Source organism: Capricornis sumatraensis, chromosome 18, assembly GCF_032405125.1.
Source record: "Capricornis sumatraensis isolate serow.1 chromosome 18, serow.2, whole genome shotgun sequence".
Taxonomy (NCBI): Eukaryota; Metazoa; Chordata; class Mammalia; order Artiodactyla; family Bovidae; genus Capricornis; species Capricornis sumatraensis.
This window is the reverse complement of record NC_091086.1, coordinates 37,221,063-37,365,241: the sequence shown is the minus strand read 5'-3', so window position 1 is coordinate 37,365,241 and position 144,179 is coordinate 37,221,063. Positions and strand designations below refer to the sequence as shown.

Here is a 144,179-nt window from a genome sequence, read left to right as displayed (position 1 = left end):
GGAAAATTCTTCAAGAGATAGGAATACCAGACCACCTGACCTGCCTCTTGAGAAATCTGTATGCAGGTCAGGAAGCAACAGTTAGAACCAGACATGGAACAAGGACTGGTTCCAAATTGAGAAAGGAGTACGTCAAGGCTGTGTATTGTCACCCTGCTAATTTAACTTATATGCAGAGGACATCATGTGAAATGCCAGGCTGGATGAGGCACAAGCTGGAATCAAGATTGCCAGGAAGAGGGGCGGTCCTAAGATGGCAGAGGAATAGGACGGGGAGACCACTTTCTCCCCCACAAATTCATCAAAAGAACATCTAAACGCTGAGTAAATTCCACAAAACAACTTCTGAATGCTGGCAGAGGACATCAGTCACCCAGAAAAGCAGCTCATTGTCTTCAAGAAGCGGTAGGAAAAAATATAAAAGACAAAAAAAGAGACAAAAGAGGTAGGGAGGGAGCTCTGTCCCGGAAAGGGAGTCTTAAAAAGAGAGAAGTTTCCAAACACCAGGAAACACTCACTGCCGAGTCTGTGGTAAGCCTTGGAAGCACAGAGGGCAACATAACAGGGAGGAAAAATAAATAAATAATTAAAACCCACAGAGTACAGCCCAACGGTAACTCCCCCAGTGGAGAAGCAGCGCAGATGCCTGCATCCGCCACTAGCAAGTGGAGGCTGGGTAGGAGGGCGCGGGCTGCATTGCTTTTTAAGGATTGGGCCCGAATGCCCCGAGGGTAACCAGAGTGAACTAACTTGGGCTAGCAAACCAGACTGTGGGATAGCTACCACGTGAAAAGCCCTAACATAAGACACAGCCAGGACTGCGCACAGAACAAAGGATGGAACAGAATTAGCTGGCTGCTGACCATCCCCCTCTGGTGACAAGGCAGCCAGAGCTGGAAGGCCCAGAAGGGGGCGATTGCAGCCCCAGAGAGATATTATCTACCAAATGGCAAGCAGGCTTCTTTGCTAACTAAGACTTCTTGGGGTCCTGGACAGTCATCATCCGCCTGAGAAGGTGCGTCAGTGGTACACCCAGAAATCTGAGCAGCAGGGACAGGAGAGGCGATAAGTCTCAGTGACTGTGCTCGCCAAACACCTGAGCTACTCGGACCTGGGAAGGGCACATAATGCAGGCCCAACCAAGTCTGCCCCTCTGAGGACTACCTGAGTGCCTGAACCTGAGTGGCTTAGACCTGGGAGGTGCATTCAGCCCAGGGCTGGCCTCAGATGGTTCCTGGTGGAGCAACCTAGAGCCTGAGCTGTGTGCGCCCTGAGCGGGGGCAGGCCCAGTGTGGCTGAGACACTGTGAGCACACGCCAGTGTTATTTGTTTGCAGTGTCCCTCCCTCCCCACAGCGCGACTGAACAAGTGAGCCTAAAAAAAGTGTCCACCACCGCCCCCCTTTTGTCAGGGTGGAAATCAGACACTGAAGAGACCAGCAAACAGAAGAAGGTAAAACAGAGGGAACCGCCTTGGAAGTGACAGGTGCAATAGATTAAAACCCTGTCATTAGTACCGACTACATAGGAGGGGGCCTATAGATCTTGAAAAATATAAGCCGGACCAAGGAACTATCCGAAAATGAACTGACCCCACACAGCCCACAACAACACTAGAGAAAGTCCTAAATATATCTTTACTATTTTTACAATCATTCTTTTTTTAAACTTTTTTTAATTTTTAAGTCCTCTATTACTCCTTTAATTTTCACTTTTATGACCTACTATTACTTTTAAAAAAAGACCCTATTTTTAAAGCAAACTTCATATATATTATATATATTTTAATAATTCTTGTGATTTTTTTTTCATCTTCTCCTTTTCTTTAATATTGTATTTTTGAAAATCCAACCTCTACTCTAGATTTTTAATCTTTGCTTTTTGGTATTTGTTATCAATTTTGTACCTTTAAAAACCCAATCTTCAGTACCTATTTTTACTTGAGAGTGAGATTACTGGCTTGACTGCTCTCTCCTCCTATGGACTCTCCTTTTTCTCCACCAGGTCGCCTCTGTCTCCTCCCTCCCCCTTCTCTTCTCTACCCAACTCTGTGAATCTCTGTGTGTTCCAGATGGTGGAGAACACTTAAGGAACTGATTACTGGCTGGATCTGTCTCTCTCCTTTTCATTCCCCCCTTTTATCCTCCTGGCCACCTCTGTCTCCTTCCTCCCTCTTCTTGTCTCTGTATAACTCTGTGAACATCTCTAAGCAGTCCAGACTGTGGAGTGCACATAAGGAAGTGATTACTGGGTAGCTTGCTCTCTCCTCTTTTGATCCCACCTCATCTTATTCGGGTCACTTCTAACTCCCTCCTCCCTCTTCTCTTCTCCATGTAACTCTGTGAACCTCTCTGGGTGTCCCTCACTGTGGAGAAACTTTTCATCTTTAACCTAGATGTTTTATAAACAGTGCTGTATAGAAGGAGAAATCTTGAGACTACTGTAAAAATAAGGCTGAAAACCAGAAGTAGGAGGCTTAAGTCCAAATCCTGAGAACATCAGAGAACTCCTGACTCCAGGGAACATTAATCGATAGGAGCTCATCAAACACCTCCATACCTACACTGAAACCAAGCACCACCCAAGGGCCAACAAGTTCCAAAGCAAGATGTACCACACAAATTCTCCAGCAACACAGGAACACAGCCCTGAGCTTCAATATACAGGCTGCCCAAAGTTACTCCAAAACCATTGCCATCTCATAACTCATTACTGGACACTTCATTGCACTCTGGAGAGAAAAAATCCAGCTCCACCCACCAGAACACTGACACATCCTTCCCTAACCAAGAAATCTTGACAAGCCACTGATACAACACCATCCACAGCGAGGAAACTCCACAATAAAGAGAACTCCACAAACTGCCAGAATACAGAAAGGCCACCCCAAACTCAGCAATATAAACAAGATGAAGAGACAGAGGAATACCCAGCAGGTAAAGGAACAGGAGAAATGCCCACCAAACCAAACAAAAAAGGAAGAGATAGGGAATCTACCTGAGAAAGAATTCTGAATATTGATAATGAAAATGATCCAAAATCTCAAAATAAAAATGGAATCACAGATAAATAGCCTGGAGACAAGGATTGAGAAGATGCAAGAAAGGTTTAACAAGGACCTAGAAGAAGTAAAAGCCAATATATAATGAATAATGCAATAAATGAGATAAAAAACACTCTGGAGGTAACAAATAGTAGAATAACAGAGGCAGAAGATAGGATTAGTGAATTAGAAGATAGAATGGTAGAAATAAATGAATCAGAGAGGAAACAAGAAAAATGAATTAAAAGAAATGAGGACAATCTCAGAGACCTCCAGGACAATATGAAATGCTCCAACATTCAAATTCTAGGAGTCCCAGAAGAAGAAGACAAAAAGAAAGACCATGAGAAAATCCTTGAGGAGATAATAGTTGAAAACTTCCTTAAAATGGGGAAGGAAATAATCACCCAAGTCCAAGAAATCCAGAGAGTCCCAAACAGGATAAACCCAAGGTGAAACACCCCAAGACACATATTAATCAAATTAACAAAGATCAAACACAAAGAACAAATATTAAAAGCAGCAAGGGAAAAACAACAAATAACACACAAGGGGATTCCCATAAGGATAACAGCTGATCTTTCAATAGAAACTCTTCAGGCCAGGAGGGTATGGCAAGACATACTTAAAGTGATGAAAGAAAATAACCTACAGCCCAGATTACTGTACCCAGCAAGGATCTCATTCAAATACAAAGGAGAAATCAAAAGCTTTACAGACAAGCAAAAGCTGAAAGAATTCAGCACCACCAAACCAGCTCTCCAACAAATGCTAAAGGATATTCTCCAGACAGGAAACACAAAATGGACGTATAAACCCAAACCCAAAACAATAAAGTAAATGGCAATGGGATCATACTTACCAATAATTACCTTAAATGTAAATGGGTTGAATGCCCCAACCAAAAGGCAAAGACTGGCTGAATGGATACAAAAACAAGACCCCTACATATGTTGTCTACAAGAGGCCCACCTCAAAACAAGGACACATACAGACTGAAAGTGAAGGGCTGGAAAAAGATATTCCACCCAAATAGAGACCAAAAGAAAGCAGGAGTAGCAATACTCGTATCAGATAAAATAAACTTTAAAACAAAGGTTGTGAAAAGAGACAAAGAAGGACACTACATAATGACCAAAGGATCAATCCAAGAAGAAGATATAACAATTATAAATGTATATGCACCCAACATAGGAGCACCACAATATGTAAGACAAATGCTAACAAGTATGAAAGGGGAAATTAACAGTAACACTATAATAGTGGGAGACCTTAATACCCCACTCACACCTATGGATAGATCAACTAAACAGAAAATTAACAAAGAAACACAAACTTTAAATGATACAATAGACCAGTTAGACCTAATTGATATCTATAGGACATTTCACCCCAAAACAATGAATTTCACCTTTTTCTCAAGTGCTCACGGAACTTTCTCCAGGATAGATCATATCCTGGGCCATAAATCTAGCCTTGGTAAATTCAAAAAAATTGAAATCATTCTAAGCATCTTTTCTGATCATAATGCAGTTAGATTAGATCTAATTACAGGAGAAAAACTATTAAAAATTCCAACATGTGGAGGCTGAACAACACGCTTCTGAATAACCAACAAATCACAGAAGAAATCAAAAGAGAAATCAAAATATGCATAGAAATGAATGAAAATGAAAATAAACAACCCAAAACCTGCGGGTCACTGTAAAAGCAGTGCTAAGGGGAAAGTTCATAGCAATACAGGCATGCCTCAGGAAACAAGTCAAATAAAGAACCTAACTCTACACCTAAAGCAACTAGAAAAGGAAGAAATGGAGAACCCCAGGGTTAGTAAAAGGAAAGAAATCTTAAAAATTAGGGCAGAAATAAATGCAAAAGAAACAAAAGAGACTGTAGCAAAAAGAACAAAGCCAAAAGCTGGTTCTTTGAAAGGATAAATAAAATTTGACAAACCATTAGCCAGACTCATCAAGAAACAAAGGGAGAAAAATCAAATCAATAAAATTAGAAATGAAAATGGAGAGATCACAACAGACAACACAGAAATACAAACAATCATAAGAGACTACTATCAGCAACTATATGCCAATAAAATGGACAATGTGGAAGAAATGGACAAATTCTTAGAAAAGTACAACTTTCCAAAACTGAACCAGAAAAAAATAGAAAATCTTAACAGACCCATCAGAAGCACAGAAATTGAAACTGTAATCAGAAATCTTCCAGCAAACAAAAGCCCAGGCCCAGACAGCTTCACAGCTGAATTCTACCAAAAATTTCGAGAAGAGCTAACACCTATCCTACTCAAACTCTTCCAGAAAATTGCAGAGGAAGGTAAACTTCCAAACTCATCCTATGAGGCCACCATCACCCTAATACCAAAACCTGACAAAGATGCCACAAAAAAAGAAAACTACAGGCCAATATCACTGATGAACATAGATGCAAAAGTCCTCAACAAAATTCTAGCAATCAGAATCCAACAACACATTAAAAAGATCATACACCATGACCAAGTGGGCTTTATCCCAGGGATCCAAGGATTCTTCAATATCCGCAAATCACTCAATGTAATTCACCACATTAACAAATTGAAAAATAAAAGCCATATGATTATCTCAATAGATGCAGAGAAAGCCTTTGACAAAATTCAACATCCATTTATGATAAAAAACTCTCCAGAAAGCAGGAATAGAAGGAACATACCTCAACATAATAAAAGCTGTATATAACAAACCCACAGCACACATTTTCCTCAATGGTGAAAAATTGAAAGCATTTCCCTTAAAGTCAGGAACAAGACAAGGGTGCCCACTTTCACCACTACTATTCAACATAGTTCTGGAAGTTTTGGCCACAGCAATCAGAGCAGAGAAAGAAATAAAAGGAATCCAAATTGGAAAAGAAGTAAAACTCTCACTGTTTGCAGAAGACATGATCCTCTACATAGAAAACCCTAAAGACTCCACCAGAAAATTACTAGAGCTAATCAATGAATATAGTAAAGTTGCAGGATATAAAATCAGCACACAGAAATCCCTTGCATTCCTATACACTAATAATGAGAAAGTAGAAAAAGAAATTAAGGAAACAATTCCATTCACCATTGCAACAAGAAGAATAAAATACTTAGGAATATATCTACCTAAAGAAATTAAGGCCTATATATAGAAAAATATAAAACACTGGTGAAAGAAATCAAAGAGGACACTAATAGATGGAGAAATATACCATGTTAATGGGTTGGAAAAATCAATATAGTGAAAATGAGTATATACCCAAAGCAATCTACAGATTCAATGCAAGCCCTATCAAGCTACCAGCGGTACTTTGCACAGAGCTAGAACAAATAATTTCACAATTTGTATGGAAATACAAAAAACCTCGAATAGCCAAAGCAATCTTGAGAAAGAAGAATGGAACTGGAGGAATCAACCTGCCTGACTTCAGGCTCTACTACAAAGCCACAGTCATCAAGACAGTATGGTACTGGCACAAAGACAGAAATATAGATCCATGGAACAAAATAGAAAGCCCAGAGATAAATCCACACACCTATGGACACCTTATCTTCGACAAAGGTGGCAAGAATATACAATGGAGAAAAGACAATCTCTTTAACAAGTGGTGCTAGGAAAACTGGTCAACCACTTGCAAAAGAATGCAACTAGAACACTTTCTAACACCATACACAAAAATAAACTCAACATGGATTAAAGATCTAAATGTAAGACCAGAAACTATAAAAATCCTAGAGGAGAACATAAGCAAAACTCTCTCTGACATAAATCACAGCAGGATCCTCTATGACCCACCTCCCAGAATATTGGAAATAAAAGCAAAAATAAATAAACGGGATCTAATTAAAATTAGAAGCTTCTGCACGACAAAGGAACCTATAAGCGAGATGAAAAGACAGCCTTCTGAATGGGAGAAAATAATAGCAAATGAAGAAACTGACAAACAACTAATCTCAAAAATATACAAGCAACTTATGCAGCTCAATTCCAGAAAAATAAATGACCCAATCAAAAAATGGGCCAAAGAACTAAATAGATATTTCTCCAAAGAAGACATACGGATGGCTAACAAACACATGAAGAGATGCTCAACATCACTCATTATCAGAGAAATGCAAATCAAAACCGCAATGAGGTACCATTTCACACCAGTCAGACTGGCAGCGATCCAAAAGTCTACAAGCAATAAATGCTGGAGAGGGTGTGGAGAAAAGGGAACCCTCCTACACTGTTGGTGGGAATGCAAACTAGTACAGTCACTATGGAGAACAGTGTGGAGATTCCTTAAAAAACTGTAAATAGAACTGCCTTATGACCCAGCAATCCCACTGCTGGGCATACACACCAAGGAAACCAGAATTGAAAGAGACACATGTACCCCAATATTCATCGCAGCACTATTTATAATAGCCAGAACATGGAAGCAACCTAGATGTCCATCAGCAGAGGAATGGATAAGAAAGCTGGGGTACATATACACAATGAAGTATTATGCAGCCATTAAAAAGAATACATTTGAATCAGTTCTAATGAGGTGGATGAAATGAGCCAATTATACAGAGTGAAGTAAGCCAGAAAGAAAAACACCAATACAGTATACTAACACATATATATGGAATTTAGAAAGATGGCAAGATAACCCTATATGCGAAACAGCAAAAGAGGCACGGATGTATAGAACAGTCTTTTGGACTCTGTGGGAGAGGGAGAGGGTGGGATGATTTGGGAGAATGACATTGAAACATGTATAATATCATATAAGAAACGATCACCAGTCTAGGTTCAATGAGGGATACAGGATGCTTGGGGCTGGTGCACTGGGATGACCCAGAGAGATGGTATGGGGAGAGAAGTGGGAGGGGGGTTCAGGATTGGGAACACATGTACAACCGTGGCAGATTCATGTTGATATATGGCAAAACCAATACAGTATTGTAAAGTAAAAAAAAAAAAAAAAGATTGCCAGGAGAAATACCAATAACTTCAGATACTCAGATGACACGACCCTTATGACAGAAAGTGAAGAACTAAAGAGCCTCTTGATGAAAGTGAAAAAGGAGAGTGAAAAAGCTGGCTTTAAGCTCAACATTAAAAAAAACTAAGATCATGGCCTCTGGTCCCATCACTTCATAGCAAATAGATGGGAAACAATGGAAACAGTGAGACACTTTATTTTTTGGGAGGCTCCAAAATCACAGAGGATGGTGACAGCAGCCACAAATTAAAAGATGCTTGGTCCTTGGAAGAACAGCTATGACAAGCTTAGCATATTAAAAAGCAGAGACATTACTTTGCCTACAAAGGTCCATCTAGTCAAACTATAGTTTTTCTAGTAGACATGTATGAATGTGAGAGTTGGATCATAATGAAAGCTGAGCATCAAAGAACTGATGCTTTTGAACTGTGGTGTTGGAGAAGACTCTTGAGAGTCCCTTGGACTGCAAGGAGATGAAATCAGTCAATCCTAAAGGAAATCAATCCTGAATATTCATTGGATGGACTGATACTGAATCTGAAGCTCCAATACTTTGGCCACATGATGCAAAGAACTGAATCACTGGATAAAGACCCTGATGCTGGGAAAGTTTGAAGCCAGGAGAAGAAGGGGATGACAGATGATGAGACCATTGGATGAGATCACTGACTTAAAGGATATGAGTTTGAGCAAGCTTTAGGAGATGGTGAAGGACAGGGAAACCTGGCATGCTGCAGTCTATGGGATCACAAAGAGTCAGACACAGCTGAGCAACTGACAACAATTAGAAGATTGGAGTTACAGGGAAATTCACTTTCCCTGTATCTGGGGAGAGAAATGGACCCAGACATTTACAGTCAAACAGAATAACCCAAAAAATATACATGTAAATGTATGCTATTCAAAATGTAAAAAACCAAAAGCAAAGAAAACATCCTGAGAGATGTCAGAAGTAATAAACCACCTTAAATATAGAGAAGCAAGATAAAAATTTTAGAAAACCTCTTATCATAAGCCATGAAAGCACGAAGAAAGTGGGATAAAATATTTAAAATGTTAAAAAACTTATCAACCTAGAATTCTACAATCAGTAAAATATCCTTCAGCAATGAAGGAAACATGAAAGCCCCTTCAGTGTCTCAAATTCACAGCCAAGTTTGAGAACAACTGATTTAGGTAAATTTGTTTAGATGGGAAGAATATATGTAAGTGTTCTTATAAAATATTTTAGTAAAAAATGTTTAACTTAAATTTGTCCACAGGTTCCCTCTCCTACTGGCCTTGTGAACCTAGAGAGGTGGAATGTGGTGGGAGGTGGGAGGGAGGTTTAAGACAAAGGGACCATATGTATACCTATGACAGATTCATGTTGATGTATGGAAGAAACAAACAAAATATTGTAAATTAACTGTCCTCTAATTAAGAATAAATAAATTTCAAAAAATGGGATTCATTCATATTTAGAGCACTTACTCTATATCCACTTAATGGTATTCAAATGATTTTAGACATAAGTTGAGATGGTGTTGTTATTTAGTTGCTAAGTCATGTCTGGCTCTTCTGCAACCCCTTGGACTGTAGTCTGTCAGGCTTTTCTGTCCATGGGATTTCCCAGGCAAGAATACTGGAATGGGTTGCTATTTTCCTCTCCAGGAGATCTTCCTGACCCAGGGATTGAATGTGTATTTCCTGTTTGTCAGGCAGATTCTTTACCACTGAGCCACCCAGGAAGCCCATTAAACTGAGTTACCTTTTACTTATTGCTCTGTGTTCTATCTCTGTTTTAACACTGGACCAGCAGGTTATGGCTCTATAATCTTTTAGTCAAGATATATCCCAGTGTAATTCTCACAAGATTTTCTCCTAGTTTGTTGAAACCATCACATGCTTATTAAGATTGCTATAATTGTACAGTTGATATGGATGAACATTTTGAGTGTAGATTGTGATAGGTTCAGGGATGTCTCTACTTGTTTTTACAAGGACATAGCAAAAACATTTCTTGGAAGTAGCTGCTTCACATAACTTAATATATCATTTGCACCATGTTTATTGCCATAATAGTTTGACCACAGGAATGTCAACAGATTACTCAAAATGTTTCTAGAAAAATCGGACAGTTTTGAAAAAATTATTTATCTCACAAGATGGATTATACTATCATTTTATCTTTATCCAGTTGTACAAATTTATCAGAAAGCTAAAAATACGCCTTGAACTTCAAAGGATCAAAAAATAGACGAATTTCAGCAACTAGTCAAGCACAGTTTCTTTTTCTCTTTTATTCTTTATGATTTAACTTTTTTCCAGTGGATAGCTTGTAGGATTATGGAATACACTGGGCTTGTTTACCTTCAGAGTTTTAAACTTACATGATTTTCTATTTGCTTCTCTTTTTGTGGGAGGGATTGGAGAAACAAAAATACTGACCTCCTTCCTGGTGATAAAGCTTTCTGTTTGGCTTTTTCTTTATCTTAACCACAGAAAACAGAAGCCCTACCCAAGATACCAAGCTAGAGCAGGCTGAAGAACTGGATCTCTTAGCAGGGGTGGTGCACTGCTAGAATGTCATATTGTCGTCATTGAGTCTTAATCCAGATGGAACTTTTTTTCTCATCACTCAGTATTATCTCAGTACATGATTTATTGAGATAAATTAAGTTGGAGGAATCTGGGAAGTCTGGCCGTATGCTCACTCCCTCTCCATATGTGTGAGCTTAGTTGCTCAGATGGGTCCGACTCTGCAACCCTTTTGGACTGTAGCCCACCAGGCTCTTCTGTCCATGGGATTTTCAGGAAAGAATACTGGAGCGGTTGCTATTTTCTTCGCCAGGGGATCTTCCTGACTCAGAGATCGAACCTTTATCTCCTGTGTCTCCTGCATTGCAGGTGGGTCTTTACCCGTTGAGCCATCTAGGATTAAATCATGTATTGAGAGAACAACTAAATCTTCTAAAGTGCATAGACACATATACACTCATAATCTTATTTAATTTTTAAAAACTGTTAAATTATATAATTAATATAAACTAAAGAATATATGTGTGAAATAGATTAATTACATAGCTTAATAATAAAGTGCTCAAGTATGAAATCAGAGTCAATGAAGGTTAATGTATTCCTCTCCTATCACAAAACCTTGCTCCTCCTACAAGCACTATCCTGAATATTATCATTACCTTGCCATTGAAAATAGTTTTTCTGCTAGGTATGAATCCCTAAACCACTTGAGCTTTATGAAAAAACAATGTTATCATCTATTGTCTTCTAGGATTTTTTTATTCTGTCAGTATTGTATTTCTACAATTTTTGTGGCTTTGTGTGTAGCTGTAAATTCATTCTATAGTGTTCTACTGACTGAGTATGGCATAATGTACTCATTCAACTGTTGATGCTGAGGGGCATTTTAGTTTCTGCTGTTTTGCAATTATAATTAATATTGTTTCTCTGAAGATTCTTGTATATATTTTCTGGAATATATATATATAAATATATGTATCCTGGTACTTAGGTGCAAACATTTTTCTCTGGGAGATCACTGTTTTGAGACTAAAAAGTTCCACTTTAAAAGGTAGTGCCTATTATTTTTCAAAAATGTCATAACAGTTTGCTTTCCCATAGGTAATATACCTGAGTTCCCACTGATACATCCTCATTACGCTCTAATACTTGATAATATTTGACTTCTTAAGTTTTGACAATTTAGTGGATGTAAAAAGATGTCTCACTGTAGTCTTTTTTTAAATGTATGCTATTATTACTGAGGATGTGTACTTTCTTTTTCAATATATATTTATATTCACTATTGTGGGGAATGTCTTATTTTTGATGATTTTTTATTGGCCATTGTATCAATTTATAGTCTTTTGTATATTATGACTATACTATTTCTTTGTTAGTTTTATGCTGCAAGTAACTTGTCTCAATTTTACTCAGTATTTTTTTTACTGTATTTCTTTTGATTAACAGAAATTATTAATCTTAGTGTGATCTTATTAATCAACCTAATTTCGTTGTTAATTTTTTCCCTTGTATCTAATATTTAATAAATATTTAATAAATATTTCCTACATCAAGGTCATGGGTATTCTACTATGAAAGTGAAGGGAAAGCCACTCAGTAATGTCCAACTCCTTGTGGCCCTATGCACTATACAGTTTATGGAATTCTCCAGGCCAGAATACTGGAGTGGGTAGCCTTTCATTTATCCAGGAGATCTTCCCAACCCAGGGATTGAAACCAGGTCTCTTGCATTGCAGGAGGATTCTTTATCAGCTGAGCCACAAAGGAAGCCCATTCTACTATTGTTTCTTTAAATTTTAAAGTTCCTTTCACATTAGTCTTTAACCTGTTAGAAATTAACTTTTATAAAGAGCACAAAGTAAGAATTAAATTTTGTTTTCTCATATTTTCTCATCTTCAGTGGTCTTAGTTATTAATTTTTAAGGGCTCAACCTTTTCTCGTGGAGTTATAATCTACTTCTGTCATTAGTCTCATATTTTCATATCCTTATATCTAGGTGTCTGTTTCTGTCATCTCAATTTATTTATGCTAGTCATTTTGTTTATTTTATGCCAATATCACACTGACAATTACATACAGTTTTGAAATAAACATTGCTATTTCACATACTATATTCTTATTCTTCTTTAGCAATAGTTTGATTAGTTTTTGTTCACATAAACTTCGAACCAGCTTGTCAAATTACTTGTAAAATCCTATTACAAAATAGAAAAATCCAAAAGTCAATTTAAGAAGTAAAATCTTTAAGTCATTGAGAATTCTTATCCAAAAAAAGAAAAAAAGGTTGTCACAGAAGTTCTGATCCAAAATGTTTGTATTGTTGCTTTACATGAAATTGTTGACTTTAAATTGTGTTTAGTGGAGTGGAATTGATTCAGATATTAAAAGCTTATACTAAAAATTCAAGGAAGAAATAATGTCAATTTTACACAAACTCTTCTAGAACAGAGGAAAGGTGTGAGAACACTTCTTGATTCAACTTATGAAGTCAGAATTACTTTTTGAACAAAACAAAGGCATTACAAGGAAAGAAAACTGTAGACTGGTATTTCTCATGAACATATATGCAAAAATCCTCCACAACATTTCAAATTAAATTCAAGAACTTAAAATATTACAACACCAAGATTGAGTGGGATTTATCCTGGGAATGCAAGGCTGGTTCAACATTCAAAATCAATGTTATCAATAAATACATCAGCAAACTAAAGAAGAAAATCCGTATGATTGTATTTATACAGAAAAAGCATTTTACAAAAGTCAACATCTGTTTGTGTTGAAACTCTTAATAAACTGGGAATAATTTATTGTTTTAAACCCAATAGAGAAAGGATCAACCCAGAAAATATGGCTAGCATAATACTTAATTGTGAAAGACTGAATTAGTTCCAAGATTGGGAAACAGGAAAGTATGCTTATTCTCACCATAACTCTTATTTAACATCATATTGGAGGTCCTAATTAGTGCAGCAAGGTAAATAAAGAAGAAAGAAAATAAAAAATAAATACCATACAAAATGGAGAGAAAGGAGTAGAGCAGTTAGCTCTTCACAGATGAGATTATTGTCTTTGAAGAAGCTACAAAGAATCAACAGTAGGTTGTTAGAATTAAAATGTGAATTTAGCAATGTATCAGGTAAAAAGTCAAAATACAAAAATCAATTGTACCGATATATACTAATAATGAACAATTTGAAATTGAACTGAAAACTTATTTTGCTTTGTAAACGATGTTATTAAGAAGTTTGATTGGAATTTTGTGTGAATTTTCATAGACTCCCCCCAAAGGAAAATCACTTATTTATTGAGTTGGACTCCTCATGTTTCAATATGCCGTTAGTCTTATTTCAAATCTCTGATGATATAGTGACAACTCAACAATTAAGTAACACAGATTGACAAGAACTATTATTTTCAACAATAGATCAGAAACTGCTATGGTTGAATTCAAATAAATTGTGGATAGAAAAGGCTTGTGACCTGTGTTATGGCATCTCATCACCCCCAAAGCATATGCTTAATAAGTTATGATGAAGGGACAGCAAACAGAATATTTCCTGAATAGGACTATTGATGGTGACTGTTGAAGAGACCTTTATATCTCTTGGAACCCAACATGCCACTATGCATTTCATTAAAATGGTCTGTCTTTCTGATTAGCTAATAGGGTGAACCTATTATGCAAGTAAAACAAAGATATGACCTGGTTCATGATATGATATAGTTCAGTTTTTGCTTACTTTTAACTTAACTGTTAAATTTTCTTCAAATCACTGACTTGAAACATGATGAGCTCCTATCTCCATAATATAGATTTTTCTGTCTGTGTTTTGCAAGGTGCATCACACAATATGGCATTTTCATGTTTGTCACCTGCTAAGCTGGTGTTTCTCTTAAGTTACAGTGTTGACACATGTACCATTAAATGTGTTTCCACTAGTCATATGAGGGACTGAAATTTTCTTCTTGGCCACAGGTCTTTAAGGCCCTCAACAGAGGAAGTAATTATTTTCAGGCCACCACAGTGACCTAAATAAAAAACATCTGGTACTTCTACATCCACTATTAAAACAGAGAGGTAATAACAGTAAGACCTACCTATTTGCTGATTAAATAGTTATTTTCAAATGCCATTACATATTCTATATTGATATGGTTGTGATTTTTCTTAAATATTTCCCTATATACATTTTTTCATTTGTTCATTCATTCTTCAAATATGTGAGTACTGAATCAAGATACAGAAATAATTGTGTAGGAAGTACTGTAAAGCAAAACAAAATCGTATGGAATTATTTATAAGAACTAGTCAATCCAGAGGCAATGAGGTCTTCAAACCCAGAAACAATGAAAATTCAGATTAGTTCTTTATAGCTATAACCAAGGTTTCCTTTCCCTTCTGTTGTCTATCTGGGAGAGAATCTATATAAAAGGCTTTTGTCACATAGTCTAAAACCATAACTATTCCAAGATTTTGAATTCCATGGCTAACTTTACTCCCCAGTTCTTTGTTTCAAAGAATAAAAAATTACATATATAAACCGCTTAAAATATAGAATTTTGCCAGAAAGGTAAAAGAATATGTAGCCTCCTGCTGATCTGTCAAAATAACCTAAAGGTAATGTATTTGAGCTGGAAGAAAGTGACCTTGGAGGTTTGTATCAGATTATTACTTATCCGCTGGAATGGTAGGATCAGCTCAGAAATAGAAAGAAAAGATTCAGAAAGTAAAGTCTAAGAACTTTATGTCAGCAATAGTTTGTATTCATGTCCTTGAATTCTGTTTACCCAAAGGAAAACAAGGTCAAAAAGCCCAGCAAGTTTTTGTGGGCAGCTTTCATAGTTCAAAGCGTTTATTTGCTTTGGTGGCTAATTATTTGTGAGCAAATTCTCATGTTTTTCTGTCCACAGTAGCCACTCCATTGTTTGGAGAAGTATACTTTCTGTATTGTAATATTAATAACTAAAAGTAAATTGTTACTGCAGATGTGGAAAGGAGAAGAAAAAAGTTTCATGTTTCTTTGTATGAATGATGCCATTGGAAAAAGGATTTTATAAAATCAGAGGCAAGACTTAGTGCACATAAATGGCATCTATTAGTTTTTACAAGGTTGTTTTGAACTCACACTTTAAGTTTGGAAGTCTTGTTAGAGGAGTGCAGTATTAACAAGCTACAATCTGGTTCTCTTGATTCAGATAAAAATCAATAAAAACATATGGAAATACTAACAGAATATTACTGTTTAAGTATTTGAACCATCTTAGCAGATATGAAGGAAAAGGACATCACCTTGACATTATTTCTTCAGACTAAGGGGTCTTATGTGGCCTAATGGATGTATTTAAATTTCCAGAAATCTTATAATGGCTAAGGGAAAATATTCTTATTGTTAATTTTAGCTTCAATGAAACAGAATTTGAATCAGCTTAAGTTGTGCCTTAGATCTCCTGTAACACGATGATTCTTAATTCGTCAAAACACAAAATATGAGGTTAATTATATCAAATTATATCATTTCATTAACCATGAAGCTTACCAGTTAGCGTTAATGATAAAGAACCCACCTGCCAGTGCAGGAGACATAAGAGCTGCGTGTTCAGTCCCTGAGTTGGGAAGATTCCCTGAAAGAGGAAATGGCAACGCACTCCAGTATTCTTGCCTGGAGAATCCCATGGACAAAGGAGCCTGGCAGACTACAGTCCATAGCATCTCAAAGATTTGGACACAACTGAAGTGACTTAGCACTCACACATACATTGATCATGAGAAGAAATTTTAGTAAGTTAAGAACATCAAAGAATATCTAAGCTCAGGTAGTTCTTTTACATTATGCCAGAGGATATGCCAGGAGATAAGAGGAGGAGGGACAACAGACTGATGGAAGAGGCAGTATAAGATGGGATAATCAACATGATGGTATTTGGGTTCCATAATTATATGTTGTAGTGTTGGACTGGCCAAAAAGTTGGTTCGAGTTTCTCCATAGTAACTTATGGAAAAATTCTAATGAACATTTTGACAAACACAACGTAAGTGTTGACCATGAAATGTGGGTCCCGGGAATACCAGTTCTTGCTTTGGGAAGATATTCTGCCTCTGTAAATACAGAATTGTGTACAGCAAGACCATGAAAGTAAATGATTCAACCATATTCATTGGAAGGACTGATGCTGAAGCTGAAACTCCAATAATGTGGCCACCTGATATGAAGAACCGACTCATTGGAAAAGATCCTGATGCTGGGAAAGATTGAAGGCATGAGGAGAAGGGGATGACAGAGTATATGAGATGGTTGGATAACATCACTGGTGCGATGGACATGAGTTTGAGTAAGACCCCAGGAGACGGCTATAGACAGGGAGACCTGCTGTGTTACAGTCCATGGGGTCATGAAGAATAGGACACGACTGAGCAACTGAACTGAACTGAAGAATCAAAGATGTGCTTAACTGCATGGATCCTTGCTCCAAAAAACCTTTGTAAGCACTGTATGTCAAACTGACTTTCCTTCTTTCCCAAGCTGCCGCATTAGCAAACAAGGTCACCACCAGTGACTCTCCAGAATGCAGAATTTACTTCCATTATGTACCAGGCAGTCCTAGCCCCCAAGCAGAAAGATGAATAAGACAGCTAAGGTCCCTGTTGCCATGTCACTTACATTTCAGATGGGGTCCTAACATCAGATGGAGACCTGATTCACCTTTTGTTCTCTGTTTGACTTGTCTAAATCTTGTCTCCATTCTTTCTCTTTCCAAAGAGACTAACAGTTCCATGAAAATAGAAAATTGTCGTATACTTCTTCCATAACACTAACACTTGAAAAACTAGTAGTTGGGTAAAACAGTCTGTTTTAAATTCACTGTTCTCTGTCCCATCACTTTGTGTCACCTGCATAGATCAATTGCAAGAAATAGAAATGAGTTATTTAGGCATATTCTTAAACAGGGATGGTTGGAGAAATTGTTAAGAGAGAAATCATTAAAAATCAGACAAAATTACTTATTGCCAAATAGACACTAGGTGTTCAATTGATACTTCTCCCAAAATAATGGGTTGTCTTAATTATTGGTGGGCTGTACTGTATTCACCTCATATCACAATGTGAGAGAGGTTACAAGAAAAATGGTATTTTTGAGTTCTAACTAGTGAATGAATTGATCCAGTGAAATTCCAAGATCTAAAGTGGTCCTAACTATTCTACAGGCTATTGAGATACAGCTAAACTCAAATTATGATGGAATGACTCATGGTCTAGAGATTTTTAATTTTATAGGCTACTCATTTATGGTAAGAATGTTTTACAATGTAAAAACAAAACCAAAAACACAAAATTATTTGATAATCACTAAAGTTACTTGGTAATTTTAAATCCTAAAATTCATAAGATTCCTGACAGACTTAAAACACGGAAGCAAGGAATTCCCTGGTGGTCCAGTGGTTAGGACTCCATGCTTCCACTGCAAGTGGCACAGGTTCTATCCCTGGTGGGGGAACTAAGGTCCCACATGCCATTGCGGCTATAAATAAGTAAATAACATTCAATTTGAAAAAAACAGAAGTGTAATGTAATCTTAAAAATCCAAGAAATATTTAAGAGTACTTATATTACTTCAGTGGAAATTACAACACCACCATAGATTAGGTTTTGCTCAGCCAATAAGATTTGCTTCCTTGTGGTTTATGTGTGTTTGTGTTTAAATTGCTATAATTCATACAAAGGAATAGCAAATGACATAATTAAACACTTTCTATAATAAGATGTTTTGATATAATATGTAAAAGTACAAAGGATATTATTACTTCTTTAATATGTATGCTCATATCATCAGATATGAAAGAAATTCAATAATTAATTCCATATCTAGTTTTAACTGGTAATGTTTAATAATTTGGGTTGAAATACAAAATACTCAAAATTTTGAAAAAATGACTTCTCTTACAGGATGCTAGAAACAGACTAAAAAGACTGCTTTACTAAATTAAACATAAGACAAATATCAGATGGGCTAGTATTTTGAAAAGAGGTTATGAGGATGGTCAATTTGAAGAAACACATCAGCACCTCACATTAATTACTCAGGGCAAGAGAGAGCTATAGATTTTTTTATTCTGTTTCCTTTCATTGCCCCTTTAATCATGGGATAATACACTGTTTTCAAAATAAATTATTCACCATGGAAGAAACTCTAGAGGTTGAAGCTGAACATTGGAATTCCTGGAACAAAATTGAAACTCTAGTTTTGACTCCTTGTATAAAAGACTAGGATCTGTGAAGACAACCAAAATAATTATTTGAAGTTACAGGAAATGTCATCTGCAAGAGTAGACAGGAGATGAAGTACTAAGAGGTTTCCCAACTCTTCTTATGGTTTAGGGGAAATTTTGAATTCGAGGAGAAGGAGAATTTAGGTGAAACATATTTCTGCTTCCAGTGTATGGAAATGATCCTTCATGTCAAAAAAAATGTGTAGAGGATGAAATTGAAATGATGTATATAAATAACACTTTCAAATTACATATTTTTAATATTAAATTATATTAATGCAGGTGTATAATAGTGGCTCACACTATTTTAAAGGGAAAGCAAGTAAAAACCAAAACAAATGGCAAGCTTTAAGAAGCACTTACACTCTGGCTTATGGAGGGGAATGGCTCACCAAGTAAATTGCCTTGACTTAATGAGGGCAGCTAATTTGTATGTAAGGAATGATGTGATCATACCTGAAAAATATTTAAATTGGTGGCAGCATTTCTACTGACTCAATTATTTCTTTTCCCCTAGGAATTACTATTTATTTTCACTACTTTAATTGAAATGGTGAGTTAAACACATTTCCTTTTTTATTTAAATCATGTATATTAAATATAATAAAAAAATACAAACGGGAACTATTCAAATGGTGAATATATAATATCTATTGGCTTCTCGGACTTTGTGGATGTTAAAACACCTGAAGATTATCTTCAAAATGTAAATTCAAAATATCAGCATTCTACACAATTTTTAATTAATCAAACAATAGTGAGGAAAGGTAATATACTATAATATGATTGCATGAAAAAGGGAAGAAAGACGTGATTGCAAGGATCTACCACAGAGATTTAATGTAAATATTTTAAAAATAATTTTTTGGTATGTAGTTTAAATGGACCCAGAACATGAAAAATGGGTTGTGGTGGAGGAATTAATAATAGAAAGTACTGCATATTTGAAGACGTGGAGGCGACAATATTCATGGCTCCTTTAGATTGTTGTTCAGTCACTCAGATGTATCCAGCTGTTTGCGACTCCATGGACTGAAGGATGCCAGGCTTCCCTGTCCTTCACCATCTCCCAGAGTTTGCTCAAACTCATATCCATTGTGGAGAAGGCAATGGCACCCCACTCCAGTACTCTTGCCTGGAAAATCCCATGGGCGGAGGAGCCTAGTAGGCTGCAGTCCATGGGGTCGCTAAGAGTCGGACATGACTGAGCGACTTCACTTTCACTTTTCACTTTCATGCATTGGAGAAGGAAATGGCAACCCACTCCAGTGTTCTTGCCTGGAGAATCCCAGGGACGGGGGAGCCTGGTGGGCTGCTGTCTATGGGATCGCACAGAGTCGGACACGACTGAAGTGACTTAGCAGTAGCAGCCGCATATCCATTGAGTCAGTGATGCCATCCAATCATCTCACCCTCTGCCATCCCCTCCTCCTCCTGCCTTTAATCTTTACCAGCACCAGGGTGTTTTCCAATAAGTTAACTACTCACATCAGGTGCCCAAAGTATTGGTGTTTGAGCTTCAGCATCAGTCCTTCCAATGAATATTCAGGACTGATTTCCTTTAGGATTGACTGGGTTGATTTCCTTGCAGTCCAGGGGACTCTCAAAAGCCTTCTCCAACACCACAGTTTGAAAGCATCCGTTCTTTGTTGTTCAGCCTTCTTTATGTTCCAAGTCTCACATTAATACATGATGACTGGAAAAACTATAGCTCTGACTATATGGATGTTTGTTGACCAAGTAACGTCTCTGGTTTTAAGGTGCTGTCTAGGTTTGTCATTGCTTTTCTTCCAATTAAAAGAGCAAATGTCTTTTAATTTCATAGCTGCAGTTACTGTCCACATTGATTTTGGAGCCCAAGAAAATAAAATCTGTCACTATTTCCATTGTTTCCCTATCTATTTGCCATGAAGTGATGGAACAAGATACCATGATTTTAGTTTTTTGGATGTTGAATTTTAAGCCAGCTTTTTCACTCTTTCACCTCCATCAAGAGGATCTTTAGTTCCTCTTCGCTTTCTGCCCTTGAGTCACTCAGTCGTGTCTGACTCTTTCAGACCCCATGGATGGTAGCCTACCAGGCTCTTCCGTCCATGGGATTTTCCAGGCAAGAGTACTGGAGTCGGTTGCTATTTCCTTCTCCATGGGATCTTCCCAACCCAGGAATCAAACCCAGGTCTCCCACATTGCAGGCAGACACTTTACCATCTGAGCCACCAGGGAAGCCCTTCTGTCATCAGGGTGGTGTCATTTCCATATCTGAGATTATTGACATTTTTCCCAGCAATCTTAGCTCCAGCTTGTGCTTCATCCAGCCTGGCATTTCACATGATGTACTCTGCGTATAAGTTAAATAAGCAGAGTGACAATATACAGCCTTAATGTACTCTTTTCCCAATTTTGAACCTGGTATAACAGGCAAGTTTGGCCTGCTTCATTTTGTACTCCAAGGGGCACCTTCAGAAACCTGAATAAGTTCATTGTGGCTAGGACCTATGTTTGATTTAACAGGATATTAAGGATGATTCCATGTGGATATAGAGCAGAATATTATGACTGTTTTATATATATGATTTGTAAATATTTGTCTAATTACAAACTACATTTTTCTTAAATAACAATTAATAAATTAATCTTAAATTGCTTATCAAAATTTAAGAAGTTTAAGGGTAATCTCATGTTACCTGGGCATTTTTCTAGTTAGAAACAAATATTTTTATAGATCCAGTATAAATGATAAGGAAAACTGAAGTTAAGTAAGAAACATATTCTACTTTGTTTCTACTGAATCATTTATTAATACAACCTTAAAAGATTCATAGCAACATTTTCCAAATAACATTAGTTTGGCTTTCAAAATTCTTGGTTCCCTAAGAAAAATAGATTTTGCTGTAACACTGTTTGCTCTTTGATAGAATTCACATAATGCTGTTTGACTCTTCATTTATTCACTAGTGTAAGAAATAGTTGTTGAGGACAGACCTTATGTCATGAATGACCTATATACATAGGAAGTGCTGATCTGTATTAATAATTGTGGAAATAATTTAATAAATAATTTTCCATGATTATTAATGGTAACAGTGCGTTATCATAAATGCTAACAATTAGTTACCAAGACACAGATGGGTTGTTAAAATATTTTTTTAACGTTCTGCAAATACAAAGTGTTGGTGAGGGTATGCTGTGATGAGAACACTATGGAAATGTAGTTATTACCATAGTGTGAACACCAATTAAGGAGTAAATGTTCATTTCCAAGCAATTCTGCTCTTAGGTGTGTGTATACGAGAAGATATGTTTACAGGAGCCAAAGACCGAAATAAATAAATAAAACAAAATCCTTTACTACTAGAATAAATAAATAAATAGTGATATCTTCATAGAACTATACAACAATGGATATGAATTAATTGTGGCCAATTTATCAACATGGATGAATCTCAAACTGAAATTTGGGGGAAAAAGTAAAAAAGTACATGAAATTTGGTTCCTTTCATACATCAAAAGTAAGCTTAACTACACAATAAGTTGCTTGGAGATACATTTATATGTGGTGAAACTATTGGGAAAAATGAGGCCCTGATTACCCCAACATTCCTTTCTCTTAGTTTTTTTCTCTTCCTTCCTTTGGTGGTACTATTATTCTTTTTGCCTTTCCTCTTTCTTTTCTTCTAATAATAGCCTGTTCAAATCTTACTTGTTTTTAATATCCTTTCACCATATTCCAGAATCTATCCAGACTTTTCTGTAATAAGTCTTTATACAATTATTTATCACATTATAACTTTTGCAAGATTATCTTGTTGCCTATGGTTTATTTATTTATTTTTATTGCTAATTTCTCAAAGACAGAGATCATAAGGCCTTGATTTTGATTGCCTCAGAGCCTTCAGCAAAGGATAGAGAATATATACAAATGCTGATACATTTTTATTGAATTATATTTTGACTGAAAGTCACATATAAAATTATAAAACCCTTAAAGAAGGTCTCATAATGAAATTACAAGTGGGAAGAATTCTTCCTTGTGTGTCTTCAAAATTTAAAATATAGAGAGAATTATACCAGAGGTAAAGGTATGAAAGTTAAAATAGTGAAGATGGAATTAAGAAAAAGCATTCACAGTGTGTGTCTATGCATGTGGGCATGACTTGTTAGAACTAAGTAAAGAAATTTGACATGTGTTGTCTTTATTCTGAAATATTTATAAAAATCATTTAAAACCATGTATCCATCTTAGAGTTAAATTAAAACTAGATAATATAACCTGTAATTCTACTTAATTGGCCACTTGTAAATTCTACAGTATGCTACTATTTTAAAAGCAAATACATTTTCAAGGTTTCACGATCCATCTTCTTTCTCTGAGGGCACCTCACGATGTAAATGCTTATGACCAATGGACAAAGGGCACTGGGGAAGGTTGACAGGGTCTGTTAGATATTAGGAAAGCTCAGTTTCTGTTTTACTTTTTCATTGAAAAGATATACCACACAGATAATTTTGTGGCTTGTATGCCCACTTTTGAGAGCTTTTGAATTAATCTAGTGATTGTCAATGGAGGATGGGGAGAGGAGGAATTACCCAAGAAAAATGTTTACAGTTGACATGCACATACCCCACCACTACCCTTGGTGAGAATTGTGATAGTATATTGTAATGGTCTTTTACTCATATACAGAGAAAAAGAAAGCTCCATAAATGTAAAGACAATTATCCATCTAGAACTGAAGATTATAAAATACAATAATTCCCCCAAAAGAATATACTTTTTCTGTATTCCTTCAATTCCATTTCTTCTTCTCTCACTTATTAAATTACAGACTTTTGAAAAAATCTTTCAAAATTATATGCAGTCTATAATTCCAATACATGAGAAGAAATATCCACGTGAAAAGACTTGGGAAAAATAATATCAAAAAATGAAAGTGCTATGTCATAGAATTATGGATTTTGTCTATTATGAACTTTTCATTATAACTATAAAGCCAGGCTGCTAACATCTGATCCCCTCCATTACTTAATTTCTCAGAGCCTCTGTTTCATTCTACTAAAACAAATGAGTTGAAGTAGTTGATGTTTAAGGTATTCAAGTGTTAACATCACAGTAAGTTGTATGTGTCTGAAAAATTTAGGGGCCCAATTTTTCATTTGAAACAAACACTGGTCAAAAAAAAACAAACAAACTTGTAGATGTTCTCAGAATTCTTTTGATTTTGTATTTATTGAGCTAGGAGTTTGCATGTATTATTTCCAATCTTTATAACAATATTCAAGAACAGAATTACAACCCCTCTTTTATTATAAGTTAGTTGACATTCAGTTCAGTTCAGTTCAGTCACTCAGTCATGTCCAACTCTCTGCGATCCCGTGGACTGCAGCACACCAGGCTTCCCTGTCTGTTACCAACTCCTGGAGCTTACTTAAACTCATTTCCATGGAGTCAATGATGCCATACAACCATCCCATCCTCTGTCATCTCCTTCTCTTCACACTCTCAATCTTTCCCAGCCTCAGGGTCTTTTCAAATGAGTCAGTTCTTTGCATTAAGTGGCCAAAGTATATAAGTTTCAGCTTTAGCATCAGTCCTCCCAATGAATATTCAGGACTGATTTCCTTTAGGATGGACTGGTTGGATCTCCTTGCAGTCCAAGGGACTCTCAAGAGTCTTCTCCAACACCACAGTTCAAAAGCATCAGCTCTTGGGTGTTCAGCTTTCTTTATAGTCCAACTCTCACATCCATACATGAAAAACCGTATCTTTGACTAGATGGACATTTGTTGGCAAAGTAATGTCTCTGCTTTTTAATATGCTGTCTAGGTTGGTCATAGCTTTTCTTCCAAGGAGTAAGCATCTTTTAATTTCATGGCTGCAGTCACCATCTACAGTGATTTTGGAGCCCTCCCCCACAAAGAAGTCTGTCACTGTTTCCACTGTTTCCCCATTTATTTGCCATGAAGTGATGGGGCCAGATGCCATGATCTTAGTCTTCTGAATGTTGAGCTTTAAGCCAACTTTTTCACTCTCCACTTTCACTTTCATCAAGAGGCTCTTTAGTTCTTCTTCACTTTCTGTCATAAAGGTGGTGTCATCTACACATCTGAGGTTATTGATATTTCTCCTGGCAATCTTGATTCCAGCTTGTGCTTCATCCAGCCCAGCATTTCACATAAGTTAAATAAGCAGGGTGACAATATGCAGTCTTGAAGTACTCCTTTCCCAATTTGGAGCCAGTTTGTTGTTTCATGTCTGGCTCTAAATGTTGCTTCTTGACCTGCATACAGATTTCTTAGGAGGCAGGTAAAGTGATCTGGTATTCCCATCACTTGAAGAATTTTCCACAATTTGTTCTGATCCACACAGGCAAAGGCTTTGGCATAGTCAGTAAAGCAGAAGTAGATGTTTTTCATCTTGATATTGAATTCAGCTAATAAATGACTGAGCAGGGATTTGACTATAGGTATGGCAGACTCTAATGTTTATATTCTCTCTACTACTTTGAGATTGTTGAGGCTAGTTCTTTAATTATGTGTACGTGGTCAGTTGTGTCTGACTCTTTGCAACTGCATGGATTATAGCCTACCAGGCTCCTCTATCCATGGAAATTCCTAGGCAAGAATACTGGAGTGGATTGCCAGTATTTCAAGGTATCTTCCCAACCCATGGATTAAACCTGAGTCTCTTTGATCTCCTGCATTGGTAAGTGGGTTCTTTACCATTGCACCACCTGGAAAGTTCTTTAACAGGACTGTAAAATAGATAATGAAAAACTGTATTCTCTTACTTTATTTTGGATGTGTGTGTTAGGGGGGGAATAGTGAGAAGATGCAAAAAATGGTAATGATTTTCATCACTATACAGTATACAATTATATTACTGAAAGGAATGAAAGATAGTTCTTTCTCAAACTTGGCTACTAAGTTTGGTTTTAGGCTGACCTGCATAACAAGTAACATGAAAAATATTTCCTACAAGTGTTTTTATTTTCCTGTATCTTTGTAAACTATTGTATATGTGTGTATACTCTCATATGTACTTATTTTTGAATCTGTAATTCTACATAGGTGGCAACAAATCTGTTGCATATTTCATGCTCAATTAAAAAGAAATTTTACATGATTTCCATGTATTATGGGAAGATAGGCCTCTGTCCCCTATTTAATTATGTCCATCCTGATTATGTTAAATGTGTTCTGGCCCCCATTAAGAAAAAAAAACTGTTAAAAATGAATTCCCAGCAAGAAACAGAAGGGACTTAACAAAGGAATTCTAAGGAAAGCTTAACAGAGAAATATCTGAAATCTGAATTCTTAGACTGAATAAAATAATAACCCTTCCCTTCACCTCTCATGACTAATCCATACCAAAATGCAAATGTAACTTGAAACCAATTGTTTTGGAGGCTTCAGAAGTTTTGGTTAATTTTTCCTTCCTGTTACTTTTCACTTTGAAACACCTTTTGGCTTCTGGAATCTGACTGGAGCTAGGAGAGGAAATGCCAAAATTCTATGGGGAAGTCTTGTTCTTGGGGTAAATTAGACCTGACTTGAGGAAGTCAACTTTTGTTATAAACTTTATGTTAAAAAACTCTGAAATTTCCAGGGGTTGAAAAAATGCAGAAATTGCAAATAATAAAACAAAATTTCAGTAATAATGCAAAAGTAGGAAATTGTCAGAAGCTCCATGAGGGTTAAGGGTGCAGTTTAAGCTTTAGAACTTAAAAATTGGGTCCTCTGCTTTGTTTAACATTAATTTTGCTATCATTTTCAAACTTTTCCTCTGAATTGCCCCAAATTAAAAATAGAAGCAGTAAGATCTCCTCATGCTCAATCATTAAGGACATACAAGAATTTTCAGTTCAGTTCAGTTCAGTCACTCAGTCTTGTCTGACTCTTTGCGATCCCATTAATCGCAGCATGCCAGGCCTCCCTGTCCATCACCAACTCCCGGAGTTCACTCAAACTCATGTCTATCGGTCGGTGATGGCCTCCAGCCATCTCATCCTCTGTAGTCCCCTTCTCCTCCTGCCCCCAATCCCTCCCAGCATCAGGGTCTTTTCAAATGAGTCAACTCTTTGCATGAGGTGGCCAAAGTACTGAGTTTCAGCATTAGCATCATTCCTTCCAAAGAACACCCAGGACTGATCCCCTTTAAAATGGACTGGTTGAATCTCCTTGCAGTCCAAGGGACTCTTAAGAGTCTTCTCCAACACCACGGTTCAAAAGCACCAATTCTTTGGCACTCAGCTTTCTTCACAGTCCAACTTTCACATCCATACATGACCACAGGAAAAACCATAGCCTTGACTAGACGGACCTTTGTTGGCAAAGTAATGTCTCTGCTTTTCAATATGCTATCTAAGTTCTTCATAACTTTCCTTCCAAGGAGTAAGCATCTTTTAATTTCATGGCTGCCGTCACCATCTGCAGTGGTTTTGGAGCCCAAAAAAATAAAGTCTGACACTGTTTCCACTGTTTCCCCATCTATTTCCCATAAAGTGATGGGACTGGATGACATGATCTTCGTTTTCTGAATGTTGAGCTTTAAGCCAACTTTTTCGCTCTCCTCTTTCACTTTCATCAAGAGGCTCTTTAGTTCCTCTTCACTTTCTGCCATAAGGGTGGTGTCATCTGCATATCTGATTATTAATATTTCTCCTGGCAATCTTGATTCCAGCTTGTGTTTCTTCCAGCCCAGCATTTCTCATGATGTTCTCTGCATATAAGTTAAATAAGCAAGGTGACAATATACAGCTTGACATACTCCTTTTCCTATTTGGAACCAGTCTCTTGCTCCATATAGGTTTCTCAAGAGGCAGGTCAGGTGGTGTGGTATTCCCATCTCTTTAAGAATTTTCCACAGTTGATTGTTATCCACACAGTCAAAGGCTTTGGCATAGTCAATAAAGTAGAAATAGACATTTTTCTGTAACTCTCTTGCTTTTTCCATGATCCAGCAGATGTTGGCAATTTGATCTCTAGTTCCTCTGCCTTTTCTAAAACCAGCTTGAACATCTGGAAGTTCACGGTTCACTTATTGCTGAAGCCTGGCTTGGAAAATTTTGAGTTTTTGAATTTTGGGTTTTGAATTAAACTCATTAACAAGGAGGAATTTTGGACTTTCTGATCCTATGTTGTGGGAAGCTTCCCCTAGGGTATATGTGTGGCTCAACCACTTATTTCCATCAAGTTTCTGCTTAAAGGTCACTTTTCAGAAAGTTCTATCCTAACCACTCTGTATAAAATAATTCTGTATGTAGATTTATTTTTCTACATGGCACTCAATAGAATCTAACATATCATATATTTAGTTCTTTGATTTCCATTGGAATTTAAGGTACATGAGCACAGATTATTTTCTTTTTTTCCGTATTATATACCCAGAACTTAGACTAGCTCCTGGCATGTAGATTGCAAGCAAATATTTGCTGATGGAATGAAAAAAGTATATGCAGGTCAGGAAGCAACAGTTAGAACTAGACATAAAACAGCAGACTGTTTCCAAATAGGATAAGGACTACGTCAAGGCTGTATACTCTCACCCTGCTTATTTAACTTATATGCAGAGTACATCATGAGAAACACTGGGCTGGAAGAAGCACAAGCTGGAATCAAGATTGCCGGGAGAAATATCAATAACCTCAGATATGCAGATGACACCACCCTTATGGCAGAAAGTGAAGAGGAACTAAAAAGCCTCTTGATGAAAGTGAAAGAGGAGAGTGAAAAAGTTGGCTTAAAGCTCAACATTCAGAAAACGAAGATCATGGCATCCGGCCCCATCACTTATTGGAAATAGATGGGGAAACAGTGGAAACAGTGTCAGACTTTATTTTTTTGGGCTCCAAAATCACTGCATATGGTGACTGCAGCCATGAAATTAAAAGACGCTTACTCCTTGGAAGGAAAGTTATGACCAACCTAGATAGCATATTAAAAAGCAGAAATATTGCTTTGCCAACAAAGGTCTGTCTAGTCAAGGCTATGGTTTTTCCTGTGGTCATGTATGGATGTGAGAGTTGGACTACAAAGAAAGCTGAGCACCAAGGAATTGGTGCTTTTGAACCGTGGTGTTGGAGAAGACTCTTGAGAGTCCCTTGGATTGCAAGGAGATCCAACCAGTCCATTCTAAAGGAGACCAGTCCTGGGTGTTCATTGGAAGGACTGATGCTCAGGCTGAAACTCCAATACTTTGGCCACTTCATGTGAAGAGTTGACTCATCTGAAAAGACCCTGATGCTGGGAGGGATTGAGGGCAGGAGGAGAAGGGGACTACAGAGGATGAGATGGCTGGATGGCATCACCGACTCGATGCATATGAGTTTGGGTGAACTCCAGGAATTGGTGATGGACAGGGAGGCCTGGCATGCTGCAATTCATGGGGTTCAAAGAGTAGGACACAACTGAGTGACTGAACTGAACTGAATGGCTTTAAGAAGCCTTGAGAACAGTGTGCTGGGTAGGAGTGAGCATAAAGCAGAGTGATAAAAGACATGGTCACGGTGTGAGCAAGAAAAAGATACTCAATTTTGAGTCTAGAGTCCATGCATATACAGGAAAGTAGTAACCAGCGCATTGACTGAAATTTTTAGTATTCTACTAGGAGCACAGTTGAAAGGGATCTGCTACTTTAGTTTAGAACTTCAGTCTTCTCTTCATCAAATTTGTCAGGACAATTGGCAGGAATGTAGTTTAAAAAGAGGGAACTGAAACACACAGAAAGAGGTAGACAACCTGTTTAAACAAGAGGAGAAGACAATTGGGAAAAATTAATTCCAGCTTAATTAAGCTATATATTTTGAACAGTTCAATCCAAATTCCAAAATGATGCTTCTAATTCCTCTTCTTTTTCTGTTTCCTTCCCTAACATCCCTTCCTCTTTACCTCTCCTCACTTTCCATTTCCTCCCCTTCCAAAAGGTACATACTGTATGATTTCCTTATATAGCATCCTTGAAATGACAGAATTATAGAGAAGGAAAGGATATAGATGAGAAAAGTGAGTGTGGTTCTAAAAGGGCAAGAAGAGGGATGCATGTGGTAATGAGATGTTCTCTCATAGTGACTCTTAATTCCAGTATCATAATTGTTATCTTTTGTACTACAGTTTTGCAAGACACCCCATTCAGGAAAATTCAGTAAAGAGATACAGGTTATGTCTGTATTACATTTTCTACAACATCCAAGTGAATCTACATGTCTCTGAAAATAAAGTTTAAAAATTTTAAATAATGAGCATTATGATGCTAGGGAACAACTGACACTCTTCCTCTAGCATCTTCCTGTTAAGGCTGTCCTGACACCAAATATTCTATGCATGTTTATTCCTAAATGCAATAAAGCAATATTATCCGTGATTTAAATTCACTGGTACTCTCTTAGGTAAGCAAGTTGTGATGTACCTATTTGAGAGTAGAAAAAACATCCAGAAGAACCAAAATAGTTTTTAGAGGAACAAGATAATCTGAAAATTTATATAGAATAGAAAAGGGCCACAAGGTACCTTGAAACATTTTTGATGAAGAACTTAAACAGATCTCTGTTTCCCTCCTCTGTCTGCCAAAAGACCAGAAGCAAATGAGATTGTCCATTACACCAACTCTTCTCTAACACTTTGTGTTATCAGAATTTCTAATTTTTCCTAATTTGATGGGTGTGAAGTGGTCTCTTTTTTGTTTTATTTTCTTAGAAAATCTTAGGAGTTTTTTTATATATTCTGCATACTAAACCTCTCAATGCTATGTGCTGCATGTTTCTCCATCTGAAAAGTTGAGATTATGTGAAATAGTTTCTATGCTACACATTTTACCTTGCTTAGAATGTTGTTAAAACTTGCCTGAAACTATCAGGCATTCTAAACTTTTGATCGTTACGATTGTGCTGCAGTTGTAGGAATAAACAAAAGTTTTAACAGAGAAGGTAGTAAAAAAATAATAGACACACACATATTTAAATTTTATTTATGATTAAAATGAGGGTATGTCTCAGTTTGCCTGGGACTATTCCTGAGACTTATGCTTGTGGTCCAAGTATAATTGTTAATAATGTCCTTTTCAATTTCAAACACTTCTTGGTTTGGATGAAAAATGTATAAATTCATCCTATGTAAGTAAGATAGGTGGACCTAGAAGTAAATAGAGATATCATTGGCTATTCATATTAAAGAGAAAAAAATTTATCCATATTTGACACTAGAAATATATTCCGTATGAACTGAAAATCTAAATATGAAAGAAATCTTCACAGTTATTAGAAATAATTATGAGAAAATCTTCACAGTATTACGAGAGGGACGAATTTCTTTAAAATGACATGAAACTACAAATCACATTAAAATAAAAAAAAAATTCTTCTGAAGAAATTTAGAGAGCAACTTGAAAATGTGTGTAGAAGTTCAGAGATGCTCATACCCACCTCCAGATACACAATGAAGAGACCTTTTGACTTTGTGCTCTAAGGGATATGTATGGCAACAGTTTGAGGATGGATAAATATATTGTGGTATTTTCATAAAATGGAATGCCATATAGCAAATAAATAATATACCAAATAAAACTTTGCACAAAATTGTATAGGAGGGGAATATCTGCCTTTTGAAATTGACTTGGTCACTTGTTTCTGTTAATACATCTGCATCCCAAGGTTTTTGAAGACAAATGCACATCTCATCAAACATTATTTTTGTGAAAGTGAGAAAAAAGGGACATTGTATATTTTTATATTTTAAAATCTATTAGCAAACTCAGAATTAAGAAAAAAACTCTGTCTATAGCATGTAGTATTTTAGCCACCCAGGGATATCTTAGACATAACAAAGAGTGAGGTCTTCAAAAAATTCAAGGGCACATATTAGAACTTAAAACATTGCCAAAATTGCTAGCTTATTCTATGTTGAACTCATTAAGCAGTATTAAAATATAGTAGTTCATAAAGTATTTTAGAGCCCCCATAAAAGAAACATTGCACATATAAGGTGAGTTAAATATATACTAAGTTTTCTTGGATCAAACTGTGAGTTGTACCATGTGACTACATCTAAGACTCGTTTTAATCTAAGTTTATTTTTACATCAAAAGGCTTTGTAATCCCTATGTCTATTTCTGGCTTTTGCTTATTGAAATATTTCCTCTAATCCATTAAATGAATAAATCCATTAAACTAATATTTACCCTTGGTCTCATGGAGGATTGTGTATTTCCACTGGGCTTGAGGAGTCTTTCGATTTTTCATCTTTGGTTTCACTACAGGCCGCTATAAGTTTACCTCAGTGTTAAAACTGCCTAAAGGACTTTCAGTCCTGAAGCATTTGCTTCCTGAAATTGGCAATTTGAATTTGAGGAACCAATCCAAGGACTAAAACTCAAGGATCTGGGTCAGTATCTAAGGTGAAGGGGAGTGGTAGTCTTGTTCTTTGTCAGTTCTCATTTTGCTTCTTCATCTCTGAGCTGAATATCTGTGTCTCGTGTCCGCTTATTCCTCCTTTGACCTCTTTTCCTGCCCCACAGATGGTCGAGTGGTACAGTTAATGGGAGGGCCTTGGGGCAGGGATGATGGTGATGAGGTTTTTAGTAGAATGATTAAGGGCCTATTTCACTCAGTTCTCATTGAAATACTCCATATTTCAATGAGAATTGGATTATATTGCTGATACTATGAATGGTTCTTTTTGAGACCAATTTGAATAATTTCTTTAAACATGTCTTCCATAGCCATAACCATACTCTGCATGTTTTGCATTTCTTCAGAGGCATGCAGGGTGTGCTCATCAGAATATAAATATAAACTGACAAATACCAACATGCTAAATAACAGTGTGGAGTGCCCTTTGACTTGTGAGAAGCGCTGTACCTCATTTCTTTGACTGGATTTGCTGTGTGGTAATTGTTACGGAAACATCTGGTTACTGTCACATATTTTAGTATCCGATCTCATTGCATGACATTTTGTTCTGTGACATTTAGTTCCCACTTGGGACTTGGAACTGGAAACCTAAAATTAAGTTTCATTTCCAACATAATAATAGGGAATTGTCCTGGGTAATGATGTTTGAGGTTACCAGTAATGGAATTTCAACATAGCACATTGGAAAAAATAATAGTAAATTGTTATCAGTGATTTTCTTTAGAAAGATACAAATACTTACACAGGTTCCAGAAACTGTTTGGAGGGGCTGCTCTGAAAATTTTCTTAGTCCTGAGGCTATAATCCTTGGCTTTTTGAACTCGTAGTAAATAGAAATGAACTGTCTTATGGCGCGGTTCATATACCTACATATCTCTCATTTACCCTTTATATGGACTTTTTTTTTTTTCCTGTAAGGAAACATTTAGAAATATTCTTTTTTGAAGTGTTTGGGTATATTTTTCTAAGCTTTAGGTTTTCCACAACAGAATCGTGTCTATCATCCTTTCTTTCTGCTGGTTCTTTCATAAAATAAAAAGACTTTAGACAAATTCCCATTTTGCCTCTTCTCAGTTTTGGCAATTAGCTTAGTGCCCGTGCGCCTCTAGTTCATATCCTGGGCTTGATGAGAAACCCATTCTTATGTTCCTATGCTGTTGACTCAAGCTGGTCCTAAATATTGCTGCTTTCCTCCTCATTTTGTTCCTTGTAAGTGTTGAGTCCTTCACTATTGGACTTACTAGACTCACATGTTATTTAAGTTAAACTGATGCAACCATACTTCAGAAGAAGGGGTAGCTGGTTTGTTGATAGTTTTGTCAAATAGTCTACACCTTGAAAACAAACAAAATGCGCTGACAGGTGTTTTAGATATAGTTGAAGAGAAAATAGACTCTGTGATGGAGATTTGCATGTAGGGAGTTCATTGAGGAGTGTTCATGGGCCATCTTCGAGAGCTGAAGGAAGCAAGGTTAGCCAGAGGGGAAAAAAGTTAATCTGAGATAAAGTCACAACAAATGTTTCAGCTGATGACCCCACTGAATTATTCCAAACTGAGCAAGAGGACAAGACTTTTATACTTGCATTGAGCTGTCACTGAATGTGGCTGCCACAGTAGGGGCATGCAACTTGCTTTCAGCAGCCAGGGAATGAGTGCCTAGGTACTGAGAAAGGGATCATGGCAGTGCTCCACTCATTCACTATGCAGGATTCTAAAAGCTGAATTGTATTGGAAACAAAGATGATAGACGTATTTTCCCTCATTTCCCAATTATTTACAAAAGTATTAAGAATTTATCAGAAGATAAGTGACTACACAGTGCAGAATATGTATGATATTCTTATGTTTGTGTGTGTGTGTGTGTGTGTGTGTGTGTGTGCATGCCGTGTCCCCTATACATTTAAGAGCTATCACTTTCATTTTCTAAGAAAGTGAGGCTTTGATAGGGGGAAAAAAGCTGAAATATTGCTAAGCTATTGCTTTGGCCACCTGATGTGAAGAGCCGACTCATTGGAAAAAACCCTGATGCTGGGAAAGATTGAAGGCAGGAGGAGAAAGGGGTGACAGAGGACGAGATGGCTGGATGGCATCACTGACTCAATGGACATGAGTTTGAGCAAGTTCTGGGAGATGGTGAAGCACAGGGAAGCCTGGCGTGCTGCAGTCCATGGGGTCACAAGGAGTCATACACAAACTAAACAACAACATTGCTACGCGAAGACATACATAACTTTTCTAGACACTTATGCTCACAGTGTGTATCCTTCCAAATGAATATTTTAATACATCAATCCCTCTTGATTCTTAAACCAAACTTCCCACAGACAGTGTCATCTCCAAAACTGAAGTAAGACAGCTATGTCCACGCTTAAGTTATCTTGGCCTCCTTTGTTCTGATTCCTCAGATAGCCCATCTTTCCAGAGGAGAAAATTGTGGTTTAAAACCAAACTACCTCCTCATGAGCTTGCCCAGGGCCTGGTAATCCACGGTGCTGAGAGAAGCATGATTTTGGTGTACACTGATGGTCTAGTCAATGGTCAGAAAACCATTTTCTGGGAAGAAAAAAATAATACTCAAACCGAGTCTGAAGTCCATGTAGTGAAGTAATCTCTTGAGTAAACATAGAGATTTTGAAGGTGACACAGACATTATTTACAGACACAAGGAATTTTTTTACAAATATTCACAATTGACCAATAAGAGGGCAGAAAATCAACATATACTGAGTACTTATGACTTGCCAGTCATTATACAAAAGAATTAACTAATATAGTAGCATTCAATTCTTACTACTGTCCCAAGTGTATGAATAATTATCCACATTTTTTGTTCATTCATTTTTATCTTAAATGAGGTAAATTTTGTACATTTACATTGCTAGAAAGTGGCAGAGCCAGGATTAAAACATGATCTCTTTGATTCAAAAGTACATGCTATTTCTCCCCAAAAAGTATCTATGAAGAGAGATATGTCATTTAAAATAAAACATCTTAGAATTTCATTTCTGAAAATAATTGAAAAATAATATTGGGCTGTAAATGGTGTGGTTCTGATTTTAATTTTTTTTTTTTTTAATTTTGGTAACGTGCCAATGTAATAGAGGGAAGCCCTGGAGTAGGAAATGGCAACCCACTACAGTATCTTTCCTTGGAGAATCCCCATGGTCAGAGGAGCCTGGTGGGCTTCAGGCCATGGGGTTACAGAGTCAGACACGACTGAAGTGACTGAGCACAATAAGAGTAATTTTGGAATCAGGAGACCTGCATTCATTTCCTGGCAGTAAGCTCTGGGAAAGAAAATTAACTTCAACTTTCTCACTTATAAAATTAGGATGTAAAAGTAGTATGTAAATGTAGAATTTAAACTAAGTTACTACAGTCAATCCCTTCACAAAGCTTGAGCAAATCAGATCTATGGTGCGTCCTAGAACCCATCTGTGATGTTTTGAATGTTAAGTACTTCTGTGGTTACATGAATCACTGGGTTAGCACTGGGTTATCCCAGAGTGATTTTATCTCTGTAGCAGATGTCTACTTTGTTGAAGGCTGTTAGCTCCTTGCTTGTTTATTTACTAGTTGTACAAAAGAAGACGGAAGTTCAGATGGTAAAGGAAGCAGGGTAAAATACTGAGCTCTGTAGAAATCCTGGATATTATTGGCTTCACTGGTAAGAGAGCAGAGAAGGGAGGATAAACAAATGAAAGAAGGGTTGGCAAATGTGAAAGTAGTTACAAAACATCCTTGTTGTTTTTTGGTGAATAACACAAGTAGTCCATTGTTTTATACATCATTGGTTCTAGAGATGGATTTACTAAAATTTTTGGAAATGGGACCCTTTGTACCCATCAATCTTGTAGCTGCATACAAGTAGGATGACAAGAACAAATTCAGTCATGGATTTGGATTCAAAAGTTGATTCTGTAGTTCTACTGGAAAGATTAAGATTTAAAAATGGAAGCTAAGATTATAAATTAGAATGCATCTAGGTAACAACTTCTGGTGCAAACTGCTAGGATAGCATGAAACAGAAAGTCACTTGGATCAAAACATGCCCTGGAAGGAGGTAGGATCTGGATAAGAGAACAGCTGATTTCTAAGGTGAATAATATCAGTAATGTAAATATAGTCTCCTAATGTTCTATTCTGAGGTGAGCAATATTCCTTTTAAATATAAATTTTGATATATTAGCCAATTCCATTATTTAATAGTCATATCTCCTTTATTGTTTAATTCCAATTTTTTTGAAATAAATATAATTATGTAGTTGTTAACTCATAAAATTTGTTATAAATTATCAGTAATTAATGGAGGCTAGCATAAATAGGTTTATATTTGTATGTACTAGTTTTTTATTGTCCCTTTAGTTATAAGGTGTCGATTTAAATAATAAGAACTCCCGGTAGAATATCTATTCATCATTATAGTTTTGGCCTACATCAAGAGATGGGAATACCAGACCACCTGACCTGCCTCTTGAGAAACCTATATGCAGGTCAGGAAGCAACAGTTAGAACTGGACATGGAACAACAGACTGGTTCCGAATAGGAAAAGGAGTACATCAAGGCTGTATACTCTCACCCTGCTTATTTAACTTATATGCAGAGTACATGATGAGAAACACTGGGCTGGAAGAAGCACAAGCTGGAATCAAGCTTGCCGGGAGAAATATCAATAACCTCAGATATGCAGATGACACCACCCTTATGGCAGAAAGTGAAGAGGAACTAAAAAGCCTCTTGATGAAAGTGAAAGAGAAGAGTCAAAAAGTTGGCTTAAAGATCAACATTCAGAAAACTAAGATCATGGCATCTGGTCCCATCACTTCATGGGAAATAGATGGGGAAACAGTGGAAACAGTGTCAGACTTTATTTTTTTGGGCTCCAAAATCACTGCAGATGGTGACGGTAGCCATGAAATTAAAAGACGCTTACTCCTTGGAAGAAAAGTTATGACCAACCTAGATAGTATATTGAAAAGCAGAGGCATTACTTTGCCAACAAAGGTCCGTCTAGTCAAGGCTATGGTTTTTCCAGTGGTCATGTATGGATGTGAGAGTTGGACTGTGAAGAAGGCTGAGCGCTGAAGAATTGACACTTTTGAACTGTGGTGTTGGAGAAGACTCTTGAGAGTCCCTTGGACTGCAAGGAGATCCAACCAGTCCATTCTAAAGGAGATCAGTCCTGGATGTTCTTTGGAAGGGATGATGCTAAAGCTGAAACTCCAGTACTTTGGCCACCTTGTGCAAAAAGTTGACCCATTGGAAAAGATCCTGATGCTGGGAGGGATTGTGGGCAGGAGGAGAAGGGGACGACTGAGGATGAGATGGCTGGATGGCATCACCAACACGATGGACGTGAGTCTGAGTGAACTCCGGGAGTTGGTGATGGACAGGGAGGCCTGGCGTGCCGCAATTCATGGGGTCGCAAAGAGTCGGACACAACTGAGTGACTGAACTGAACTGAACTGAAACTCATCTAAATTGCATATTGAGACTTAGATATAGTTATTTGATTTCTGTCATATTTGGGGTCATTGAGCAAACAATAAAATACATTTTTGGAGAAAAATGTGATGTGATTCTGGGGCTATTACAAAAATCTATGGGTTAAGTAAAGTTTTACTAAGAAAAACTGTATATTGGATTTTGTGGTGATATGACTTAGGAGTTTGTTGTGATTGTGTGATGTGAAGGTTAGAGTCAACAATTCTGTTGTATTGTTATGATTCCCACATGTGCCTGAGCACCTCCTAAACTTGAGTTCTATGGGTCTTAAGTTCAGACTATATTAGTTTCCTCTGGCTACCATAACAAAGTACCACTGTCTTGGTGTATTAAACAACAGAAATTTATTGTCTCACTGTGCTGAAGACTAGAAGTCTGAAATCAGGTGCTGGCAGAGTTGATTCCTTCTGAAGACCATGAGAGAGAATAGCTTCTGTGACCTCTTGGCAAAATTTGGTGTTTCTTGACTGGTAGACTCATCACCCCAGTCTGCCTTCATGTTCATATTGTGTTCTCCCTATGTGTGTGTTCAAGTTTCCTGTTTTTATTAGGATATCAGTCGTATTGGGTAGGTGTCCACCCTAGTCTAGTTTGACTTCATCTCAACTAATCATATCTGCAAGGACTGTACTTCCTAATAAAGCCACATTCTAGAATAGAGGGACTTCAACCCTTCCTAGGGCCTATGTTTAAATTTTAATTTTTTTCCCAGTGGTAGGAATGAACAACTCAGATTTCTCAGAACTATTAAGTTTTCACTAGGGAATATTTATAAGCATGGAAGAAATGTAACTTAAAAAACATAGAGGAATATAACAATAATTTCAGGTACTCAATTGCCTCCAATAATCTCTACTAATTTTACTGTAGAGTCTATACTCATTTGATACAGTTGAAGTAGGTATTAGTTTAAAGTCCATACTTTGTAAGTCATAAACTTCTGCAGTTGAAATGTTGTGATTTGACTGTTTTTTTAGGAGATCCTTGAGGCTGGAATGCAGAACTTTCCTAGGGTAGGATGTGGAGGAAGGATGCCAGATACTGACTTTAAAATGCTAGTATTTAAAAAATAATAATAATACTTAATTTCATTTGTTTTCTTTAAGGAGGTAAGCTTGCATTGTAAAATGCATTTTATTTCAAATGTTCAATTTATCAGAAAAGCAAGTAAGATGTTTGAATATTTATTTGCAATACCATTTGTCAGTGTTTCTCTTTCATTTTTTCCAGTTGGAAATCTCCCAAATAAACAGACATTTTTATATCATTTTTATAGATATTGGCTAAATATCATTGTCTAACATATTTATTGATCATGTCTCTGAAAAAAAAAAAAAGGGGGTAGTTGAAAAGTCTAGTGTTTTGGAGAAGGAAATGGCAACCTACTCCAGTACTCTTGCCTGGAAAATCCCATGGAGGGAGAAGCCTGGTAGGCTATAGTCCATGGGGTTGCAAAGAGTCAGACACACCTGAGTGACTTCACTTTCACCTTTTATTCACTTAAAGTGTAATTTTTACTGCTTTTGTCCTTCACTTTTTAAATTTAAATTTAAAAATAAAGATACTTGACTAAAAAAAAGTCTACTGTTTAAATACCAGATGTTAAAATATTTATGATGTTGAGTTGATAAGTGACCCCTCACCTAAATGCCTCCTGTAGCCATAAAAAAAGTCTTTTTTGATTTATAACATCTTATGAAATACTGATTTTAATTTTCTGTTCCTTGAAAGACCTCTCCATGAATATTTTCATTGTCAGCATCTTAAACTGACCCAGAAATGATCATTAAATAATTTCAAAAATTGTAAGATTATCTATGCATTTAAGATGTGTATAAGGTAATTAAAACTAAACTTTAGGAAGGTTAAGACTCTACCGTAGTTGGTTATTCTACAACTAGGGTCACTGCCTAAGTTGTACAAAGGCATATGTTCAATTTACAGTTGTAATGAAGAACATGGGATGTTTTGATTCTTCATTTGCTGTTCTCCTCTCTAGAGGATACAGTTGCCTATATTAAATAATGAACACAGGCTCTTTTGTGGAGTATAATAAAAATGTGTAAGATAATACAGGCCACATGCATAGATGGTTGGTATAAGGCTTTTCTCTTTGTGTATGGAATTGTTGCTCTTATCATAGAACAGCCACTATCATGGAACAGCCACATGGAAATATTCAGTATTAGGCACTTAGGAATGAGACCAGCTCCTCTGATCTCACTAGTTTAATCATGATTATTCCATTTTAATGTGGTGTTTGTAAAGGTGTTTCCAGTAGATTGTGCACTTGCAAGTGCATTTTGTGTTTTATTATTTTCTAATTAGCAACAGAAAAGAGAAATTCATGTTATAAAGCTTTCTTTTCTCTTATATTGAATATACATAAAGCCTAATGAGAGATATAGAGTAGGTTTTTACTTTTGTCCTTTTTTATTTTACAATTTTTGAAAATTGAATGACATTTGAGTTTCAGATTTTCCTCTTCACATTGATATATTTGAAAATACTAGTACATACTCTTGGGATAAATATAAAGAAATATTTATAATGTCATGCTGTTGTAATATAGACTGATACTTAGTATGAGAGTTATGTTTTGACTTAGTGCAAACTTGCAAAAGTGAAAGAGGAGAGTGAAAAAGTTGGCTTAAAGCTCAACATTCAGAAAATGAAGATCATGGCATCTGGTCTCATTACTTCATGGGAAATAGATGGGGAAACAGTGGAAACAGGGCCAGACTTTATTTTTTGGGGCTCCAAAATCACTGCAGATGGTGATTGCAGCCATGAAATTAAAAGAGGCTTACTCCTTGGAAGAAAAGTTATGACCAACCTAGATAGCATATTCAAAAGCAGACATTACTTTGCCAACAAAGGTCTTTCTAGTCAAGGCTATGGTTTTTCCAGTGGTCATGTATGGATGTGAGAGTTGGACTGTGAAGAATGCTGAGTGCTGAAGAATTGATACTTTTGAAGTGTGGTGTTGGGGAAGACTGAGAGTCCCTTGGACTGCAAGGAGTTCCAACCAGTGCATTCTAAAGATCAGCCCTGGGTGTTCCTTAGAAGGAATGATGCTAACACTGAAACTCCAGTACTTTGGCCACCTCATGCAAAGAGTTGACTCAGTGGGAAAGACTCTGATGCTGGAAGGGATTGGGGGCAGGAGGAGAAGCGGACGACAGAGGATGTGATGGCTGGATGGCATCACCAACTCAATGGACTTGAGTTTGAGTGAATTCCAGGAGTTGGTGATGGACAGGGAGGCCTGGCGTCCTGCGATTCATGGGGTCGCAAAGAGTCGGACACAACTGAGCAACTGAGCTGAACTGAACTGAACTGAAACTTGCGTTCATCTCAGTAACCAGTTGCAGAATTATGGTGAGCATGCCTGAATTCAGGACCCTATTCTTCGCTTTGATACAAAAAAAGAAAGAAAGAAAGAATGTTATTTCTCTCTTTAAAAAAATGCCTTTAAAAATCTTGAGATCTCTCTTTTTTGAAGGAAAGGATGAAGCCTAGTTAGCCTTAGCAAATAATGCAAGATTAAGTCAGTAGTCTCATTTAGATAGATGACAGGGATGCCTGGCATGCTGCGACTCATGGGGTCGCAAAAAGTCAGACATTACTGAATGACTGAACTGAGCTAGCTAAGAATTGTTTCTTATTTTGTATATGCCCAGCACCACCCTCTTTTGGTACACCGTTTTTCACCAGTTCCAGTAGAATGGGCTGCCAAAATCCACACCATGGAACTGTGGGACACGTGACTAAAGCTTGATCAATCATAGTGCCCATATGCTTTGTCCTACTGATTGCTCTGAAGGTTAGTACCTCACCCAAACTTGGCATACCTTGGATGCTCCCATTTTGGAATCCTGAGAAAAAAAGATTTGGGATTTGGGGCCTTTACAATTAGAAAGACATAAAATGGATACAGGCAGTAGTCAAGCAAATAAAGCCAATCAGAGGTAAGAGGAAATGAGTGCCTAGGAGGAAGAGGACTTTAGTTGCTTCATCTCTCAGTTCTGGTCGAACAAAATTGTCCTTTTGTTTCCAGTATCTTTCCAAAATACCCGTTTCCCCCTTAAATCTTACTTTAAGTTAAAAAGAGTCTTGTCTAGCGAAACTGACAAAAATCCTTAACCAACAGGATACTTGTTCTCATGTAACTGTGTTACTACTTCTAATACTCTAGGTATCTCCTCTTAAATATTTCATGCTTCTACAAATAACTTTATTTAAACAAAGCTTAGATATGCTAAAATCTTTGCTGAAAAGGCAAAGGGAATTTTAATTTTTGCTGAATGATCATAAAACCTGAATTAAGAAACATCCAAATTATAAACTGTGTATATTAGTGATGATATATTTAAATGGTGTCATAACCTTGCTTGGAGCTTCCCTGGTGGCTCAAACGGTAAAGAATTTGCCTGCAATGTGGGAGATCAGGGTTCAATTCCCGGATCAGAAGGATATCCTGAAAAAGCGAAAGGCAACCCACTCCAGTATTCTTGCCTGGAGAATTTCATGGACAGAGGAGTCTGGTGGGCTACAGTCCATGGAGTCACAAAAAGTCACACAACTGAGAGACTAACACACATGTGCATGCGCGCACACACACATACAACCTTGCTTGGATCCTGGCCCCAACTTGCAATATTATGTATTTTTTTCTCTCTACTTTTCAAATCAAACTCATTGGCTTACTCCATCCCCTTGAAATCAGATTTTGCAGGCTCCTGGCTTTCCTCCAAAAGTCTTTCATTGTTTCACAAGCCATCCTTGTTTTCAATTCATCCTTCTTTATCCACTGTGTAAACTAGGTGGACCTGAATACTTAGAAAAAATCGAAAAGCATTTGGTTGTTATTAGAGTAAGGATAGCTGACTCACACATGTAAAGCATTAAAGAAACCTTACAAATGTTTAAGTGACTTTTTTTTCTGTTGTTGTTTGGGGCTGTGGGGCATTTAACCACATCCTGCCAAGCACACAACATGTGAGCGTCTCTCTTAATAACCAGGTATAGTTTTAGACTAATAAAACAAACAAGGACAATATTTTTATTTTCTTTACCCAGTATTTTTATTGATTTATTTAAATGTAACATACTATACACTGTTCAGCCTTTTGGGAGGTAGGAGGAGGGAGGGAATCTATATCTTTATGAGGAGTCTCCTTGAAATCAACACTCAGATGGATACACATTTGTGGCTGATGCACCTTGACATTGTAGTCAGGGCTCACACTTCCTACAGAGGCAGAACTACCAATCTCATGATTAAAAAAAAAAAAAGAAAAAATTCAGGACTGGAGCCGATTTTCCTTCAGTAGCACAATCCAGCTGCAAGGGGACCAGAATTCTATCTCCACATCAAGCAAATATGCCATTTTAAATGCAGGAGAATCTCGCTACTCTTTACCAAACTGTTTCTATCTTTTTTTCTGTCCATGTGTTTATTCTGGGGGTGAGACAGGGGAGAGGTATAGGAGATTTTTTCTATTTTTGGCTTCTGCAAGCTTTGATATATTTTGCTAGAAGCTGTTTTAGTGTTTTGAGTACTAAGATGATGACTGTTTACACATAGTCTCTTGGTAATCTAAATGGCTATGTGAAATACGAATCCAGTTTGTGCCCTATTTGCTGTTACCATGGTCATCTAATACTATATTTGTCTCACCAAACGTTTAATTTTGGTTGCGGGTGGTCCATGTTCATGTGTCAGGTGCAATTATTATTTTAAAATAAAACAACAAAGATAATCTAGTTCTCATAGGAACGCATTACAGTATAGCTTTCAGACTCAGTTACCAATTAAATTTTAACACACAGATTCCAACCACAAAATTAAACATTTTTAGAATCCCATTTGTCAAAAAGCAAGTTGGAAGCCAAGTACCATAAAATGCAAGTTTATCATAAGCCAAAACATTCTGCCTCAAATGCATTTCCTTTGAAATCCCAACTTGTTTAAGGAATAAAAAAAATATGATCTTTAATGGAATTACTTTATGGGAAAGTTTCTTAATAAAGCTAATTTTTCAATAACAGACTTACTGGAAGTGTTGGTTAAGCATCGACACAATTAAGTTATTAGAGAAGATGATAAAACACCAGACTTTCTAGAGCTTAAACTTTAGTAAAAAGACACATTTAGTAAGTCTTTCCTTTGTACCAAAATACTGTGTCAAATAATAAAAATAAACAGACCTTTTCAAAACAAGAAATATTAAGATAAAACTGCAGTATCAGTATAATCTTATAGTTATCACTTAAAGTATTTAGAACAGATAGTATTTTTCTACACTTTTAAAAATCACTACAGACACTGCAAATAAGGTTTAAGTATTTATTTAGTGGAATACAATGTGATGATGACTGGTATGCCTTTCTGTACTGTTTTCTATACCTGCTCTAACAAAATGAATTTCAATAAGGTTACATTATGGAACCTTCCAAAGCTCTTAAAATTTACAGAAAATAAGTTTTATTTGGTTTTGCAAAGACTAGATCATACCATTTGAACAAATTTCAGCATATAGTTACACATATACCAGGATATATTTGCTCAGTTTAAGCCCCTGTGGGGGAGGGGGGTTGCACGTCATACCAAATTCCTTGATAGTTCCTGTGGGGGAGATACACTATGTGAGACTTGTAAAGTGTTCTTATATAGGCAGACAGCCTCTTCATCATTTACCACTGGGACATATGGCAAAAAATCATTAGTAAGTAATGAGCCTATGTTACTAAAACATATTTGACAATTAATTTTCTTTCTTTTACTGTACTTTTGGAGGCCCACTGATTTATTAAAAGAGAAGAATTTGGTTTTTTGGTCTATTGCTTAGGAAAGGAAGCCTTAGGAGTGAGGTATGTTTTAAAATGATGGCAAATATCTCTCACTCAGGCCATGTCGTAGTATTGTCATGTTTACTGTTGATGGTTCTTATGGCAGAAGTGCAGATGGACTCAACAGACAGCGCATGGGGCACTCACACTCTTTCCCCAACTTTATTTCCTATTCTTGAAGTGTTTGCCAAGTTTTAAAAACACTTTGTCATGAATATGCATGTGGTGTGCTAAAGAAATAGAAAAGGTAAAACAGAGAGCAGCTGCTGAGGATACTCTTTAAAACCCCAAAAGATATTTAACATCCTATTAAATAAATAACTTAGAAGGAAATAGAAAAGGATGAAGGCAGAATGCACAAGCATACCGTTACTATTTGTTTGGTTAGAACAGTTTTACACTACCATGTTTATATTTTTTAATCCTATCTGATTCTTCCATGACGTCACACACAAAGCTCCTTTGGTTGTGCATATGATATGACCCAAGTGCTTTCCAGTAAATGCTTGCATGTCTTACTGCTCATTGAATCATTAGGCTTGAATGAGCAATGAAAGTCTTTGATATGAGTTCGTATTCCATAAATAACTTTCCCGAAGATCATTCAACAGATTGTTCCTTGTCCTTTAAGTTCTATCTCAGAGGATAAAAACAAAAACATAAACAAAAACTTAACCCCTAAACTCAGCCACAATATTGTTCACTTGGGAATAAATTCCATCCATTTGATCTGTTTATATTGTGATCACAAGGCAGGACACAGACCTAATTAAGAGAACATCATATGTCAGTAGAGAGTACAAAAACCTTCAAAGGCCTCCTTTCTTTCAAGCAAGCAGACATTTGCAGTGTGTCTTTGCCTTGTGAAGTACTGTCTTCATAAAGAATACCAACTATGCCTCATAGAGAGCCTTTGGTTATACCGCATCTGCAAACACTGCCTTCTTCTATGAGTGTACCACCATTGGAAGAAAATGAGCTGAGGTGTTTTTCCTTCGTGTTTTCTGTCCTCTTCTAGGAGCTCCTTTTCCATTCAATGCCACATACATTTGCCTCCCGTTGTGCTGCCAGTTAAAAGATGCATAGGTATTGTATCCGTTTTCCTCTATCCTCTCCTTCAGCTTACAGTCATTATTAAATTCTTTCTGCAAGGGAAAAAGAAAATCTTTTATTTCTGTGGCGATGACACTTGGTTCCATTTTACACAAACCATCCAGAAAACTCCACTTTCTGGGTTTTGTTTGCTTTTGTCATCTGTACATAAGTTGTGTGCTTATACAAAACATCAACAACAGAAGAGTAAAACAAAAGGACAAAACATTCTACATTAGAAGGCACATGATTTACTTTAATTGATCATCATAACCACATTTGGGGCCCTTTTAAGGAGCTAATGTGCTTTGAGTATGACATGTTTAAGTGCCTAGAATGATTATTAAGAAACAAGCATTCTAGTAACAATGTTTATGATGAATGAATAATAAAGAATGTTATTATTATCCTTTTTTTTTTTCAGAGTAATAATTGAGGTTCCATGGGAAAAACAGAATTACAGGGAAAAGGTGGGCTTATCAAGTTTGCAAATTTTATTTACCTATAAATCCACAATAAATATACATACATTGCTAAGAAAGCAGATCTTAAAACCACAATAGCTCTAGATAAACAAGAGACCCTGGGAGTGGGGGATATCCTTTTCTTTTCCAAATACCAGATCTCTCAATTTTGTAAATGATTCACAATTTTCCATAACTTGGAATTTTGACCAATTTTATTCTGAGGTTTAGGAATAGTTGAACAGTAGGACATGAGACAACCTTGCTTTATGAATTCCTGTGTCAGAGAAACTACAAATCTGGTAACTAGAACAGCTTATATAGTATAAGTCTGAAGACTTGAACCCTGAGAAATTACACTTTGGAATTTGGCTTCATTTCAAATGGCAAAGTTTTTTTAAGGGGATCTTTTGTGACAAAGATTGATATCTCATTCATTTTAGAAATCTGGATTGCAGAAATTCAGATTTTCTCTCAGGAGGGAAGAGCAAAAAGGAGATACCTTACTAATTTCAAAACTCTGACTTTAGAAATATTCCTTTTCCTTTATACCCAATCTAAAGCAGCTAAAAAGGAACTGGGGCTTTTTTCCTTCTGGATCTATCTTCTCTATGGAAACCAAGGGCATCTATATCTATATCTATAGACATATGGAGACTATAGGCATCTTTCAGTTGAAACCTCTACTGCAGTTCAGTATTTCTCACTTCAGGACTTTTGGAAATTTTGACTATGTGTATATTTAAATAATTCAAGTTTTCTGCAGAGTAGATCCTAATTTTGAACATCATCAGAACCATAATGAGTAGGTATAGTTTAATGTTATCAGTTTAAGCTTTGTTTTCTGGAATCTATCCTCTATGCTTCTCCTCTATAAAGAATATTTAAATGTAATGTTCAAGTGATGACTTATTTGCCTGAAAGTAAGAAGAAAAGGTAAATTGTTAAAGGTAATGATTTTAACATAACAAAATATTATGCATTAGAGATGATCTGAATTCTTAATTTGAGTTTATTTTTTCTCTTAATTCATCCTAGTCTGTCTGAAACTATATGGATTTAAAAGCAAGGAGGATTTTTTACATGAGCAATTATATTTTTTCAATAAAGAAGGTATAGTTTAGAGACTATGGAAGAATTTATATTTGAAATGGAGCTATATATAAAAAAGTATGAAGGGATGCTAAATTTATTTTTCCTTAAAAATTAATTTATTGAGAAATGTTTCTGAAAGTGAATTATACTTGTATCAGACTCCTCATCTCTGGTGTTTAGACCACTGAATATTTAGACCATTGGTCAAATTTTTCTATCAGAATCTCTGGAGGAGACCTAGGAATCTATAGTTGTTTACAGCATTTAGGTAAATAATAAATATTAAAGGTTTTTTAAAAAATCTAGGCTAAAGCAAGATCTCAAAAGTAGAGTTTTGATAGTTTAAAAAAAGATTTCTAGATTTTCTCAGGATTACCTGGGAAATTTCTTCAGTTTTTAAACCATGCCCTATAAGCACTTATTCTATATAATTCAGTTTTATAAACTATCAGTATTTACTTAAGTCCATCAATCAGGAGAAAACTCGATATACAATATAATACAATAGACACATTGATCAGAAGGCAAATAATGAAAATATAAGGGAGACATATGTTTCCCAAAAGAGAATCAAGGAAAGTATTTAAGAGAATAGAATTTATAGAGTTGGTTTAATCAATCATTTTGGGCTTTTACCAAATTGCTATTTTCAAGAAGGCTATGGAATCAGTGGAAATTGTCTGGAAAAAATACAGAGGGATTACAAGAGTTGTTACCTGATGAAAAGTGAAAATGAAAATTAGTTGCTCAGTCATGTCTGACTCTTTGCAACCTTAGGGACTGTCGCCTGCCAGGCTCTTCTGTCCATACAGAATTATATAGAACATGTACTCATGAATAATTTTGGTAGCTCCTAGTCCTAGTCTACCCTGAATAAGACAGTGAATTTTAGTAGATTTTTAATTTAGTTTTGAAAAAGCATACTTTTTTACTCTTCTTGGTGGTAATGCAAAATAGAAACAAACAGTGCACAATGGTTAGAGAAAGAGCTCATTTCTGAGACAGGCTAAAAGTGGAGTGTATTAGCTGTGATGAGTTAAACTACTTGGAGAGGTAGTTAGGTTTATGCATTGTACTATCTGTTTATTGTACGGTTCCAAGTGCTGAAAAAATCATGTGGGACAAGGCAAACCTTCTCCTCTCAAATTTCACAATCTACTCTGAGAAGACAGTCAACAACAAGCACATTATTGAGAGAACTATCTGATAAATGCCATTGGAGATCATTAAAATGGTATGATGTGATAGAAAGCAACTGGGCATCTACGTTAGAAGTAGAGAATGAAATAAGTTACAGGCCTTAGAGCTCAAGAAGAGGCATAGACTCAGGGCATGAGCTGTGTTGGAACAGAAGAAAAAGTGGGGGAATGGAAGGAAAAGTATTAAATATTTTTAGGACATGTGACAGTTATCCATTTTTCCTTGATGTCACTTTTTAAAAGAAGCATACTTTATCAATTAAAAATCATTTTAATCTTTTATTGTAATTAAGAATTTTACACTTGCTCTCAATCTAAATTTTTATTAGGTTTTACTTTAAAGCATTGGTTTTGACTGTGTATTAGTATGTCTTCAAAGAATATACACCTGGACCTCTTGCTCAGTAATTCTGATATAGTAGATTAAGGAGGGAAGGGACCTCTGCAGGTTTATTGAATAGAAAAACAAGAACATCTCCGAAGTGGTTATGCTCTGAACCCCCAAATGGAGCCTCATTTTTAAATGGGTCCATTAGTTTTCTAGGTTCAGTAGTAGAGCTACAGACAATGAAAAACTTTAACTAAAATTTTTCTGACCCATTCACCCAAAGAGCATTTACTCTAATCAAAGAAACTGACCCAAAATATGCCTGATTCTCCAATTATAAGTGGAATGAAATACAAAGCTATTGTATATCCAGACCAATGACAGGACCAATTTCCAGTGATTCTCAAATTGTGGGTACCAATCGGTAAAACCTGGAAACTCGTTAGAAATGCAAAGTCTTACAGACTTAACTGAATCAGAAAATCTGGGAATGTGTTTTAACAAATTCACCAGGTGATTCTGACACTCAAGTTTGAGAGCTGCTGGCCCTAGGCAGGCACTGCAGTCATCCTTATACTAATCAACAAAATAAGTTTATTTACACATTTTAAAGTAATATTCCCTGATACTTGCTATGGACCACAGGGGCGTATGTACCCAAAGCACTGGCTGGGTAACAGCTCCATCAGTGAATTAATAATTATTGTTCAGATAAATAAAATTCTGAAGTCGACTGAACAACACAGAAAATTATGAATTTCTTGACTTGTCTCTCCATTTCAGATTTTCACAGAATACAAAACACTTATGCCCCTGTTTTATCTCTTGCTATAACACACAAACATACATAGCATGTGGTTTTCTGCTCAATCCAAGATCTTTATTTTCAATGATTCTTCAAGTTGTCTGCAGCAACCATGGCAATTTGGCCAAATGCTTCCATGAGAGTCTGACTGGTTAGCTCAGAACATTCAGAATATTAGCATTCAAAACTTTGACTGATATGAGTGCCAGCCTGTGTGGTAGACTAATGAGTGAACAACAGAGGGGATTAAACAGTTGGAAGAGCTGCCTTGCCAGCCCTTGAAACTCTTGGTGACCAGCCCTTTGTGGTTCTATTTACTAGCAACAGAATGATAACAAAGCTATTTAATGTCTGGGGAAACATTGCAAAACTATGGTAATAATTTACTGAACTGGATTTTTCAATTAAAAGCAGAATACTTACCGAGCCATAGAGTTTCCCCTTCTTGTTCATGGCTAAATAATAGTTGCTGTTAATAGCTTTCACAGCAACAACTCCGATTTCCACTGAAGTTATCTCCAGGATACCTAAAACATACAATTTAAAAAGGCTGAACTTAAAGAGTCACATATACTTAATTGAAAGAAATAAAGGTCAGAAGAAGCTATTGTTCATTTTTAATGGTTCCAAAATCAAAAAGATGGGGGGAGGGGCAGGAAACACACCTTTTTCACTGTGCCTAAAAACACAGTCACTATATGGGGAAAAAAAAAAATAGTCTAAATGAATTCCCCTGCATTTTACTCTGAGCATATAGGGGAAAATATTGTTTCAATTAAAATACTTCCTTTGCTAACTCTGCATTTTCAACCCTATAAATATTGAAACAACTCTACTCATCTTAGCCTAGATTTCACAAAAAAATTATCAGAGCACACATCTGTACTATGGTATTAAACTAAATCTATAACATATGTCAATAATATGTCAGATTTACTTCAATCTGTAAAAACACTGGTAAACTATTTCTTCTTTGTAGGACTCAGATAAACTAAATCTCTTGGCTGTATTTAACTGATAAATTTATTTTTCACGAATGTGTTGACATTCTAAAATACAGAGAGACTAATCCCAATGTCCACATTGTCTTTAAAATAGCAGAATTAGTAGTCTGGGTTGGGAGAGAATCCATCAGTACTTTTGAAAGATTTAGTTTCTTTTTTTCTTAGAAAGAATGAAAAACTAAGGGAACTGGGAACGGATAGATAAGAGATCTTTTCTCCTAATACACAAGTTTTGGTTAGTGCATCTAAAGATAATTTCCTCTGAAAAGCTGGCAGGTAAACCATCTACTTAAAATGCCGCACTAGCTTAGGCCAAGAGACCCCAGGTACTATACCTGCTTCTTATTTTTGAACTCTTGGGAAAGCTGTCTCAGGGAAGAGAAGTACACTGTGATTAGCAAAGGCCTCTGAATCCAGACGGCATTTGAAACCTGGCTTTGCACTTAGTGAATGGCCACAGGAGAAGTCACTGAACTGCCTGTGTCTCAATTCCATTTGTAAAATGAGCAGCATATTAGTCCCGCCTTTCTAGTTTTATGAGGATTAAATGAGAGTACATATAAAACAATTAGAAATTGCCTAGAGCTCAGTGCTTTCTTAATTATTATGATAGGAAAGTTTTCCTCTAACAGTCACAGAGTTTGAAACTTCTTCTTCAACAGGCTAGGTAAATCCTGAATAAGACATACAAATTCCCACTGGCTTAGCCTATAAAATCAGAAAGCTGATATAAGTTAGCATTTATCCTGTACTTCCTATCATTAGAAACACCATCCTAAATGTGGTCAGCACATTGTGTGCTTATACTTTTCCCCAAAACAAAGAGTGTCCTTTAGACACGGACACCTGCTTTTCTTTCTTCATATGCTGACAAGCCATGTTATGGCCAGTAGAAGGGCTTTCATGCCCCAGAGCAAAGCTGACATCACTAGAGAGACGCGCCAGACTACATGCCGTAGACCATTCTGTTCTTATATCCTATAGGAAGCCTGTGACCTAACACAGCACACCTCCTTATTAATAGAGCAAGACAGATTTCTTTTGGCAAGCTCAAACAAGGAAAGAGTGTGAAGAGTGAGGGAGACACTATCTGTACTTTTGTTCTGTTTTGCTTTATTGAAGTGTAGTTGATTTTACAATGTCACATTATTTTCAAGTATTCAGCAAAGCAATTCATATAAATATGGTGTTGCAAAGAGTCAGATACGACTTAGCGACTGAACAACAACAATATATATGCCTATATATGTGTGTGTTTGTTTCAGATTCTTTTCCATTATAGGTTATTTTGGGCTTCCCTAGTAGCTCAGACAGTAAAGAATCTGCCTGCAATGCAGGAGATGCGGGTTTGGGAAGATCCCCTGGAGAAGGAAATAACTACACATGTACATGTGTGTTTTTCAGTTTCTTTTCCATTATAGGTTATTACAAGATATTAAATCAGTATCTGTATTTTTGATATCCCATTCCTTATGCTAGTAGTTGTCCTCAAGGGACAAACACATACATTTATTTGCACATGTTAAAAAGTACTTTTTTTTAACTTTATTTCTTTAATTTTCACAATGGTCGTCTAAGGAGGTTGGATTATTCTCAATTACAGATGAAAAACTGGATGATGATACTGAAGTTTTATAACTTACACACAAGGTGAGAAAGTGACATAGGTCAATTATGAGGGACCCAATAACTATGTCCTCTCACTTTCAGATTGTTTTTGTCTCTGTCTCTGACTGTGTTGCCTCTCCATCAGATTTCTTGCTTCTTTCCTGTTTCCACAAGGGAATTCTGCTGGAAAAACAACTGACAAAATGACTCATCAAGATAACAGTCTTTAACAACTTAATAATGTGCTTTTCCTCCCAATGATTTGGCATGCCATGGATGATGATGTCTGAGTCTCAGGGAAGGAAATCTAATATGCTTTATTTATGTCACAAGCAGAGGATATAGAACAAGGCAATGATAGGAATCTGGGACACATATTTAGGCTGCTATTTGTTTTACCTGACAAAAAAGGCAAGTAAGTACTATCAGTAAATTATATGATAAGCCCTTTGTTGGCTTTTTAACTGGAAATTATTAGAATGAAAAAGGTTGATTTCAGCAAAGAATTAAAGTTTTTAAATGAGAACAAGTAGAATTAAGCTCTAGTAACAGACTGAGTTGGCAGAAGCAAAAATGTTCTGGTGAAATAAATATTGGCAAATCCTTGACTGATTATTTCTGAGAGTGCACTGCACACGGTAGATTGTATTTATGCTCAGAAACTCCTGGGTTTCTTTCTGTTTTGCACAAAATAGGAACACAATATTCAAAGAATTCATCAATCAGTTAACCTTTTTTCTTACTCTATAATCAGTTAGGGCGAGCTTGAAAAGCTTCAGTATGCTTCAAAATACAAAGAGGAAGACCTGGATGATTTAAGTTCTTTTGAGTTCTGAAAATAAACTTTTGGATACATCATATATCAGTAAGTCAGAATTCGATAATTTTGTAGGTAAAGGACAGTTCAGTTCAGTTCAGTTCAGTTGCTCAGTTGTGTTCAATACTTTGTGACCCCAGGGACTGCAGCACACCAAGCTTCCCTGTCCATCATCAATTCCCAGCTCAAACTCATGTCCATTGAGTCGGTGATGCCATCCAATCATCTCATCCTCTGTTGTCCCCTGCTCCTCCCACCTTCAAACTCTCCCAGCATCAGGGTCTTATCAAACTAGTCAGTTATTCGCATCAGGTGGCCAAAGTATTGGAGCTTCAGCTTCAGCATCAGTCCTTCCAATGAATATTCAGGACTGATCTCCTTTAGGATGGACTGGTTGGATCTCCTTGCAGTCCAAAGGACTCTCAAAAGTCTTCTCCAACACCACAGCTCAAAAGCATCAATTCTTCAGCACTCAGCTTTCTTTATAGTCCTACTTTCACATCCATACATGACTACTGGAAAAACCATAGCTTTGACTAGAAGGACCTTTGTTGGCAAAGTAATGTCTCTGCTTTTTAATATGCTGTCTAGGTTGATCATTACTTTTCTTCCAAGGAGCAAACATATTTTAATTTCATGGCTGCAGTTACCATCTGCAGTAAATTTGGAGTCCCCAAAAATAAAGTCTGTCATTGTTTCCCCATTTATTTGCCATGAAGTGATGGGACTAGATGCCATGATCTTAGTTTTGTGAATGTTGAGCTTTAAGTCAACTTTTTCACTCTCTTTCACTTTCATCAAGAGGCTCTTTAGCCCTTCTTCACTTTCTGCCATAAGGGTGATGTCCATCTGCATATCTAGGTTATTGATATTTCTCCAAGCAATCTTGATTCCAGCTTGTGCTTAAAGGACAATGACTTGTTATGAATTTCTTTGAATGTGCGAGGGACTTTCTAAACTTTCAAGTCTAAAGGACTTGTCTATTTTTTAAGAAAGAATCTCTCCCATGTTCTCTGTTCTTTGTTAAGGATGATCAAGTTTGCCTACAAAATACTTTTGGAAAGTATGTTTCAGAGTTGTTGCATTAATAACTTTTTATACAGGTATATGTTTTAATGCAAATTTGAAGGCCAATTTGACAGCCTCCTAGGGGAAAGTGAGAAACAGGCAGGAAGCTGTAAGAAGTAAGGGCGGGGAGTTGTCAGAGTCAAGGTATCAACCATCTTCTACTGACTCTAAGGATTCTGGCAAATAGGAAATATTTTATCTAAAAATATGTAACAGTTTAAAGAACATATTCAGTTCAGTTCAGTTGCTCAGTCGTGTCCGACTCTTTGCAACCCCATGAATCCCAGCATGCCAGGCCTCCCTGTCCATCACCGACTCCCGGAGTTCACCCAGACTCACGTCCTTCGAGTCAGTGATGCCATCCAGCCATCTCATCCTCTGCCATCCCCTTCTCCACCTGCCCTCGATCCCTCCCAGCATCAGAGTCTTTTCCATTGAGTCAACACTTCGCATGAGGTGGCCAAAGTACTGGACTTTCAGCTTTAGCATCATTCCTTCCAAAGAAATCCCAGGGCTGATCTCCTTCAGAATGGACTGGTTGGATCTCCTTGCAGTCCAAGGGACTCTGAACAGTCTTCTCCAACACCACAGTTCAAAAGCATCAATAGAAAAAGCGAATTTTAAAGCAAAAATTCCTTCAAGTAAATAATAGCAACATATGGTTCATTTTGAGTGATATGTGAAATCTTAATCAAGTTTGATAATCTAAGAAGAGTTATTGTGACAAAAACATTGGCTCCTATTAATTGGCAAATTCTACCTAACGGTGCAGCATCACTGTAGTAATGGGGAGGACTTTGAAAACTGATGAACTCCAAATGGAAATAATCTGGACATCATAATTTTCATGTAAATCAGTTTTTTTTTTTAAACTTTAGGTCAAGAGTTATGTTTTGATGAATCACTGAGTTGTCAGTCTCAGGATGCAGCCATTCAGAAACATTATTCCCAGCTTCTGTCTCTCATTCATCTCCAGAAAAGAAGCATCTAACCTGTTTTTTCTCCAGCAATTACAATGGACCAAGACTACTCTTTTTGGTCCATGATAATACACAAGCTATTGGCCTAGATGGTAACTCTCTCCTTAAATAACTTTTCACGGGTATAACAGGAAAAAGGAAAATAAAAGTGATTTATTAATAACAGAATGGATATATACAAGGGGGCAGTGAAATGCAAAAAATGGATGCAAAATCTGATTATCGTCTCCTGGCTAAACAGAGCTTGCATATATAAATAAATCCTGGAGATTATTTGAGTAAATTAATTCTGCTAGAATATTCAGTTCAGTTCGGTCTCTCAGTCCTGTCCGACTCTTTGCAGCCCATGGACTGTATCAAGCCAGGCTTCCCTGTCCATCACTAACTCCTGGAGCTTGCTCAGACTCATGTCCATTGAGTTGGTGATGCCATCCAACCATCTTATCCTCTGCTAGCATGTACTAAGCACCCATGTGCAGGGCTTGTGATAGCTGTCACTATGGAGGATGAAAAGACAGATGAGACACAATCTTGACCTGCAAGGAGTTTTAAAACTGGTTAGGATAAAGATAGGAAAAATTTAAGTAATTACAACACAAAGTAAATATGTTAAGTGCTCTATTAGAGATAAAATATGCTGCCATGGTTTTTAGTAAAGAAGTCATCCTGAAGAAGATGGTTGGTATTTGAGATGAATCTTTCAAGGGGTAGGATTTTAATAGGTGGGAACTGAGAAGTTGAGGGGAACATTTTAGGGGGAGAAAAGTGAATGAGTGATGAAAGGCATGGAGGAGCGGAAAGAGCTTGGTGCGTACCTGAGCCGCTGTGGGGTCTCCCCACTGATTGCACTTTGTGGGGGACACTCAGTACATGTAAGGGTTCTGCTTGAGTAGAAGTGATGCTCTCCTGGATGAGGAATGGACTTTTCAAAAAATGATTTGTGAAACGTGGAAGCAGCTCAATAAATGTCAGAGACTTATGAATTCAGAATTAGTCATGTATAATTTTTTTCTAAACATTTTAACACAAAATAGATCATAATGCTGTATATGTAGTTTGATAGCTTTAGTCAGTGTGCTGAAACATGTCATGATTAGTATGTTACACAAATCCCATCCTCTCTAAACTAAATCTGTCTCTTTCTTTCCCATGAATTGTTCAGTGGCCCAGACAGATCTATTATATACTACTACAGAAAACCTATAGACCTCCTTGGCTTGTTATCACATTTATACTGCATATCTCTGAGATTATGGGCCATACCCAATAGCATGGGCCTCAGCCTAACTGGCTCCAAATATGGTATTCAGTTTAGGATCACTCTGGGTCTATCTCCTTAATTGTGTATCTTACTCAAAGAATCATAGAAGACATAGTGATCTTTTTTTAAAAAATTATTAGAAAAGTATATAGTTCATAATGTATGTTCAATATGTATTTATTGAATGAACAAATAAATCATAAGTGGTTAGTCCAGTACTGGCTGAGTAGATAAAATCTGGATATGTATTAAATATATTTTTTGTTTGACAGTAATCTTTGTAAAATCTTGAGATGAATTAGCAATTCCATATCCAAATAAAATGAAAATAAAAGTTAGATGATGTGCCAAAATGTATGCTTCAAAGGAAAAGTTGGTGAATTATAAAATATAAATGTTTAATGTTACTTTTAGGTAAATTATAACAAACTCAACAATAAAAGTTGTTTTATCTATTTAGATACTTTTCTCCATATTCTAGCAAACACTTGATTATTAGATTTCAAAAGTATTTTAGACAAGCATACCATTTAGTCTCCACAAAGGGATTCACTTCCATATAGAATAATTTTCTTGATAACTAAAGTTTCTTTTATAACTTTATTAAAAAAAAAAACTTGGCCCTTATATCTTCATGTTCTTTCATTTCCTTCTTCATATATGGAGATTGTGTGTGTGTGTATGCGTGCGTGCTCAGTCTTGTCTGATTCTTTGAGACCCCGTGGACTGTAGCCTGCCAGGCTCCTCTTCCATGGGATTCTCCAGGCAAGAATATTGGAGTGGGTTGCCATGCCCTCCTCCAGGGGATCTTTCTGACCCAGGGATTGAACCTGGATCTCTTATGTCTCCTGCATTGGCAGGCAGGTTCTTTAGCACTAGTGCCATGCCAGGCAGTGAACACTGGATAGATATTTACTGCTGAGTCAGAATGGTGCCAAGTTAACTAGTTTTTCAGAACTACACCTGTAGTTCTAAAACTTGAGCATTTGCACCAGAATCATTTGGAAGTCTTGTTTAAACACAGATGTTTTGGATTTTTTATTTGGTAGATCTGGGGTTGCTGCTGCTAAGTCGCTTCAGTCGTGTCTGACTCTGTGCGACCCCAGAGACGGCAGCCCAACAGGTTCCCCCGTCCCTGGGATTCTCCAGGCAAGAACACTGGAGTTGGTTGCCATTTCCTTCTCCAATGCATGAAAGTGAAAAGTGAAAGTGAAAAGTGAAAGTGAAGTCGCTCAGTCGTGTCCAACTCCCAGCGACCCCCGTGGACTGCAGCCCACCAGGCTCCTCCGTCCATGGGATTTTCCAGGCAAGAGTACTGGAGTGAGGTGCCATTGCCTTCTCCGAGATCTGGGGTAGGACCAGAAAATTTAAATTTCTAGCAATTTTCCAGGCAGTGCTGATTTTGCTGGTCCCAGGACCATACAGTGTTCGCATTCAGAGACAGAGCAGGATATATATATAAAGCACTGATAGAAACACATGCAGAGAAATAAAATTGCAAAATAATGGTAACAACATCAAAGCAAATTGTTAAAGAATGTGGAAAGAAGTACTGGGTTTTTCTTTTGCTTGTTTTTGATAGGTGTGGGATTCAATGTCTGCATAAGTGAGATAATGTAGATTTAGAGTTTACAAACAAATATAGTATACTGTTGTCTGTGGCCAGTTTTTTGACTTATAACAACGTTATTAGCAGAATCTTTATTTTCTTCTCCTCAGTAAGGGTATGGAATGCTGGTGGAAACTTAAGGAGAGGGAGAGGGTGGGATGATTTGGGAGAATGGCATTGTAACATGTATACTATCATGTAAGAATCGAATCGCCAGTCTATGTCCGCCGCAGGATACAGCATGCTTGGGGCTGGTGCATGGTGATGACCCAGAGAGATGTTATGGGGAGGGAGGTGGGAGGGGGGTTCATGTTTGGGAATGCATGTACACCCGTGGTGGATTCATGTCAATGTATGGCAAAACCAATACAGTATTGTAAAGTAAAATAAAGTAAAAATAAAAATTAAAACAAAAAACAAACAAAAAACCTTAAGTGCCTTAAACTATTCCTAAAGAAGTATTTTATAGGCATTTTCATAGGGTAATTGTGTTGACATTGGACACTCTAAGAATTAGATTGTATTGTTCCCTTAAAATTGTGCTGATGGCCATGAAATTGTTACAGATCTGTAGGGATCCCCTTGATCTCCCACCCTCTAGAATAATCTCACTACCTTTAAAGGGATGATACCAGAGTGGGCTGCTCATTAATCTAAAGCTGGTCCACCTTGTCCTATTATAGACTCTGGCTGCCTTTTCAGCATAATGCAAAAGAGATATTTAGTTTCTCTATCAGCCACAGTTCTTTCAAATACCCTTGACATTCTTTTAGAATTGCAGACAGAAACAGAACCTACATTAGCAGAAAATCCTTACCACCCCTATGTGTAATATAATGAGATATATCTTTGCCAATTTGCTACAACAGACAATGACCTTTTACATTCTCACCTGGTACTTCAAGTCAGAGGCTAAACTCTGACTAGCTTGGTCTGATTTATGAGTATGGTGGCAAATTCTAAAACATTTCTCAGTTTAAAGCTATATTTTAATTGACTTATGCTGTAATTTAACCACTGTCACTGACCTAACATCAAAAAAGTATCAGAAATAATACAATCTAGACACTTTATTCCCTAGTTATAAATAAATGTTAAAGTGTGTTAAAGATTCATCTCATTAAGGTATTTTTACTACAAATGAAACATGACTCTGAAGTTTTCCATAGTGATCATAAGTCAATAAATATTTGCAGATGGCCATCTAACGTGGCTCTTCATGACACTGTGCTAGATCAATAGATTTAGTAAACTTAATATTTTCTAAGTTTTTTCCTCACTATCAGAGGTTTTTTGGCCGTTCTTTTAACTTTATTGAACTGTATCAGAACATATATAATTATTAATATTTTGTGTTTTCAGATATTACCTTCTGTGTTCTTAGGATAGATTGATAATGAGATAAATTACATGTTTCTAAGGATAAGAATTTATTTGAAATTCCTGAGTATTGTCCATAGTAAGTACTGATATAAATTAAACTAATTTGCAATATGAGGAAAAATAGTAAGCCTAGTAAGCCTAATTTTGCATGAAATAAATACCTAGAAAAGCTTGTGTGCCCCTTGCTCTACTCCCAACTGCCAGTAATCCTGGAAAAAGAACACTGGAAATACTTACATGTTTGAGTCATTTGCTGTGACCCAAGATAATTGACCCTGGATCCCATTTTACAATGGAATAAACGGTGGGAAATAGCATAAAACAGAAAGAGTGTAGAAAGGGAGACTGAAGATACTCTCAGGAAAATCCAGCACGATTCATTTGATTGGTAGGTAATACAGCCAAAATGAGGCAAAGAGTAAATATGGAAAATATTTCTTCTTGAAAGGTAAACTTTATTTCTCTGTCAGAAAATATATATAAAGTTTATAAAGCTATTTATTTATTTTTTGTTTTTTCCCCATTTCCTTTAGTAAACTAATTCTTCAAAAAAATTCTAAAGTGTTAGAATTCCTGATTTCTTGCCTGGGCATCCAATCACATCCTACTTTGGCCCTACTCTATCATGTCTCCTACATTTCACATTTTGGGGAAAAGCCTGAGGGAAACCTCATGTGGTTTATGTCTCTTCACTGAGCATTGGAGGGAAGGAAAGTCCGTCATTCTATGTAGAAATGGTGGTCTAAATACCAACCATATGAAAATAAAGGACGATCACTGCAATCTTACTGCTGCTGGATAAATCTACAGACAATGCAAAATAATACTAGAAACACGTTATGCACTAGAAAAGGCCAGCCAACTCCCTAAATTAGATCTATTACAATAAGGAGGCTTTGGTAAGCATATCAAATGTGATATTCCCTTCTCTCACCTCCCAGATGAGGCATCATAGATTATTTTGAGAAATATTTTTGGTTCAAACAAAACTTCTGATTAGTTTAAAGCTTTTAAAGCCTCAAAATTGGCTAAAATTACTAAATAAGAAAGCTTCATGTCATTTGTTTTTGTGAGGAAAGTTCAGGTCTTTTAAGGCTTAAGAAAAAGCTAGGTCTTAGTGAATTGTAGAGTCAGAGAAGAGCTTGATGAAATCTAGAGATTGTCTGGTTTATCTCTTTCCCTTCTGTAATAGATGACACCAGGGGACCTAGGGATATACAGGGACTTATCCAAGCACCTTTAAAAGATTACTTAGAGCCTGAAATAAATAGTTAGTACAAGTTCTTTCTACTACAACATGAAGCTCCTATAAACATTTAAAAACTGTTGGCAGCCAGGCAAAAGTTTTCTATCTACTTAATGTTTTATAGACTAATTTATCTTACTCATTACACAGAAACAATTCATTCTAGTTGAGCTTGACCACTGCATTTTATTTATAAAGTAAGAAAAAGTTTAAAAGCCAACATAAAGGATTAGAGGAATTGTCCCATGACATATTTTGCTAAATGATCACCATGTCAATATAGATAATTACTCTAAAGTTATTCTTATAAAATTCCTATCACATTTACTAAATTTAATAATTTTCTTTAATACAACTAAATGTAATATCTAAATATCTTTTTTCCTCAATTTAACAAAGAGAATAACATGGGTTAGTAGAGCACATCTTAATGTTGGATTTCTAGTAAGAAATAGTCTCACTTGATGCATTGAAGTGTTCACAAATTAGCTAAAACAGCCCTGAGTAACTTAAGCTACTTACTGTACAACAATTTTTAGAGTTCAAGCTCATGCATCACTTTGAACATGTATTTTGTAAATTAATAAAGCTTTTGCATGATATGGAATAGTATATAATGATTCTTTATTCTTTCAAAGACTCCTCCCATAGTTACTTAGATAGTGGACAGTTATAATACTAAGAAATACAAACATGACTATTTAGTATGTAGACTTTTATTTGATTATGCAAAAAATTTACCTATTTATATATACTTGTCAAATTAAAACATTGATTCATTTGTCATATATAAAATTATGCATATCTGTAACTCATCATATTGCAATAAAGAATTCTGGCTTCTGCTGAAAAGGGAAAGTTTAATCAAGATACTGAGGGAAGGTCATGGTTCTGTGGGTTTTGACCAAAAGGACTGATTTATTTTGGTCATATACTAAGGTGGTAGTGGTGGTGGTGTAGTCGCCAAGTCGTGTGCGACTCTTGCGACCCCATGGACTGTAGCCTGCCAGGCTCCTCTGTCCCTGGGGTTCTCCAGGCAAGAATACTGGAGTGGTTTGCTAATTCCTTCTCCATGTACTAAGGTTGAAGTGATTTCATCTCCAAAGTTCATGAAAATGCCCTGTTATTTTCCACACAACTGACAAAGAAAACAGGTTTCTCTCAGGTTGGAAATAGAGGAAGACAGCGTCACACATTCATTACTAGTCACTAGTAATGCACACAGCCAGTATTTTGCAGAGTACATTGGAAGGAATACTTTCATAGAAATCAATATAAGGTATTTCCTCGGTACTTAAAAAGAGTATTTTGAGACAGTATAAACATAAAAATGAGCATAAAAGTCAGACAGAACATGGGAAAAGCAACATTGGACTAGAAAGAGATGTTTTAAGAACAGATATACCTTCACCATGTTGAGGAGTAGATTATTACTCCTTTAGTGAGATGCATCTGATCATTGATATTAGAACCCAACATATATCCTCTCTTATTCTTTGTATTTATACATGTAAGATAAAATATTATGTAAGGGTTTTTAAACTCTACTTTTATTGTTTCACTGTCTTACGTTAACAGACTATCTATAAAGGTATTACTAGACAGGATAAATTTTACCTGACACATGATTTATGTTTTCCCATGGTTGACAAAGACCAGGGATTATCTTAATATACATCTTATTTTAAAACCAATGCTTAAATTGGTTTAAAATAGTATACTTTTGAGAAGGAACACACACCCTTTAAATGAAAACACTATCTGATCCAAGTTTGAAAGTGAAAACTGTCAGTTAAGAGAACATTAAATGTAGGTGCTGGTCCCAAATAATCAGCAGGACCTTGTAAGAGAGTTTTAAAAAATGTCGAGAGGCAAATAAGTAGACTAATATATAATGTGTGTATGTAAAATATATATGCTTTTCAGACAAGTGTTGTTCCATAGTCATATTGATGCAAGTCTTAGCAAACCGTTCTCAATGAAGCACACTGAATGTTAAGTATTTAAGTGCAGATGATAGCTTATAACTACTATGTACTTAAGTTTTCATGCGTATAAGATATGCTTTCTTGTATCCAAATTACAGGGGACAAAAAAAGAGAGAAAATCAAAACTAAAAGTTAATAGAGAAAAACCACTGAATTAAAATTACTGTACTGACTTGATTTTGTATATTTTGCATTAAAATACATATCTAAACCACGCTAATTGCAAGTAGCTCATTTTATTCAATTAAATTTTATCCCAAATTGTTAAAATCTTTAAAAAATTGGAAAAAACATTCAAATAAAAGTTAACTTAAACTTCTTTGTAGGGACTTCCCAGTGGTCCAATGGTTAAGACTCGGCATTGCCAATGTGGGGGGCATGAGTTTGATCTCTGGTTAGGGAACTAAAATTCCACATGCTACAAGGTGTGGCCAAAACTTGAAAAAAATAAATAACAGGTACATTTAAAAGAAAAAAACCCAAAAAACCTTCTTTGTAGTATCCTTCAGTTCAGCTAGATAAAATTCCATACATTATAGTTTGAAGAACTGTTTCTACTTGATGTTTATCTGTTGAAATCTGAAAACATTTCCCCCAAAATGAAGACTTATGATATTACTTAATTCATATACTAAATTTCAAGGAAGCATTTGAATGGATTTGCTCAATTCTGACTAGCTTGTTTTGTCAAATAATTATTAAATTCAACAGAAATAAAATAATTTATAAAATTTATGGTGAGTAAAATTTTAGTGCATGGATATAGGTAGAGAAAAACAGAAGTTCAAAAAGACAATACAAATTTGAAAATAATTAGTCAAATTGTCATCAGATTGGCAAAACACATTTAGGTAAAGTGGTTGATTGTTATTTAAGCAAGACAGGTTAATAAATTACTGGAAACATCTATAAAGAATGATCAACATTCAATATTTTCATACCATTCAAATTCTATTGTAAATGTTTCTTCTCCCACTAATTTAAGAAGGTCAGAAAAAATAACATGATTGTAATATAATTTGATTTAGTACAAACCCTGAAATATTTCACTGTATATTATTCTTGGGAAAAATTCAAAGTAAACCTTGTTTATTTGTTTTCATATAAGAATTTTTATAAATCATGTCCAAATAGATGTCAAATTTAGAGTCATGATTTATGAGGGCATATATTTAATGCTTCTATATTTTACCAAAACAGACTCAGAAATTCAAGTGCCATGAGATGATATATATTTCATAGTAACTGTTATTTAACAGATAAATGAAAAGAAACATATATCTATCTTATATAAATAAACCAGTTAGAAAAACAATTTTTTAAATTTCAAAAAGCCAGAAACTAGCCATGCCCTGAAAAGCTTGAAAATTTTGATTAAACTATGGCAGAATATGGACATGGAACTCAGGATTAGAACTCTCTTAGGAAATTTTCACATATGGATAGGTTACAGTCACTATGGAACTGGACTTATTTCTTTATGTATTTTGATACAAGGACTAGGCATGTCAAGGCGAAGTTCAGTATGCAGATAAGAACTATGGTGAAGAAAGAACTATAATGCCTTTAGCTGGAGATAGGAAGAGCTTTAGCTTGCCTTTAATTTTTTGAAAGCATGACTCTTGTATTTCTCCAAATGGGCCACATCTGTACTGCCAGCACCTAGCCCATAACAGGTATCCAACATATAATCACGGAACAAATTAGTAATTTATCTGAAGGAACTCACGTGCAAAGTACCAATTTCAACTTTGGCAAACTTATTTTTCTCTGGAAAGAGGAAAAGAAAGCTCTTCTCCATTGGCAAGTATTCTCTCTTTGAGCATGCCAACTCTCCATAGGTTACACAGCGGGGTAAAATCACAAGCCAGTTCATCTTCACCTTCCATGGCAGGAATACAGAGAAACACAGCACCCTCTGCACCCCAACATCCTGCCCCAGTTTGTCTTCTAACCTCAGCATGGTCTCTATCCTGGAGACTGATGCCTCACATTATTTTTGGATGCACAATCAACAAAGTAAGGCACAGGTACCTTGAGGGACTAATTACCAAATGTAATCCTATGAAAATCACATCGACAAGTATTTGATGTTTTCTGTGTATGAAAGCCATCTACTGAACATAAAGAACCACTGTCAAGAGTAAAGTGGAATCCGAAGCCTAAATTGTTCTCCTCCATCTTTTCATACTAAATTTTATTTGCTTCAATTTGCTTTTATTTGCTGCAATTTTTATTTGCAGCAAAACCAAAGATTTCTCTGTTTTCTTTCCCTTCACAGGTGTACAATCATAGGAACCTATTTAAAAGTTAAAAAAAAAAAAAGAATCCCTTTACCACAAAGTCCAATATCTCGGTCGATAATCTGGATTGTTTTTTTTACCTCAAAAACTTGGTCAAGGATGTTAAGGTAATGAGGTCTGCTGCAAATGTCCAAACATAAACAATTGCTTGCTGACTCTAAAACCCTGAGTGTTTTCATCTTGAGTGCTTAACAGCCTTCTGGCTGGTGTGATAGGAGATCCTATCTTTATTCTTCCAGCCAACAAAAAGCCATCTCATCCCTCTTTGCTTCTCAGTCAACACTTGAAGTCTGGAGAGTTTGACAAAATCTTTAAGTTGAGAGTTAAAAGCTACTGAGACGAGTACAACCATTTCATGCCCTTCCTCTTTCATCATCATCAGCTCCTCTTTTTATTGTTTCTGTAATCTGCCAGTTGACAAAAACAGCCGCTAATAATTACGTTTGTGGTACTAGGCTATGTGATCTAATTTCATAGACTTGTACCACATGTCTTGTCCTGTTACACAAACTTGATTTTCAAAATGAGAGTTTCAGAGACATTTTCTTAGCTGTCTTCCCATTCACAAACTTCAAGGGATATACACACTATGATGTTAAATGGCTATGCTTGAAAATCATTTTCATGGTTTTTTTCTTTCACCTTCATTCAACCCCTCCAAAAATACTGGCAACCCTGTAGACAGAGCAGTGTACTATTCTTTGGAATATGATAGTTTTCTCTTTTTCAATTGCCCTTGCTAGCAATTGAGGCAGCAAGGTAGCATGTAAGGTAATCGCATGAAAAGTCAGAAATATTTTTGACCTTTAAATTGAAGCAAAATATCGACACACTAACTTTTTTGGTAGCCAAGATTTTCTGGCAAATTTATTATAGGCAGAAAAAATACATTATATATATATATATATATATATGTTACTTGCTTTGCAAGATATTTTTTCAGACAGATTCTTTACATTTCATTTATTTCTTACTACAACCTGAAAATTTCATCTATGCTAATAAATAATTTTTAAAAGGAAAAAAAAACATAAGGAAAATTATTTCCAGTAGATTTTTATCCAGAATAACTTGACATATCTGAGGAACTGATATTATTGAAGATTTTGTTCTCACTGTTGGCAAATAAGTGCACTGGATTGATTTCTTATACGATTTGGACCATATCTAATTTTCATTGTTTGTTGAAGCAGGTCTCTTCCTAAATGACTGACACATTTTGATCATTGGCTTTTAGCTTGATATCACTGTCTTCCACTTTGACATTACCAATCTAAACCAATACCCATAACCAATGATGATTCAAATGAAAAACATCACTAAAGGAGCATGTACCCAATATCAGAAATGTTTGCTTTGACATTTATGGCTCAGACGTTCTAAGTAGTTCTGGCAAACTTACCATCTAGTAGTCTCCAACACAAAACAGCTGTTTTAGGTGGCAAATCTTGTCAAGTTAAAGCACCCAATCCCTAAGAATGAATAATTGGCAAGATCTTGTTCCAATTCATCTTTAGTCTCTTCTGAATCTGGACAAACAACTGTAAATTTGCGCCAAATTCCTCTTCCTAAACTGGACAGCTTGGCTTCCCACGGAGACATAGAGTTTCAGAGCATTAGTGTCCCCAGGGTAACTGTCAGTACAAAGCTAGTCCAGGATAAGCCACATTAATAGCAGTTTCCTCTTGTCATTCTTAAGTTATTTTTTTTAATTCATGAGCTCATCCATAGGAGTTAAATGTTTCACATTTTTTTGCTCCTTCAATATTTATCTGATACTTATTCAAAAATGTAAGGTGCTTCACTTTAGTAAACAACTTTTCAACATTTCCCAGAATATTAGATTTTCAAAAGAAAGTTGGCTAAAAAAGCATTATAAACAAGGTGAAAGCAGACACTGGTAGTTGATACTTCTCTTTCTCAACATATGGCTTATGTTACAACTGAACATGTTCCCAGCTTTTATCTCTGGGAGCTGTGAAGTTGACTGCTTATAAGGTCTCACTGTCTAATTAATCCTTACTTAAAATTCACCTAAGTAAGTCTAACATGGATAGGAAGTTGATTTCTGTTAGTTGTTCCACCTTTCACCCTACTACACATCTGGGAAATATTCAGTTAAAGATCAGGTCCAAGCCTTTTGGCATTAAGTACCTCAAAACATTAAGATATCACCAGCAATTTGTCTCTGCTTCAGAAAATTAAAAGCATATTTGAGATATAAACATGAGTATGCCACTAATATTACTGGGAATAATTGAAGGCTATTATTTTATTATAATGTTTATTATGTATTTATATTCTCAGATAAAATAGGTAAAGTAAGTGCAAATGGTAATATTAACCTCCTAAAATAATTGCATATATATTTTAATATGAATACTAAAATATGGTCTATTAAATGCTACTGATTTTATTTATGGTTTTTGTACTATTAATGGTGGAGAAAATACATATCCTATACAAATAGTATATAATTTGTTTATCCCTTAGGAAAATCAATATTACAATTTAAGTTGTTTAAATTACAGATTATGGATACTAGCTCACTTGATCAGACATCATCATTCTTTTGCTAAGATTATTTCCTTTTCAGTTTAGAATAGGAAGAACAAAACGTACGTAGGCCATTTACTTCAGAATCTGCTCCAATCTTAGCAGCTATGTTTTGGAGTCATATTCTGGATAATTTAAGTGAGCTTGTGGGTAACTCTCATTATAAACAATCATGACAAAGTTCTAACAGTTGATTATGACATCATTTATATACTGTTGCTAAAAGTAAGAGAAGAGATGAGTAAGTCAGGATTCTTAAACATTTATTTGGGAGCTAGATTTAAATTTCTTTGACAAGGCTGAAATTGAATAAGACTGGACATTCCTTAGAAAATGTATGCTGTTATTTTTGGAGTACTTTTATTGCTCCACTGAAACTCTGCTTCACCACGTTTTCTATCCTGGAACTTTGCTCAAAAACTTAACCTCTGTCTAAGAAACTGCTTGTATTATATCCATCAACATTCAACTGCTTATGCCTAATTATTTTAATGTGATGTTGGTTTTTATTAAATAATTGCATCGACACGTTAGAGACAGAAAAAAGGAAGAGGAAATTGAAAATGTGGCTCTTTGTGCCTTTAATTGGAGATTCAGAAATTCTTCTCATGCAATTTCCATGTTTGGCTCAATGTTTTCTAAAAAAAGTTATGACATTTAAAGCATTCTTTTAAAGGTCATTTTGAAGACATGTGAGGCTGAGGGTGTTGTATGTGCAATTAGGGTTCCTCTTTCTGTAAAGCCTTTCCAGCTTATTAGATGAATGAAGATCCATCAGCTCAGTTTTCATCACCTTCTGTATCTTTGGGTCTGACATAATGTTGTTGATCCTATTTTGCATGCAAAAAACATATGGGATTGAGAATTAAAAACAGTTACCAGCTAAGCTATAATAACATACATAACTAAAGACCACCAAGAGTAGCAATGATGCTAGCATCACATTAAAAGGAATGTGAAACTGTGCCATGAATATTATAGTTACTCAGTACTTAGTGAGTGGTTGATATTTACATGTGGACACTTACAGAACTGCAGCTGGAGACATCTATGCTGTGTTCTGATGGTAGTACAACTGAATATAAATAACTGAAGAAGAAAAAAAGACAAGTGCCTCCACTGCTATCCCCTCCCTCTAAAGAAAACAACAGCAATATTAAACCCATCATCTGTGTTAAGTACAAGTATGAACTTCATTTTACCATGGAATACTACAGAGATATGTTTTGCATCTCGTTAAAATCTTGTTTTACTCTTGGTAGGGAGTCTGTTGGTAGTAGTTCCAGATTTGGCTTGGCAAATTGCGAGCTGTATGAATTTGAAAGAAGCAGTTAACCTCTTGGAGTATCCTTCCTCATCTGTAAAGTAAAGAGGTTGCCCCAGAGGTGATTATCAAAGCCTTTTCCAGCTTTATAGTCCTATAATCTATGAAAGAGAGCCAACATTACAATTTCGGATTTGGCACCTGATTTTATACTAGCTAGTGTCATGGAACTGCTTATTTCATTGATCTCACATGTTGAACTTCTCTATGTAATCTGGTTTGACTTGGTTGTTTTTCCTTTAAAGGAACTAGGCATACTACCCCTTTGGCAACTGCAGGTAGTTAAACTGTTAATCATACTTGGGGAAATACATGTGGTGCCTAGTGGTGTGCATGTCTTACTGCCCTCTAGTGGGTGAAACCATATCTTCCCTCGGCTACCCACAAGATAGGCTAGAGAAAGAGTTCAAGCTTTATGTAAATCACCTGAGGCTGGGTGCCAACTTCTGCATTACAAACTCCCAAGTGATTTCAATGCTGCCAGTCCTAGAACCACACTCTGAGTAGCAAGAGTTTAAGTGATTAGTGTTCTTTGACACATACTTGGTTGAAGTAAGGAAGGAAGTATGCTGAGAAAGAAGGACGAGTAAAAGGAGGAAGAAAGAGAAGGGCAGGAAGATAAGAAAAAAGGATGGAATCAGTCCACCAGACTGAAAGGTCTCTTGTGGCAAAGCCACACTGCTCTTGATCTGGCCATCTCTAGAGAGTTTCTAAGTCTTAATATGATAGTATATGCATGTGGGTTTACTTAGTCTCCCTCCTAATATTTTATTGTATTTAGGTTAATTAGCAGAAAGTGAAGTCAGCAGATAGACCTATTAAAAAAACTAGAACTAGTGGAACTTAAGGCAGGATTTTCAATTCTATAATTATGTGAAAACACACATTAAAGTCAGTCTAGACAGAAAATAGTCACCATATTTATGTAATTTATTACAGAAGTAAGCTGTATTGATGGAACAATGAATACATATGGCAGATGAACTAAACTCTTGCAGAGTGGGATTTCTTTCCAGAAAGCAGAGTGGTCTAAGTTTAGCAGCAAAAAACTACTTATGTTCAAAGCACAGTGCTAGGTACTAAGAGTACAGATCTGAATAAGAGAGACGGCAGTGGTGTTTTTGTCCAAAAGTTCATTTCATAGAGAGGAAGAAAGAAAAATGAATATGTAACTATGGTAAAGTCCAACTTATAGTGTATCCCCTTGTACTGGACCCTATGTTTAGAACACTGTGGTCATAAACATTTATGGCTCCATTATATATCCTGTTGTATACAACAGGAAGCTAACATTGAAATAGCTTAGCATCAAGGTGCAAACTCTTATATGACATCAAATATGCAGGCTCTTAAGCACTAAGTGATGTTGCGTTTTATTGGTTTTCAAAATGTTAACTAACAGACTCCCTCTGTGTGATTTGATTTCCATATTGTCAACAGCTGCCTCCTCACTCTTAGCAATGGAAGGAGATAATGCTGAGCCTGCCAGTTTGAATAATAAAAGATGTGTGTTGGATTCCACTATCTCTATGTTTGTGTTCTATGTGTGGGGCGTGTTATTGTTGGAAGAGGGAGGAGCTGGCAGGAGGAGGGAAGGCACAGCCTGACACTCTCATCTGTGTTTCAGCTCTGGTTTCCCACTCCATCAGAGCTTTCCTTCTTACAGTAATTCTTCTCGGTCTCACTTTTTTCCAGAAACTAACGGCCAACTAGTACAAAAGGTGATTCTCATCCCTTGCTCTTTCAACTAGGGAATGCAGCCCAAAGCAGATGGTAAACTCCATTAAAGCTAAATACCAAAAGGGCACTATTTCCTCTCAATAATAGTAAATGTTACTTCAAGTTTTTTTTTTTTTTACCAGTATTTTGCTTTAGTAAACCTCAGTTGCTCGAAACTTTGTGATGCTCTAAACCATTTTTCTGAATGAAGACATAAATGCCTTATTGTTATGTCTACAACTTCAGTCTTTCCATCTTTGCCCACTTTAACTTGTTATCCTTGGATTCTAGAGTGAGAATCCATTTGAAAGATACTGCTTCCACTGGCCTTTCTTCAAGTGTGTTTGAAATATTCCTAGGCCACCTCTATAAAAATTTCTCGAAATCCAGCAAGAACAGACGTTTTCTCCCAATTCATTAAAAAGGAATGCTTGTCACTGCCTCACCCCAACTACAAAGGGGAATGTGGTCATTTCATACAAAATGAACTGAATTCAGTAATGTGCTTATCAATAGACATGTTATTAGAGGTCATATTAAAGAATTTAATAATTTGGATTACACAGAATGACATAATAGTTAAATGAATTATCTGACTTTACACAACTGATGGTTAGCACAACTGAAATTCCAATGCAGATTTTTTTTCAATCCAGCTAAAATTCTTTTCACCAGCTTTAGAAAACAAAGGTGCTCTGCAGGGTAGCTACCATCTGAAGTGGCAATGCCAGGCAAACAGGAGTGCTAATGCCTGGTATTGCTTAGTTGATTAGAAAATAAAGATGCAGTCATAAACAAACCAGAGAAAGCTCAGTGGAAATTGATCATAAATACTGAGGGTAAATAACTGTCTGTGAGAAAAATTACTATAGCAAAGAGGACCTTTCCTCACTTGAATCATTCTCACTTCAACACTCCCCCCTGTTAACAGTAGAAGATTTTTAATCATATGATATTGTATTTGGTTTAATTTAATGTCTTCCACATAGTTCCAGACTCAGAATTTAACTTCAACATAAAGAATAATGAATAGCAAAGGGATAAGTTAAAGATCGAAATAGCTTTTATTTTTCTTACAATAAGTTATAAGAATATACCCATTCTTATATAGGTGGGACCATGTAGATCGCAGCATGATAAGAATTATTCACAACAATGGTTGCTCACCAGAGATACTTATGCATCTTAATTATAAGAGGAAATGGCCTACTCTATTTTCTCTTTAAGTAAGTGCTGTCCCACTCGAAGAGTTTCCAGATTTCTTTTTGGATCAAGAAGTGTTAAAAATGTTAATAATTGTAAAGCCTCCATTTGGCTGCATCTCCAATCCTGTTCCTAGCTAGTGTTCTCCTTAGCATATACCTTAGCACATAATAAAAACTCTCTTTTTATATTAAGGATGCTTTACCAAAATAAAATTTAAACAAAGGTCTTGGGAATTTTACTGTGAAGAAACATTCAGATTTCATGATCCCAGAGCTACAGGCTAAATATAACTTCTGGCATACTAAACTTATTCAGTGATCTACATCTTTAACATCATTAATAGGAATCAATGAAGTTCTATTTAGGTCACTATTTTAATTCATTGCATAACACAAGCTAAGCATGCAAAACAAATCCTCTATACAAATTTACATTGCAGTTAAGTTACATGTTTATACTTTGCCTGTATTTTTAGCTTTAATTTACTGTTTTCTTCCGTATTTGCATATTGGAAAAGCACATATTGAGAAAACGGAAAGAATTCTGTAAATAAACACTATAGAATATTCTATATTACTTATGTATACCAACTTAGGAACTCATATAACTGTTCACACTCTTGAATACTGTCAGAGTATAACGAATGTTAATAGTGATGAATGACTTCAACACTAAAAATGACCCTCAAATGTCCTTAGGACCTATATTATTCATCACCTGAGTCAAACTGAGGAGACGGTCTATTTTTAATAAAATACTACCATTACTACCACTACTACTGTAAAACAATTTCTCCAATCCTAAGAATGGCTCTAATTTCTGCCGGTTATACTTGTGAAAGTTGTTAAATATTCTAAAACATGTTAACCAATTTTGTATTAATAATTCAAATTTATTTTGCAAAAAGACTATATCTCTGATGCCGAAATATGATGAAGAAACATAAAACTACAATTGAATCGTAAATAAACTACTAATTAGCTGATTTCAATAGTATAGTACAAGAAGACGCCATTATGATCAAGTGAGAAGTTATTTAGCAATTCAAATACAGTTTGATATTAGGTAAACTAAACCTGCCTGAGTAACAGGCAAATTTGGCCTTGGAGTACAGAATGAAGCAGGGCAAAGGTTAATAGAGTTTTGCCAAGAGAACGTATTGGTCATAGCAAACACCCTCTTCCAACAACACAAGAGAAGACTCTACACATGGACATCACCAGATGGCCAACACCAAAATCAGACTGATTATATTCTTTGCAGCCAAAGATGGAGAAGCTCTATACAGTCAGCAAAAACAAGACCGGAAGGTGACTATGGCTCAGATCATGAACCTCTTATTGCCAAATTCAGACTTATATTGGAGAAATATCAATAATCTCAGATATGCAGATGATGCCACCCTTATGCAGAAAGTGAAGAAGAATTAAAGAGCCTCTTGATGAAAGTGAAAGAGGAGAGTGAAAAAGTTGGCTTAAAGCTCAAGATTCAGAAAACGAAGATCATGGCATCTGGTTCCCTCACTTCATGGAAAATAGATGGGGAAACAGTGGAAACAGTGGCTGGATTTATTTTTTTGGCCTCCAAAATCACTGCAGATGGTGACTACAGCCATGAAATTAAAAAACGCTTACTCCTTGGAAGAAAAGTTATGACCAACCTAAACAGGATATTAAAAAGCAGAGACATTACTTTGCCAACAAAAGTCCATCTAGTCAAGGCTATGGTTTTTCCAGTAGTCATGTATGGACGTGAGAGTTGGACTATAAAGAAAGCTGAGTGCCAAAGAATTGATGCTTTTGAACCATGGTGTTGGAGAAGACTCTTGAGAGTCCCTTGGACTGCAAGGAGATCCAACCAGTCCATCCTAAAGAAGATTAGTCCTAGGTGTTCATTGGAAGTACTGATGCTAAAGCTGAAACTCCAATACTCTGGCCACCTGATGTGAAGAGCTGACTCATTTGAAAAGACCCTGACACTGGGAAAGATTGAGGGCAAGAGGAGTAAGGGAGGACAGAGGATGAGATGATTGGATGGCATCACCGACTCAATGGACATGAATTTGGGTAAACTCCAGGAACTGATGATGGACAGGGAGGCTTGGCATGCTGTGGTTCATGGGGTTGTAAAGAGTTGGACATGACTGAGTGACCGAACTGAACTGAAACTAAACCTGTTGACAGAACTAGTATTTATCATTAACTGAGAAGTTCAGGTCAAATGCAACACAGAAAAATTAAACAAAGATTAGAAGGATATATATTGAAAAGAGTAAGCAACATCATCACTACTTTTGAACGATAGAATTAGCTAACTTAAACAACAAAACCTACTGAAAATCTTCATAGTTCTTTAATTTAGATCATTATAAAATATTTAAAATTAATAGTTTTAAAATATTCCAGCCACTATTTGAAAAGAAAATGAAAATAATCCCTTTGTAAAATCATAAGAAATAAAAAACAAGAAATAATTATGAGACATATACAGAAGCTATAAGAAAAAGCAAAATTTTGAGAGGTATAAAGGAAAGATGAGTATTAAAGATAGAAATATTGTAAACATTTCAGTTTTTCATTTATTATGTTTTTAAATTTTATACAATTTAACCACAATTTCAATGTTTTAATTTAGCAAAGTGGTCTTATGATTCATTAAGAAAAATAAATAATTAAAAATGGTCAAATTTTACCTTTAAATATAAAATTGAGGAGAAAATTTTATTTTCAAATAAAACATATTTTACAGATACAATACTTTTCAAAATGTAAGTGGTACAATGAAATTGATAGATGGGATAAATGGCTCAGACACTAACTTCTGTATGTATAAAAATTTCCCTCTAAGAAGAGGAGACATGGACTTCCATTCAGAAACTCGGCAGGACCCTTTAACACTCTTCTATGTCCTCAAGAAGATGTCAGTTTTCCTAACTCTTCAAATTGTTAATTCTTGTTCTGCCCTCAACTAGATGGATTCACTAGTGTCGCCCCCCGCCCTCTCACCGAGGCTGAATACTCTTGAATTATGGCAACTCAATATCTGTCAAAAGCTTGTATAAGAGTATCAGTGATTATGAGGGATATGGAATACATTCTTAGAAACATTTAAAAAACTATACTTGAATTAATCAAAAGCCATTGGCTTGAAATTAGCAAGTTAATACAACAAATTTCTTTTTGAGTATTGTTCTGTTTGTTATAAAGATGGAGCAAAAATGTATTTCAGCATAGTACACAATATTCTTCTTATTGGTTTCATTGGGTGGATAATTTGTCATTTTTTAAAAATTTTTGATGTTTAAGGTAATTAGTTTTTTTAATATCTGTGAATTCTGATTTCCATAACACACTAAGCTTGTCTCACTAACTTGAAAATCTAAGGGGCACTATTTATGGTCTACTATTTGCCTAGGTATAACATCTGAAGGCAGAAAATTTGTGTTAACTCATTCTTGAATCCTAAAGGAGATCAGTCCTGAGTGTTCATTGAAAGAACTGATGTTGAAGCTGAAATTCCATTAAGTTGGCTACCTGATGCAAAGAGCTGACTCATTTGAAAAGATCCTGCTGCTGGAAAAGATTGAAGACGGGAGGAGAAGGGGACCACAGAGGATGAGATGGCTGGATGGCATCACCAACTCAATGGAGATGAGTTTGAGTAAACTCCAGGAGTTGGTGATGGACAGGGAGGCCTGGTGTGCTGCAGTCCATGGGGTCTCAAAGAGTCGGACATGACTGAGCACTGAACTGAACTGATTCTTGACTCTATCTATGATTTCATTTTTTTTCTTTGCTTCATTTTATTTATTCTTTGTGACATTTTTTTACCTTTTATATTTCTTTGCCATGCCTGTAAACTGGAACATTTTTAAAACAAGCAGCTTACTAGAATAACCTTCAACCTTTGCCTTTAACCAAATAATTTTAGTTTTAGAAATCTATGCTGAAGTAATGGTTGCTACTGCTGCTGCTGCTAAGTTGCTTCAGTCGTGTCCGACTCTGTGCGACCCCATAGATGGCAGCCCACCAGGCTCCGCCGTCCCTGGGATTCTCCAGGCAAGAACACTGGGGTGGGTTGCCATTTCCTTCTCCAACGCGTGAAAGTGAAGTTGCTCAGTTGCGACCCCATGGACTGCAGCCCACCAGGCTCCTCTGTCCATGGGATATTCCAGGCAAGAGTACTGGAGTGGGGTGCCATTGCCTTCTCCAGAAGTAATGGTTTTAGTTGCCAAAATCAGATTTATGTGTTAAATATACATTGAAACTATTATATAACATTGACAAACTGAAAACAATCCAAATGTCCAACTAAAAGTGTTCATTAAGTCATTCTTCTAACTTAAAAGGATGTGTTTTATTTCCACTGGCAATCATAGAAAATGTCAGAAAAATGTTAGAGATAACCAATACTTATTGATTTGAGGAACTGCTAATAATGTAAATATGCTACTGCAAGATCACAGTTCTATAAGAATGGTAATTTGGCACATAACATACAGTTATACATCAGAAAGGAGGAAGATAATCTAAAATAACTGATTATTTCTGAGTGATGGCCTTATTGGTGATGTTTATTTTTCTTTAAAACCTGTATTTTCTACAACCAGTATTTAAAACTTTTTCCCAAGCATAAAATCCATTTTCAGAAAAGATGACTCAATAAAGTAGAGAGATATTAAAAGAAACAGAAATCATGAAGTTCCATGTAGACCCTGTAGGGTTCCTACAGTGACAGGAGCTCCTGTCTGCCTTTAGAGGAGATACGGATCTTCATAGGAAGACAGGGTACAGACACCGTACAGGCTGACAAAAGTCAGTCAGTATGGTCCAGTATGCTTAGCTTCCTAAGGCTTTGACATGTTTAAAAGATCAGCAGAGCTTCCCCTTCGCTTTCCCTCACTACAGCACAAGTTCAAAGAAACATTTGTTATGAAGAGGCTAAATTGCAACAAAACCTCTCTCTAGCTTTGAATTACAATGTAAAGTTTATCCATAACTTTATTTATCAAAAATGCTCCAACAGCTGAGTTAGAGCACTCTATTAATTTTCATTAACCACTTGTAATTTATGTGTTCTGTTTAAAGTATCAAAGACAAATAATAGAGACATTTTATTGTTCTTCAGGGAGGAATGCAAGAAGATAACATGGAGAATTAATGTAGAATTGAAAGCTATATTTAGGTTGAGATTATCTAACCAGCTACTTAATAATAAAGCATGTTAAAAACGTCAATTAGAATTTGGATAGATGTTCACGTAAAGCCAAATTAATGAATCTAATTTCCTGTTTTTTAGGACCAACTATATTTAACTTTAAAAAGCCTCTTTCTGTTTACTATTTTTCTTTCAAAAAGTGACCCAAGAAAACAATAAATATGATTTAAATAGGGTATTTTTGAAAATTTCCAAAATATCTAAAGTCTCAAAGCTGAGATTAAAATCCAAGCACATAGAACATTTTAAAAAATTAATTATTTTTATTTGAAGCTTGTACATCTAAGAATCTACATGTTGCAAAGCGATGATCAAAATAGATAAATCATTTTAGAATTTAGTAATACAAGTAAATGTAGATTGGCCCACCCTTCAAATATATCACACATAATCTGAGTAGTGTTTAACTTAAAGTACAACTCATTCTGTCCTTAAAATATATTAAATAAATGTGAGGTTGGGGAAAATAGAAAAACAAAACACAAAATAAAAGTTTAGTATAAGGCATTCTATTAGTATCTCTTTTTTATATGAATGGCTCGTGCTATGCTCTAGCAAAAGAATTTTCCATGTTGTGTATTTGCAAATGATCTAAAATGCAGTGATAACCTACTATCAACACTCTACATGTGAAACTGTAACTTATTAGGCCCATGCTGAGAAATTCCACTTATTTCTTCCTTTCACACTTTGAAATTCATTGAAAGGTGGCCTCTTATCTGAAAGATCTCCTCTCATCATTTGACCCCTATCTTTAATACCTTGTTTTCTGCTCTTTGCTCTTCAGCATCCCACTTTCTCACTTTGACTGCATTCTCCCCCTCTTACATACTACTTATTATTTTGAACAAAAGATTCTACTCTACTCCAAGCCATCGGCTCCTGTTCTTTTTACTCTCTTATCAACACCTATCTTTGCCTCTGAAGACTTAGGTCTCCATTCTTCCACACTCTTTAAAATAAGGTAAAACTTTTTCATTTCCCTTAACTTTACATGTCTTTCTCCAGTATTTGGTTGATAGGACAGAAAATGGTTAAGAAATCAGAATTCATGGGAAACTGGGAGTAAGAAGTTTTAGACTGTAGTCAGGCCTTTGCCCCAGTTCACCAATTGCTAGTCTTGTCAAAGTAATCATAAAATTTTCCATTTCACACATATTCCTTGTGGCTCAGCTGGTAAAGAATCCACCTGCAATCCAGGAGACTTGGGTTCAACCCCCGGGTTGGGAAGATCCCCTGGAGAAGAGAAGGGCTATCCACTCCAGTATTCTGGCCTGGAGAATTTCACGGACTGTATAGTCCATGGGGTCACAAACAGTTGGACACGAGCAACTGTCACTTTCACCAGTTCACACAATTAAGGAAGAGTGGCAATAAAAATGAGAAGGATATCTTTTTAATTTCTTTTTAAAAATTTTTATTTTTACTTTATTTTGCTTTACAATACTGTATTGGTTTTGCCATACATTGACATGAATCAGCCACAAGTGAACATGCGTTCCCAAACGTGAACCCCCCTCCCACCTCCCACTCCATATCATCTCCCTGGATCATCCCCGTGCACCAGCCCCAAGCATCCTGTATCCTGTATCAAACATAGACTGGCTATTTGTTTCTTACATGATAGTATACATGTTTCAATGCCATTCTCCCAAATCATCCCACCCTCTCCCTCTCCCTCAGAGTCCAAAAGTCTGTTCTATACATCTGTGTCTCTTTTGCTGTCTTGCATACAGGGTTATCATTATCATCTTTCTAATTTCCATATATATGTGTTAGTATACTGTATTGGTGTTTTTCTTTCTGGCTTACTTCGCTCTGTATAATAGGCTCCAGTTTCATCCATCTCATTAGAACTGATTGAAATATATTCTTTTTAATGGCTGAGTAATACTCCATTGTGTATATGTACCCCAGCTTTCTTATCCATTCATCTGCTGATGGACATCTAGGTTGCTTCCATGTCCTGGCTATTATAAACAGTGCTGCGATGAATATTGGGGTACACGTGTCTCTTTCTGTTCTGGTTTCCTCAGTGTGTATGCCCAGCAGTGGGATTGCTGGGTCATAAGGCAGTTCTATTTGCAATTTTTTAAGGAATCTCCACACTGTTCTCTGGCTGTATTAGTTTGCATTCCCACCAACAGTGGAAGAGGGTTCCCTTTTCTCCACACCCTCTCCAGCATTTATTGCTTGTAGACATTTGGATCGCTGCCATTCTGACTGGTGTGAAATCGTACCTCATTGTGGTTTTGATTTGCATTTCTCTGATAATGAGTGATGTTGAGCATCTCTTCATGTGTTTGTTAGCCATCCGTATGTCTTCTTTGGAGAAATGTCTATTTAGTTCTTTGGCCCATTTTTTGATTGGGTCATTTATTTTTCTGGAATTGAGCTGCATAAGTTGCTTGTATATTTTTGAGATTAGTTGTTTGTCAGTTGCTTCATTTGCTATTATGAGAAGGATATCTTAAAAATGGCAGTAGCAGTTCAAGACCAAAATAGTTCAGTTCAGTTTAGTCGCTCAGTCGTGTCCGACTCTTTGTGACTCCATGAATTGCAGCAAGAGTAGGTGGCAGGAAAAAGCAGAAGTATGCATGAACACAGAATTGGAAGGTGACATGAGAGTGATCCAATAAACAGGAAAGATATACCTTAGATTTGTTTCTTTTCCAATTTCATCAAGGATTACCTAAGGGTTATAAACTTGAGTAAGAGTTATTAACCTTTGAGGTCTACTCTCTATCCATACAGTACTCATCTTTTAGGTTGGTAATCTCCTTTAACTCTTTAAAAAAACATGCCTCATTCACCTAATATCAAAATATTATGAAACAATAAAATTTTGAAAGTTTAAGAACATATCATATACAGGCATTAAGACAAGGACTGTTAACCCCAGGACACAGTTTCTTTATCACACTGGCTATAGGTATTAACTTTGTCAATGTGATAGTTTTTCTTTTTATTATTCTAACAATATTAACATATTGACTGCTAGCCTATAGAATTTACTTTATGACTAGAGAGTATCATAAACATGAAATTCATTTAGGCTCCAATGGAATAGCTGTCCTATTTCTAGGATTTGGGATCTACCATCTTGAGTTAATACAAAAGAACAGAAAAGAAAACAGAATTAGAATACTAAACAAATTTAGTATTCTCCCTTACTGAAAAGGGAAAAGAAAATTTGGAAGGCAAAGGCAGGATCAGCCCAGGAAGAAGAAAATGTACTTCTGTATATAAATTCTAGAAGTTAATATGAGAATCATCCAAATGGGTTTATATGAAGATCTGAAATATACTGTCCATCTAACATGAGAAAAATTTATTCTAAACAGTTCTTCCTTTGCTCTTATTTTTCAGCATCTCTGGGTTCTGTATGATCTCTAAGGTTCCAGAGCAAAAGTTTGTACCTAAGTTCTAGGTGAAATAAATGGCAATAAATGTTTATTAATATGATTGCTTTTGTTGTTGTTTAGTTGCTAAGTTGTGTCTGACTCTTTTGCAACCCCATGGACTGCCAGGCTCCTAGGTCCATGGGATTTCCCAGGTAAGAATACTGGAGTGGGTTGATATTTCCTACTCCAGGGATCTTCCTGACCCAGGGATCATTTCTTCTGCATTGGTAGGTGGACTCTTTACCACTGAGCTGCCTGGAAGCCCTTATTAATATCATAACTATTAAGTAATGCTTTATAATGGAAGGTATCAATACTTTTTTCTATTTATATTACACAGATTCACTGAACATGTGTTCTTAGAAATTTAATATATGTAATATTAGGCTAGATTAAAATTGATTGGATTTAGCTTTTAAGGAATTCTTAGAAAGAAGCAAAAATTAAAAAAAAAAACTATGTCACTCAATTCTACTTCATTAGGTTATGGATATGATTTACCAAATAAATGAAAGATCAACAACATAGTTCATTATTTTACATATCCAGGCAGGTATATGAATTAATAACACAACATTTAGCAGAGTTTATAACTAAGTGAATTATTTTAAAACTCAAGATTTTAGACAAAACAATGAAAGCTCTATGATGTCCACATTACAGACCAACCCTACTATAAGAGAATAATCTTGGAATAGATTTCATATCATTATTAGAAGACCTAAATCGATGAGGGAACTCTTGGTATTGCTCAGTACAGTCTGTATTTTGGAGGGCTAGTTATAGGAGCCATTGTGGATGCTGAAATCTGCAGATGCTCAAGTCCCATAGTTGGCCCTGACAGTTGGAGCTGATAGTCCTGCCATTCATTACAGGACCCCAAAAGAAGAATAGAAACAAGTGTGAATATGACCTATAGTGACTGGGGGGAAATCATGGGATAGGGGATTGAACACAGAAATTAAAATCAGATAGACCTGTCTGCTTTTTATTATTTTGGGTGATATTAAACAACCCTACTTCACAGGGCGTACAGAACAGATTAAATTATTTAATGTATTCAAAGTGTTCAACAAATAATGGATATTATTTCAATATTCTAACTGATCCAGTGAAAGTGAAAGTGTTAGTCGCTCAGTGTGTCCCACTCTTTGCAACCCCATGGACTGTAGCCCACCAGGCTCCTCTGTCCATGGGATTCTTCAGGCAGGAATACTGGAGTGGGTAGGCATTCTCTTCTCCAGGCGATCTTCCCAACCTAGGGATCAGATCCAGGTCTCCTGCATTGCAGGCAGATTATTTACCATCTGAGCCAATGGGGAAACTGATTCAGTATTGCAAAACTACTATTTGGTGATGACAAAGGCAGATCTGGGAAGGCAGCATGGTCTAGCATAGACTTTAAAAGCTAGGTTTGTATTTCTTGAAAATGAAAGTTGCTCAGTCATGTCTGACTCTTTGTGATCCCATGGACTATACAGTCCATGGAATTCTCCAGACCAGAATATTGGAGTGGGTAGCTGTTCTCTTCTCCAGGGGATCTTCTCAACCCAAGAAATGAACACAGGTCTCCTACATTGGAGGTAGATTCTTTACAAACAAAGCTAGTGGAGGTGATGGAATCCAGCTGAGATATTTCAAATACTAAAAGACGATACTGTGAAAGTGCTACACTCAACATGTCAGCAAATCTGGAAAACTCAGCAGTGGCTACAGGACTGGAAAAGGTCAGTTTTCATTCCAGTCCCAAAGAAAGGCAATGCCAAACAGTGTTCAAACTACAACACAATTGCACTCATCTGACACACTAGCAAAGTAATGCCCTAAATTCTCAAAGCTAGGCTTCAACAGTACCTAAACCACGAACTTCCAGATGTTCAAGCTGGATTTTAAAAAGACAGAGGAACCAGAAATCAAATTGTCAACATCCATTGGATTATCAAAAAAGTAAGAGAATTCCAGAAAAACATTTACTTCTGCTTCATTGACTACGCTAAAGCCTTTGACTGTGTAGATCACAACACACTGTGGAAACTTCTGAAAGAAACGGAAATATTAGACAACCTTACCTGCCTCCTGAGAAAACTGTATGCACGTCAAGAAGCAACCGTTAGAACCAGACATGGAACAAGGACTGGTTCCAAATTGGGAAAGGAGTAGATCAAGGCTGTATATTGTCACCCTGCATATTTAGCTTATATGCAGAGTATATCATGAGAAATGCTGGCCTGGATGAAGCACAAGCTGGAATCAAGACTGCAGGGAGAAATACCAATAACCTCAGATATGCAGATTTGACACCACCTTTATGGCAGAAAGCAAAGAGGAACTAAAGAGTCTCTTGATGAAAGTAAAAGAGGAGAGGGAAAAAGTTGGCTTAAAAAACTGAACATTCAAAAAACGAAAATTGTGGCATCCAGTCCCATTACTTCATGGCAAACAGATGGGGAACCAATGGAAACAGTGACAGATTTTATTTTCTTGGGTTCCAAAATCACTGCAGATGGTGACTGCAGCCATGAAATTAAAAGACGCTTGCTCTTGGAAGAAAAACTATGACCAACCCAAATAGCACATTCAAAAGCAGAGACATTACTTTTCTGACAAAGGTCCACATAGTCAAAGACAATGGTTTTTCTAGGTGTGTATGGATGTGAGAGTTGGACCATGAAGAAAGCTGAGCACCGATGAATTGATGCTTTTGAACTGTGGTGTTGGAGAAGACTCTTGAGAGTCCCTTGGACTGCAGGAAGGTCAAACCAGTCCATCCTAAAGGAAATCAGTCCTGAATATCCATTGCAAGGATTGATACTGAAGCTGAAGCTCCAATACTTTTGCTACCTGATGGCAAGTGCTGACTCATTAGAAAAGACCCTGATGCTGGGAAAGATTGAAGGCAGCAGGAGAAGGGGATGACAGAGGATGAGATGGCTGGATAGCATTACTGACTCGATGGACATGAGTTTCAGCAAGCTGTGGGAGTTGGTGATGGACAGGGAAGCCTGAAGTGCTGCAGTCCACTGGGTAGCAAAGACTCAGAAAGACTGTGTGACTGAATGGATGTATTCCTTAATAATCCTATTATATCTTTATATGTGTGAATTTCATTCTATTTCAAAGTTAGTGAACTTATACCTTCAGCTGATACTACCTTTAGTTATTCTTTAATTAATTGTCTCCTCTATAAAGTTATATTATTTTAGACTTAAAATTTACATTCATAAGCAGCTCAGATAAATCAATGACCACCTGTGAAGTAACACATAAGTATTATTTACTATAGGATACAAAGAAATGGAAGTCATATTCTAGCACATAGATCTTTTAATTCACTACTCTAATTCACTGAACATTGTATTGGGCACATTCTGGGAAAGGGCAAAAGAATTTGTGAAAAGTTCATAAATATTAGATGTAGATGTCCATCTGTTATGTATAGTGAAAGTCATTCAGTCATGTCCAACTCTTTGTGACCCCATGGACTATAGAGCCCATGGAATTCTCCAGGCCAGAATACTGGCGTGGGTAGCCTTTCCCTTCTCCAGGGGATCTTCCCAACCCAGCGATCAACCGAGGTTTCCCGCACTGCAGGCAGATTCTTTACCAGCTGGGTTATCAGGAAGTAATATATAGGATGCTAACTAAATCGCATAAGCAAAAACTTCACTAGGAGTTCAAGAGAATGAGGATTTTGGATTTAGGAATCTTACAGAATGTTTTATGGGAAAAACAGAATCCATTATTCAGAGTATTTACTGACTGCCAGCTTTAGGTCAAACATTCTTGCAAAACACAGGCTGAAGGAGGGAGGCAAAAGACTCCTGTGGTAAAGGAAATGAAAATATTATGAAATTCTTTACCACTTCACACAGGTTAAAGTTCATCTACTTTTTTTTTCAATCAATTATATACTTCGAGATATTTCAAGGATTTTAGGTTAGGGAATGTTTCTTAGAGGAGTTCAATGATGTCTGCAAATTTAATGACATCACTTTTTATTTTCTAAGAGTAAAATTGCTGCTCTGTGCAGACAAATCAAGGCAAGACTATGGTCAAGGAATCAGAGGTGGAAAGATACAAATCCAGACATAGGGACAAACAGGACGAGCTAAGTTGGGTGGTCAGAAATCTGACAGAGAGCAAAGGGACAGCCAAAGAGAACAATGAGAGAGGTGAGCCTGAAAACACAGGAAAGTTCTGAGGCTCAGGCAAGGGCTTTCTCAGCCTAAGTACGTCAATACATTCCATTGTCATAGTCTAGCTTTGAGGCTTAACCAGACTTCATCCCTGCATTGTGATAAATTCAGGCAGATATGACAACATGTCCGATTTAAGACAAACCATTAACAGAACAGCATTTGGAACAACTGTACTTCACACTAGATTTGCTATAAAACTACAGGATATATGATTGGAAAAACTTAAAAATATTACATGAATGGTTTTTATTTCTTAATAAAGCACAGTAAAAATGACAGATTTAAGTTGAGTGATAATTTGGGTAAAAGTTCATTTTTTTTTTCTTTTTAACAAAATTGGAGTTTTATAGGTTTTCTTTTTTTAAGTGACTCCCATTCCTGACTGACTTCTGCTTCTAGGGACAAATATTTTGTATTTTCAGTACTTAGGATTGAGAGATTACAAGTTTTCCTCTAAGCTTTTCTTTGAAACATTTGCTAATAATAACAGTAAGTTTCAGCATTGTTCTGATTTTATGGTATGTGCTGGGTCAGTGGTTTCTAGGGGTCAGTAAAGGAAAGGAAGTTTTTGGACTTTCAAAGGATTTCATTTGAAAAATAACTTTTTGAATTTGGATAAAAGCACTCACATATTCCTAGCAACTTCCCTGATTCAGGCTACAGCAGTATATATAATTATTTATTGACTTCTTTTCATACTGTATATAGTTTTGTCTGTTTCGTTGCTAAGTCGTGTCCAAATCTTTTGCGACCCCATGGACTGTAGCCCACCAAGTTCCTCTGAACATGGGATTTTCCAGGCAAGAATACTGGAGTGAGTTGTTTCCTTCTCCAGGGGATCTTCACCCAGGGATAGAACCCACATCTCCTGTGTCTCCTGTGTTGGCAGGCAGATTCTTTACCACTAAGCCACTTGGGAAGTCCTAACTTCCCTCCAATCAGTGTGCCTAAAGAATTTCAGTTTTTATGGTCAATGATCACATAACACATTATCTATAACTTGAAAAAGCCTCATATCAAATGGATATACACTATTTTTCAAATACTTGTGAGTATTTTGCAGTGGTAAAAATTTATTTTAAAGCATATCTACTAGCTTTCTATCATTAGGTAGTTATAAGATTTCATGTGGGAGTCTAAAAATATAGTACCCTTAAACATAGTCTGCAAATGATAAAAGGTTGTGAATTACAATATATTATTTGATTATTGAAAAATAATTAATGATAAAATGAGAAAATTTGATTTGAAGATATTTTGGAGAAAATAAGCAAAGTTAAAATGAACTAAGATTAAATTGTCTGAGAACATTAGATTTCAACCAGATTTTTCTGTTTGTTTGTTTGCTGTTGTTTAGTCACTAAGTCAAGCCCAGCTGTTTTGCAACCCCATGGGCTGTAGCCCGCCAGGCTTCTCCGTCCATGGGATTCTCCAGGCAAGAATACTGGAGTGGGTTGCCATTTCCTTCTCCAGGGGATCTTCCTGACGCAGGGGTGGAACCCACGTCTCCTGCATTGGTGGCAGATTCTTTACTGCTTAGCCACCAGGGAAGCCTTCTGTTTATAAGAATATTAATACATTAAAATTTTGCATTATCACTGAACTTCTATTCATGGTAACTAAAGTGAATAACCATTATCATCATCCAAAATTTCTGCCTCAGTACAGGATCATTGTCTATAGTGTGTTTGGGAATTTTTAATCTTCAAATAGTCCTTTGACTTCAAGCCTTTCTCCAATTTCTTTTCATTTTTTTTCCTTCTCAGCAAAACATAATCTGTCTCTATATACCCATTTTTCCACTTTTCATTCTCTTTCTCAGCTCAGTAAAACTGGATTTCTACTTGACATGCTTTCATCAGGTACCAACAGATTGAAAATGAAAGTGAAGTCGCTCAGTCATGTCAGACTCTTTGCGACCCTGTGGACTGTAGCCTACCAGGCTCCTCCCTCCATGGGATTCTCCAGGCAAGAATACTGGAGTGGGTTGCCATTTCCTTCTTCAGGGGATCTTCCCAACCCAGGGATCAAATGCAGGTCACCTCTGAGCCACCAGGGAAACCCTAGATTCCATGCTGCTAAATCCCAGTGGTCTCTTCTAGGCTCACCCCTCATCTGCATTTGAAATAACTGTTCCACACTTTCACACTTGTCTTCCAAAAATTCACTCCTGGATTTTTCTTCTATCTTTTTGGCACTCTTTCTAAGTCATTCTTGTAGTTTCTCCCCTTGTTTTACAGAATATGGAGATAACTGGGTTGACTTTGGACTCAGACCCAGCCAGGTATTCTATGCCATCTCCTTGGGGATCTCTCAGCTTCATGACTTTAAGTTCCATACGTGTGATGATGCCCAAACATACTTCTCCAGTGCTGACTTCTTTCCTAAGCTCATAAACCTCTAACTACTTGCCAGCTGCTCTTAAATTTTAATAGTGATCTTAATATCTCCAAAATTAAACAAACAATTTTTCCACCCAAAGCTGTTCCTTGCCCCCACAGATTTCTTCATCTCAGTACAAAGCAATACCAATCAGTCTCTCTCATCTCTTCACCTTCCGCCCCCATTTACTGTCAAGCACAAAGAATTGTTTGTTCTTCCTCCAAATTGTGTCTGGATCCTACTACTTCTCCACAGCTCTGTTGTTAGTGCAATCCAAGGCACTAACATTTTTTTCCATCAACATAATGCTTCCATTTCCCTCCAACTATTTCTTGTCCCCAAAATAAAGTGATTAAAATAACCATAAATCCCATCATGTCATAATGTATATTAATTCCTTCATGGGCTTCCTCCTAAGTTAGAATAATTGTCAGGCTTCCCAGTATGGTCCTTGGGAACCACAGTCTACTTTTTAAACTTTTCCCACCACTCTCTCCTTCACACACCATGCTCCAGTCCTACTGGCTCTCTTTCTTGAAAATATTGATTTAATTCTTCAGGATTGTTGCACTTGCATCCTCTGCCCGAGGCTTTATTTCCCCTGATTTTGACATGGCTGAGTTGATCCCATCATTCATGTTTCTGTACAAATCATAGATAAATACTTTTATATAAATAAATTGCCTTGAGGTAGCTCCATCCTGAACTTTTTGCAGGGACAGAAACGTTTGATAATCTATATTGTCCAACATATTAATATAAGTGAGCGCTTAACATGGGGCTAGCGATATTCAGAAATGGAATAATATAATTTTCATTAATTAATCTAATTAAGATAGCTACTTGTGGCTAGCAACTACTGTATTGAATAGTGCAGTTCTAGCACAGAACTTTGCTCTATTTTTTAACATACAATTTCATATCATAGTATTATTTTTAAACTTATTGATATACTTTTGAGAAAATTTTTTCCTTCTATGCAGTGTAAGCTTCACAGAACAGGAACAATTGAGTCTGTTTGCTTCTCTGTACTCAAAGCCTGGAAGAGGGCCGAGCGCATAATAAGTACTCAATAAGTATTCCTAGAAAACATAAATGAATGAATGGATGAACCCATCTCCTCTGTTGCTGGTTGAAGTTAGGCCTGTGGTATAGTATCTTTAGTTCAGACTATTGGTAGTAGTGTCCTCCCTGGCACCCTCATTCTACTTCTGCTCCAACTTGAATCTCTCCTTCATGTCACTAAGTGATCACTTTGAATTACTTCTGTGATCAAGTGATGCCCTCCTGGAAGTTCTTTCTGGTGCAGGTCACTATCATGAGCATCCCTTAATGATATGGTGACTTCTACATACAAGACTCTCCCTGCCTCTCATCTAACACTCAAGCAACACTGAGGAACTAGCAGTTTTCACACATCTTGAAGTGAAGTGAAGTTGCTCAGTCGTGTCCGACTCTTTGCGACCCCATGGACTGTAGCCTACCAGGCTCCTCCCTCCATGGGATTCTCCAGGCAAGAATACTGGAGTGGGTTGTCATTTCCTTCTCCAGGGGATCTTCCTGACCCAGGGATCAAACCCGGGTTTCCAGCATTCCAGGCAGATGCTTTAACCTCTGAGCCACCAGGGAAGCCCTGCTGTAAACAACCATTCCTTTTCATGTTTGGCAAATCCTCATGTATCCTTCAAAAACCCAAAGAAATGTTTCAATTTGGGTGATGATTTGCCCACGGCACATGGGCATTTGCCCATGGCAAATCTTCCTTCTCTTGCTGAGAACAGCTCTTGTGTGTATGTGTGTGTCTGTGTGTGTATCTATTTAATACCTTATTGGTGGCTCAGGCTGTAAAAGCGTCTGCCTACAATGCAGGAGACCTGGGTTCGATCCCTGGGTTGGGAAGATTTCCTGGAGAAGGAAATGGCAATGTACTCCAGTATTCTTGCCTGGAAAATCCCATGGATGGAGAAGCCTGGTAGGCTACAGTCCATGGGGTCTCAAAGAGTCGGACACGACAGAGCGACTTCACTCATGCTTTTATGGCTACATGAATATACGGTGCTTGGTTAGGGACTGTGGTTTACTTTTATAGCCTTAGCACAGAGCAAAATTCTAGCTGTAGCACTTAGTAAGTGCTCCACTGATGGTTGTTAATTAAATTCAGCTGATGTCTTTACAGTAGGATTCCATTGTACTGATGGGTGGGACTCAGTGGCTCTGACTCTAGGGTTTTGTTTTTCCCACAGAAAAGTAATTTCTTTCATTCCATTTTTATTATATAGAACAACATGATTTTATGTATGTTAGGGCTGTATCATATTTTTATTGAATGTAGAAGGTAAATATAGGAGTCTTCCATACAACCACTCTGCAGTATGCCATTTTTTCTCAAGACTGTCAGATTTTGGTATAAAATGTATATAGAATCTGTCAAAGTGAAAATATCTTACAAATATGAGGATAGTTGACAGAATTCTACCTACCTTGTAGCTGTACCATGGATGAAGTGGTTAATAAGGCACGGATAGTCTTGCAACATTTCTTTAAGAAAATGTGTGAACTATTCCAAAGGTGGGTCAGCAGTTAACTATTAAAAATATAATTTTCTTATATGCAATCACTGGTGATAGAAGGATGAAATGTTCTGTGAGTATTAAACAAAACTAATGCTAATAAAATGAACTATTGGAATAATCCTGCCACAGTGAAAGGAGATTTAGAGACAGAAAAAAGGACACTGTCTTACTCTGGTCAGGCTGCTAACAAAACATTACAGCTCTGGATGGCATATAAACAAGAAATTTGCTGCTCTCAGTATTGGCAGCTCGAAATCTGAGATCAGGGTGATGCTAGTGTGGTTGGATGAGGGCCCTCTTTCCAAGTTACAAACTTCTCATTTCCTAACATAAGCTAGGGAATATCTTATGATCCTTTTATAAGAGCACTAATCACATTTATGAGGGTACCACCCTGATGACCCCATCACCTCCCAAAGGCCTTGCCTACTAATGCCATCACCTTAGGGGCTTAGGGTTTCAATATATGAATTTTGAGGGGATACATTCAGATCATAGCAAGCACTTAACATGGGATCTGTACTTCACTAGTTTTGACACTAACTATGCATATTTGTGTTTGACCTATCCTCTGAATTATAGAGAAAATTCAGCACAAATTTCTATCATTCCTGTCCCAGATAAGGTGGAACCTGTTATCCTTGCTTTTATCTCTGGAAGTTATTAGGAGTAGGTTGTGGATTTAGTTAATAAAAACATGGAATACTCAATTAAATCTGAATTTCAGATAAACAATGAATGACATTTTTTTAGTGTATACACATCCTGTACAATATTTAAGGCACATTTATACTAAAAAACAAACCACACACTGTCTGTCTAAAACCCATATTTAATTGGGAGTTCTTATTTTATCTGACAGCCTTGCCTGGGAAGGAGGCTGGGTGGTGGTGAATTGTATTCTCCATGACCTATGGCTCTAAATTCTTGTTTGCACTAAACTCTCAATTGTATGTGCCCACTAAAAGTTTAGCCACACCTTCCATGAGTCTTCTCTATGCTCATATCACTCATGTAAGCTGTTTCACACTGTGAAACAGAACTTCATTTCTATAATGTTCCTCTGAACTCATTCAATGCATTTGTGTATACTGCAGGCTTCACTTAATATTTGCATTTCCAGCTAGGGAGAGGATACAGATCTTAGTTTAAATACTTTAAGGTTAAATAAAAGATGTATTTATTCTTCAGAATATTTTAACCACACTCTCTATCCGTCTCCTACGTTCCACTATGACTGGTTGCTCACTAACCACTTGTCTCTATAGTCTTTTGTTTCCTCTTTTGTTTCACCTCCTCTTTGATTTCTTAAACCTTCTCTCCTGTCTTGCTAGGCAGCCCAGTAGTGATTTCTATTAAGTTCACATGCAATGTGATTTCACCATCTTATCTTTTTCACAATCACTTTACAGATTACTTTTTTGTGGCTATGGTATATGTATAAGTCAGAATCTTGTAGGAGTCTTAATATTCATGAATATTTTTAATGATATGAAAAAGTATCCATAAAAAGACAAAGTTGTAACCAGGATAAAATATACTATGTACAGTATAATATCCATTAGGGATATCACATAATATAGAATTACATAATCATAGATACAGAGAAAGGAATGGAAAAAAGCTAACCAAAACCAAACAGCAGTCACCTCTGGATTGTGATATTATAAGTGATCATTATTTTAATGCCTTCTTTGATATTTATAAAAATGTACATGCAATAACATTAGCAATAAGAAAATCATATATGTGTATATATAAACTTATGAATAACATACATATATGTAATGCAAAAGTGAGGATACATAATATATACATGCTCTTAAATTATATATAAGAAATACATTCAGTTTAAAATCATTAATAGAGATTTTTGAAAGAAGATTATTTTTAATTTTTCCATGGTTCATTACATGAAAAAAGTCATATATTTGTTTAGATACTATAAGAACTTTAATAAGTGATTTAATAATTTAATTACTTAATAATAACTATAGTGATTTATGAGTTTGATTCATGCTTTAGATGGGAGTGAAGTTTTTTGTTTTTATTTTTTTTTGCAAGAATGTTTTTACTAATTTATATGCTAAGAAAACTTGTTTACATCTGCACCACTAAGTAGCTTAGAAAATAATGCTAAATGAAAACTGTTGTATGTACAATATAACTCCAAGAATTTAAAAGTATTTAAGTAAATATCCATTTGTTGAAATTAATCTTCTCAGGTCAAATTGCTTACTCTGGTTGTTACATTACTAAAAAAAATAAGGTACTTCAATTTAGCCAATGCTGAAACTTGAATTATCTTTGATTTTAAATATTTTATTATCTTTATCTTAAGATAATAACCTATCATTCAGTTCAGTTCAGTCACTCAGTCATGTCCAGTTCTTTGTGACGCCATGAACTGTAGCACGCCAGGCCTCCAGGTCCATCAACAACTCCTGGACTTCACCAAAACCCATGTTCATTGAGTCGGTGATGCCATCCAGCCATCTCATCCTTTGTCGTCCCCTTGTTCTCCTGCCCTCAATCTTTCCCAGCATCAGGGTCTTTTCAAATGAGTCAGCTCTTCGTATCAGGTGGCCAGCGTATCCGAGTTTCAGCTTCAACATCAGTCCTTCCAATGAACACCCAGGGCTGATCTCCTTCAGGATGGACTGGTGGGACTCCTTTCAGTCCAAGGGACTCTCAAGAGTCTTCTCCAACACCACAGTTTAAAAGCATCAATTCTTCGGCACTCAGCTTTCTTCACAGTCCAACTCTCACATCCATACATGACCACTGGAAAAACCATAGCCTTGACTAGACGGACCTTAGTCAGCAAAGTAATGTCTCTGCTTTTGAATATCCTATCTACGTTGGTCATAACTATCCTTCCAGGGAGTAAGCGTCTTTTAGTTTCATGGCAGCAATCACCATCTGCAGTGATTTTGGAGCCCAGAAAAATAAAGTCAGCCACTATTTCCACTGTTTCCTGATCTATTTGCCATGAAATGATGGGACTAGATGCCATGATCTTAGTTTTCTGAATGTTGAGCTTTAAGCCAACTTTTTCACTCTCCTCTTTCACTTTTATCAAGAAGCTCTTTAGTTCTTCTTCACTTTCTACTATGAGGGTGGTGTCATCTGCATATTTGAAATTATTAATATTTCTCCTGGCAATCTTGATTCCAGCATGTGTTTCATCCAGCCCAGCGTTTCTCATGATGTACTCTGCATATAAGATAAATAAGCAGGGTGACGATATACAACCTTGATGTACTCCTTTTCCTATTTGGAACCAGTCTGTTGTTCCATGTCCAGTTCTAACTGTTGCTTCCTGACCTGCATACAAGTTTCTCAAGAGGCAGGTCAGGTGGTCTGGTATTCCCATCTCTCTCAGAATTTTCAACAGTTGATTGTGATCCACACAGCAAAGGCTTTGGCATAGTCAATAAAGCAGAAATAGATGTTTTTCTGGAACTCTCTTGCTTTTTCCATGATCCAGCGGATGTTGGCAATTTGATCTCTGGTTCCTCTGCCTTTTCTAAAACCAGCTTGAACATCTGGAAGTTCACAGTTCATGTATTGCTGAAGCCTGGCTTGGAGAATTTTAAGCATCACTTTACTAGTGTGTGAGATGAATGCAATTGTGCGGTAGTTTGAGCATTCTTTGCATTGTCTTTCTTTGGAACTGGAATGAAAACTGACCTTTTTCAGTCCTGTGGCCACTGCTGAGTTTTCCAAATTTGCTGGCATATTGAGTGCAGCACTTTCATAGCATCATCTTTCAGGATTTGAAACAGCTCAGCTGGAATTCCATCACCTCCACTAGCCTTGTTCATAGTGATGCTTCCTAAGGCCCACTTGACTTCGCCTTCCAGCATGTCTGGCTCTAGGTGAGTGATCACACCATCATGATTATCTAGGTTGTGAAGATCTTTTTTGTATACTTCTGTATATTCTTGCCACCTCTTTTTAATATTTTCTGCTTCTGTTAGGTCCATAATATTTCTGTCCTTTATTGAGCACATCTTTGCATGAAATGTTTCTTTGGTATCTCTAATTTTCTTAAGTGATCTCTAGTCTTTCCCATTCCTTTTTTTCCCTCTATTTCTTTGCACTGATCACTGAGGAAGGCTTTCTTGTCTCTCCTTGCTATTCTTTGGAACTCTGCATTCAAATGAGTATATCTTTCCTTTTCTCCTTTGGTTTTTGCTTCTCTTCTTTCCACAGCTATTTGTAAGGCACCCTCAGACAGCCATTTTGCTTTTTGCATTTCGCATTTCTTTTTTATTGGGGATCATACAATGTCTGACACCTGTACAATGATCCCTTACTCCTATACAATGTTACGAACCTCCATCCATAGTTCATCAGGCACTGATGATCCTGTACAATGATCCCTGACTCCTGTACAATGTCACAAACCTCCATTCATAGTTCATCAGGCACTCTGTCTATCAGATCTAATCTCTTGAATCTATTTCTCACTTCCACTATATAATCATAAAGGATTTGATTTAGGTCATAACTGAATGGTCTAGTGGTTTTCCCTACTTTCTTCAATTTCAGTCTGAATTTGGCAATAAGGAGTTCATGATCTGAGCCACAGTCAGCTCCTGGTCTTGTTTTGCTGACTGTATAGTGTTTTTCCATCTTTGACTGCAAAGAATATAATCAATCTATCAGTGTTGACTATCTGGTGATGCCCCTGTGTAGAGTCTTCTCTTGTGTTGTTGGAAGAGGGTGTTTGCTATGACCAGTGCATTCTCTTGGCAAAACTCTGTTTGCCTTTGCTCTGCTTCATTCTGTACTCCAAGGCCAAATTTGCATGTTACTCCAGGTGTTTCTTGACTTTCTACTTTTGCATTCCAGTCCCCTATAAAGAAAAGGACATCTTTTGGGGGTGTTAGTTCTAAAAGGTCTTGTAGGTCTTCATAGAATCGTTCAACTTCAGTTTCTTCAGCATTACTGATCTGGAATAGACTTGGATTACCGTGATATTGAATGGTTTGCCTTGGAAATGAACAGAGATCATTCTGTCATTTTTGAGACTGCTTCCAAGTACTGCTTTCGGAATCTTTTGTTGATTGTGATGGCTACTCCATTTCTTCTAAGGGTTCCTTGTCTACAGTAGTAGATATAATGGTCATCTGAGTTAAATTCACTCATTCCAGTCCATTTTAGTTCACTGATTCCTAAAATGTCAACGTTCATTCTTGCCATCTCCTGTTTGACCACTTCCAATTTGTCTTGATTCATGGACCTAACATTCCAGGTTTCTATACAATATTGCTCTTTACAACATCAGACTTTGCTTCTATCACCAGTCACATCCACAACTTGGTTTTGTTTTTGCTTTGGCTCCATCTCTTCATTCTTCATTTTTTCTGGAGTTATTTCTCCAGTAGCATATTGGGCAACTACTGGCCTGGGGAGTTTATCATTCAGTGTCCTATCTCTTAACCCCATAAACAGTATGAAAAGGCAAAAATATAGCTGAACAAGGCATGCTTTAAAGATGTGACAATTTATAACAATATTCTTACATAAAAGAGTAGCTTAGTTTATCATCCACTAATAGATTAGAGTGGATACATAGATGGATAACAGATGAGTCAGTGATTTGTTCTTATATTTGAATGCTTAGAGACTGTGCCCAATAAGATATAGTCTCTGATTTATTTCAATTGATATGATCTAAACTTGTTTTTAAAGCTAGATGGTTTCTGAAGTATTTAAAACAAAAATATTTGAAGAATTGAGAATTATAATTAAAACTTGAATTAGAGAATCACAAATACTGTGTGTACTTAATTAAACAGAGTTATATGCTAAAATGAGTGCTTCCCTTCTGAAAACAAATATGTAAAGTCTAGGCTAGGTTATCATTGGAATCTTATCTTCTCTAAGCAGGAAGTCTTCCAGGTTACCAATGGCTAAATTTCTATGCCATTTCTATTGATATTTTGCTATTACTAATAGTTTGGTATTTTGGAGGTACTAGGCTAAATAAGGGCTTCCCTGGTGGCTCAGACAGTAAAGACTTTGCCTGCAATGCAGGAAAACCAGGTTCAATCCCTGGGCTGGGAAGATCCCCTGGAGAAGGAAACAGCTACCCACTCCAGTATTCTTGCCTGGAGAATTCCATGGACAGAAGAGACTGGCGGCTACAGACCACGAGGTTGCAAAGAGTCAGACATGACTTAGCAACTAACACTCTGACTGAATAACGTAAATTTCCATTTTTGTGCATAAGAATTGGAGGAATAAAGTCAATAATCTATTATTCAACCAAATCAATTCAGTTCAGTCACTCAGTCACGTCCAACTCTGTGATCCCATGAACTGCAGCACACCAGGCTTCCCTGTGCATCACCAACTCCCAGAGCTTGCTCAAACTCAAGTCCATTGAGTCAGTGATGCCTTCCAACCATCTCATCCTTCATACCCTTCTCCTCCTGTCTTCAATCTTTCCCATCATCAGGATCTTTTTTTCACATCAGGTGGCCAAAGTATTGGAACTTCAACTTTAGCATCAGTCCTTCCAATGAATGTTCAGGACAGATTTCCTTTAGGATTGACTGGTTTGATCTTCTTGCAATCCAAGGGATTCTCAAGAGTTTTCTACAACACCACAGCTCAAAAGCATCAATTCTTCGGTGCTCAGCTTTCTTTATGGCTCAACTCTCACATCCATGCATGACTACTGGAAAAACCATAGCTTTGACTAGACAGACCTTGTCAGCAAAGTAATGTCTCCGGTTTTTAATATGCTGTCTAGGTTGGTTATAGTTTTTTTTTTTCCAAAGAGCAAGCATCTTTTAGTTTCATGACTGCAGTCACCATCTGCAGTGATTTTGGAGCCCAAGTAAATAAAGTCTGTCACTGTTTCCATTGTTTCCCCATCTGTTTGCCAAAAAGATTTAACCTAATAATGTGTACCAAAAGATGCACAATGGGTATATTCCTTCTTTCAGCACACATCATTCATGTGGATACATAATCTAGAGCTAAATATTTATTGATTTGTCTTTTTTTTTAACTTTAGGGTGTATAATTTAAGTCTTTTCTTTTTACTTTAAATGTGAATTTTCCAAACCATGCTTTAGTACTAATTCAGTTATAAGAATTTAGAAGCTAGTGAGTGTTTGTAGAATCAATTAGTTTATTAATAGTGATTCCTTCTCAGTCTAAGCAGAGCCAAAATTTTTATAGTCCATGTAAGAAGAGTGCACTATGATACGCTGACGTGTGGTACATAGGTGTTATTCTGCACTGGTTACAACATTGGGCTTGATAACAAAGAGGACACCATGCTAGTGACCCATTTAGCAGGATGAGGGCTTTGGCTTTAAGTAGATTTTCTGAAGTTTCTGACGCAGAAGTGCTCAGTGTGCTGGAATCTATTGTCAGAACTCACAGGTTCAATGAAAGAACTATTTGTTTACAATGTAAAAGTTGCCACAAAGGAAACTCATGACTGACACTTCATGCCTCCATTCAACACCCACATGAAGGTGGCATAACTCTTTCCTGGGCTGAGGTATAAGCTAGGTTCTTCAGTTTTGGAAACAAAACATCAACTGTGCATTTCAGGAACTTTACCTGCCTCTTACTGAGCTCCTAACTGAACTTCGACTGAGATAACTTATTTTTGAAATCAGTAGTCTAAAGTCCCCAAGACCCACTACTGCAATAATCCAGATCAACAGGAGTATACGATTTGGACATAGCCCAGTAAATTTTTAGGTTCTGCAATTATGGGAACCTGGGCCAGATGATCTCTCTGTGACTCCGTTAAAGTAGGGATATTGATAGTATTTAATGTAAAGATTTTTCTAAGGTTTAATTGAGTAAGCATATATAGTATGTGCTAAAGAAATGCATGTTATTTTGTTACTATTAAAAATAAAACTTTCAGACTTCTTACTTAGGCTTTTTTCAAAACTGGATAATAGAGACTTTCTTAGAAAAAAATGTTTTGGATTTAAGAAAAAAATTTCTAATATGACATAGTGCCATGTGTAGGTAGAATGAAACCACTTAACCTTAGTGATTTCATTTTTTGTATGGAAATACTACTGCTCACCTCATAGAGATCTTGTGATGATTATAAATTAGATTATTCAGCTAAAGTATCTAGGTCTAGTCAATGCTCTCTTATCACTTATCAACAGTTTCCATACCTGTAATCTATCCTCTCTCTACAGTATTCACAAAAGACTCCAAAACCAAGAGGTGTACTTACTGTCCAGATGACCTCTCTGTTATTGATGTTGTGGTGGTAGTTGTTAGTTTCTGTTCTGTTTGTTTCTGTTCTGTTTGTTTCACTTTGCTTTTTTGTTGAGAGCTATATGCTTTATATATTTTTTCTTTTTTCTTTATATTTTAATAGGCTTAGAGTGAAACGTTACATTCCATAGCAAGCCCAAGCATAGTTTCTAATAAAACAATAGCAACTAAGCCCTTATTATATAATTCCTATATATTTTTATTTCCTTATTTTAGTGGTTTTGTTTTGCATTTGTATTTTATTCTAAATTACCTCAAATCCTTTGGTAATTAGGTAGAAATAATAAAAAAAAATCCTGAGGGTACTTGCCAAATATAATGAGAGCTTCTCAGATACCTTCTAAATTGGAAGATTCTGTTCATAAAATTGGATGTATCTGGAAAATTTTTCTCTAGCAGAAGAAGTTGGGGAGTGGGAACTTTGTGGAGGCTCTACAATCTCTTCCATTAGCTTTAGGAATAAGCGAACTGTCTACTAAACCATCACTGGGGGAGAAAATGGTAATGTATCATAAAGAAAAAATCTCTTATTTTTGTTGTTAGAATGCAGCTGAACTTGAAAGGGGTACTTCTAGTTTACCCAGCTAGCTCATATGTTTCCATTTATGAAATAAAATGAAATTGTAACAAATGCACTTATTCCATAAATAATTTGAGGATTTCCCCCTCTATCTTTGTCTCTCATACTGGAGCAATAAGACCAAGTAATAAAATAAAGAACAGGATAAAATGGTGAATAACAAGCTATAGCTCTCTGGGATTCTTTTCTTAGTTTAGATGGATTAGAGTATGTTGAATTTCCTTTCTTATTTAATGTTAGAGTTTCCTTTTTCTTAGAAGAATACAAAAAAAAAAAAGAAAAGAAACAGACTGCTTAACAAAAAACATACAAGATTCTTAAACTGCATCTCCAGTAACATTTAAATCTTTTCAAGTAAAACTCTTAGTAGGTGACATGTTAAATGTCTATGTTCTCAGATGTTACATATTTTTCTTTAGCATACATGTTACCTAAATATTGTTATGAATGGCATTTCTCAGAATGGCTAAGGAAGGTACATTCTTAATTAGAAGTGCTTATGAAATATAAATTAAATATAATCTGTACTGTATTATGCTTAAAATATCTTCCCTGACTCCAACTACCTCATACTAAAGGGAAGTTACAATTAATTTGTTCTTAAGTCTAATTGTATCTGAAGACCTTGCTGCTGCTGCTGCTAAGTCGCTTCAGTCGTGTCCGACTCTGTGCGACCCCATAGACGGCAGCCCACCAGGCTCCCCCGTCCCTGGGATTCTCCAGGCAAGAGCACTGGAATGGGTTGTCATTTCCTTCTCCAATGCATGAAAGTGAAAACTGAAAGTGAAGTCGCTTAGTCATGTCCGACCCTCAGCGACCCCATGGACTGCAACCTACCAGGCTCCTCCGTCCATGGGATTCTCCAAGCAAGAGTACTGGAGTGGGTTAGGAGCTCTCAAATTTTGCTCATTGTTATTGCAGAGCTGTAAACATCACCTAACAGATGAATCTAAACTTTTCATCCAGTTTAGAAGGTGTCCAAACAGACTCTGGTCTTCATATAATACTAAAATCTCTAATAGTGGTAGTATGTTTGGTTGTAGCACCAGATTCTGTATGGAAATTTGTTGCATTAGAAAAGTTATAATGCAGCTGGCATTTTAATACTAAATCTGTGATGGATAAAACCCAGGGCTACTGGTTCGGCTACTGCCTACCCTGAGTCACACTATCTCCTCTCCAAAACACATGTAAGACATTAACAATCCGATAATTAGTGCACATTCCTGACTGCTCCTTAAAACCTCACTCCCAGATGCAGCTTTGGTCGGATCTTGGTTTTATTAGCTTTCATGATTCACTACTGTTGTAAGACTAGTTCCCTTTTCCATTCATTAAGCTTTCTATCTGGCTAGGCAGTGTTGATGTAAGCTCAAACCTTAAAAAGGCAATGACTTCATCCTCTTTGCATGTACCCGGTCTCCAAATTATGTGTCTATATAGTGCAGAACTATTGTTTCAATGGCATGAACAGGAAGACAGGACTTATAAGAACATTTACTTCACTTGTATTTAGAATTGGAACCATGGTGGATAGGAGATAATTGATTCAAGAAGCATAGCTATTGTCTGTTAGACTCCTCAGGATGTGCAAAACCTCATGTTACCAAAAGACTCTGATATATGTGGCCCCAATCTAACATTGCAAATGATCTAAAAGGGATATATTCATAGAAAAATCAAAGTATATTCCTTTTCTACATGGGATAAAAATGTCTTTGTTGTAGACATAATAAAAGATTTAACAGAAAGAGAAAACAACTAACAAGGATCTGATATAAACACAACCAAGTAGAACAGAAAATTTGCTGAGGACTCAAAAGTATGGGATATTCTGGTATACAGTTACAATCTAATGATACATTAAAATGGTACTATTTACCAAGAAAGTAGAGAATTAACAAGCATCTAAGATTCCTGAATTTGAAAACAAAGAGTGACTTATCAGGTATTAGTGCACAAAGGTAGCAGAAAAACAAGGAGAGCCCAATGGCCCATATTTTTCTGTAATTCGTTTACAACACTAACATGAAAACAGTAAGTACAACATAGCAGAGAAGAGAAATCTTATATATGAATCAATGTGCCTATTTTGAGATTAGAGTGTGTTTATACTTAAAACATCATGATTCTGTTCTCCTAATCTGAATTTTATAGTAGGATAAATTGAGATAAATTATCTTATGTGGTACTTTTGAGCCAAATATTCAATGCACATCACTGCTTTCCCCAAGAGGCTTGTACCACTAATGCTTTAACAAGGGAATGCTAATCACACAACTCTCAGTGTCATAAAAGGGTGGGAGGTAAAACTACTACAATCTCCCCTAGGAAATCAATGATTGGAATCTAAAGATTTAATTTCATCTCCATTCCTAAACTTTCACCAACTCCATTGTGGCTCAGAGTCCAGAGGTCAGCCAACAAGAATAAAGAATATTCTTTGCCAACTTCATTTTAACAAATTTGAGAATCAAAATCAGTTAGATAGATGACCATCAGCAGTTCAGTTGAGCTTGGCCAACTACTCCCACTAAAAAGGAGTTTTTCTCATGGGCAACATCTAGATAAGAGATCTCACCCTCTATTATCAGGAAAAGTTGAGTATGTTTCAGCTTATCGAAAAATCAACTGTCTTTGGCCCCTTTGGGGGAGAGAATTAGACCCAAATTCAACTTAGATTTAAGTCTAAAGTAATTTTATTAGCTGATCTACCTAACACTTTATTACACAATACATTCAATGTTGTAAACATGATTTTTGGCAATCTCTTACTTTAGCTCAAGAACTGAGTTGGAAAACACTGGACAACATTTGGATAATGACAATCTCATCTTGTCTCCCTTGGAGAGTAATAATGTAAACAAAATGAGCTCTTTACTAGCAGCCAAGTTCAGTGGAGTTTGTGTCTGTTCCTTTTCTAATATCAATGTCTCAGGGATATTTTCTGCTCATGTTTCTGGAGACAGAAATGTTCCATGTCTTTATTCACTAAAGAGATCTTATATGGCATTATCAACTGTTTCTCAGTCAGACTTTTCTAGTGAAAAGAGTTTCTCAAGAAAATCATTAATTTATCTATTTTTAAAAGCAGTTCTAAAGTTCTCTGATACTTTAATGGAGGGAGTGTCCATGAAAAGGTGTCCAGGATGGTTTTAGTTGTTAGGAAGGGCAAGTGAGCCTTATCAAACTCATGCAATATTACTCAACTGCTACTCTGAAGAAGCAAGAATGAGGTGAGAGAGAAAAGAATTACACACTTCAGACTAACCAGGTGACCTTATAACCCTGTCCCTGCAATATACTTTGCTTTCACAAATCTAATGTTTCACTTCTTCCTGCTTCAACTGCCAAAAACTTAAAAAAAAAAAGACTGTTACAAAGCAAAATAAAACATCATGTGTGGGTAGGTGAGGGGTGCCATTTAGATCACTAACACTTAACCTGTAATTTCCTAAGATTTTATGAAAAAACAAACATTCTAATGTAACTTGGAAACATGATGAGTTACTTTGGCTGGACAACAACAAATCTCTCAAGTTGGAGTAATTGGACATTAGACCTGAAAGGGGCCATAGACATAATCTATTTCAACCTCCTCATTTTACAGCTGAGGAAACCCAAACCCCCAAAGATCAAGTAATTGCATCTTCACACAGCTTGCAAGTACTGGGATAGGGCAGAAGCTATAATATCTTGTCATCTGTGTCTGTTCCTTTTCTCACTAGTTTACAGACATAAAAGTATTGATATATATGGGAACTGAAACAGTGAACTTGATATCAGGGAAGTGGGTGAAAATGAAAATTTCCAGTTGCAATTATGCTTAAAACAAAACTGCATAACATAGATCAAGTCATTTAACCATCTAACAGCCCACTTAGTATCCTACTTTACTGAGTTAACAGGCACCTGAGGTTCAATAATGGCACAGTGGTAAAGAATCCACCTGCTAATGCAGGATACACAAGAGATGTGGGTTTGATTCCTGGGTCAGGAAGATTCCCTGGAGTAGGAAATGGCAATGTGTTTGAGTATTCCTACTTGGTAAATCCCATGGACAGAGGAGCCTGGCAGGCTGCAGTCCATGGGGTCACAAAGAGTCAGACAGGACAGAGCAACAGAGCACAGCACTGAGGTTCAGTGATATGCCCAAGGTCACATATCTCATTAAGGTGAAACCAGGATTCAAGCTCATCATCAAAGCCAGTGTCCTTGCTCTTAATCATATGGTATTTCACCTCTCTTATAAGGTGCTTAAGTAGCTCAATGACAAAGATGTCAATTAAAGGCAACATTTTCCTGCTTGCTCAACATCTTGGTGGATATAGGTTTCTATTTATAGCTAAGTACAGCACTTTTTTCCTTATAAAGTTATCAGGACCCTAAAGCCTCCTAAATTTTTTCTGCCATGGAGGTTCTTAGGAAGACCTGTAGTAATTATATATTTCCCTCCATTGACTTCAGAACTTATCATACCCACCAAATTATAAGACAATGAAATGGAGACCATATGAGGAAAAATGGAACTGGTATATGCCAGAGGCTGAATGACTTCAAAAACAGGAGGCTTGGTGGAAGACAAAGGTATTTCCAGGTCAGCTTAGACTACTGGGCCCTCACTGATAGGGTTTTATTTTTTTTTTTCCTTACCCTTCCTTTGTTTAAGACCTCAAAGAGTGTTACAGATAAGCGGATTGTGACTCACCGAGAATTAGGAGGCTTTTATATGGCAGAAGTTCCAATAGATAAGGCAGAACATACTCAAGGGAGATGATCTTTAACCTATGCTTGTTGGCTAATTTCTTTATAAAACTTCTGCAATTTAGAAAGGCTCTCAGCACTATACTATAAACTTTCAAGTTTTGGTAATCACTGGGATGCTTTCCCTGTGTGCAGTGTCCTGGGGCACATAATCTTAAATTAAGAACTGTTCCTTGAGATGGAGACTTTCTATTCAAGATTTTGATCCCCTTGGCTCTTCATTATTTGGCTCAATAAAGCATACATTAAGCAAACAGGAAGGCTATTTGAGTCAGAAGCTCTAAAAAACAAAAGGACATTATTGAACACAGACAGCTAGCTGCCTTCTTGCTCTGCTAATAAAGGATCCCTCCAGATTGTTTATCTAGTGAGCACAGAGTGTCAACTGATGTAAATTGTCCTGGAAACTTTCAGATGTAATTAACCTCAGTAGCCTCATAAGGCAATTTCACCTATAATCCACATCCCAGTCTGTACCCCCAGAAGAATCTCACAGTTAACTCACCCCAGGATTGCAACATTTCATGAAGACTTTGTGATTAAAGCCAGACATATAGACAGTAAGAAACCATGTGGTGTATATTATCTCCACACATCAATTTTAATGGTGCATGCTCTCCCCATGACAACACTAAAAGTTAGTACATTTTATCTTAAATTGATATATCTATTTTTAAAGCCATGAAAAATGGAAGTTATATAATTAATAGGAGTAGCTCTCAAAAAATACAAAATTTCAGGCTGAGATTCTTCAAGAAAGACTGCTTTTGCATACATTTGTTTTCCATGTGATACAACGCATACAGCCCAAACCTCCGAACCTCAGTATGCACAAAGGCTCAAGGCTTCCACTGGTTGATTATGTGCAATTTTATTATACCCCAATGAGAGCCTCCTACTAAGATCTGAAATCTTGTAAAGGTCAGGGTACTATCTTACACTGCTTTTGAACCATCCGCAGTAACTTGCAAAGTGTTTATGTATATTTTATGTGCTAGTAGAATCTTAAGATCTTCTTCCTGCTATTGCTCCTGCTCAGTCTCTCAGTCATGTCTAACTCTTTGAGACTCCATGGACTATAGCCCACCAGACTCCTCTGTCCTTGGAATTTTTCAGGCAAGAATACTGGAGTGGATTGCCATTTCTTTCTCTAGGAGATCTGCCTGATCCAGGGATCAAACCTGTGTCTCTTGTGTCTCCTGCATTGACAGGTAGATTCTTTAATACTTGCCACCTGTGAAGTCCAAGTATGCTCGGAACATGCACATTTTTACATAAAGGATCTTGTGATGAAAAATTATATTGAAACACATTGGCAAGATAGTATTGCAAAGATTAGATGCATACTCAAAGACACTGACATATGATATTCTGGATCTCCTAAGGAAAATAATCCTTAATTATTCTATGTGGCATTGTATAGCTTTCCAAGGAAATCACAAAATCTTCCACATTGTCTGGGAGATGGGAAGTCTATATAAGTCTATATAAGTCTAATAAGACAAGGCCCTTTTGGGCCAGTCCTACAGACTGAATCAGAGGGAGAGTGTTGTTCACTGGACTTTTATGTGGAGACCTATCCAACGGCACACATAATCATTTGCATACGGACACAGTTACTCTTTAATGGTTGGTTACTTTACCCCTTATTTCCTTCCCAAGGTATCTTGTGTTGGATAAGCAGTGGTGGTTTAATTTGACTGGACTGGAAAATCTAATTCCATCTTGAAAACTTGTGATCTACATTTAAGCCTGTGATTGTTTAGAAAGTGCCACCTTCCTGGACTGAATCCCCTTCTTGGAATACCTGGATGCTTTTATGAACCCTAGGTGTTTCCCTCTTCAAATTATTCCCATCCTCACAATCCTGAAAACAATAAAAAGGCTTACGATGACTAGCATTCATTTGGTTGTTTGGATTATAGTGACATATCGTGACTTCATGGGAGGATGTTTCTCAAAGACACATGTGGAGAATTTTGAAGTCCAAATGTTACAATTCATTATTCCACTGTCAGTTCAGTTCAGTCGCTCAGTTGTGTCCCACTCTTTGCGACCCCATGGACTGCACCACGCCAGGTCTCCCTGTCCATCGCCAACTCTCAGAGGTTACTCAAGCTCATGTCCATTGAGTCAGTGATGCCAATCTCATCCTCTGTCATCCCCTTCTCCTCCTGTCTTCAATCTTTCCCAGCAACAGGGTCTTTTCCAACGAGTCAGTTCTTCACATCAGGTGGCCAAAGTACTGGAATTTCAGCTTCAGCATCAGTTCTTCCAATGAATATTCAGGACTGATTTCCTTTAGGATTCACTAGTTGGATCACCTTGCAGTCCAAAGGACTCTCAAGAGTCTTCTCCAGCACCACGGTTCAAAAGCATCAGTTCTTTGGTGCTCAGCTTTCTTTATAGTCCAACTCTCACATCCATACATGACTACTGAAAATACCATAGCTTTGACTAGACGGACCCTTGTAATACTGTCTAGGTTGGTCATAACTTTTCTTCCAAGGAGCAAGTGTCTTTTAACTTCATGGCTGCAGTCACTATCTGCAGTGATTTTGGAGCCCAAGAAAATAAAGTCTGTCACTGTTTCCACTGTTTCCCCATCTATTTCATCCCCATGAAGTGATGGGACCAGATGCTATGATCTTAGCTTTCTGAATGTTGAGTTTTAAGCCAACTTTTTCACTCTCCTCTTTCACTTTCATCAAGAGATTCTTTAGTTCTTCATTTTCTGCCACTATATAAAATGACATTATCCTCATCCTATGAAGACCATCTTTAATGAAAACAGATTCCATTTAATTGTTTAAAATACTCCATCAAGAAAAGTGGTTTTGAAGGGTAAGACATTTAGTGTGTTGATTGAACTTTCCTACTTAGCTTCATATTTGAGTTTTCCTGATGCCTCTTGATATGCTCGTCCAGCTTTTCCTGCAACCTCCCACACTCCTTTCCCCATGGCAACTGCTCATTCTCCAATAAACATCTGTCCTTGATCCCTGATCATCCTGGCCACATTTCTTCTTGAGGCCACGGCCAATACCTTAAGGCCCATGCCATCGCAGACACTTGTCTAGATTGGATATTTCCTTCAAAGAAAGAGCACCTTTTGAGTGTCTGCCTCTCTGGCTCCTTCGTGCCTGCCTCTCTGTTGATTTTAGATACCATTCCATTTGTACTTAGTAATTAGGAATTTTTATAGGTACTTATTGCATTACAAACCTTGTCTTCTAAACTAGATGGAAGACTCTTTAGCATGGGGGCTGGAATATTATGCTTCTTTACATTACACCTTCAATCATTATTATCACTGCCCCTAAAAGCAGCAAGACACCTCTAGCAACTCCATTACCAATTGACAGATTGTCAAAGAATATTAAAGCTATGACTTTCTTTAGAAAATATTCTGTCTTAATGATTTAGATCTTCTAAAGAGATCTGCTGCTGATGAAAAGATAGGTGCATTCCTAATTCTTCTTCCAACTTTTTCTGAATAAATGACCTCTTAGTTATCTCATTGGTCCAATACAGAATGCCCTGAAATGTCTATATTAAAAGGTACTTCAAAAAAAAAAAAAAAAGGTACTTCATGGACTTACAAGCAATAATAAAAATTTTAAATGGAAAGGACTGCCTTGCAGAGGCAACTCTGTGTCAAGATTATTCTTCAGTGTTGAAATCTTGACTGGAATGATGACAATCAGAGTTTGCTAGTTCAGCTAAAAACAGCTTCTTCTGTCCCACAGAAGCTCTATGGGCCTTTTTAGCTTGTAGTTTATTGCTTTCTGAGTTCAATTTTTTTTTTAAGTTGGAGCAATAACAGCTGAGATTTTTCAGACACTCACGAGAGACTTCTATTTTAATACTGAGGCATTCGAAGGCCACTCAAAGGGTCCACCCATCCCTCTCCTCCCCAGGGGCAGTGTCATAGATCTGAGAATCTGACAGTCTCCAAGAACTACTGGGTGCATGGAGATGACCCATAGTGTTAATTAGGAGAGTAAAGCTTGGTGCATCACCCTGAAAACCCGATTGAGAGTAAGAGTTCCACTTCAGATGACTGTTCATCAAGTAAGAATTTGGAAAGGGTCAAAGCATCCGGAATTATCTCTCCAGATAATAGCTCTGTTTAGGAGCTGAGCCAGGGAGGAGAGAGAAGTCTGTCTTACATAGTCTGGCAAGCCTTAGAAATGTTGGGCTTCTACAGATTCTTTGTGCCTTACAAACTCATTATTATGTTGCACTTAATAAATCTGCATTTGATATTTTCTGTAAGTTTACTTGAAATTTCACTAATTTTGGTTTGTCTGCTCAGCATTTTTGTAATTTCCACTTCGTAAGCACCTAGATACTATTTCTCATTCCCTTCATCTGAATTTTCAAAGAGTTCCTCAAATATACATAAATAATATATACACACAAAGCCACCTCCTATCACTCTCTCAGTTGCCCCCTTTACTAGAAAGGCGATCTGTATTTATTTTGTTCAAACAAATCCCAGGCTTGTATGCCTTCTGCTTCCATTCCCTTCAGGTCCCTTGAGAAGACTACAATCTCTAAAATACCTCAGTATCTCAGGTAATACATATAGAGAAAGGATACTTTTCCATAATGGTTAGATTTGTACAGATCAAGTTTGACATCATGGCTCTGCTACTCACTGCCCTCATCTCACCAGTGATCCTTTAATTCTTCTGAAAAATGGGAAAATATCAACTCTTCCATGTTTTTGATAGAATCAACCTAGATATACATAAAGTTCCTGTAAACCCAGAATACAACATAGTAGCTATTCTTATATTTCCTCATATTTGATAATACTGATACTATTTAGCAGCCCATCTTGTAAATGCTTTGTTATATTCTCTATTGTAGGTAGAGATATCAGCATATCAATGAATACTATGTGCTAGAGGATAAATACAAAGGCATTTTTAATTTTCCTAGATATGACAAATTGTTTCAATGCTGTCTTGCCTTATGTGAGCTATTCTCCCTTTATTTATAATGCCTCTAAAATGTTGGAGATATTCTATATAAGCTTTGTACTTGTGTGCTCAGTTGCTTGAGTCGTGTTTGACTCTTTGCGATCTTATGGATTGTAGCCCACCATGCTCCTCTGTCCATGGGATTCTCCAGGCAAGAATACTGGAGTGGTTGCCATTTCCTCCTTCAGGGGATCTTCCCCACCCAGGGATCGAACCTGGGTCTCTTATGTCTCCTGCACTGGCAGGCAGGTACTTTACCACTAATGCTATCATCCTCTGCTAAAGAGATACCCCCTCAAGAAAATGGAATTAACATTACTCATTTTCAAATGTTCCCACCCAAAATGCTCTCAGGCCATGTTAACTATTCCCTCTTTTTTTTTTTTTTTTTCCGCCTCCACTGCACTGTTCTTTTCACTGACTATATTATATGATTATGTGTTTATATGTTTATGTGTCTGTTTCTGGTTCTAGACTGTGAGTTCCATGTGGGAGAGAGAATAAAGCCTAATTTTGTTGTCTCCAAAATATTTCACAGGGTTTGGAATAATAGGTACTCACTAAATGTTTGTTGAATAATGAACGTATTCCTGAATAAGTGTGCTCTGTGAATAAGTGTGCTCTGTGAATGAGTGTGCTCTGTGACTCCTCCAATCTTCCATGACAATATCAATTTTTCTGGACTTCATTTTGGGGAAAATAAATAGATAAATATAATGTGCCTAAAAATTAATGTTATAAAAATTTTTGTTTCACTTGCCTCAGATCTATAAATGCCCATCATTTAATGCACTATTAATACAGTTTTCAACTTGTAATACAAAAGATAATGGCTCTTCAAGTGAAAACTTTCATTAAATAACTGGTATATCTCAATTAAACATAATTCATATTTAATAGCTAGTTGTGAATGTCACCAGGACACTTAGATAAGTAGAAATAATGAAATGGGTATTTAGCCTGTCTTCTTGTTCAGTCACTCTGTCATGTCTGACTCTTTGAGCCTCTATGGACTGCAGCATGCCAGGCTTCCCTGTCTTTTGTTGTCTCAAGGATATAAAATTAGTACTTTCAGTGAACCAGCAAGATTTAGCCAGTAGCCATTCTCTAAATCAATAGCAAATTTTAAAATATACATTGGAAGCTTTTAAAGACATCTCAAATAAAGCTTGACTGCTCTAAATTTTGTGTGAGAACTTGGGGCAAAGCAAGTTTCACAGAGTTTGGAATTTCACACCAATTATCTTACACACTCAAGGAGCACCAAAAAAGATGTTTGTTGAAAAGTAAAAAATGAATGTAAAAGGTTTGTCCACTTTAAATGTGATTTTCCAAAGAGGTCATTGACACTATATTTCTTCACTGATTCATCAGACCTCTTTACCATGTGAAGGAAGTAATTTTTGGCAATCTAATATTTGTCTATGTCATTAGAAAATTTATTATTAACTCAGAAGATAGAGCGTCACTGACTACATATTTACCTGAAATCACTCAAATGTATCTACACTTGCAGTCTATAGGAAATCTTTATTCTTTGCACTTTTGTTAGTTATTTTCTAGGTCACCCTAGATAAATTTTTCCTTCACAGTTTGTCTCTTCAGCTCTTTCATATACCTACTTACACAAGTAAGATAGCCCTGGATCACATAGTAATGAGGCAAAAATTAGCAACTGGACTGGAGATGGTGACTGCAGCCATGAAATTAAAAGACACTTACTCCTTGGAAGAAAAGTTATGACCAACCTAGACAGCATATTAAAAAGCAGAGACATTACTTTGCCGACTAAGGTCCATCTAGTCAAGGCTATGGTTTTCCCAGTAGTCACGTATGGATGTGAGAGTTGGACTGTGAAGAAGGCTGAGCGCCGAAGAATTGATGCTTTTGAACTGTGGTGTTGGAGAAGACTCTTGAGAGTCCCTTGGACTGCAAGGAGATCCAACCAGTCCATTCTGAAGGAGATCAACCCTGGGATTTCTTTGGAAGGAATGGTGCTAAAGCTGAAATTCCAGTACTTTGGCCACCTCATGTGAAGAGTTGACTCATTGGAGAAGACTCTGATGCTGGGAGGGATTGGGGGCAGGAGGAGAAGGGGACGACAGAGGATGAGGTGGCTGGATGGCATTATTGACTCGATGGACATGAATCTGAGTGAACTCCGGGAGTTGGTGATGGACAGGGAGGCCTGGCGTGCTGAGATTCATGGGGTCGCAAAGAGTCGGACATGACTGAGCGACTGAACTGAACTGAATAAACCCAACTTACTTTTGTTTGAATTGAATTGTAGAATTCACTGTATATTAATATGTCAGCAACTGATAGCTTCAGTGCCTTTGTGCATGCCAAGTCACTTCAGTCACGTCTTACTCTTTGCGACAATTTGGACTGTATCTCACCAGTCTCCTCTGTCCATGGGATTCTCTTCTTCAACCCACTGGAGTGGGCTGCCATGCCTTTCTCCAGGGATCTTCCTGAACCAGGGATCAAACCCACGTCTCTTGTGTCTCCCGCACTGGCTGATAGGTTCTTTACAACTAGTGCCACCGGGAAACCAATAGTTTCAGAGAGTACTGCAAAATGGAAAGAACACTTCAGGGCTCAGATCTTGGCTCAAATCTTGGCTTTGGAGACTTTCTAAGTTCATCTGAGTTACATCTTCTTTTTTTGTTGTTTAAACTTTTAAGAAAAACCATTTGAAGAAAAAAGAAGTTTACTGTGACTCTTTCTAAAGTAAAAAATGGAAAAATACTTTCAGATGGGAAGCTAAAGCCTTTAGAAATATTAAAGGAAGGTGCAGGATTATATCCTCTGTGATGGATAGGTGGTGGTGGTGGTGGTGGCTAAGTCACTTCAGTCGTGTCCGACTCTGTGCGACCCCAGAGACGACAGCCCACCAGGCTCCCCCATCCCTGGGATTCTCCAGGCAAGAACACTGGGGTGGGCTGCCATTTCCTTCTCCAGAATGGATAGGTATTCATCATCAAAAGATGACAACTCAACAATCCTATCAACAGTAATAGAAAGATACACATCTAGGGAATTTCATGATACCTAACAGTAATTCAATGCAGTCATTCTCAAGATAGGATCAGGATGTCAGTCTCCTAGCCCATGGACTATGACAATGACAATTTTTGATTGTCACAACTGGGAGAGGAGTATTACTGGTATCTAGTGGGAAGAGCTCACGGATGCTGCTGAGCATCCTACATCTCACTAGGCTGCCTCCCACAGCAAAGACTTAACCCAACCCAAAATGTCAGTAGTGCTGTGGCTAGGAAACCCTATTCCAGCAGAAATATAATAATGCAGTGGAAATATTATTAATTAGTAACCACAGGAAGAGAATCCTAGCATAAGTACAATATGGTTAGTTTTTTCACATATATAACAAAGATTACCACCTACCCTGCCTAATTCCAAAAGGTCTTCTGAAAACCAAATAAGATCATATATATACATATACACACACACATATATATATATCCTATAAAATAAATAAAGTATTTGACTGAATTCAGCCACAATATGAGTGAATCCTTTTGATTCAAGGAAATCAAGATAGAAACCTGGCAAAATAATCTTCGTGAAAGGCTTTCAAATTGAAAATGTAAAGTTGCAGGATATGAAACCAACATAAAAAAGTCAGTTGCAGGAGGGGACAAATGTATACCTATGATTGATGCTTGGCAGAAACCAAAACAACACTGCAAAGCAATTTTCCTTCAATTAAAAATAAATAAATTTTTAAAAATTTGATGAATTTCTATACACTATCAACTGACTATCTGAAAAATAAAATGATTCCAATAAAAATAGTACCAAAAACAATAAAACATTTAAGAATAAATTTAACCAAGGAGAGGACTGAAAATGATAGAACATTAATGAAAGAGTTGAAGACACAAATAAATGGCAAATGTAAGGATTTTAAGTAGGTCATTGTAAAGATATTAAGTAGTTTACTAAGTTATCTCTCATGATCAATAAGAAACCAAGACAAAATGAGCTAAAGAACCAGAACTTTAAGATAAAATGTCAATATATGTTCAGATATTATATCCAAACACTAAAATTGGCAATTAACGAGTGTTGTAGATTCTCTAATTAAGGTAAGTCTTGTTAAATACCAGTGTAGGAGTGAGATGTCTAAAATGACGTAGAATGTGTTTTGTAGAGTGAGACTGGAGATGACATAAATGACCTCAGAAAGCTTCTTCCATACCTCCAACCTCCACTCAGACTTTATAACCCAAGATAAGCTGTCAACAGGCTCTGGCTGATTGTCTTGTAGGATTCCAGACACTGCCACATTAGGAAGCTCTTCAATCAATTGACTCCCTTTTGCCTCTTGTGCTCCTTTCCTGGCGGTCAATCTAATTCTCAAATAATTGGCCAAAATAAAAAGCTTTCTTTTTGTTACTTTCTTCCTAAATCCTGATTCAGTAATGTTCTTTTAAAAATACATTTGGAAGGAAACTCAAAACCTTCTTCTTGCACCTCCCCCTTCTTGCTCCATAAAATTCCTACTGCACTGAGCCATGACTAACATGTACAGTATGCCTGCAATGAAAATTGTTTTTTTCCCCCAAATGTCCTAACTCCAGATTTTTATTTTATGACTCTAAGCCTTGATTAAGACATATGTTAAAAGTAAAAATCCATTTCATCCTAGGAAGTTTTCATCCCATTCCTAGGTTCCTTCCTTTGTCATTAAGGCACTTGATAGGAATATCTAACTTTACTAAATATTGCAGATAGTTTCAGCATGGAGAACCACAAACAGATAATGCTATTAAAAGGGGAAAATACACAAGATTAGAAGGAGGAAACTAACTACAGATATAACTAACCAAAATTGTGTGGCCTGTATATATCTGGACAATAAGAGATAGCATTTGATGCTCCCTCAAAATCACAGAAATAAATGAGAAATGTTAAAAGTAATATAGCTTGGGCATAATTGCCCACAGTCGGATTTTTGGAAGTGCAGAATCAATATAGAGTCTCCCCCTTCCTCCTATCACTATTATAGCAATCATCTTTGATTTGATCCTTTTGAAAACTGCTCTTCTATCACTCTGACCATAATATTTCCAGATTTTTGCTAACTGTAACAGTTCACTCTGGCACCTCTGTAACAATTATTTCCTATTTTGTCCTGCTTTAGTTTTTCCTTCCTCCCATAATGGAAACCAATTAGGACAATGAGGGCAAAAGGTTATATATACATCTGTCCCCCTTCAATTAACATCTTGGTTTATCTTTTATGCTTTGTTGAGAACAATGGAGAGAGGTGGGCAGAAATACCTCCTTGCACATATTTGCAATGTCAAAAAAAGGATTCTACATTTTGTACATTTGTGACATCTGAAATGACTCAGACACGGCAACATTAAGGAAATCACTGCTTCTTAGTTTCACGTTTAATTGTCAGAGCCAGGAAAGAAGGAGGTGAAGAAAGAAGGCAGGACTTTCATGAGCTGACACTCTTTGAGGGACTGGTCTAGGGAAGGCATGGCTTTCATTATATTTAAGTGAATTAGTCTGTTTCCTTTGAACAGGAGAGATTAACAAGCCACCAAGGGCTTGCTGTGGGATTCTGACACTTTTAGTGGCTTGTGACATATGATTTGTGAGTATCAATTCATCTTCAAAAGCAGAAAGCAAATCTGCCATTAGCATGAAGTATGTCAAAAGCTGATTCTAGGTTGGTTTGGTTGAAATTCATTAGGAAAGACATTTTATAAGATGAGAAAATAAATATTTTATTTGACTCAATATTTGGATCATTTTAAAGTTCTCCTTTGAGCTTAAAAATAGCTACATGTAGATATAGGAGTTTAATATGGATGACTTTCTTTAATAAAGAGAATACCTGAAGTCTTGTTCCTTTAATAAAGAGAATACTTCAAGTCTTGAACTTGGGAACTGTTGAGACATTAAGTAAAAGGGAAAAGATCAGCAATTCTAAATAAACCTCTCAATATTTTGATTTCTCAGTGAAAGAGAATGTCTTCAGGCAGTTTGGCATTGAGACAAATATTTCTGAAACTGCAAGAAAACAGAATAAATATTTTATTTTCATATGTGATAGATCAAAAGTATCATCTTTGATATTAAATGAATGATATAAAGAATTTTAAGCTGAGAGAATTGATAGAAAAAAAATGAACTCATAGTACAAAACTTTATTTTTGAAACATTTCCAGTTTATCATTCTTTAAAAATGTTACTCCTAGAAAAGTTCATATATTGTTTGATCTGTTTGTTATTTTAGTCATTGTAAAGACAAAAGTGATCACAGGTCAGATTTTTGCAGCTGCAGGTACAAATTTGGCCAGAGGAGATATTTTTTGGTCTTAATGCAGACAAAGTTGTCAAGGAGCATAAAATACTATATAAGGCTTTTCCAGCTATAAAATTTGATTTGCTGATGTCACACAATGTTGTTCACCTCTGCTTGATTAAAGGATTTCAAATGGGACTAGTTATAGTTTATATCTTATTGAAGAGTACAATGTTATAATGATTGAATATATGTGCATGACAGCCACTCTACTAGGGTTCAAAGCCTAGTTCCATCACTTATTAACCATAATACTTCAGTGATGTTACTCAGTCTCTTAGTAGCTTCAGATTTTTTCACCTGTAAATTGGGATAACACTAGTATCCACATCTTATGGTTGTTTGAAGATTAAATGAGTACACATGTGGAGAAATATCAATAACCTCAGATATGCAGATGACACCACCCTTATGGCAGAAAGTGAAGAGGAACTAAAAAGCCTCTTGATGAAAGTGAAAGAGGAGAGTGAAAAAGTTGGCTTGAAGCTCAACATTCAGAAAACGAAGATCATGGCATCCGGTCCCATCACTTCATGGGAAATAGATGGGGAAACAGTCGAAACAGTGTCAGACTTTATTTTTCTGGGCTCCAAAACCACTGCAGATGGTGATTGCAGCCATAAAATTAAAAGACGCTTACTCCTTGGAAGAAAAGTTATGACCAACCTAGACAGCATATTCAAAAGCAGAGACATTAGTTTGCCGACTAAGGTCTGTCTAGTCAAGGCTATGGTTTTTCCAGTGGTCATGTATGGATGTGAGAGTTGGACTGTGTAGAAGGCAGAGCGCCGAAGAATTGATGCTTTTGAACTGTGGTGTTGGAGAAGACTCTTGAGAGTCCCTTGGACTGCAAGGAGATCCAACCAGTCCATTCTGAAGGAGATCAGCCCTGGGATTTCTTTGGAAGGAATGATGCTAAAGCTGAAACTCCAGTACTTTGGCCACTTCATGTGAAGAGTTGACTCATTGGAAAAGACTCTCATGCTGGGAGGGATTGGGGGCAGGAGGAGAAGGGGACGATGGAAGATGAGATGGCTGGATGGCATCCCTGACTCAATGGATGTGAGTCTGAGTGAACTCTGGGAGTTGGTGATGGACAGGGAGGCCTGGCGTGCTGAGATTCATGGGGTCGCAAAGAGTCAGACATGACTCAGCGACTGAACTGAACTGATGTGGAGTACTTAAGACTAGGTATTCAGTATCATTACCTGCTATTATGATTTTATCTCATTCTAATAACAAAGCTGAAATGATATCTAAAACCATGGAGCTTGATATTAATAGTTGAGGATATTCACCCAGTTTGCATCAATCATTCAATGCTGCCTAATAAAATCCCTGTTACATTAAAAAAAAAAAAAAAAAAAAACCTTTACCTGTTTTTTCAGTGGATTCTGCTGATGTCCAATATGATTTGTAAAAAAGCACGATGATGTCATATGAAGAAACCATATGTTAATCAAAACTGAACTGCCTCACAACATTTCCCATGGTCAAATAGAAAAATAAAGATTTTTATGTAGTCAGATTTTTAAAATATTACTGAATGCTTAATTTATTTTTAATGAAAAATAAGAATGAAATTAATGAAACTTAAGTTCTAATTTTTCTCTTTCTAGTATTCAGCTCTGCTCCATCAAAAAAATTCACTGTTACTAGTTAAAAACATCATTAGTTTGATTAAAATGTTAGTCACTGAATAAAGACATGAAATGGTAAGGAGCTCTAGAACAATGTGCCTTTATTCTATAATCACTGTCACCATAAAAGAAAATAATATGACAACTGATGGTGAATAAAATCAGCAGTGCTCAATTTCAGATTCTTTAATAGTTTAAATAATTTGATGCCTTCTTTTGAGCACAAAACATTACGGCAAAAATGCCTTGGGCCAATTGCTTCATATAGCACAACAGGATATAACAAATAATTTCAAACCCCAGGAAGTCTTTTTGAATTGTGAAAAGCCCAACCACACTAGTTTAGGTTGCTCAGAACAATAGCCATCTCAAACCAATAAATTGTGGTCAGTGTCAGTAGTTATACACTGTTAAGCTTGGCTGAACATATTCTGATTAATCTTATTAAATGACTTTGAAGCCTCCAGTACAAAGAAAAAATACCAAAAAAAGGAAAAAATAATGGAGGAAAAAAAAGATGTGTTGATGGTTGTGCTAGGTATTCTCACTCTTTATTGACAATTCAGATTCATATTCTCTGTGACTTAGCGGAAGACATTCAATTTACATTCTATATGGACTGGAAATCTGGTCCAAGGGGTCTTTGATGATATAAAGAAGTGTAACTGACGCCTGGAGGAAACCTAAAGTTTGCGTACTCTGGAACATCCCAAGTGGGCACAGTCTCTTTTACTGTAGTGCCAGTCTTAGATATACGAAGAGAGGGTCATATACAGGAACTGATATAAATGTACTTTCCACAGCTGGAAGAAAAATTTCCTCCCGATAAAGAGAGAAGTTCCTCTCAGTAACACAGAAGACTTTAAGGAGCTATGTACGTTTGAATGATCATTCCTGAGGAAACTACAGAATCTCATCAATATTCCCTTTTCACGTTTCAGCTTTGGAAGCTGTGCTACAAACTCAAATGATTACTCTGAGGGCTAGTTTTCTGCCAAGACTCTTAGGATTAAAGGTGCTTGTGAACAAATTCCTGTGGCTTAAAAAAAAAGAAAAAAAACAAGTGAGAAGGAGCCCTGAATCTCTAAAAGTTTGTTTACTCTACTGTCATTTGGTGTCGCCTCCCCAGCTCTCCCTCATAAATAGTAGTGGCAGAGCATTCTGCATGTTGTGAACACAGACAGCTTTACATGGGTATGGTGTCTTCTCTTCCCTCACCCCACATGTAGCATGCACATAGCTCATACACTTCCTGTAGTAAACTGAAAACTGACTAACCTCAGATCTATCAGAAAATCTACCAACCAAGGGGGATTTAACATTAGCATATGTCTTAACTTTGAAAATACTTTCTTTTTACAGAATACATTATCGCTTTCTTCTTTCTGAGAAGATGTGCAAAAATGGGAAACATGCAGACATGGAATATGCCCATGAAATTCATTCTGGCAAAATTTTCAGATTATCCAAAACTCAAAACACCTTGACCTTTCATTCCTCACCTCTACACTAGGCATGATGTCACACGTAATTCTTTTGTTTCTTAGAGGTTCATTGACATTAAGAATTGCTCGGGGATGTTTATTAAAGTTCAAATTCCTGGGTATCTTCTCTTAGCCATCCCCTCTTCTCTTGTGCAGTATTTCTGGAATAAGACTCATAAATTGCCTTTTGAGCAAACATCTGGTTCATTCTCATCATGTGATCCATAGGCCCAGCTTTGAAAAATACCTAGCATTGTCTATTGTTATTAGCTGTTTGAAACTGGGCCTCACTTTTTGCTTCAAACCTCTTTTCTAAGGATTTATTAAAAGGTATCTTATTTTCATTAAGAGAATTGGGTAGAGAATGGATTTCAAATCATAACTCACAACTGTCTTTGTGGCCATTCTATTGCTACCAAGGCTTAAGAAGACTGTTGTTGATTTATATGGATTTGTATTATTTGCTTGGTTTCAGAGACTACAAATAAAAATCTTTGCTGCCAAGGCTAATGGGATTGATGCTCCCCTTTAGCATACTCACTGTGCTCAAGAAAGTCCTGGGTCAGATCTTATCCCCAGTTTTCATGCACTAGTGCCCTATTCCTAATTGTATGCACCATTTCCATTTCACCATTATTACCTCTCTTCTCAAATTACCGTAACCCCAGTTAACAATGCTTCCCTGGTGGCTCAGATGGTAAAGAATCTGCCTGCAATGCAGGAGACCCACATTCAATCCCTGGATCAGGAAGATCCTCTGGAGCAGGGAATAGCTACTCACTCCAATATTCTTGCCTGGGAAATCCTGTAGACAGAGGAGCCTGGCTGACTACGGTCCATGGAGTCACAAAGAATCAGACACGACTGAGCAACTAACACTTATTCATGTATTCAGTTAGCAATGCGTACTAAGGATAAAAAGGAGTAAGCTCCATAACCTCTAAATTAGGAGATGTCACTGTCAGCTTCCACTTGGAAAAAGTCCCATTATCCTAATCCATCAATTTGATTCAGTCACTCAGTCATGTCTGACTCTTTGTGACCCCATGGACTGCAGCACAACAGGTTTCCTTGTCCATCACCAAATCCCACAGCTTGCTCAAACTCAGTCTATTAAGTCGGAATTACCCTCAAACCATCTCATCCTCTGTCATCCCCTTCTCCTCCTGCCTTTGATCTTTCCCACCATCAGGGTCTTTTCAAATGAGTCAGTTATTCACATCATGTGGCCAAAGTATTGGAGCTTCAGCATCAGTCCTTGCAATGAATATTCAGGACTGATTTCCTTTATGATTGACTGGTTGGATCTTCTTGCAGTCCAAGGGACTTTCAAGAGTCTTCTCCAACACCACAGCTCAAAAGCATCAATTCTTCAGTGCTCAGCTTTCTTTATAGTCCATCTCTCACATCCATACATGACTATTGGAAAACCATAGCTTTGGCTAGACAGACATTTGTTGGCAAAGTAATGTCTCTGCTTTTTAATATGCTTTCTAGGTTGGTCATAAATTTTCTTCCAAGGAGCAAGCATCTTTTAATTTCATGGCTACAGATGCCATCTGCAGTGATTTTGGAGCCCAAGAAAATAAAGTCTTGTCACTGTTTCCATTTGTCTCTCTGTCTATTTGCCATGAAGTGATGAGACCGGATGCCATGATGTTCGTGTTTTGAATGTTGACAATAAAACATTTATCTATTGTCTACCACTTCACAGGGCTTCCCTTGTGGCTCAGCTGGTAAAGAATCCACCCACAATGCAGGAGATCTGGGTTTGATCACTGTGTTGGGAAGATCCCCTAGAAAGGGAAAAGCTACCCACTCCAGTATTCTGGCCTGCAGAATTCCATGGACTGTATAATCATAGGGTCCAAAGAGTTGGACACAACTGAGTGACTAAATATCATTTCATAGCTTCTATTATTGTGACAGAAATTAATTTTCTGGAAGATGAAATGCCAATTTTGGCATCATATGTTCCCAGGCCTTAAAATTTCAAGATATAGAAACAATCATGATAATAAATTTAGAGTTATACTATTATGGAAACATTTTGAGATGTGAGAGGCTTAAATGTGGCTGTTATATGAATTCTATCCACAGTGAAAGAGGATAGATGATGCAGGGTATAGTTTCAAGGAGAACATAAGTTTAGCATGTTCAACATATTGAGACATTGAAATATTTCATAAAGTACCACTTGCTTACATGTTAATTACATGAGATGGTTGGATGGCATCACTGACTCAATGGACAGGAGTTTGAGTAAACTCCGGGAGTTGGTGATGGACAAGGAGGCCTGGAATGCTGCAGTCCATGGGGTCGCAAAGAGTCGGACACAACTGAGCTACTGAACTGAACTGAACTGATCCATTTATAAAACAGATCTTCTATTATCCTTAACCATAAGCCAGGAAGGTTCTCATGGGTTTAGCAAGCATCTTCAGGACACTGGCTCTTGGACCAGTGAGGAGGAGGAAAACATTCTTTAATCCAGATTGAATTTATAACCCAATGGAAAAACAGGCCACCAGTATAGCCTAGTTCTGCATCAAACATTCAAAGCTCTTCTTTGCCTTTGGTAGTTCCCAGCAGTCAAAGTCCTAGATGCAAATAAACTCTATTTTTAAAACAATGTTTTATAGATATATAGTCATTTAAACTGGTCATCAATTTAGATTCAACTAAAATTTGGAGTTCCATTATAAGCCTAATACTTTGCTTGATATAATAATTTACATAAATTATTACATTAATAATTTACATAAATTATTTTAATCTTCATTGATCAGTTGAATCATGAGATTCTCGGAAACGTATTTCAGTCACACAGCTAGTAAGTGGTGGATGAAATGTTGTACTTTACATCTATTTGAGTCAATGCTTAGGGCTTTCTATTATAAAATACTCTTTTTGTCAAATCACCATTAATTTGGGCCACATAAATCTGTCAGAGTTTACTATATGATTTTCCCAGGGCTGCTGGAATACAGCACAAAGTTGGTGACTTAAAACAACAAAAATTATTCTCTCACAGTTCTGGGAGCCAGAAGTCCATTATCAGTTTCACTAGACTGAAATCAAGATGTTAGTGGAATCATATTCCCTCTGAAGGCTCTCCAGACAGAAAACATCCTTACCTGTTCAAGCTTCTTGAGGCCTATTTCTTGGCTCACGGCCTTTCCTCTCTCTTAAAGGCAACAGTATAGTATCTTCAGATCTCTCTCTGCTTCCATTATCAAATCACCCTGTACATTCTGTGTGTATGTAATCTCCCTATGATTCTATCTTATCAAGACATTCGTGATGGTATTTAGGACCTACTTGGATAACCTAGGATAATTTCAGTCTCCTCATCTCAAGATTTTTCATCTAATCACATTTTTAAAAATTTATAAAATTCACAGGTTTCAGTGATTAGGTCCTGATATTTGCATTGGTCATTATTCAGCATACTATAATACCTTCTAGACAGTCCAAATTTACATCCATTTCACATGTAAAGTAGACTCACTCTACCCCAACACCTCCCCAACTTCCACATATCACAGCATGAATTTTAGTCTGAAATCTCATTTAAATATGATGAGCTTAAAAATACCACATCTCATCAACAAACTAATCCAAATTAAGTATCCATGAGACTCTAGGCACGATCCTGAAATCTAGAAAATAAAAAATCTATGCCCAAAATACAATAGTGGGACAGGCATAGCACTAGTGTTATAGTCATTCTGATTACGTAAAAAGGGAAAGGTAAAAATGGAAGGAAGAAAAGGGTCAAGAGTCCCACCTAATTTCAAAATTCAGCAGGGCAAATTCCATTAGGTTTCAAGACTTGGGATTAGTCCCTTGTGGCTTGAAGGTTCTGCGTCTGTACTTCTGATTCTGCCTTCTAAGCCCAAGGCTCTGCCCTCACCATGATCCTTCCTTTCTTGAAAGCTAGTATGTGTTTGTAGCCGAATGGTTTTACCAGCCTGCTTGTAGAATCTGAGGAGTCTGACAGCTTCCCTTCATTTGGTCTTATTTCAGTTTTTTCAGTCCAAGCAGGCAGTGTTTCTGCTGACATAACATTCTCAAAAACTTTGTGGGTCTCCTGTGTATTTGTCACAGGCATTCATGTAAATAAACAAAAGGATCCTCCCCAGATCTTTGAAATCCTCTATTCCTGGCTTCTGTTATGATGGCTAAGGGAACTCAAGTCACAGGCACTAGCATAAGGCTGTTCAGTCACACCATTAGCCTTTTCTTAAACTACTTTTCTTTTCTTTTTTAATATAAATGTATTTATTCTAATTGGAGGTTAATCACTCTACAATATTGTATTGGTTTTGCCATACATCAACATGAATTCGCCACAGGTATACACGTGTTCCCCATCCTGAACCCCCCTCCCTCCTCTATTTTTCAAATAGTGAAGTCGCTCAGTCGTGTCCGACTCTTTGCGACCCCATGGACTGTAGCCCACCAGGCTCCTCCCTCCATGGGATTCTCCAGGCAAGAGTACTGGAGTGGGTTGCTATTTCCTCCTCCAGGGGATCTTCCCAACCAGGGATCGAACCCTGGTCTCCTGCATTCCAGGCAGACACTTTAACCTCTGAGCCACCAATACTGAATCCTTTAATTTAGCATCTTTTGCCATCTGGATAGACTGATTGGTTCCATTTCACTTAATAGTTCTTTCTTCACTTTATCTCTCTCCTCTCACATTTTACTGTAAGCCACAAGAAGAAACCAGATGGCACCTTCAACACTTTTGTTAGAAACTTTCTCATTTATATTTCCAAGTTCACCACTTACAGCTTTCCACACAACTATAAGACACAGTTTACGTTAAGTATCTGCCACTATATGACATGAATTGTCTTTCCTCTGGTTCCCAATAACATGCTCCCTATTTCCTCTATCTCTCACCAGAAGCAGTTTTAATATTTATATTTCTACCAACATTCTGTGAAGATACATATATTCTCTAAGATGATACAGGCTTTCTCTACTGTGCTCTTCACTTGCTTTGGAGTCTCACCAAAGGGCTTTTAATATCTATATTTCTACCAATGCTACATTTAAAGCAATCAAGGCTTTTTCTATCACATGACTCAAAACTCTTCCAGTTCATACTCATTACCCAATTTCAAAGTCTTTTGCACAATTTTAGGTTTTTGTTACAGCAGCACCCCACTCTGCAATATCAAAATTTGTGTTGATTTCTTGTAGCTGCTGTAACAAGCTGCTATAACAAGTAGCTGCTGTAAATTTGGTGTCTTAATAGAAATTTACTCTTTCATCGTTCTGGAGGCTAGAAGCCTAATATTAGTTTCACTGGAGCCAAGTCAAAGTATTAGTGGGGTCAAGCTCCTTCCATGCGCTTTAGAGGAGAAATCTGTTTTTCTCCTCTTCCAGCTCTATAGCCACATCCCTTGGCTCTTGGCTCCTTCATTTGTCTTCACAGCCAGAGCACTGTATCTTTAAATATCTCTTTCTGTGCTTCCATCATCAAAGTGCCTTCTGCTGTCTATATGTGTCTAATCTCCCTGTCTCCTTGTACAATAACAAGTGATAGCATTTAGGACCAACTTTGATAATGCAGGATAATTTCCTCGTCTCAAGATCCTTAACTTTATTACATCCGCAAAATTTTATCATATAAATGTAACATTCACATACTCCATGGATTAGGACCTGATATCTTTGGGTGGCTGTTATTCAGCATACTGTATTTATTATCTCTCCTAAAATAAATATGCTCTTAGCATCTGGTCCTTAATCTAGGAAATGGTCAGACAAAAATATTTTAATAATTGTATTTAGTTTAATACCCTCATTTCACAGATTAAGTTTCTGAGGCCAAGATAAAGTAAATGATGTGCCTAAGATTGCATAGCAAATGTTTTGACATAGCCAAGACTATGAACCATATCCCTTTACTCCCATTCCTTTGCAGTACATTCTTCTTCTCTAAATGAATTACCAAGAATTGCTCATTTCTTGTCACCAAATTACCCCAGAACACAAATACAACTCTGAAGCCATTAATAACTATCCCACAGTCAGCATCAGTTTTAAGAGCATAAATTTATCATACATATCCACTAAACATAGTCAATAGTAAACAGGCAAATTGGAAAAAGATGGGAAGCAACCTATTTCAAGGATTACACAAACTTGCATTCAGAAGTTTGTATGAATGTATGCACTTAACACTTAGTTAAGTAATGATGCCTCATTTAGTGTCTAAGTTTTCAGAATTGCAGAACTTAGAACCCCATGGAATTTAGAAGATAATTTACTTCAACTATATTTTTCAAGTAGGTAATATGTTAATCATGCTTTCCAGACCAGGTGATGAAACCAAAGAAAGGCTTAAGTATATTGACTTAAGGACATGCAGTTAGAAAAATAATTTTATCTAACAAATGTTAATAGGAAGACCCATTATACGCTAGACAGTATACTAAGGGTTTGTATGCAAAGGTCAGTGTGAGGCCTATAGTGCTCACCCTCAACAAGTTTTCTGTGTATAAGGAAACTAGATGGGTAAATTAATCAAGTATGAGATTGTGTTAAAATACTAAATACAGGGTGTCTGGGAGTGCAGGTTTTGCGGAAACAATAGAGTGGTCAGAAAGGTTTCCTAGAGCTGACATCTAACTGGGACCTGAAAGAAAGGGGACTAGGGCAGGAAAACCACTCCAATCAGACCTAGGAGTGTGTGCAAAGGCTTCATGTGACGAATAAGGCATGTTCTGGAACTAAAATCAACTCAGTATGTCTATAATGGGGCATGTATTAAGAAATGAGGTGGGGCTGGGGGGCTCCATAGGCAACAATCTTGAAGGCCTAAAATGCCATGCAAAGAAATTAAGATATGATCCTGAGAACACTGTGAACAAATGGAAGTATTTGAGAGGGAAATGGCTTGTGTAGATTTGTGCTTTACACAAACCAGAATGGCTAAGACTAGGGTGACTTTGTAATGAAGTACTTTGAGAGTGAACAAGAGTGCTGTTAATGACATGCCAGAACAAGAGGCACATACTGAGACTGGGCCAGGCCAATCAGGATGGAAGGTCACTTCCAAGACTGTCCTACGTTTAAACCCTGACTCACTTCTTCTAACAATATAACTTCGGTCTGGCACCATAACTTTTAGACTCAAGTCTGTCATTTAAAGATGCTAAGGTGGCTCAGTTGGTAAAGAGTCTGCCCGCAATGAGGAAGACCCAGGTTTGATCTCTGGGTTGGGAAGATCCCCTGGAGAAGAAAATGGCAACCCACTCCAGTATTCTTGCCTGGAGAATTCCATGGATGGGGGAGCCTGGTGGGCTACAGTCCATGGGGTCACAAAGATTCAGACACGACTGAGTGACTAACACTAAAAATAAATAAATATTTATTTATCTATTGAACCATGACTTTTATGTTATCTTTGCTTTGCCTTTGGGTGGCCTAACCTACATTAACTTGAAGGTTGAAGATTTTTAAGTTTTTTCCCCAAAATTATAATGATGATATACTTTATTAATAAAGTCCTGTAATTGAAAAAAAAAAAAAAAAAAGAGCTTCCCAGGTGGTTCAGTGGTAAAGAATCCTCCTGCCAATACAGGAGTCGCAGGTTCGATCCCTGGGTCAGGAAGATCTCCTGGAGAAGGAAAGAGCAACCCACTCCAGTATTCTTGCCTAGGAAATCCCATGGACAGAGGATCCTGGCAGGCTATCTAGTCCATGGAGTCATGAAAGAGTCAGACACAACTTAGCAACTAAACAATAACAAAAAAGATAGTATGGGGGTAACAGTGACCCATTTCACAGAATTTTTCTAAGAATCAATTAATGAAAACATTAAAATTCTGTATAAAGTATAAAGTGAAGTAAAGTGGTGAAAAGTGAATGTGAAAGTGAAGTCACTCAGTCATGTCTGACTCTTTTTGACCCCATGGATTATAGCTCCTCTGTCCATGGAACTCAGGCAAGAATACTTGAGTGGGTTGCCATTTCCTTCTCCAGGGGATCTTCCTGACCCAGGGATAGAACCCAGGTCTCCTTCACTGCAGGCAGATGCTTTACCATCTGAGCCACCTGGGAAACCTGAAGTAAGGTGGTATGATACAGCTTTTCTGTTTAATTTTTTATTATCCTATGACTTAGAGATCTTTCCAGAAAATGGGATAATTAAAAGCAGCACAGTAGTCATAGCATAAAATAGTAATAGGACCTAACATTTTTGAGCTCTTAAAATATACTGATCCTATGTCGAGTTTACGTTTATAGTCTCATATGTAAATTTACAGACTTATCCTTCCAACAATGATGAGGTAGGTGATATGATTATTCTCACTTAACAGTTGCACAGATCAAGTCCCTCCTTGGAGTTCTTTGTCAAGGCCATGGGTGAAGCTTCACAGTTTCAGAACCCAGATTCTGCATCAATAAGCTGGTCTGCAAAGCTCATGATCTTAATAGTAGGTGCAGTTGCATATATGCTGTCACTATCCTGCTCCTTTAGAAATACTTAAGTTTACTCTTCTGCAAGAAAAAGAGCTGTAGTCAATTTTATTTTTCTTCCTAACGCCCAAACCAAGTAACTCTAAGACAATTTAGAACAGCAACGAGAAAAAATAATACAGGTAGAGCAAGTAACATTCAGGGTTCGGCAGTCCCCTTTGGACTAAGGACTAAGGACTTCCCTGGTGGCTCAGACAGTAAGGCGTCTGCCTACAATGCAGGAGACCTGGGTTCGAACCCCGAGTGGGGAAGATCCTCTGGAGAAGGAAATGGCAACCCACTCCAGTACTCTTGTCTGGAAAATCCCATGGACAGAGGAGGCTGGTTAAGTGTTTGTGATCGCAAAGAGACACGACTGTACGACTTCACCTTACCTTAACTTAGAGCAAAATTGAGGGTTCAGTAGTTCCCTTTGGGAATCTGCTATGAAATTGCAAAAATCTCTTCCCAGGGGTGGGTATAAGTCAAGAAGTTCTGCAGGAGAAGCTATTTTGAATTTTTAAGTAGCAATCATTTAGCAAATCAGCAATGCTAAAGATGATGCCATTCGGTGTAGATAAGAACTGCTTTTTCCTGTGCGTGAGTGCATGCTAAGTCACTTCAGTGTCCAGCTCTTCGCGAAACCATGGACTGCAGCCCACTTGGCTCCTCTGTCCATGGGATTCTCCAGGCAAGATTACTGGAGTGGGTTGCCATGCCTTCCTCCAGGGACTTTTTCCTGTACCTAGTACAAAAGTTCTTTCCTGGAGAATCCCAGGGATGGGGGAACCTGGTGGGCTGCCGTCTATGGGGTCGCATAGAGTTGGACACGACTGAAGCGACTTAGCAGCAGCAGCAGCAGTACAAAAGTAGTTCAGAGCTTTCTTTTTTTTTTTTTGGCAGATTAACTTACTGTTTTAATATTTTTAGGTTGTGTCAATTGTACCATAATTCATACTCTTTTCATATATCTCTGCTTTCTCTCTGTTTTTTTTCTTCACCTCAAAAAATAAAACAAATATAAAATAGAGAAGGCCAATTTTAAATGCAAACTATGTAAATATAATATTTTAGCAGAAAACCTAGTCCTCAAATCTAAGGATATCTACATATTTCTCTCTCCCATGATGATACTCTCTGGCATATTTTGCTTGTATATCATAAGATACCCACTGATTTGCAAATTCTGCTCCACCCCATTGACCTACCTGCCTGTTATTTTCTAAAGGTCTCATGTCAGGTTCTGTGACCACACGGTTCCATGCCTTCTTTTAGGATATTTCTTACTCTGGTTTTCTTATCTAGTCTATCTGGAGTTCCTTTTTCTCAGTGTGACACTCCCCTTGCCATTCATCCCTCCCTAGTTACAGGCTACTGTTTACTTAAGTTCCACCCTGCTTCTTTGGAATTTAGTGTAAGCTGCCTTGTGTTACCTTCTAACTGTCTGCGAAGATCTCCTGTTTCCCCCTCTAGATTGCAAACCCTTTGAGGGTATGGGTCAAAAAGGTCACAGGCATGGGATAAGAAATAGAAACCTAACTACAGAATTTCCTGAGAGCTGAGCATCTGGGATTATCCTGATTCAAAACCACATCATAACTTACAATATAAGATTTATTGTGAAATATTTAAGAACTGAGTCACTTACTTTTCCATTTAATGCAGCCATCTGTCTTCTTCTAATCTTTATGGTTACCTGTTTTGTCCCTACTGTCTTTGCTGTTGGTTTCCTTTTGTTTGTCCTCTTTTATTGTTGTGTCCTTGAACACAACTGTTACCTTCTTTACTCTTTATTTTTAGCTCTTCACTCTCCTCTCAAGTTATCTTCAATTTTATTTTTAAATTTTATTGATTTATTTTATTTTTGTCTGCACTGGGTCTTTTTTCTCAAGTTGCAGAGAGTAGGCTCAGTAGTTGTAGCTCACAGGCTCTAGAACTTGGACTCACAGACTTAGTAGCCCTGGGGCAAGTGAACTCTTCCTGGACCAGGGATAGAACCCATGTTCTTGCATTGGCAGATGGATTCTTAACCACTGGACTCCTAGAGTCTGCTTCAATTTTCAAATGTCTGTTGGTCTGTTAATGTGCCTAGTCTCTTAATGAACCAGACTTCTAGGCTTTTCCCCAACCTTCAGAAAATTATGGATACTACAATTCCAAATCTTAAATTACTTCAGATGTTCTAACATTTCTGCTTTTAAAAAATTCCAAGTGCATCCCTCATCCCTTCTTCTTTCTTCTGTTCTATTATTTAGCTCTCATTTCATCAAATAATCTGCTTGTTGCTTTCCTGATACTTACCCTTGCAATAAGAGGATTCATCATACTTTTTCTTTACATAGTACTCATTTGATGAGGGCACCATTAAGCTCTTACAAATACCAGCTTTTCCAATCTTCTCACTAAACCCTGGGCTCAGTGTGCATTTTCTGTACTTCTTGGAGGAGGCACCAAACTCTCTCCATGCTTTACCCATCTTCCTACCTCTCACCTTCAACAGGCTTCGGCTTCTCTAGCCTGGAATAGTTACCAACTGTTTTCTGTTAGAGTGGCATACTTTCCATACAATTACCCCAATTTTTCACCATATATCTGTTTTTTCTTTTTTTCTTTTTTTTTGATATTGTCTGTAAAGTGAAGCTCTGCAAGAGCAAAACTATCTTTGTTCAGCATGTATTTAAGTGTCCGATAGTATCTGACACAATGCAGGCACTTAAGACGTTTCTGTTGAATGAATGAGTGATCGCATTTCATCTTTACTATGGAGAAAAGAGGTAGGTATTGTTACTACTCTTGTTCTACTGATAACAACTTGCCCAAGTGATACACTATTGTCTGGCAGTTTGGAGCCTCAAATGCACCCACTTCTGTGTCTACAAAGCTTACTTTTGATCCAGGCCCATAGCTGTAATCATCTTTAATCAAAGCCCACACTTTTAACCCCTCTACCCTTTTGCCTCTTTAACAGGAACTCAGATTTAGCCTTCCTTACTCTGATATCATGGCTGCGATTACTTCTGTGGGATTCCTTTTAGATCGCAGGTTCTCATTTCAGTTAATTTAACATCCAGTCGAATGCCAGGGATTGGGTTATATTTCCCTCACACCTTTCTTGTCATGTCAGCCCTTTTGCAGCGCTACTCATTAGCTTGATCTCCTTCCTGAGAGTTCAAAACCCTTGTCTTCATCACTCCAGCAAACCATCTCCTCTTCCTTTCACAGTCTGTGTCTAAATGCTCTATGGACTCTCTGCTTTTCCTCTGGCTTCTAACATTCTAATTTTATGTTCTTTACCATCCCTCTTGATTCAGCTTTAAAGCATTTATGTAGTGTCATTCGCCAACTTCTTATGTAGTTTCACTCATCAACTTCTTAATCTTAGGGATTAATATCCCTAGCACTTTTTCTTTTCATATTTCATATTTGAGGAATCACATCCTTCTACAGAGACATTTCAAAAAGTGCCCTAGAAATCTGGTAATCTGGCATGCTGCAGTTGATGGGGACCCAAAGAGTTGGACACGACTTAGCGACTGAACAACAACCTTGTTAATTATTGTTATTAATCACACTGTAAATATACCTCACTTCAAAACATAAATAGTATATAAATTAGTGTCATGTTTCCTCATGTTGCAGAATATTCATTTGTCTTTTAATAATTCTATCAGTAAATCAAGCTATTTAGGCTTTGGGAATCCATCTATCTATATCTGCCTATCTATATAATTTGAAACTAATTGTAGAAAAAAGCTTGGCTTTTAATTATTATCATAGTAACAAATCAATCTAACATATGTAAATAGTCAGATTCTGCATATAATAAAAATAAATCTAATTCAGCAATCAGTGCCAAAAGTTATTTCTTGAGAGAAGTATTTGAGTACACATATGCTATGAATTTAAATTTTAGCTCCTATCAGTTTCTCAGTATCTTTCTAATAAAGCTATGTGCATTTCTACATTTGGTCAACCTGAAATACAAACGCACATACATTTTACATTTTTCTTCTTTGATAACCAGTATTAAAATGAGAACATGGGTTTCATTTTAGAGAGCTACAATTGGCAGGGTTATACAGAGGCACTTTATAATTTAAGTAAAATTCTGGAATTTGGAAATATTGAAGACATCCCCAAGGGGCTTTCCAGATGACGCTAATGATAACGAACTGATTTGTCAATGCAGGAGATGTCAGAGATGCAGGTTCAATCCCTGGGTCGGAAAGATCTGGAGGGAGAGCATGGCAACCCATTACAGTATTCTTGCCTGGGGAATCCATAGAAAAGAGGAGCCTAGTGGGCTACAGTTAATAGGGTCACAGAGTCAGATACTACTGAAGCAATTTAGCACACATGCATACACACAAAGACCTCCAAAAGAGCATTCAACTTTTTGAAGTAAATGATGATTAAAATATAAGTCATATTTGATTTCCTAAATCATCTTTACTTTCTCTTATAGAAGTCCAGACAAAAGGAAAAAGTTCACAAAATTGACAAAGTATTTAGTAAATGTTGCATATCCTAAGACAATTTTCAGAAGATAGGTAAAATGAACATGTAGGGAGTGTTACTGGAACAGAATATTTAACCTGAGGGGAAAATGCAGATTGATGACTTAGTAACCAGACAATTACCATCCATTCTCAGAAGTGGTTTGCTCACTCCACTAATGGCAAAGCTATAAGAAACTGGCCTGCGTGCTGGGATAATGGAGAGTTTATTGGAGATTCAGTGAGGAGAAGCACCTGCTAGAGTATGTGGAGTTTGCATTGCTGAAGACTTTTATGCATAGAATATAAACTACATGTTTTGGATGTTATACATCCAAAAATGACTAGGCTACTGGCTCTAAACATAACACAGGATGCTAGGGAATGACGATGGATTACTTTCCTTTGCTTCAGTGAAAAATAAGGGGTTTAGAAACCAGGGAAAAGGGGGAAAAAAAGAAAACTAAAGAAGGAGGAGAAAATAGTGAAGTAGTGAAAGGATGATAATGCATCAAGGATTCACACTACTGATATTTCAGATATATAACTGCCTCAATATAGAAACATTAGAAAGCAGTTGATGGGCCTTGAATTGCAGACTCTGTGAAAATGTCAAGTTATCTTCAAACAAGGTCAGTGCCTCAAAAACAAGTTAAGGATGAACTAACATACATTTATTAACATATTAATATATGTTGATTAGAAAACATGTCAACATAAGGTTCTTGAAAGAAAATAATAATGATCATAGAAAAATACCTGTTAAAAAATTCTTAGGTTTGCCATTATGATTATTTAATTAGAATTTATTTTTAAAGTTCTTAAATTTTGCTATTTAGAATTAAGTTCCAGTTAGCCCACACTATTCATAATTAAGTTGTAGCAAAATTATTAGGTTATATTTAGTTGACAGTTACTTGAAGTTGGGGATATATTGACTTAATCAATACTTTACCTCATCTATTATGGTTAGTTAAATGATTCATTAATATCTTAATGTCATCGTTCATTGTAGGAAGCATGCTAAACATTTGAAAATTCCTCATTAATGATAACACACGTAGTGACAGATTAGATATAGGTAAAGGTAGACAGGTCTAGGTTGAAGAATTATTAGGTGAATTATAAAATGAGGCAATGCTTTACTGCCAGCACCATGAATCTATCAAATGGTAATTGGATGCACGTGTTAGCAGCAGTAAAAAGTCACTGTCCAGTTGTCCACCTTACATGGGAATCTACTCTGAGTGTCGTGTTTGATTTATTGTCCCAATTAGAACATAGCGTTCAAAGAAAAGAACACAACTGACCTGATTTAAAAGGAAGGGGACCTTTAAAGCCATTATTTTGTGGGTGACCCAGCTCCCATTTAGATAACCGGGAACATTCTATTTGTGCAAAATCTGACTAAATCAATACTTGGTTTTAAACTAATTCTGTAAAACATCAACACTTTTTGTTTATTAATTGGGTATCAGAGTGTCACTGGTGGCTTCCCAAGATGCTGGTATATATTCTTACACTGATTTTAAAGGCACGTTTCTAGGTTATCATTTGTTATAACTGACTGACTAGCACAGGTAGAAGTAACAGGCACTGACAAAAAAGAGTGCCGATCACGAAAAGCAAGTGCTTTTGGTATGCAAAGCCAAGCAACAAGCACCATTTTTCAAATGGCAAATGTAAATGATCTTAATACTTTGCAATATACATGAAAAATTAAGATACTTCTGCATAAAACAACTTAAGACAAAATGAGGTTCATTACTTTTCTAGATTGTAATAAAATGGTGTTAAAATTACAGTAACATAAACTATATGCCCAATTTTACTGGAAAATTAAAGGAGAACTTTAATTTCTGGGAGGGAAATGCTAATATTTTACTTACATTAAGCAAACATCAACTATGAATCCTGACAAATGTTGGAATAGTAGTACTAAAAACGTCATCTGAATTACTCTTCATTGCTAAATTCATAGAATTAATGTTAAGATAGATTAAAATCACTTTGAACTAACACACATGTATGACTCTTCCTTCTGAAACATAATAAAGAAATATCATTTGTACTCAATTTTGGATAAGCATACAGACATTTAAGGCTTAGGAGAGATGGAGATATTCATACGCAGCTCATAAACGTGAGGAATATTAGCTCCATTTCAAATGAGCCGTCAACTTTTTTCCAACATTTTGGCTTGTGGAAAGTCAGACATTTGAATAATAAATGGGGTTTGCCTCTGAACATTAAGGTAATTGTATAGGAATTTAAAATGCCCATTCAGGTTCTACCATAAATTTATTAAAAATGAAGAAATCACCTGGATTGATGCTTTTCTCTCTAAATTGAGTAGTAAAAAATGCAGAAGAAAAATGCATGCAGTAGGGTTTCTTTCACTGTATAAAACACAATTCTTCTTTTAAGTTCTGTGCTTAAACAATACATTGAAAAGACTTATTTTTAAAGAATGATACATACTTTTTTGGTACTAAATTACTAAACTACCCAAAAACCTAGAGATTGAGGTCTCTAAATTCTCAAACTCCTTTATTAGCATGTGATTTCTGCCAACTGTTCTCTTGAGTTTCTTCTAGTAGATGGTTATAAATTAGGTTTATAAAGAGGAAACTCTCTGTAATTGTGTATTTTTAATGGGCTTATGATAAATCCATCAAAGTGGAGGGTCCATATGGTAGGAATGCAGTAAAGGTAACAGGACAGTGTCATGTAAACATTAAATAGTGCCTTCCATCTTCATAAATCCTCAATCCTCACGATTAAATGCCACCAGTTGTAAATTATGCAACCAAATTTTAGAAAAAAACTACAACTTAAATAAGTTTTCAGTGGAAATAATAAGCTGTGTATGTTTTCTTCCCAGAAAACTGTTACATATTTATTAGGAGATAATATTCAAGTCCTTTTTTTCCTCAAAACTGATATCCTTACCTTATTTAACTTCTTCCTAAAATAAGCAAGAACACTGGAGTGGGGTGCCATGCCCTTCTCCAGGGGATCTTTCCAAACCAGGGATCGAATCCAGGTCTCCCGCATTGCAGGCGGATTCTTAACTGTTTGAGCCATTAGGGAAGCCTACAAAATAAGCTCTAATCCTGATTAAAAAGTCATAACATAAACCTTGATTGAGTATAGGGCAATAATCTATCATTTCTATGTGGTTAAGTACCTTTTGATTTGTAGTCGTTTTAAAACTTTAGGTCTCTAAGATTTGCTCCTATTAGAGTCATACATCAGAAGTTTCTTCAACAGCCCAATTTCACACTTGTATTTACAATCAAATTGTTTTATTATATGTGGAAACCATGAAACATTTGGTTCTCAGCTGTGAACTATTACTATATTTATGATATTCATGGATTTTTCTTAGTCATGTATTTCTAATGCCTTCTGTGAGATGGATGTATGTGTATATTGTGTGCCCTAAGCAATTATATTCTCAAACATAATATTAAAAGCGATATTTCACACAGAGAATGCACTAACATTGTCTGATACTATGTTGCCACCTGCAATGATAACTTTAACATAGTTCATTCTGCTCCACTGAAATTTTACGTATCTTTCAATTTCCTTCTAATGAAAAACTGGTATACAGAGCAAGAAGCAATTAAGGATATGGATAATTTGTTTTTCAGAGTTTCCTGTGGCATCTACTTCTGATATATTGACATCAAAGTTGCCAGTAGTAGAGAGGTAGAAGAAATGTCATAAAACCAAATCAACTTTGGCTTGAATCTGGCTCTGTCAATTTCCAGTTGAATGGCCTTGGGCAATTTACTTTTCTTGAGGGTTAGTTTTCACATTTGAAAAATGAGGATTTATCTAAATCATAGAATGATTATGAGTGTCAAATGAGGTATATATTTAAGAAACAGGGCACAGCCTGCATACTCAGTGCACACTGATTTCTCTAATATCTTCCATACTCCTTTCCTGAAAGTACTAATTAGTGGTATGGCTTTCCATTTTGGAAATATCTATCTTCGACTGTCTCAAGTTTAGGGATGCATTTTCTTTTCACTAGACTCCTATTGTCTATAAGTGACAATCATGGGAGTAACCCACAGCTGTTTTACTCACATCCAGAAATAAGACCGTCAGTCCCAGTTGCAAGGGCACCTAACAGCTGTATCCAGCCTTTCTAGTAGGCCAGAACTGGAGCTGAGTGGTAATGTTTCAAGGGCAAAGCTCTAGATGTAAAGAATGATAAAACAAACCTAAATGAGCCTGAGCATATCTAGTGACAGATACACCACAGCTATTCTAAATTATTCAGGCTTTCTCAGACTTCTAGCAGGAGAAACATAATTCATCACTGTTCCCTTTATTCTACTCTCACATAATGGCAAAGGAGCAAACAAAAATTACCCCACCACTAAAAAATTATAATAGTCACTTGAAATGGAGAAGAGTTTCTCTAGCATATGTATTATTTTTAGAACCATCCAATTTCTGGGAGCCAACTTTGGAAGTAGAAGCTAAAAATGATTTTGCAGTGCTAATGGGTGATTTCCTTACTTCTCTTTTGTTAGCATTTTGCTGGCAGAAAGCCAGTAAAGCAGTCATTTAATTACTCAGGACATCACAAACATGTAGCCTGTGAGATAAGCTGTTACTGTATTTTAGCAGCAATGATACTAGGGTCAAAAGTAACAAAGAAAATTAAGCTTCAAATAATAATAAGCTTCAAATAAGCAAACCTTAAAAGAACCGCTTTGTACATTGAGAATAATTAATAACTTGTTTAGGAAAATGTTACTGAAATGTGGTTTTGGACAAGGAACATCAGAGGTTAGATACCCCAATATTTAACAGGCTACCATTTGGTGGGCTGGCTGGCTGATTACCCTGTAGGCATGGCAAAGTTTGTTCTCATGTAATTATGCAACATTTAGACAATATCTTAATGATACCATGTAGTTCAGCTGAATCAGTCCAGCTGGAAATTGTAGCAGCATTCTGATTACCCAGCCACATGTGAAATTAAAGCTTTTTCAGCCTCTACTATTCACTTGTTATGTCTTGATACAGATGTTCTTGGAAAGCTTAAATCATTTATGGTTTGCCATTAACAGAGCAGGCTCCACCTCCTTTCATTTCAACCATTGATTAGGGTTGCATTACTATATAAGATATTATAATTTTAACAAGGACTATCAGTTACAATTTGTCACATGGAAGATGTATTAGTGTACTTTAGACAAGGTGAATAATCTCCACTTGTTTTTATGTGATAAAAATCATATACTTTTCTTTTTGCAGATAATTCTTACTGTAAAAATATATTTTAATGTGCACCCTGGAAACCATCTTACTAAATGGTTAATCACACAGTGTACATTATTTTAGAAAATAGTAATTTAAGACACATAAATAAACTACTATAATTGGTCCTTACATCACATTATAAAGACACTTAAAATACAACAATAACATTGTTATTTGTAAAAAAGTTTTGCTCAAGAATAACACTCTGAAATTTTATTATATTTCTTTTGAGTTATTTCCATGAAGTAAAAATACAAAGAAAAATTTCAGTCCCTGTCCCAGCTTACTCTTCAGTAAGTGTTGGACCACTTCTTCCCCATCATCCTACCTGGATGGTACCATAACTATTTTGTTTTAGAAGTGAATAAAAATACTAAAAATTCAAATCAATAACCTAATATCTATATATCATATCTAATAAATTCCTGTAACAAATTATAGCAAAAAGAATCATCATAACTGACTTTATTTCAGTTATTTCTAATGAATAAGAGCAGGAAAAATATAGATAGGTAGTGGAGTACAGGTTCATCTCTGGTGATAACCATAAGATGGAATACTTTAAAACACTTATACAAATATTTTTATTACTTGTAAACATATTGCTAATTTTAGGACATGGAAGTAGCAGCTGAGGAGGAACATAAGTTAATTTTGAATGTGAGCCCGCAAATAAGAAAAATAAGTCTTACTCTTATAAATCTTTATTTAAAAAAGATAATGCTAAGTTCTGGTTAACTGTCTTTCCCATTAATACCAGATACTTTCTGGGCTAAGGAATCTGAAATCTATGACTCTCATATTTAAGTTAGCTAGCAAATATTAATATATGCTTGGAATTCCCAAACAATTGACACAAAAAAGTCCCTTGAAAAGGTGACTTGGAAGCACCATGGAGATAATGCTAAATGGTCATTAAAGATGTTTAAAGTCATTGTCTACTGTCTTCAGTGTGCCATTACATAGCCTCCAGATCCTTTCAAACTGCAATCAATAGAGGATGAATAAGTCTCACCACTTGAAAGTAAGCAGGAAAGGAAGCCAACAGTGTAATCTGGCTTTGCTCGACTGATTCAAGAAGAGACACAATGTCCACCCCTCCTCTTCTAATTCTTTCTCCCCCTACCCAGCCCACATCCCTGCAAGAAAGAAAGAAGAGAAACAGCTAAGGAAGGAAAGAAAGAAAGAAGGAAGGAGAAAGGAAAAAGGCAAGAAATCAAAGGATGGGGGCATACTTTGTACCGAGGAGGAAACCTCATCCTATGGGATAAACTATAACCATGGAAACAGACTTATGACTTTTACTTTGAAAATGAAAGAATGACAATGAAATTTGTGTGAGGTCTGTGTGACTCCAGTCCCAGATGTTTATAGCACTGTAGTACTATGCCTCTGCAATATGAGAGGTTTCAGAAGAAACGAGTACAACAGGACACCACAAAGCAGCGCATATGCTATTGACAATGCAGACATGAGCATCATGTTACCAAGAGAGAAGGCAGGCAGAAGACAAATAGCAGCGGTGGTGCCTGCAAAGCTAACTTCATGGACTGCAATCACTCAAACCAACAAGAGGGACCAGCGACAACAACAAAAAATCAAAACCAGAAAAATGTTTTCCTCCTGTCTACACTGGTGGTGGGGTAAAGAGATGGGGGTGGGGAGACAGTGAATTTGACTTTTCTCTCTTAAATAAAGTTCCCATAAAGTCCCTACAATTGACAGCGGATAATTATTTTCAGCTTGAGGAAACTGTCCTGAAACTCTTAATATGATTGCCAGCGAAAAGAACAAAATGTGTTTACTTGAGCCATTTCCAGAAGGGAGGGAAAGGAGACCTTGGGGTGAGGTTGGGAAGGACTATGGAGCAGAGAGAGGCATCTATGCACTGAGGGAACTCTTGGGCGCCCTGCGTGGTCCCGCGAGTGGCAAGCTAAGGAGACAGAGCAGATGGGGTGGCAAAGAGAGTGGGGGTGTTGAGGGAGCGCGCCGTGGGAAGGGGGTGCGAAGCACAATGTATACACGGGGGGGGGGGTGATTTAGTGTCAAAGTATTCCACTTAATCATTTTACAGGAGTTGGGGACGTAAATATTTAGCTGGCCACATCTGGAACAGATTTTACCCCCCTTGTGGGGTGGGGGTGGATAATTGGAAGGAGGGGAACACGCATTTGTTACTTACTGTACGGGCAGTTCTCCTTCTTGGTACCGCTGACCTTCCCGTTCTCAATCTTGAGAAAGTACTTGGTGAAAGAGAATAGCTTTCTCCAGCGGACATCTCCTTGGAGGTGATTGTAGCTCCGCACATGCCTCCCCGCACTGGAAGGCAAGGAGACAGACGAGGAGGACGAGGACGAGGAGGAAGAAGTGGAGTTGGTGGCCCCTGGTGACACCATGTCCTGATCGAGGGCTTGGCAGGTGACAGGGACGGAAGACACCAAGAAGAGCAACAAGAAGCAGCAGCAGCAGCCGGACAGGTGGGGAAAGGCTGAGGCACAATGTGTCAGAATCCATTTCCACATTGTACTGAAACTCTCGGCACTGGAAATTGTCTCATCAGAAGGAACATACTGGAAGGGTAAGACCTGGTGCGAGGCAAGGAGACAGCTGGAGGTGGCGGCCACTGGTTAGCTCCCTCTGGGCTCGGATCTGGCCAGAAGTGAAAGCACCAACATCCATAACTCCGCGGAAGGGCCGGCTGCCTCTCCTCGCTCCTTTCTCGGATCCGCTGCCGCGCGCGCCCTGGGTCTCCTGGTGAATGTGGACGTGGGTGGCCGCAGTAGCAGGAGCTGGTGGTGGTGGCGGTGTGGGTCAGTCTCCCTCCTCACTCCCCCAGGAGTTTACTTTGTTCTCTTCTTCACTCCTTTCTTCACCATGTTAAATGCAGGGGGAAAAAAAAAAAAAAAGTCTGAAAAACAGATGACAGCACGGTGAACAAAACCCAAAAGGGTTGGGGTGGGAGGCTGGGGGAGCTATCTGCGCCCCGGTGCGGCTGGCAGTGTCTAGTCCCTCTCCGCACCAGCCCCCGTTCGCTGGCCAGCTCTGAAAGTGTGTCCCTCGGAGTTGTCAGAACCGGAGGCGGCTGCCGGGGTAGCCGTTGTTTTCTTCTCCCTGTTGCTTTCTCTTGGTGGTGGTGCCTGTTGATTTGAAGCCTCCAGAAAGTCACTTCTTGTTTGGGGTGGCGGGGGGGGTGGCGGTTGGTGTTTTGCTTGGCCCTCTTTCCCTCCCCCCGCACCCCCCTTCCTTTGGAAAGCCCGCTTGTAAACAGGTTGAAGCCTGGAGTCTAAATGTCAGTGATTCTAAGCCAGAGGTGGGCTCTGCCTCCGCTGGTCAAACCTCATTTGCAGGGGTGGAGAAGCGGAGGTGGGGGGGTGGGGGTGGGAGGGAGGGGGTCAAACGGCGGTGGGACATCTGAAACCCTCGGCTGCTGGGAACGCCAAGAAGAGGGAGGGGGAGGGGGCTGGGAGAGCGGGGGAGAGCAGGGGAGCCGGGAGAAGGGAGCGTGATGCCTTTGCCCGGAGCTTGGGGGCTGCGGGACCCTGCCCGGCCCCTGGGGCCGCCGCAGCCTGCAGCCTCCGCCAGCGCCTCCAGCTCGGGCTAATTGCAGCGAAAGCGTCCCTGTGCTCGGCGCGCGGGTGACCGGTGTGAGCTGTGTCCTCGCGCTTTCCGAATGTTGCTCCTTCCAGTCTGAACCAGTCTCCTCTGGGGAGCCCCTTTCTCACTTGTTTTCCACCGTACGATTTTTTTTTTTTTCTTTTGGCAGTGAAGTGCTTGAGAGCCACCTGGAGCCTGGTGCTTGGCTGACTTTTTTTTTTTTCCCTCGCTCCCAGGAGGGGAGGGGTGAGGGAGAAAGCAGAAGATGCTGAGGATAAACCTTTTAAAGCAGCAGATTATAAACCGGTGGGGCAAGCAGAGAAAAGGAAGACATAATTAGCTTCCTTTCCTCCTCTTCTGCCAGCTTCCAAGGAGGTCTCTTGCTTTAATGAATCTCTGATTTCTCGCTTCCGTTGCTGAAGTAAAAAGTTCACACTTTGGCCCTCTCTGCCTTTTAAGCACAGGGAGATTTATCACCACCCTTAAAAGTCACCCCTCTCAGCGCAAATGAAATCAGGAACCGAAATGACCGATTTCTAATTGCTCACAAGGGTCATTTACAGAAGAACGCGTGCACTTCAAAGCGAATTCGCCTTTATTGAGATTGCGAAGATTTAACCTTACGATTTGGCAGAATATTCTGTTTCGGTAGGCAATTTCCTTTGCACTTTGCCATGAAGGGGTATTTTTTTTTCCTTCTGGCTTCAATTTTAATGTTTAAAAGGCTCTATTTTACAATAATACTGCACCACCAGTCACCCTCTTTTTTTTTCACTCACCACCGCAACTCCTTCATCGCTGACAGACTTGCTCATGTCTCAGGTACAGACGGAATCAAGTCCCAGACTAGGAAGCCTTTGCCAAGGATTAAGAGGCACAAAGAAGGAGATACTGTGATAATCCTTTCAAATCTGAGTGAGAATTCCTGGAGATTCTCTTCAAGAACGACTCTAAACTAGGGAGAGCTTGACCGGGAGGAGCCACTGAAGATAAATCATATAAAGTATTTATGTGAGGCAGTTGGACACATGAAATTGCCAATATTTTATGGTTTTTGACCTTCAGAAGTGGCAATTTCATATGGTTCAAACTAATTTTTAGGCAGTTATTTTAAGAGGGAGAATCACTTCAAGATGAACTTGGGAGTTTGACTTCTGAAACTGTAATTTGGAGAGAATTAATCAGGCGAGCTTGTGTATATACTACAAACCACAGCCCCTACAATGTGCTTTTGGTCTCGGTCTACACTGAACAGGAGCAAATGCAAAGGAAAAAAAATCTAGCTTTGGAAATGGGATTTAGGTATATTGCAAATCATTGTTTGGTGACCTGATAAATGACTTTACACACATGCTCTTCTATTTTCCTGTCATTCAGGGTCTTTGAAACAGAACATTTTAATACTAGAATCAGGATTTTAATTGCATTATTTAAAAAAAAAAACACTACAATGCTTATTTAGAAGACTTTAACAATGTGGTTGACACAGTAGATTTTCATATTTAATATAATTAGCTCTGATTTCTGTAGCTCTTAATTAGAGAGTTAAGCAAATAAACAGCCTGTATCAAACAGGTCTGGTTGTTTCATTAAAGCTTGGATATTAGAAAAAAAAAAAAAAAGCTCATGGTACTAATTTCAATGTTCTAGTTCACAGTTTTATACCTGAGCTGAAAAAAATGCCTGAAAAAAAAAAACCTAATGTTGCTGAGGAACTAGAGTTTCAGTTCAGTTGTTCAGCAGAATCCAAATGTTTGAATGCACAACTAATTAAAACTACACTTTTTTAACAGTTATGTTTGATGAAACCATACAATAAAGATCCTGCCATGAAAAGTTACAAAACACAGGAAGTTATTATTTTGAGGTTTCTCTACACTGGACATCAACAATATTGGTGCCAGCTTAAGAGCCTTTTTTTAAAAAAACTGACAATAGACATCTCCCCCCACCCCACCTTCCAATCTCAAAATAGTCTCTGTGTCTCTCTGTCTCTTTCACACAGGCAGCACACATACAGACATCTTTCAACTTTCTTATCCAGGAGAAGAGGCTGTTCAAACCTTTAAGCTAGAACTTTGTGTTTTTATTCTGTCTTAAGTGGGAAAAACACATCTTGAAAACTCCGTATTAAAACCTGGTTGCAGCAGGTGCAGTGTTTAAAAGTTCTAGAGCCCTTTCGCAGCTCTTCTGTACATCGTGATGACAGGAAGGGCATTTAGGAAACAGCCCAAAGGAAAAGCTGACATAGCTTTTTAGATTATATCTCATTCTTCTTTCTCTTTTCTGTACAGCCTTTCTTTTATAGCACAGTCGAATCCCTAAATACTCCACTGCTTTGCATTGTTAGGTCACCTCTTAGGTTAGCTGGAGAAAGCCTGAGAAAAGTTCCACAGGAAAGATGCACTATTTAACGGAATTCAATCTCTCCCAACAGATTTGAATCACTAACATAAATGTATGAATGTAGATTATATCTCTGTAATGAGGCCCGAATCATTCTCAGTTACTTCAAAGGACTGAAATTCTACCTTCCTTTTTTAGCATCAATAATCAGGTCTTAATGGATTCCTTTATTAATTGTTTCTCTGCAAGGATTGAAAAGGACAGTACAAGCTTCAGAATAGTGGTACCAACTAATTCTAAAAGGCTGTTTTTCTCTTTTTTCCAACCTCTGGAAGGCATGCTTTATTTCTGTGCCCTAAAAATATCCAGTAATGTTAAACTAAATCTTTATTGGGGGAAATAGATGTGGCCTTTTGTTAAACATGATGTCTTGAGAAATTATGGAGGCTTTTAAAAGCAAGACTATGGCAGCAGCCATTGAGGAATCCTAAAATGTGGTTACTTAACCTCAGAGAAGCAGCTTGTGTGTTTGCTTCCAGATCCTTCAGTAGCTATTCTGTTGACACAGTTTACATTTTAAGTGTGTATTTCCTGAATTCTTTATGCTGCCTGGCACTATCTGTGGTTCACTTACAAGATGTGTGTTCTATTATGTGTGATGTTATTGGCAATGTCAGTAAGCTGCTTCAAATAATACTAGGGCAGGTCAAAAGTCAGAAAGGCTGTTTTACAGAGTAGACATGTGCAGGCCTCATTTCTAAAGTCTGCCGTGCAGCCCTTATGAGTATGTGCTCCAGCCCATTTTTTCTTTTGGATACAGAAGATGCCAGTTTAAGGTATTACGGGGCTTGTGATCTCCTAGGTTGCAGTAGAGATGGTGTTAATAGTCATGATACTGGGGACAGATAAAATAGTGATATGTTGTTTTTAACTAGGAATTTCAGGTGAAAGGAAAAGAAGTCTTACCTCATGGAAAGTCATATAGTACTGCAGAGCCAGTGGGACTCTTAGCAATGTTTGACTCTGATATTCATTTTATAGGTGAATGAACATTGATGCCCGAGTCACTTAGTGGTAGAACAGAGTTTGGAGCCCAGGTGCTAGGTTATGGGCTGTTGTCCTAAATTTTTGGTAACACCTCTTTTGTCTGTTTTCTCTTTCCTCCTCTCTGTTCTTCTTCTCCTTATCATTGACCACTCATCACTCTAATTTCTGAGATGCCAGCAAGGAAGTGATAAGAAGGACTAGGAGGCTTTACTTATGAAGAGCCAGTATTTCTTTGTTATAATAGATTAGCCAGAGAAAAATAATAAAATAGTTTAGTATTGAATTAAAGAATACCTGTTGTTTAGTCAAATAAATATTCATATATATATAGCTATATATATATATATAGGCCAGGGGGCTATTTTATCTAAGTCTGTGAAATGAACACAAATGGAAAGCAATGTACATATATATTTCTAGAATATTCAAGGATATTTTAAAATATAAAATCTAAATCTATAAGTTATCTTCCAAAATATTTCGGCATCTTTTAGAAAAGTAGATTTATAATTTGATTTTGCTTTCTGTATTCTAATATTAAATTTCCAGAAAGCAGTATGATATTTCAAAGCATAGGTATTGGGTTAAACAATTTTTTTAAAGTTTGAAACTAAGGTAGATTTCCTATTGCCTAGCTCAGTCTGCCGTCTATGGGGTCGCACAGAGTTGGAAGCGACTGAAGCGACTTAGCAGCAGCAGCAGCAGCAGCTTTCAAATAGACTTAATGATCTCTTATTGAGAATAAAAAAAATGGCCAAGATGGTAAAAAGGATCTTTAGAAGGAAAAAATATCTATATAAGGATGTTTAAATCATATACTAAACCTCCCAAAATTCCTGGAAATTGAACTCTGCAGCTTGGCAGCAAATACAACAAACATATTTCCACCACGCTGCTGTCTGTCTCCTCCCAGCTGATGGTAAACAGAACCTTCCTTTGACAAAGCTGTGAAGTCTCTGCAAAGTTCTGTTTGTTTTCTGTGTTCCCAGCTGTCCCTTTGTCGAGCCATGCCTCTTTCCACTTCAAGCTCTCTAGGTTTCTTAGTCCTGTATCCTAGATCAAAGTCTTAACCATTCTGATTGCAGTCATTTATGTTTGGGAATCAATTGGCAGGTCATAGTGTTTTCTTTAAAGTTGCAGTGTTTTGTAACAACAGACATTTGTAGTATCTTCATTTCTTCATTCTTTCACTAATTGGTTTTTATTCAACTGATGTTTATTGGTACCTATTGTTTGCCGGCCGGATGGCACACATCCTACATGTTGCAGGATTTTGCCAATAAATTAGACGGAGCAGCTTACCTTGTGAAGAACATGAATGAATGATTGGATGAACGAATGATTTTAGGCACTTTTTTACTGGTGGACAAAACAGGGTTATTTTAGGACTCAGACAGTAAATGAAGAGAA

The 144,179-nt window shown here is 37.0% G+C and overlaps 1 protein-coding gene across 1 annotated transcript; it reads right to left on the bottom strand.

Annotated features, from left to right (window-relative positions):
• Positions 1-45,539: 45,539 nt before the first annotated feature.
• Positions 45,540-138,304, bottom strand: FGF10 (fibroblast growth factor 10). The gene is made up of 3 exons (XM_068990762.1): positions 137,965-138,304; positions 49,999-50,102; positions 45,540-45,737 (listed from the first exon to the last, which is right to left on the bottom strand). The coding sequence occupies exons 1-3, from the start codon at positions 138,302-138,304 to the stop codon at positions 45,540-45,542; spliced, it is 642 nt and encodes a 213-aa protein (XP_068846863.1).
• Between the last annotated feature and the right edge of the window lie 5,875 nt (positions 138,305-144,179).

Coding starts and splice junctions, on each gene's coding strand:
- FGF10 (XM_068990762.1), bottom strand. CDS start 138,304: ATGTGGAAATGGATTCTGACACATTGTGCCTCAGCCTTTCCCCACCTG. Junction 50,103..137,964: donor GAAGGAGAACTGCCCGTACA/GTAAGTAACAAA, acceptor TGTATGTTTTAG/GTATCCTGGAGATAACTTCA. Junction 45,738..49,998: donor AGGGGAAACTCTATGGCTCG/GTAAGTATTCTG, acceptor TTTCCCTTGCAG/AAAGAATTTAATAATGACTG.